The sequence below is a fragment of the Schistocerca nitens genome, chromosome 11 (assembly GCF_023898315.1).
Source record: "Schistocerca nitens isolate TAMUIC-IGC-003100 chromosome 11, iqSchNite1.1, whole genome shotgun sequence".
Classification (NCBI taxonomy): Eukaryota; Metazoa; Arthropoda; class Insecta; order Orthoptera; family Acrididae; genus Schistocerca; species Schistocerca nitens.
The window spans coordinates 146,061,701-146,205,879 of NC_064624.1; the positions used below are offsets into that span (position 1 = coordinate 146,061,701).

Consider the following 144,179-nt stretch of genomic DNA (forward strand, 5'->3'; position numbering starts at 1 on the left):
TCCTCGACTTGCGCCATAGGGTGGTGGGGTTTCGGGTTCCGCTGGATAGGTCAGGAGTCCACTACACGCAGCAGGCGGCTACACGGGTAGCAGGGGTTGGGTGGGGTTGACTGGGCGGGTTTTTAGGTTAGATGGCCTCGGGCAAGCCTCAAAAAGTGTGGGGAAAAGTCAGGACGCGCGGGGATCAAGCAGCAATCGCTATTGTAATTGTAAACTGTCGAAGCTGCATTCGTAAAGTACCGGAACTTCAAGCGCTGACAGAAAGCACCGAAGCTGAAATCGTTATAGGTACGGAAAGCTGGCTGAAGCCAGAGATAAATTCTGCCGAAATTTTTACAAAGGCACGGACGGTGTTTAGAAAGGATAGATTGCATGCAACCGGTGGTGGCGGTGTCGTCGCTGTTAGTAGTAGTTTATCCTGTAGTGAAGTAGAAGTGGATAGTTCATGTGAATTATTATGGGTGGAGGTTACACTCAACAACCGAGCTAGGTTCATAATTGGCTACCTTTACCGACCTCCCGACTCAGCAGCATTAGTGGCAGAACAACTGAGAGAAAATCTAGAATACATTTCACATAAATTTTCTCTGCATGTTATAGTCTTAGGTGGAGATTTCGATTTACCAGATATAGACTGGGACACTCAGATGTTTAGGACGGGTGGTAGGGACAGAGCATCGAGTGACATTGTACTGAGTGCACTATCCGAAAATTACCTCGAGCAATTAAACAGAGAACCGACTCGTGGAGATAACGTCTTGGACCTACTGATAACAAACAGACCCGAACTTTTCGACTCTGTATGTGCAGAACAGGGAATCAGTGATCATAAGGCCGTTGCAGCATCCCTGATTATGCAAGTAAATAGGAATATAAAAAAAGAGAGGAAGGTTTATCTGTTTAGCAAGAGTAATAGAAGGCAGATTTCAGACTACCTAACAGATCAAAACGAAAATTTCTGTTCCGACACAGACAATGTTGAGTGTTTATGGAGAAAGTTCAAGGCAATCGTAAAATGCGTTTTAAACAGGTACGTGCCGAGTAAAACTGTGAGGGACGGGAAAAACCCACCGTGGTTCAACAACAAAGTTAGGAAACTACTGCGAAAGCAAAGAAAACTTCACTGCAAATTTAAACGCAGCCACAACCTCTCAGACAAACAGAAGCTAAACGACGTCAAACTTAGCGTAAGGAGGGCTATGCGTGAAGCGTTCAATGAATTCGAAAGTAAACTTCTATGTACCGACTTGACAGAAAATCCTAGGAAGTTCTGGTCTTACGTTAAATCAGTAAGTGGCTCGAAACAGCATATCCAAACACTCTGGGATGATGATGAAACAGCGGATGACAAGCGTAAAGCTGAAATACTTAACACCTCTTTCCAAAGCTGTTTCACAGAGGAAGACCGCACTGCAATTCCTTCTCTAAATCCTCGCACAAACGAAAAAATGACTGACATCCAAATAAGTGTCCAAGGAATAGAAAAGCAACTGGAATCACTCAACAGAGGAAAATCCACTGGACCTGACGGGATACCAATTCGATTCTACACAGTGTACGCAAAAGAACTTGCCCCCCTTCTAACAGCCGTGTACCGCAATTCTCTAGAGGAACGGAAGGTTCCAAATGATTGGAAAAGAGCACAGGTAGTCCCAGTCTTCAAGAAGGGTCGTCGAGCAGATGCGCAAAACTATAGACCTATAACTCTGACGTCGATCTGTTGTAGAATTTTAGAACATGTTTTTTTCGCGCGTCTCATGTCGTTTCTGGAAACCCAGAATCTACTCTGTAGGAATCAACATGGATTCCGGAAACAGCGATCGTGTGAGACCCAACTAGCTTTATTTGTTCACGAGACCCAGAAAATATTAGATACAGGCTCCTAGGTAGATGCTATTTTCCTTGACTTCCGGAAGGCGTTCGATACAGTTCCGCACTGTCGCCTGATAAACAAAGTAAGAGCCTACGGAATAGCAGACCAGCTGTGTGGCTGGATTGAAGAGTTTTTAGCAAACAGAACACAGCATGTTGTTCTCAATGGAGAGACGTCTACAGTCGTTAAAGTAACCTCTGGCGTGCCACAGGAGAGTGTTATGGGACCATTTTGACCTAGTAGATAGTGTCGGAAGTTCCACGGGGCTTTTCGCGGATGATGATGTAGTATACAGAGAAGTTGCAGCATTAGAAAATTGTAGCAAAATGCAGGAAGATCTGCAGCGGATAGGCACTTGGTGCAGGGAGTGGCAACTGACCCTTAACATAGACTAATGTAATGTATTGCGAATACATAGAAAGAAGGATCCTTTATTGTGTGATTATATGATAGCGGAACAAACACTGGTAGCAGTCACTCCTGTAAACTATCTGGGAGTATGCGTACGGAACGATTTGAAGTGGAATGATCATATAAAATGAATTGTTGGTAAGGCGGGTGCCAGGTTGATTTTCATTGGGAGAGTCCTTAGAAAATATAGTCCAACAACAGAGGAGGTTGCTTACAAAACACTCGTTCGACCTGTACTTGAGTATTGCTCATCAGTGTGGAATTCGTACCAGATCGGGTTGACATCGGAGATAGAGAAGATCCAAAGAAGAGCGGCGCGTTTCGTCACAGGGTTATTTGGTAACCGTGATAGCGTTACGGAGATGTTTAGCAAACTCAAGTGGCAGACTCTGCAAGAGAGGCGCTCTGCATCGCGGTGTAGCTTGCTGTCCAGGTTTCGAGAGGGTGCGTTTCTGGATGAGGTATCGAATATATTGCTTCCCCCTACTTATACCTCCCGAGGAGATCACGAATGTAAAATTAGAGAGATTCGAGCGCGCACGGAGGCTTTCAGATAGTCGTTCTTCCCGCGAACCATACGCGACTGGAACAGGAAAGGGAGGTAATGACAGTGGCACGTAAAGTGCCCTCCGCCACACACCGTTGGGTGGCGTGCGGAGTATAAATGTAGATGTAGATGTAGATTCACCTATCTTGTTATTGTGCCCTATTGACTCATGTACATTATGACCTCACCAATTCGAAGAAAGATGCAAAAACAAACACGGCAGTATCAGTGTAGGACTCTAACACGTAACCTTCGCTCACGGACCACGTGTCTCGGTCAATCGCCCAGCGCCGCTTTCGCTGGAGCGTTTTTAGCTTCATGTGTGTCAAAGCGGCAGTCCTAAAAGCTTCTTTTCTTGATTTCTCGGAAAATACACGTATTCGCACAACGTATATGATGATGAAAAATGCTCAGTTTGCAATTATCTGTCGATTACGTTAATTTTGAGTCGATTTTATTGAACTTCAAGGGCGATTTTCTCGAAATCTGGTAGGTAATGAGGCAATATATCAACATTCTTAACTTCCCGTTCATACTCAATAGCTACCATTCGATGTTCACACGATGACTGAAAGGTGGGATCGTATTCCGATTTTCGGCAGTGAAACAATTTCGGAAGACCAATACAGTATTTCGGCCTTCTCTCAGTTTTCTTCCGTTTCGGTGCCAGTGTGGTCTCTGAGTGACTGAATGGATTATTTCGAACCGGTACTGCTTGTAGGTAAGACCAAAACCTGTAAGAGCTTTGAGTCAAATCGGTTGTCGGTTACTGTGAAAGTCATTAGACTCCTGTCTAATTGTCCTGGTTTTGCTCACTTTCGCTTCGTTCAGCTTCTGTTTGTCGGCTAGATTTGAACTCTTCTTACAATTTGTGACGGAGGTCTCTTTGCTTAGGTAGCAGTTTTTAATACGGTTTCGGACCTCTGGCAGAATACTGGGACAGTGGAGCCAGTCTGAAACCGATGTTGGTTACGAAACACATGTGTGTCCCGTCGTAGAACGATACTCCATTGTGTTGGACCCATACCAGATAGTAACGACAGGGGCTAATGAACGTATACAGAGAAGGGCAGCACGAATCGTTACTGGTTTGTCTGAACCACGGGAGGATATCGAGGAAATGTTGAAGAAACTGAGCCGGCAGACGCCTGAAGAAAGACACAAGATATCGTACGAAAGGCCGCTTACGAAGTTCCGCAGACGTCTGCTGATCGGGGAGTCCAGAGTCGCTCTCCGGCCACTCACTGTACGTCGCTGCCGTGAGGAGCGAGGAGGCGCCTCAGCACTCGCCCTTTGTCGCGACCGGAAGGGGAATACGTTTCGAGACTTGTTGCAGTGCCAAGTACCCACTGCCATGCATTACACTGTGCTTTGCAGCCTACGTAAGGGGTGTAGATGTAGACGTGACGGTCAATTTTCGGTGCTTGTAAATAGAGTTGTTAGAGTAAAGGACAAGGACAGTGTTCTGCTCATGGGTGATTTTAATGCCAGGATTGGAAATCGAACAGAAGGGTATGAAAAGGTTATGGGTAAATTTGGAGAGGATATGGAGGCCAACAGGAACGGGAAACAACTCTTGGATTTCTGTGCCAGTATGGGCTTAGTAATCACAAACTCCTTTTTTAAACATAAGAACATTCACCGCTATACTTGGGAAGGCAGGGGAACCAGACCTGTCATTGACTATATAATAACAGATCAGGAGTTCAGGAAGGCTGTGAGGGACACACGTGTATTCAGGGGATTCTTTGATGACACTGATCACTATTTAATGTGCAGTGAAATTGGGATTGTGAGGCCGAAAGCGCAAGAGGTCAGGTCCATATGTAGGAGGATAAGAGTAAGTACATAACAGCGATCTCAGAAAGGTACCAGTTAGTTGAATGTAGTCAATTACAGTCATTGGAAAAGGAATGGACAAGGTACAGGGACACAGTACTAGAAGTGGCTAAAGAATGTCTTGGAACAGTAGCGTGTAAAAGTAGGATGTAGCAAACAGCTTGGTGGAATGACACAGTCAAGGCAGCCTGTAAAAGGAAAAAGAAGGCGTATCAAAAATGGCTACATACTAGAACTCAGGTAGACAGAGAAAGTTATGTTCAAGAAAGAAACAAAGCCAAACAGATAATTGCAGCATCAAAGAAGAAATCTTGGGAAGACTTTAGAAACAGGTTGGAGACTATGGGTCAAGCTGCTGGAAAACCATTCTGGAGTGTAATTAGCAGTCTTCGAAAGGGAGGTAAGAAGGAAATGACAAGTATTTTGGACAGGTCAGGAAAACTGCTGGTGAATCCTGTGGATGCCTTGGGCAGATGGAGGGAATATTTTGAAGAGTTGCTCAATGTAGGTGAAAATACGATCAGCAATGTTTCAGATTTCGAGGTAGAATGGGATAGGAATGATGATGGAAATAGGATCACATTTGAGGAAGTGGAGAAAATGGTCAATAGATTGCAGTGCAATAAAGCAGCTGGGGTGGATGAAATTAAGTCGGAACTCATCAAATACAGTGGAATGTCAGGTCTTAAATGGCTACGCAGGATAATTGAAATGGCATGGGAGTCGGGACAGGTTCCATCAGACTGGACAAAAGCAGTAATCACACCAATCTTTAAACATGGAAACAGAAACAACTACAGAGGTATCTCTTTAATCAGCGTTGTGGGTAAAATCTTCTCAGGTATTGTTGAAAGTAAAGTGCGAGTATTAGTTGAGGACCAATTGGATGAAAATCAGTGTGGGTTTAGGCCTCTTAGAGGTTGTCAGGACCAGATCTTTAGCAAATAATGGAGAAGTGTTATGAGTGGAACAGGGAACTGTATCTATGCTTTATAGATCTATAAAAGGCATATGACCGGGTTCCTAGGGGGAAGTTATTGTCTGTTCTAAGAGATTATGGAATAGGAGGCAAACTTTTGCAAGCAATTAAAGGTCTTTACATGGATAGTCAGGCAGCAGTTAGAGTTGGCGGTAAATTGAGTTCATGGTTCAGAGTAGTTTCAGGGGTAAGACAAGGCTGCAACCTGTCTCCACTCTTGTTGATATTATTTGTGGATCATATGTTGAAAACAATAGACTGGCTGGGTGAGCTCAAGATATGTGAACACAAAATAAGCAGTCTTGCATATGCGGATGACTTAGTTGTGATGGCAGATTCGATTGAAAGTTTGCAAAGTAATATTTCAGAGCTAGATCAGAAATGTAAGGACTATGGTATGAAGATTAGCATCTCCAAAACGAAAGTAATGTCAGTGGGAAAGAAATATAAACGGATTGAGTGCCAAATAGGAGGAACAAAGTTAGAACAGGTGGACGGTTTCAAGTACTTAGGATGCATATTCTCACAGGATGGCAACATAGTGAAAGAACTGGAAGCGAGGTGTAGCAAAGCTAATGCAGTGAGCGCTCAGCTACGATCTACTCTCTTCTGCAAGACGGAAGTCAGTACCAAGGCTAAGTTATCTGTGCACCGCTCAATCTTTCGACCAACTTTGTTGTATGGGAGCGAAAGCTGGGTGGATTCAGGTTACCTTATCAACAAGGTTGAGGTTACGGATATGAAAGTAGCTAGGATGATTGCAGGTACTAGTAGATGGGAACAATGGCAGGAGGGTGTCCACAATGAGGAAATCAAAGAAAAACTGGGAATGAACTCTATAGATGTAGCAGTCAGGGCGAACAGGCTTAGATGGTGGGGTCAAGTTACACGCGTGGGAGAAGCAAGGTTACCCAAGAGACTCATGGGTTCAGCAGTAGAGGGTAGGAGGAGTCGGGGTAGACCAAGGAGAAGGTACCTGGATTCGGTTAAGAATGATTTTGAAGTAATAGGCTTAACATCAGAAGAGGCACCAATGTTAGCACTGAATAGGGGACCATAAGGGAATTTTATAAGGGGGCTATGCTCCAGACTGAACGCTGAAAGGCATCATCAGTCTTAAATGATTATGATGATGATGATGATGATGATGTAAATAAGTCGTGCCAGCCGGAGTGGCTGTGCGGTTCTAGGCGCTACAGTCTGGAGCCAAGCGACCACTACGGTTGCAGGTTCGAATCCTGCCTCGGGCATGGATGTGTGTGATGTCCTTAGGTTAGTTAGGTTTAATTAGTTCTAAGTTCTAGGCGACTGATGACCTCAGAAGTTAAGTCGCATAGCGCTCAGAGCCATTTGAACCAGCCAAATAAGTCGTGTGAGTGGACGATCTGGCGTCACAATTGTGTACAATCGCGTGATATTTGCAGCCATCGGTGGAAACATGTGGCAGTTTTCTAAACTACACTTCTCACGTGTCCGTTTTAGAAGCTGGTACGACGGTGAGAAGTTCTCGCCACTGTTGTGTGGTGTAATTGCTTGCCGATTCACAGAGACAAATGTGAAAGCACTACTCAGTACTACGAAAGTGAATATACGTAACACAGATCAAGCAAAAGGAATATTTAATTCTGGGAAGCGAGCCATATTTCTAATATTTCGCGTCGTTTTCTCCTTAGCGTAAGGATGTATAACAATTCGCGAAACCGAGCGATATGGCTATTCGCTTAAGGGGAGCCGGAGGTGCCTATGCTGCCCATGTTAAAATCACTAAGTTTGAGGAACATTTATGAATAAACTACCAAATAGAAAAAATTGAATTTTTTTTACGTATAGAGTGGTTTAGTATTGCAGTTATGACAGAGGGATTTGGAGTATCTTTTCTAGTTTCCTTCCAATTATTTTTTTTTATTAATAACCCATTTTTTTTTACAAATAATTGCTTTATAATTAAACTGAAATGAAACTACTGAACATATTGCCAAATGGCTGTGTTACAATGCAAGTTTGACCACTAGGAGTGCCCGCATCTCGTGATCGTGCGGTAGCGTTCTCGCTTCCCGCGCCCGGGTTCCCGGCTTCGATTCCCGGCGGGGTCAGGGATTTTCTCTGCCTCGTGATGGCTGGGTGTTGTGTATTGTCCTTAGGTTAGTTAGGTTTAAGTAGTTCTAAGTTCTAGGGGACTGATGACCATAGATGTTAAGTCCCATAGTGCTCAGAGCCATTTGAACCATTTTTAGCCACCACTAGGAGTGCTGTATAAAAATTTCATCTAGCTTGAGTGGATTTTGAGAAAATGTTCCTTATATTCGAAAAATTCTAATTTACGGTAAATGGCTATCACAGTTTCTCAATACATTCCTGCACTACAGGATGGTTTATCAGGGTCTTCATCTTCATCCTCCAAAAGCTTCCTCTTCTGTCGTCTTTTCTGGCCTGTTGTTCCATCATACTTCATATGCCTTTCTCTTCTTTCTGCTCCTCCTATCTTTTCTCTGTCAATATTTCTTAGTGCTCGTATAGTGTTCACCCCAGCTGTAATTCCTAATGCCTTCAGAACTTCACACTTCACACTGTTCCCTTGGTTGTAGGTTGCTATTGCATCATAAATGCCAAAGTGCAGTGATTTTATGCTTACAAACACCCTTTTAGGAATCACTTTCCAAATCAAACTGTTTACGCTCTCATTAGGATTCTGTGTCTTTCCGTGTAGACATTTGTGTAACAATTCTGGCTGTGCTAAGTCATGAAAAATTGGTTTTATTGCAATTATCACAGCTGCTGGCAAACCATGTTTGTGATGATAGTCCTTTTTTGCATTATATTTGCACCAGGAATCTTTTGGGCACAGGCTGTGTTGAGGGTACTCATTGGAAGAGGCAGTATGAAGGAACAATGCCCACACTACTTTTCGCATGTCTCTAACATTGCTAGTATTTTGCCTTATAGCATACCCTTAGTATCTCTGTAGACGTTCAATCACCTCATCAGTAAGCCTGCCTCTCCCTCCTATTGTCTTTCCATCACTGAGCTTAGTTGAACCCAAAGTTTGTTTGAGCCTTCGAAGCCGTGCACCCATATGCTTTTGCACATGCCCAATGCATTCCAAGTTTTCAACTACAAATTCATTTCCATATGGTTTCAGTTCCTCTATAGTCTTGAAACCTTTGGAGTCAACATCCCCAAGGTAGTATTTGCTAGAAGATGTCACAGGGCTATGGCCGGCCATGTGTTGCTTAGCAGAATGCACTGTTTCAGTAATTGTAGTATCGCAACTTGGTATTAGTGTTAATTTTCTTTTCCCTACGTTCTTCCTCTTCTTATATACACGGTTACTAAAACGTGGCATCGTAACCAGAACAACGCTTTACACAAGAAGTATAATACTACCAACAACAGGCGCAACACTGAACTAATTCGAAACGGTAAACAGCAAAGAGACGATGTTCCGCGCTCTTAGCGCTTCATTTGTCACAGAAAACAATGTAGCCAACCTTTGCACACTCGCTGTATGCGCAACAGGCCGAGAAAATCCCAAGCAGTTCGCCAGGAAGTCACGAGAGGGTGTTAGATGCATTCAGCGGCCGCCCATTTCCTCTGCAGGCGTGGGGGAAAATGGAAATAACTCCACTTCTGGGGCGAGTAGAACAATAATTGAAAGTTTACATTAAAGAGGAATGTTCCAATTAATTTTCGGTAGCAAAAAAAAAAATCGTAATTTTTTGGATTTGACCACCTCTGGCTCCCCTTAGGTAACAAAAGGGCTTTACATTTCAGAGATCAGATCGCCCAGCAACAACTTCAACATGGACACCAGGTGTTTATCTTAGTGTTGAGAGACTACAGAGGAAATCCGCCACTTATTTACGTACCAGCGTGGGGGAAACAGCGTCGCGGATATCGACACCCTATCTACCAAGACGGAGGCGCTCAGATTGTCCCGAAAAGTGGCGACGGCTATTTTGGTTCTAATCTCCATCTGCTGTCGCAATCTAACGCGGCAATAATGCAGAGAGCGTCTGTCACAACAATGGCGTCGCGAGAGACTCCGTATTCGGCTGTAACGGAATTTTCGGCCAGAGCTGTTTAGCCGCGCTTTGCAAACTGCTCGTCAGTTAAAACGTTCGTTTTCTCTGTTGCTGACGATCTGAAGAGCAGTCAGCTGAGCAGAAATCTGAAGACGATGATGATTTGGTTTTCCAAGCAGATGGAGTGTCGGAAAATTGGTACGTGCGTGTTTGCTCACATTTCACGTGCAGTACATGAACTGCAAACGTGATCGGTGCTAACCAAAGAAGTGTTCCAATTACGGCCAATGCTGAAATGTAATCCACTACCTTCTTGCGGTTACAGTACTTTATTCCAGTATCAGACAAATGGAGACGGCGGAAAAGAATCCCAACAAAGCAAAAACCGAATTCCCGGAACCGTTTCCGCCGTCGTGTTTGCATGTAAGACGTGAATCGCTTTCGCTTACCAAATTACATATTTCGTTTGTGGTAGTGTCGTCACTCTTCACTAATGGTGTCCGTAAAACAGTTTGTGCGACGAGGCTAGTTTAGCAGTACTTTGGTAATAATTTCAATAAAGAGAGACAACAGTTTCTTTATGTATGTCAGCCGAGTCGTCATGAGGACGAGGGGGAAAAGTGTATTGGCTCGGAATCGATGTGTAAAAATCTCTCCTATTCCTATCAATCAGCTCGAAGCTTTTTTATTCTCCGACCTCAGTTACGCAGTGTGTGGAAAAACTGTGAAGCAGTCGCTGGTGGAAGATTTCGTGTGGACGGCAGAACTGCTCTGTCTGGATGGACTGAAATGTCATAATGAGATCCTCCTGTGGTTAGATTTTTCAGGAATTAGTTCGTTGCGTCAAGCAGGAACTCTCTCTCACCAGCATCATTAGCGTTTGAATGTAAATGTAACAGTGAAGTGTGTGTAAAGTAATATGACTACATATGTTCTGCTTGGTAACTGCGAGCTATTTTTTCAGAAATGCCCGTACGTTGCTTGTGATAGTTTTCAGTGAAGCGAAATGAAACTGCTTGCGGAGAAAACAAGAATCCGCTAACCTCGAAATAAAACACTATGGCCCTTTCAGTCTCATCGCAAAGCTTTATAAGTTAAGCAGAACACTTAAACGAGTTGGTCAAACAGCTGCCTCGCATCGTCAGTAGTGACGGACTCGCTTAACAGCGTCTCTGGTTGGCTATTGGTGCTTCGGCCGTTATTAAAGGTTTGCTATCGTCACTGACAGGAGGCGAGGTCTTACTTCCTGATAAACCAGAGCTGAGTATCATTCAGAAATATGAATCAGGAGTCATCAAATTCAGGAGTGTAAAGCACTCTTTCCTTCAGGGTTTCAGTACATACCTACGTCACAAGGCGATAGATCGGGGGTGCACTACACACAGTAAGCAGTACTTGCGGCGAGCACGTGGGGGCTTTGCAGGTTAGGTTCCTCCCCACAGGAAACAAACCGTTGGCCTGAACAATTACCAGTTCATTACACTTATGTGGGTGTGCCAAGTGTAAAAATTGTCAGTTCGCCTAAACAGGTCATTCCAAAAGATTTAAATATGCTAAATCTCATGCTAGTGAATTGTCTCAGAGTCTGTAGCAAGATCCCCGAGTTACTCTCCGAAATAAACAGTACTGATACCAATATTGTATTAGCTACCGAAAGCTGGTTGAAACAAGACATAAATAGCAGTGACATTGTAAATTCGAATTGGACAGTGCTTAGGAAGGATAGGAATGATGCTATGGGAGGTGGAGTGTTAATTGTAGTTAAAAGCTGTTTAAACCCAGCTGAGATCGATACTGGGTCGGACTGTCAAATAGTCTGGATAAATCTGTCAATCAGACACGGACTGGCCATTGTGTTAGGATGTTTTTATAGACCACCAGCATCCGCAACGAACGTCACAGAACGTTTCAGGGAAAGTCTTGAGTACATAGGACAAAAATATCCAAATAATCCATTAGTTATAGTTCGAGACTTCAATCTGGCGTCCATTGACTGGGAAAATTACACGTTTATCGCAGGGGGAAGAAACAAAGACTCGTGGGAAGTTATTCTAGGAGCTCTCTCAACAGGCAACCTTGAGCAGTTGGTTAGAAAACCAACTCGGCATGGGAACATACTAGATATCTTGGCGACAAACAGACCTGATCTTTTTGAGGAAGTTAATCTAGAAGGAGGTATTAGTGACCATAATGTCGTGGCTTCTGTCAGTGGACTTTGAAAAAAAAAAAAAAAAAAAAAACAAAGAAACAGCGTAGAGTTTATTTGCTTGCGAAAGCAAACAAAGGGTCATTTAAGAATATCTTCATAGTCAGCTCCAAGCATTCACCGCGGGGCACAAAGATATCGAGCTTCTTTAGTCGGAATTTAAAGGTACTGTCCACCACGTGCTAGAGAAATATATGCCTAGCAAAAATAAAGGGGAGGGAAGGATCCGCCTTGGTTCAGCAGACATATTAGGAAGTTGCTCAGAAAGCAGAGAATTATGCACAGTTGTTTTAAACGTAGTCACCCCCCACTGACAAACATAAATTATGCGAAATGAAAGCAGCTGTCAAAAGCTCAACGAGAGATTCTTTTAACAAATCTGAAAGCAATATTTAATGCAGATTATAAAAGTAACCCCAAAAAATTTAGGTCTTATGTAAAATCTATGAACACTACTAATAATTCAATACCTTCTCTTGCTGACAGTATGGGTAATGTAACGGATGATGATAAACAGAAGGCCGAAATTCTAAACCTAGGTTTCAAAAACTCGTTTACGGTAGAGGACTGCAGCACCATTCACCCTTTCAATTATCGAACAAACGCAAGGATGGCTGACATAGTGTTTAGTGTATCTGGGATTGTAAAACAAGTAAGGTCCCTAGACGCCAGGAAGGCATCTGGCCCAGACGGTATCCCCGTAAGATTTTATGTTGACTATGCTACAAATATAGCACCATTCTTATCCATCATCTATCAGAGATAATTGTAACAGCGGGAAGTTACACGGGACTGGAAGAAGGCGCGGGTCATAGTAATCTATAAAAAGGGTAGAAAATAGTATGCACATAATTACCGACCAATTTCACTGACATCGATTTGTTATAGAATCATGGAACATATTTTGTGTTCAGACATAATAACATTTCTAGACTCTTTGAAGCTCATCTGCAGAAACCAGCACGGTTTTAGGAAACAGCGGTATAGCGAGACACAGCTGGCCCTGTTTGTGCACGACATACAACAGGCTCTACACACCGGCTCCCAGGTTGATGCCGTATTCCTCGACTTTCGAAAGCCGTTCGACTCAGTTCCGCACTGTCGCTTGCTACAAAAAGTGCGCGCTTGCGATCTCTCCGATAACATATGCGGTTGGATAGAAATTTTTCTAACAGCAGGGAGAAGTATGTGGTCCTGAATGGGGAGACTTCAAGAAGAACAAGCGTAACATCAGGTGTGCCCCTGGGCAGCGTAACAGGTCCTCTGCTTTTTACGATTTACATAAACGATCTGGTTGATGGTATTGACAGTGGCATTAGATTGTTTGCCGATAATGCTGTAGTCTACAGGAAAGTAGTATCATACGAAAGATGTGACAAATCAGTGAGGATTTGCAGAAAATAAATGCGTGGTGTAATGACTGGCAGTTATCTCTCAATATTAGTAAGTGTAACATACTGCGTATAACAAAGCGAAAATCCCCATCAATGTACGAATACAAAATAAATGCCCAGTCTTTAGAAGCGGTAACATCCGTCATGTATCTGGGTGTGACTAATCGAAATAATCTCAAATGGAATGATCAGACTACACAAGTAACGGGTAAGGCGAACTGTAGATTGCAGTTTATTCGTAGAATCCTGAAGCGATGCAGTCCTTCAACAAAGGAAATCGCTTACAATACTTTAGTTCGTCCAGTCTAGTATTGTTCGTGTGTATGTGACCCTTACCAGTTGGCTGTCATTCAGGAGACTGAGTTCTCATAGAAAGTTTGAAGTGGGACACACTTGCAGATAGACGACGCGCTAAACGGGTGGGGCTGCTCACTAAATTCCAAAATCCAATCTCCGCCGAGGATGTACAGCATGTATTATCACCACAAACTTTCATATCGCACATTGATCACCATTTAATGATAAGGGAAATGAGAGCTCGCACTGAGGCGTTCAGACAGTAGTTTTTCCCTGGCGCAATCTGCGAGTGGAACAGAGGGGTGGGGGAAATATGACCTTGGCGCGAATAGTGCCCTCCGCCACAGGCCGCTTGGTGGCTACTGGAGTGTATATGTAGATGCAGATGCGGACAAGTTAACGTTCTGTGTGTGGCGCGGTGGCGCATGCGGTGTATGTCGCAAACAACGAGTGCCATCAATCTCATCTCACTAGAAGCAAACGTAGTTTCATGTGTTACCAATATTGCCTCAGCATAAAGCCGCTAAAACTTTAATCTTGGCTGAAAGTTTCAATGTTTATGTCGAAGCACCGGTGTGAGCGAAACGTAACAGTCGTTCCTTACAAGGGAACCTCCCCATCGCACCCCCCCTCAGATTTAGTTATAAGTTGGCACAGTGGATAGACCTTGAAAAACTGAAAACAGATCAATTGAGAAAACAGGAAGAAGTTGTGTGGAACTGTGAAAAAATAAGCAAAATATACCAACTGAGTAGTTCATGGCAAGATATGCTATGTCAATGAAGCTGAGAGCGCAGGAGCGCCGTGGTCTCGTGTTAACGTGAGCAGCTGCGGAACGAAAGGTCCTAGGTTCAAGTCTACCGTCGAGTGAAAACTTTAATTTTTTATTTTCAGTTTATGTGACAAACTCCTATGTTTTCATCACTTGTTTGGGAGTGATTATCGCATCCACAAGAAAACCTAAATCGGGCAAGGTAGCAGAATCTTTTTACCCATTCGCCAAGTGTACAAGTTAGGTGGGTCGACAACATATTCCTGTCATGTGACGCACATGCCGTCACCAGTGTCGTATAGAATATATCAGATGTGTTTTCCTGTGGAGGAATCGGTTGACCTATGACCTTGCGATCAAATGTTTTCGGTTCGCATTGGAGAGGCACGTCCTTTCGTCTACTAATCGCACGGTTTTGCGATGCGGTCGCAAAACACAGACACTAAACTTATTATAGTGAACAAAGACGTCAATGAACGAACGGACAGATAATAACTATGTTAAAATAAAATTTTCACTCGAGGGAAGACTTGAGCCAAGGACCTCTCGTTCAGCAGCTGTTCACGCTACCACGGGACCACGACGCTCCTGAGCTTATTTTTTCCATGAAGTTGCCTATGCGACCCGTGGACTACTCAGTTTGTATATTTTGCTTATTTTTTTCACAGTTCCACACAACTTGTTCCTGTTTTCTCAATTGATCTGTGTTCAGTTTATCAAGGCCTATCCACTGTGCCAACTTATAACTAAATCTGAGGGGGGTGCGATGGGGAGGTTCCCTTGTTAGTACGCATCCCTCATAGAACTGGAGTACCAGATGTGGTTCCTTATAAAAATTATGTGCAGGGGAGAGTGGGGCAAGTTGATACGTGGGCAAGTTGATACAGATGGGACTGTGAGCTAACACGCATGCGCAGGGCGGACACGAGTGAGTAGAGGCTGTTGTTTACCGCGACGCAGTGCCACACAAGCCCCTCCCTGCCACGCCGTACCGGAGAAGCGAGGCAGCCGTCCCCCAGTTGAAGCAGCCGATCGCCGCCATTTGCAGGGATGAATCTTAGTACTGGGGTTGTGATTTGAGGTATATGAGGCGCAACAAGAGCAAATTGAAGCACAAATTAAACACGTTTGTTTAAAAAAGTACTGAGTATTCGAGTCTATTTTAAAAGTATACTTAAATGAATGAAGTTTCCTAATGTCCAAAGTACGTCTGCATTGAGACGCGAAATTTAAGAATGTAAGACTCTTTCCTGACAAGGTGGAGCGAGTTTACAACGAGTTATTTGCATTAGATAATTACCTGAAACGTTTAAAGTAGCAGACAGTACGATTATTATTTAATTCACGTAGTTTTCCTGTCAGGTCCTGATGGCTTTTTGCCGACTACTGTGTACATTTTGCAATCTTGCTTTTGTTTAGCTCAGTATTGTCTACACTCAAATTTTGGTATGATTAATTGAAATAACCCGTATCACTTTAAATACCGTAGGAATTTCATTCGCACATTAGTATTTAACACTGATAGCACCTCTGAAAGTGGTTGAGTTTGCAACATTTGATCAAATATTTGACCATTTACGAAGTATAATCACCACCTGACAACACATATTAAGTATCTAAACGCAATTATTCGACCTACCTCTGATTCATACTTAATATATATATATATATATATATATATATATATATATATATATATATATATATATACACTCCTGGAAATGGGAAAAAGAACACATTGACACCGGTGTGTCAGACCCACCATACTTGCTCCGGACACTGCGAGAGGGCTGTACAAGCAATGATCACACGCACGGCACAGCGGACACACCAGGAACCGCGGTGTTGGCCGTCGAATGGCGCTAGCTGCGCAGCATTTGTGCACCGCCGCCGTCAGTGTCAGCCAGTTTGCCGTGGCATACGGAGCTCCATCGCAGTCTTTAACACTGGTAGCATGCCGCGACAGCGTGGACGTGAACCGTATGTGCAGTTGACGGACTTTGAGCGAGGGCGTATAGTGGGCATGCGGGAGGCCGGGTGGACGTACCGCCGAATTGCTCAACACGTGGGGCGTGAGGTCTCCACAGGACATCGATGTTGTCGCCAGTGGTCGGCGGAAGGTGCACGTGCCCGTCGACCTGGGACCGGACCGCAGCGACGCACCGATGCACGCCAAGACCGTAGGATCCTACGCAGTGCCGTAGGGGACCGCACCGCCACTTCCCAGCAAATTAGGGACACTGTTGCTCCTGGGGTATCGGCGAGGACCATTCGCAACCGTCTCCATGAAGCTGGGCTACGGTCCCGCACACCGTTAGGCCGTCTTCCGCTCACGCCCCAACATCGTGCAGCCCGCCTCCAGTGGTGTCGCGACAGGCGTGAATGGAGGGACGAATGGAGACGTGTCGTCTTCAGCGATGAGAGTCGCTTCTGCCTTGGTGCCAATGATGGTCGTATGCGTGTTTGGCGCCGTGCAGGTGAGCGCCACAATCAGGACTGCATACGACCGAGGCACACAGGGCCAACACCCGGCATCATGGTGTGGGGAGCGATATCCTACACTGGCCGTACACCACTGGTGATCGTCGAGGGGACACTGAATAGTGCACGGTACATCCAAACCGTCATCGAACCCATCGTTCTACCATTCCTAGACCGGCAAGGGAACTTGCTGTTCCATCAGGACAATGCACGTCCGCATGTATCCCGTGCCACCCAACGTGCTCTAGAAGGTGTAAGTCAACTACCCTGGCCAGCAAGATCTCCGGATCTGTCCCCCATTGAGCATGTTTGGGACTGGATGAAGCGTCGTCTCACGCGGTCTGCACGTCCAGCACGAACGCTGGTCCAACTGAGGCGCCAGGTGGAAATGGCATGGCAAGCCGTTCCACAGGACTACATCCAGCATCTCTACGATCGTCTCCATGGGAGAATAGCAGCCTGTACTAGTGCCGACATTGTGCATGCTCTGTTGCCTGTGTCTATGTGCCTGTGGTTCTGTCAGTGTAATCATGTGATGTATCTGACCCCAGGAATGTGTCAATGAAGTTTCCCCTTCCTTGGACAATGAATTCACGGTGTTCTTATTTCAATTTCCAGGAGTATATATATATATATATATATATATATATATATATATATATATATATATATATAATTGCCTTGGTAACCTGGAAAAGGAACGTTCAAAATTATACACACTGACAATATTTCCACACTATTTGACCTAGGCCTATATTGCACGATTCCCAGGACACTATACCTTTTTCAAATGAGTTGTAAATCCAAATACTGTCGGTATAGCATCGTCCTTAAGTTGACGTCTATTTACATAATTTTCCATGTAACAATTCTCTTCAAAATGAAGAGAGCACAGCAAATGATTTGCTGAAGGTTGGAAGTTCTCTCTCCGAGTAGCAACTATCCATTTCCGATTTAGAACATCATTTGTAAGGGAAATCCTAAACAAAAACAAACGGTCATCATGTGTTATTTCTCCATGAAAATACTATATACAAGTAATGGAAAGTAACAAACAATCAGAAATGACTGACCTGTGAAATGTAACATTGTTTCCGTCTTCGTCTTTGCTTCCATTCTTACTGTTACAATTATAAGCAGCACACGAACAAACCCTGTTTACGCACTGTTTCCCTGCAAATGGCGGCTTCTATCACGTTCAATGTCCCACTTGTGTACCCTTGATGACTGCACGACACAAAGCCGTTCGCCTCACCTAGACCCATCGACACTGACATTGGGCTGGAGACATGTTGTTTGGTCGGACGAGTGTCGTTTCAAATTGCATCGAGTGAATGCACGTCTACGGGTCTGGAGACAACCTCATGAATCCGTGAACGCTGGTTGTCAGCAGGGGACTGTTTAAGTTGCTGGAGGCTCTGTAATAGTGTGGGAGGAGTGCAGTCGGAGAGATAAGGCACCCCTGATACGTCTAAATACGATTCTGACAGGTGACACATACCTAAGCGTCCTGTCTGATCACCTGCATCCATTCGTGTCCATGGTGCATTCCGACGGACTTGGGCAACTCCAGCAGGTCAATGCGACACCCTACACATCCGAAAGTGCTACAGTGTGGCTCCAGGAACACTCTCCTGAGTTTAAACACTTCCGCTGGCCACCAAACTCCCCAGACATGAACATTATTTAACATATCTGACCTGCCTTACAACGTGCTGTTCAGAAGAGACCTCTACCCCCTCGTACTCTTACGGATTTATGGACAGCCCTCCAGGATTCATGGTGTCAGTTCTCTCCAGCACTGCTTCAGACATCAGTCGAGTCCATACCATGTCGTGTTGCGGCACTTCTGCATGTTCGCGGGGGCCCTACACGGTATTAGGTGTAGGAGTTTCTTTCACTCTTCTTCTTCTTGCGTTACGGCTTCTGTAGGACTACGGGTAGCCCCTTCGTGGACTGCATTTTCCTCTTCTTCTCCCAGAACCCCTTCATTCTTTCTCTTCTTCCCTCCCGCTCTTCTTCCGAGATCTTCAGTGTTCTTTTCTCCTGTTGGCTCCACTGGTGACTAATCTTTTCCTGTATTCTTCTCTGTCGTTGACCTTTGGCGTAGTCTGTGTATATTTCTTCCTCAAATTTTCCTTTCCTTCGACCTTGATCCCTAATTCCAAACAGTCCTTCCGAAGTCCAACGACCCATTTGGTTCCTGTCTTTCCCCTTGTCCTCCCTGTTGTTTCCCACGCTCTCTTCGTCATTCTGTCCGTACTCATCCTAACTACATGCCCAGCAAACCCTGCCCTTTTGAGTCTGATTTCCCCAACTATTGTTCTAGTGTTCCTGTACAGTTCTTCCCTAGGTCTTCGCATCCATCTCTATGCACCTCTTTCGGGACCTAGTACTTTTGTCAGTATTTTTCTCTCTTCTTTCTCTAGTTGTTCTGCCCGTCTCAGCAGCGTATAATACTACATTCCTCACCGTTACCTTTTAGTGGCTTATCTTTGCCTCTGTGGATATGTTCTTTTTATTGTATATCTCTCTCGTCATACAGAAGGCTGACCTAATCATCTTTATCCTCTCTGTTATTCCCTCCTTGCTCCTGTTCCTTCCTGTTATAAATTCTCCCAGGTATTTATATTTTTCTACCTTTTGCCCGGCGCCTTCTGGTGTTTCCGTCTGCAGGATATTTAATGTATTCGTCTTGTTATAGGCGTTCCTCGGTCCCACCTCCCTGGCTACCTTACTCAAGTTGTCGAGTTGTGTCTTTGCTTCTTTTTCCGTCTCGCTTACTATTGCTATGTCGTCTGCCAAGGCTAGGCACTCCACTTGAGCCCTGTTGTCCTTTTTGCCCCCACATGGGTCTTTGGTATTCCCGTTTCCTCGTTTATTGCTCTCCACTGCCTGATAACTTCGTCCAGTGCTATATTGAACAACAATGGTAACAATCCATCTCCTTGCTTAACACCAATCTTGTTCTCAAATTCTTCTGATAGTGCTCCTCTGAATCTCACCCTTTCTTTTGTGTCTTTCAGAATTTCATTTATAAGCTCTTGTGTAGTTTCATCTAGTCCTCTGTTCTTCAGGATCCTAACTTGACTCTGTCGATGGAGTCATATGCCTTTGTGAAGTCCACGAAGATTACTACTGTCTTTTTGTTTTTTCAGGATAAATATCTGTTCTATACATCCTCTTCCCTTCCTGAATCCCGCATGGTAGTCGCCAACTGTACTTACTACCTCTTCTTCTACTCTCTTGAGCAAGAGTTTTGACAGCACCTTAAATCCATCCTTCAGTAGCGATATTCCTGTGTAGTTGTTTGCATCTCTCTTGTCCTCTTTCTTATATATTGGCGCTGCAATTGCATTCTTCCTTCCTTCTGGCAACTGCTTTTTTCTCCAAATCTGGTGTATTACATTGGTCATTTTGTCTGTTTGTTTGTTGCCGCCCCACTTTATCGTCTCGGCTGCTATACCATCTTCTCCAGTTGCTTTAGATCGCTTATGGCATGTACGACTTCATCCCTGGTTGGAGGGCGTGGCTCTCTCTCTTCTGAGTCAGTCACCAATTCTAGCTCGTCTTCAGGTAGTTCACATTTTAGCAGGTCGTGAAAGTACTCTGCACTAACAGTCAGCTCCCCTATCTTATCTCTTATTAACAGTTCTCTACCCTTCTAACCAATCAGACTCTTTTTTGAATTTCTCGAAAAAGTGTCTGCTGCTGTTTTTCCTGAAGTTGGTCTCAATCTCCTCCAGTTTCTGCTTCACCTTCTGTCTTCTAGTCCATTTTATTGTTCTGACCACTTCCTTTCTTGCTCCTAAGAAAGCATCTCACTTTTCCAGGTCCTTCTTGCCGCTCCAGGCTTTCCTGCGAGTTTCTACCGCTTCCTCAAATTCCTTGTTCCACCACCAGTGCTTCCGTTTCTTTTCTTCCTTTCCCCATAGTTCAGCCCATTTCGCCATATTTCGCTTCATGTCATCCCATTCACTGAATGATTCAATTCCTTCCTCATATCTGGATCGATTGTGTCTTAATTTCTATCTTCATGTTCCCAGTTCTTCTATTCGACTGTTGCAGTCTGTTTCTGTGTGGAATCCAAAGGTACTTAACTTCTGTCAGATAATGATCCGATTCTATTCTTGTGTTCTTCCTGACCTTTGTCTACATGATCTCTTTAGTGTTTGTCCAGCTGATCGCTATGTGGTCAATCTTGAATTCCCCAATGCGGGTGCATGGGTTTGCCCATAGCTTTTTCTTACTCAGTTTGGCCCTGAAGTGTGTTGTCATACATCTCATTCTTGACACAGTTCATTTAGTCTTTCTCTATTTTTGTTTGTGTGCAGGTGTGCTGCGTACCCGCCCACTACTCTTTTATGTTGCTTCTGTCTTCCAATCTGTGCATTATAATCTCCTACGAGTATCTTTACATGTCTGTATGGTATGTTTTTCAGTGGATCATCTAGCTCCTCCCAGAAACGGTCTGTAACTTTCTTGTCTTTCCTTTTCTTGTCATTTGTAGGTGCATGTCCATTTACTATTGTGTACTTTTTGTTCCCTGCTTGAAATGTCAGTGATGATATCCTCTCTGACCTGCTCTTTATTTCAGTTACGCCATCCTCATATCTCCTGTCTACTATGACACCAAAGCATCTAGGTGCATGTCTTTCCTTTCCCACTCTAACTCCTGGTTTCCCTTCGAGTATTATGAAGTCTTCTGACTCCACTGTATCTTCATCAGTGTATCTTGTTGCTGGCATCGCTAGTATTCCAATGCTTCTCTCTTTCATCTCATCTATTACCTGTATAAGTTTACCAGTATTAATCATTGTCTGTACATTTATGGTTCCAATTCTGAAAGTCTTTTTAGTTTTAATCGTCTTTGAGGTTATGGGAGCTCCGACTCTTCACTTGTGTACTTTTGGCAGGTCCCCCAGAATCCGAATGCCTGCTTGCCTCGATCTTGGTCAACGGGGGTTGTCCCCCTGGAGTAATCTCAATAGTGCGATCCATTCCGTAAGCTACAAAACCTTTTTTGTTGGGACAGCTCGTGTACGTCCAGTTACACGACTGAAGTTGTTAGCCCCAGAGGACGAGTTCAGGCCGCCCCTGACATGGGGACACAGACGCCTTTGGTAGTCATACCTAACGTGGAGTACAACCGCTACCTGATATGTTTCAGTGGCTCTCCCACTCTCTCTGCCGTTTGGAGTCACGTTCCTCTTCCGCCTTCAAGATCTTTGGCTGGGCTTCACCTGTAACCCTAGGTGGAGCCCTAGCTGGGTGCTACCATCCGGAGCCAGATGGACACAGGTTTTTTTGTGAGGTTGTTACTCCCCACCCTCCTCCTTCCCCATCACTTGCGAGATGGTGCCGCGGGCTTGGGACAGGCAATGGCCGAGTTTTTCTTTCGCTCTTCAGTGTATAAAACGGTTCTTTTCGAGAAATGGACAAAGCAGTTACAAAATCACTAACATTAGCAAAATGTACGATCTACTTCAGCTTGTGAGCGTAACAGTACACAAATACGGCGTGTGGAATTACTTCTCTAACTTTCGTTTCCATCTCGTTCGAATGTCCTGCCATGATGGCGTCCCCATCGTACGTTTGCGCTACCAACTTACTTTTGCATTCAAATTCTTCACCAAAAAAAGTGGTTCAAATGGCTCTGAGCACTATGGGACTTAACATCTATGGTCATCAGTCCCCTAGAACTTAGAACTACTTAAACGTAACTAACCTAAGGACATCACACAACACCCAGTCATCACGAGGCAGAGAAAATCCCTGACCCCGCCAGTTCTTCAACACTTCCAGTTGCAATGTCTGTCATATCCTTTAGCGATCTATCATCGCTAACGTCACGAAACCCTTCAAATCTTTCATAAATCTGTCCTTTGTATATTTACCTTAATACAGTTGACAACTTCGAAAGACACCCACTGCTTCATGTATTAAAATAGCAACAAAGGTCGTTTCTTTCATCTGAGCCTTCATTTTGGAGAACATAATACAATGTACGCTTTGAATTAAATAATTTAGAATCAGAGGAAATAATCCGATGAACACAGTGACTGTAGATTTTGGGTTTCCAGTTTGTCGTCAAACCGAGTCAACAAATTAACTAGCTCCACATAACTGCCACGACTGTTTTCTCGGAATGATTTCTTGTTGTCTTAAAAGGCAGGTGGCTACTGCTAGTCTCCTAAGTGTTTCCCGATTCTGTTTCCCTGCTTCGTTGTGCTTTAATATACTTCCACGTTTCTGTTTATGTAATTGCAGTTCACTCCTACTTTAAACAAGTGTACCCAGGGCTGTTACTTTGAAATTGCAGTGTGCAAGTTATAAAGGTCCGGATAACCATCTTTACTGTTCCAAGGAGATTTCTCCTTTCCGAGCAACAACATGGTCAACAGAAAATGTTGCACAATCTTAGAACGCCACATAACCAAGTTGTTGTAAATATCAGGATTAAATGTTCGTATGAAATTTCTGGACTTGTCCTCTGTCTTTAAATTGCTGAGACAGCCGGCCAGAGTAGCCGTGCGGTTCTAGGCGCTACAGTCTGGAACCGAGCGACCGCTCCGGTCGCAGGTTCGAATCCTGCCTCGGGCATGGATGTGTGTGATGTCCTTAGGTTAGTTAGGTTTAATTAGTTCTAAGTTCTAGGCGACTGATGACCTCAGAAGTTAAGTCGCATAGTGCTCAGAGCCATTTGAACCATTTTTTTGCTGAGACAGGGGGTACGTCGACAATTTTTAACAAGCTCTAGCTTTCCACTGAATCAGCCGCGAGTGGAAGTATCTTCTGAAAACACTCACTGTGATATCGCTAGTTACAGTCACCCATTTCGCGAAACAGAGGGTTAAAATACACTGAAGAGCTAATGAAACTGGTAGACCTGCCTAATATGGTGTAGGACCCCTGTCCGCATCTCGTGGTCGTGCGGTAGCGTTCTCGCTTCCCACGCCCGGGTTCCCGGGTTCGATTCCCGGCGGGGTCAGGGATTTTCTCTGCCTCGTGATGACTGGGTGTTGTGTGATGTCCTTAGGTTAGTTAGCTTTAAGTAGTTCTAAGTTCTAGGGGACTGATGACCTCAGATGTTAAGTCCCATAGTGCTCAGAGCCATTTGAACCATTTGTGTAGGGACCCTGTGAACACGCAGAAGTGCCGCAACACGACGTGGCATGGACTCCAATAATGTCTGAAGTAGTGCTGGAGGGAAATGACACCATGAATCCTGCAGGGCTGTCCATAAATCCGTAAGAGTACGAGGGGGTGGAGATCTCTTCTAAACAGCACGTTGCAAGGCATCCCAGATGTGTTTCGCCTAATGTTTCACACGCTGACACTTGTTGATAGCCCAGCGTATCTTTTAGAGTGTGCTTGACCTTCCCATAATTAACGGTCACACATTTTTAAAGTTACTTATCTCTAAGAAGATTTCACGTCGGGACTTTACCCTCAGAGTCGCAGATGAGCTGGCTGCCTCTTACAAACTGCAGAGAGAAAATCTCTCCTTTCAGGCGCTGGACAATATGGAAGTAGAAGGTCTTGTCAAATTCAGTTTTCCTGCAAACAACAAAACAACAAGAGGAATTAAAACTAAGCGAATACTTCGAGTGCAACAAGTATGTGTGCAAAATCTGCCGAGCAAAAGCTCTTGTCGAAAGTCTGAAGCTCATCTTAGGCAATTCTGTCAATTCCATGTTCTTAAATATTTCCAAATATTTATAGTTATAGTAGACTGAAGTTATTTGTTCTTATGTTTTAGTTCCTCGATAGCAATAAGCAAAAAAAAAAAAAAAAAAAAAAAAACACGGAGAGCATTTTAGTCACCTGCTGCATGTTAGAACCTTTCACAAATATTTGGTACTTACCTTATTTTTCTATAATAGTAAAAATACTATTAATATTTACATAAACAATATGTTTTGATTCTGTTTCAATCTTTTTGTAAAGAAAAACATTATAACACGGTTTTACTTACTTCTTTTGACGACGATTGATGAAAGATTGCGGAATTTCTTCTGTAAAATTTAAAACAAAAAAAAAAAAGGTTTGCATCTGAAAATTTATGTTTGACAGGGTACTGTTCATTTTAGAGACGTATTGTCAACATGACGACACACGAAACACCACCCAAATACGAATAAAACGGTGGTTTTCTACGGTTGGTCAAAAATGACCCACATGGTGCTACTAGGGGTATGGCGAAGTCCGGTACTTCTGGTGTTAATTGATCGTCGAGGAAGGAAAGTACAAAAATGTTCAGGAAAGGGCGGAGCAGCCGCAGTACAGTACAGGACATACCAGGAGGAATGGTCAATATTCAGGAATATGACAGGAATGAACCACCACTCGAAACAATAAAGTCTAGTAAATACCAGTATTAAAATACATATCTTAACAGGTACCATCGCTTCTTCATCTTCAGTACTGCGAAACAGTATGCGTGAAGCAATACTGACCCTACGACTTATCTTAGAAGAAAGATTAAGGAAAGGTAAACCTATGTTTCAAGCATTTGTAGACTCAGAGAAACCTTTTGACAATGTTGATTGGAATAGTCTCTTTCAAATTCTGAAGGTGGCAGGGGTAAAATACAGGGAGCGAAAAGCTATTTACAATTTGTACAGAAAGCAGATGACAGTTATAAGAGTCGAGGGGTATGAAAGGGAAGTAGTAGGTGGGAACGGAGTGAGACAGGGTTGTAGCCTATCCCCGATGTTGTTCAATCAGTATATTGAGCAAGCAATAAAGGAAACAAAAGAAAAGTTCGGAGTAGGTATTAAAATCCATGGAGAAGAAATAAAAACTTTAAGGTTCGCCGATGACATTGTAATTCTGTCAGATACAGCAAAGGACTTAGAAGAGTAGTTGAAAGGAATGGATAGTGTCTTGAAAGGAGGATATAAGATGAACATCAACAAAAGCAAAACGAGGATAATGGAATGTAGTCGAATTAAGTCGGGTGATGCTGAGGGAATTAGATTAGGAAATGAGAGACTTGAAGTAGTAAAGGAGTTTTGCTATTTGGGGAGCAAAATAACTGACGATGGTCGAAGTAGAGAGGATATAAAATGTAGACTGGCAATGGCAAGGAAAGCGTTTCTGAAGAAGAAAAATTTGTTAACATCGAGTATAGTTTTAAATGTCAGGAAGTCGTTTCTGAAAGTATTTGTATGGAGTGTAGGCATGTATGGAAGTGAAACATGGACGATAAATAGTTTAGACAAGAAGAGAATAGAAGCTTTCGAAATGTGGTGCTACAGAAGAATGCTGAAGATTAGATGGGTAGATCACATAACTAATGAGGAGGTATTGAATAGGATTGGGGAGAAGAGGAGCTTGTGGCACAACTTGACTAGAAGAAGGGATTGGTTGGTAGGACATGTTCTGAGGCATCAAGGGGTCACCAATTAAGTTTTGGAGGGCAGCGTGGAGGGTAAAAATCGTAGAGGGAGACCAAGAGATGAATACACTAAGCAGGTTCAGAAGGATGTAGGTTGCAGTAGGTACTGGGAGATGAAGCAGCTTGCACAGGATAGAGTAGCATGGAGAGCTGCATCAAAACAGTCTCAGGACTGAAGACCACAACAACAACAACACTGCGAAACAAAATTCCTTTAATGCAAACTATTTGTCTTAAATATTTTGGGAACAAAATGTCCAGAAATTATGGGCTCTAAAGTGCACTCCTTCAGAGCTATAAGCACTTGGTCATCTTCACTACTGTGGCACACATCTCTTCTACCGAACAAGTGCACATTGCTCATTTTAGATCCCATGTTTACTAGGCAATTTTTTCGTGTTTTGGTGCATACTACGTACGCCAGAATATAGAAAGCAATGGGTTTTCAGTAGACGATATTTGTATGACAGTATTAAACGTGAAGCAGTGCTCATAACTCTTAAGGTATGCATTTTAAATTGAATTTTCGTGAGACTTTTTTGTTTCAAATGACCGTTCCTGTCGTATCTCTGAATACTGATTATCCCTCCTGGAACAGCCTCTATAAATCACTCAGGGAACCAAAGCGAAGTGACTGCGAGAAACATGCCAAAAACCGAAAAAGAAATAATGACCGGAAAGAGTGATTAAGAATGTAGTAAAGTCAAAATAAGCTTCAGTGAAATTAAATGTAAAGTTCTTACCATTGAAATTGTAGGAGTGATTCCACTGTTAAATGCAGAAAAGAGAACGAATGGATGGAAAGAGTATAGTGAAGGCGGTTACGAGGGGAAGAAACCGTCTGACGATATCCCTAAAGAAAATATGAGAGTCGATATGAAAGATGTAGATGATCCATTACTAGACTCTGAATTTGACAGAGCTTCAGAAAACTTGCGACTGAATAAGGTGGAAACCACAGATGACACTACTTCAGAATTTCTAAATTCACTGGGGAAAATGGCAACAAGAGACCATTTAGAATGGTTTGTAGAATCTTAGGGACTGAAAACATACCACCAGACTTCCGAAAAAGAATATCACCTACACAATCTCGAAGATACCAAGGGCAGACAAGCGAGAGAACTGTAGCACAACCAACTTAATATCTGTGCATCTGTGCAGAACGGAAAAGAAAAGCTAGGAACTGTTACATGACGATCAGTTTGGTTTTCTAAAAGGTAAAGCAGCCAGATAGATACTTCTTACATTTGGATTTATGATGGAATCCAGGCTTCATAGAAATCAAAAAGCTTCCATACCAACCTTATACAGTGTGTAACGGAGTAAGACATTCGAAATTCTCAGGGAAAAAGATATAAACTACAGGGAGAGACAAGTAATATACAATCTGTACAAAAAGAAGAGTAATAATGTGGTGCTCGAATCAGGCAGGGATAAGGGGGATGGGGAGTGGGGGGGGGGGGGGAGGAGGGGCATGTAGTCTTTTGCCTCCACTGTTCAACCTGTACATTGAAGAAGCAGTGATGTAAATAAAAGAAATGTACACGAATGGGTGAAAGAATATTAATGACAAGATTCGCTAATGACATTGCTTGCCTCAGTGAGTGTGAGAAAATATTGCAGGGTCTGCTACATAGAATGGACACTCTAATAATCATAAATTATAAATTCATACCAACGACGGAAGTGTTGAGGGTTGTAGAAATGAGGTCAGTGGTAACCGAAACATCATAATTTTAGTCCACGAAGTAGAGGAAGTGAATGGCTCCCGCTGCCTTTGAACGAAAATAACACATGGTAGCCGAAGCAAGGCAGATATAAAAAGTATACTAACAGGTGGGCACTTCTGGACAAATGAAATCTACTTGTATTAAACGTAGGACTTTATTTGAGGTATAATTTCTGAGGATGTACGTTTGGAGCACAAGACTGTATGGAAGTGAATTTCGGACTGTTGGAAAAACCTAAAAGAACTTCGTAAACCCCTAGTTTATATTTCTACTCTATCACAAATGCTTTCCTTTCATAAAACTCTTGCTGCATAAGGCTGCTCCTTGCAATGAATCTATAAATTTTCAAAACAATGAACTGAATGTAAAAAATTCTTACGTTATGTATGAAAAAAGTATCGCCTGTTCTATTTGTTTGTTGTGATACCAAAACATCTTACCGTCAGGACTGCAACGATCCCACTTCTACGGACGAAAATGGATTTGAATGACTGACCTTGAAACATCCTGGCAGATGAAGAGTTTAAACTGGAGCAGGAATCGAACCTGGGATGTTTGCATTTCGGCAGCTATGCTTCGCCAGTACCTCATCTACTACCTTCCAGACCCCATTTCGGTGGCTAATGTTGTTGATATTCAGAGACAGTTCAAATGTTCAGTCGTGCAGTACGAAGTTTCAAACCGATACTGAAGGCGTTCCCTGATTACACGTGTCCGTGGGCTGTCATAGATAGATACACTGAAGAGCCACAGAAACTGGTACACCTGTCTAATATAGTCTAGGGCTCCCACGAACACGCAGAAGTGCCGCAACATGACTTGGCATGGAGTCGACCTGGAGTAGTGCTGCAGGCAACTGACACCATGAATCCTGCAGGGCTGCCCATAAATCCGTAACATTACGAGGGAATGGAGACCTCTTCTGAACAGCACGTTGCAGGACATCCCAGGTATGCTCAACAATGTCGGTGTCTACAGAATCTGGTGGCCAGCCGGAGTGTTTAAACTCAGAAGAGTTTTCATAGAGCCACTCTGTAGCTATTCTGCAAGTGTGGAGTGTCGCATTGTCCTGCTGGAATTGCCCAAGTCTGTCGGAATGCACAATGGACATGAATGGATGTAGGTGATCATACAGGATTCTTACGTGCGTGTCACCTGTCGGAGTCGTAGCTAGACGTATCATAAGTCCCATATCACTCCAACTGCACACGCTCCTGACCATTACAGAGCCGCCACGCATCTCTGTATCTGCTCAAAATGGCTCTGAGCACTATGGGACTTAACATCTGTGGTCATCAGTCCCCTAGAACTTAGAACTACTTAAACCTAACTAACCTAAGGACAGCACACACATCCATGCCAGAGGCAGGATTCGAACCTGCGACCGTAGCAGTCGCGCGGTTCCGGACTGCGCGCCTAGAACCGCTAGACCACCGCGGCCGGCGTATCTGCTCACATGCAGGGTCTATGGATTCATGAGGTTGTCTCCATAGCTGTACAAGTCCATCTGCTCGATACAATTTGAAACGAGGCTTGTTCGACCAGGCAAAATGTTTCCAGTCATCAACAGTCCAATGTCGGTGCTGACGGGCCCAGGAGAAGCGTAAAGCTTTGTGTCGTGCAGTAATCAAGGGTATACGAGTGAGTCTACGGCTCCGAAAGGCCATATCGATTATGTTTGATTGAACAGTTCCCACGTGGACACTTGTTGATGGCCCAGCATTGAAATCTCCAGCAATTTGCGCAAGGGTTGCACTTCGGTCACACTGAACGATTCTCTTCAGTCGTCGTTGGTCCAATTCTTGTAGGATCTTTTTCCGTCCGCAGCGATGTCGGAGCTTTGACGTCTTACCGGATTCTTGATATTTACGGTACACTCGTGTAATTATCGTACGTGAAAATCCTCAGTTAATCGCTACCTGAGAGATTCTGTGTCCCTTCACTCATGCATCGACTATAACACCCACGTTCAAACTCACATCTTGATAACCTGCGATTGTAGTAGCAGTAACCGATCTAACAACTGCTCCAGACATTGGTTGCGTTATACAGAGTGTTACAAAAAGGTACGGCCAAACTTTCAGGAAACATTCCTGAAACACAAATAAAGAAAAGATGTTATGTGGACATGTGTCCGGAAATGCTTAATTTCCATGTTAGAGCTCATTTTAGTTTCGTCGTCCACCTACACTCAATCGAGCACGTTATCATGATTTCATACGGGATACTCTACCTGTGCTGCTAGAACATGTGTCTTTACAAGTACGACACAACATGTGCTTCATGCACGATGGAGCTCCTGCACATTTCAGTCGAAGTGTTCGTACGCTTCTCAACAACTGATTCGGTGACCGACGGATTGGTAGAGGCGGACCAATTCCATGGCTTCCACGCTCTCCTGACCTCAAACCTCTTGACTTTCATTTAAGGTGGCCATGTGAAAGCGCTTGTCTACGCAACCCCGGTACCAAATGTAGAGACTCTTCGTGCTCGTATTGTGGACGGCTGTGATACAATACGCCATTCTCCAGGACTGCATCGGCGCATCAGGGATTCCGTGCGACGGAGGGTGGATGCATCTATCCTCGCTAACGGAGGACATTTTGAACATTTCCTGTAACAAAGTGTTTGAAGTCACGCTGGTACGTTCTGTTGCTGTGTGTTTCCATTCCATGATTAATGTGATTTGAAGAGAAGTAATAAAATGAGCTGTAACGTGAAAAGTAAGCGTTTCCGGACACATGTCCACATAACATATTTTCTTTCTTTGTGTGTGAGGAATGTTTCCTGAAAGTTTGGCTGTACCTTTTTTTAACACTCTGTATAGGCGTTGTCGGAGCTTTGACGTCTTACCGGATTCTTGATATTTATGGAACACGCGTGAAATTATCGTACGGGAAAATCCTCAGTTAATCGCTACGTCGGAGATGCTGTGTCCCAACACTTATGCACCGACTATAACACCACGTTCAAACTCACATCTTGATAACCGGCGATTCTAGCAGCAGTAACCGATCTAACAACTGCTCCAGACATTGGTTGTCTTATATAGGCGTTGCCGACCGCAGTGCCGTATTCTGCCTGTTTACGCATCTCTGTATGTGAATTCGCATGGCTACACCAGTTTCTTTGGCGCTTCAGTGTAGATACATAGACATTATAACACCTACCTTTTTCTGTCGTACGGTGTCTTCTCTCAGTATGAAAGGGATTCGTCTAGAAAGGCCAGTGAGATGACAAACAAAAAGAAACGGTAAGCTGATGAATTCCACAGTTGTGAAGTCCGCCCATAAATTTTCCGTTCTGTCTGCTTTGTGAGGAGCTGAGTGAGGGTCACTTCGGGAGGAGTGAGGTTCACTGCATGGCTTGAGAAAGCGGGCAGCCTAAGGGGTGAGTGTCCAGGAGAGGGTGAGCCTCCTGTGGGGCTGTGTGCCGGGTGCACAGGTGGAGGGGGCGGTGCAGCAGGGGGCACGCAGGAGTCTATCGCACAAGTGAATCCTAAGTTCGAAAATAAACGAACCTTTCAGCAAAAAGGAACACCACTCTGAGACTCTGTAGGTTTTGACGATACACCTCTCAAATGAAATACCATCACGTTACGTCACACACGATATTTGAAAAGTAGTAGACGCAGATAAAGTTATACATTAGCGCTTCTCACGTTACCAGAAAACATTCGATATTGTAGGCCTCTTCAGAGAGGTTATTACGATACAGTCGTGCGGTGTATCTGCTAAGACAGGGCTTCACAACATACGTGCTCGCGGAGCAAGCTGTGAGCAGCAAGGCGCGAGCACGGAGCAGCGCGAGCACGCTACCCCCACTACCGCACCAGAGTGGAGAGTGGGGAGAGTCGCCTGCGGCACACAACAGCTGCCGCCAGTCAAATCCGCGGCCACCTGCAGGGATATCACTCACAAATTATTACTGCGACAAATGAAACAAATAAAGGAGATTGTACACGTGCCACATAATTTTATTAGCTTAGTGTATGCCTCTACATTCGCATTAATTTGTGAACTGTTACACAATAAAAGGTGTCACTGGAGTGTGGGATTCTCGGTTATCTTGTACTTTTTGCCCTTTACAATTGCGTCTATCTTCGGAGTAATTCTTCTAGTGCATTTTAGGTGCAGCGTGCAGTTTAAATTTCGATCAGACAATGCGTTTCTCAGGCGCGTCTTGTTACATTTCATTGCAGAGAACAGTTGTTCACAAACATACGTGGAACCGAACATTGATATTATTGTAGCCGCCAGTTTGTGCAAACGAGGAAGTCTATCCTGAGGGAAGTGTCTGTAGAATTCCAAAATGTTTTTCTTGTTCTGAAATTTGTCTCTGCATTCTCTGTCACACTGCAGGTCAATAATTTCTTGCTGCAGCTCAGGACGAATCTCTTAAATATTCGCTGAATATGGAGAGAACAGATCAAAATCACTGTCTACTGCTGTCAGATCTTGAAAGCGCTGATCAACTAAACTATGTGAATAACGTTCACAGTCTTTGTGAACATCTTGCATGGATGATAATTTAGGAAAATGAGCTAGGTTTCCTGTTTCCAGCTGACCCACCCAAAGTGTCGATTTCATTTTAAAAGCTCGTATTCGATCTATCAAATGAGTAATTAGCAGATCTTTACCTTGTAGTAAAATGTTCAAAGCATTCAGATGGCTAGTTAAATCTGCTAAGAACGCGAGATAACATTCAAACGTGCGCGCGCATTTCGCCCCCCCCCTCTCCCTACTCCGCGACCTTGCACCTGCTCGCGAGCACGTGCCGGAGCAGCCGCGAGTACTCGAGCTCAAAACCGGCCACTTGTTAAGCCCTGTGCTAAGGCGTGCGCGTACTTCACAGACGTTTTGACTTACGTAACCCAGGTGGTAATATTTCAGTAGATATTCAGGCCCTATCGTTTGCTCCCCGATGAGGTCCAAAAGGATGCTAGTTCTCTCAAGATACGTAAACAATTTAGCAGAGAGACTCAGCTACGTTCTCAGGGTAGGACGACGTCTACATGAAAAACTCGCCTCAGGAACACTGGAAGGAAGGAAGGATTGGAAGGAAGGAAGGATTCTGGGGGTGAGGGGGGGTTGGGTTGTTTGGGGGAGGAGACCAAACAGCGAGGTCATCGGTCTCATCGGATTAGGGAAGGATGGAGAAGGAAGTCGGCCATGTCCTTTCAAAGGAACCATCCTGGCATTTGCCTGTAGCGATTTAGGTAAATCGCGGAAAACCTAAATCAAGATGGCCGGACGTGGGATTGAACCATCGTCCTCCCGAATGCGAAAAAAAATTGGCCCCGAGCACTATGCCCGAGGCAGGATTCGAAACTGCCACCGTATCGATCACGTGGTTCCAGACTGTAGCGCCTAGAACCGCTCGGCCACGCCGGCCGTCTCCCGAACGCGAGTCGAGTGTGCTAGCCACTGCGCCACCTCGTTCGGTACACTGGAAGGAGGTGGGAGCGACAGTGAAGGAACTTTAGCTTGGTTTTCCAGCAGAAATAGAGTGCTGATAACTACAAACAAGAAAAAAAGAGTGATCTTATCCATTACTGAATTCGGAGTATGCTTCTGCAGCTACCCACATTGCAAAACGTGCAATCTACATATCGACGTAAAGTGGAAGAACTCATGAAATTGCTACCAGGGAGTTAAATAGAAGACATTATATAGTAGCTGACTCTGTGAAAGTGTACCATATACGTTTAAGGACACCACATATGGCACTGTAGTGGCACCTTCTGTAGAGCACTGCTCCAGTTATCAGAATTCATACCAACCGTGATTGACAACGGGACTAGAAGGAGTTGAGGGACACGCAGACTGTTTGATAATACATGAGTATATCTCGTACAGAAGTGTAATTACAAATGTAATTACCCCCCCCCCCCCCCCAGACTCAGAAGATATAATTGCTGAACAGTTCAAAGAAAACTTTCGATTCAAATAGGTACCCCACTCATAGAATTATAGTCGGTGCTGACTTCAATCTACCCTCGACATGCTGGAAAAATTATACGTTGGAAGCCGGCGGCAGGCATAAAAAGTCATCCGAATTTGTACTGAATGCTTTCTCAGTAAATTAATTTGAAAAACTAGTTCATGACCCGCCTCGAAGCGTAAATGGTTGCGAAAGCATACTTGACCTCTTAGCAAGAAATAATCGTGGACAAATAAAGAGTATCTTGACGAATACAGGGATTAGCGACGACAAGGCAGTTGCTGCTAGGCTGAATACCGTAACACTTACAAGCATCAAAAAGAAATGGAGAGTGTAGGCTGAATGCCGTAACACTTACAAGCATCAAAAAGAAATGCAGAGTGTATCTATTGAAAAAATGCTGATAAAAATGCTCTTAATGCCTTTTTTAAGAGATAGCCTTCACTCCTTGCGATTTGAGCATGTAAGCGTAGAAAATCTGTGGAACGATTTGAAAGAGATAGTATCGACAGCAATTGAGAGATATATACCACATAAATTAATAAGTGATGGTACTGATCCCCCATGGTACACAGAAGCAACGAAAAAAGCATGCCAAATTTAAAAGTACGCAAAAATCCCCAAGACTGGCAAAGTTTGGTATAAGTTAGAAATATAGAGCGTACTTCAATGCGAGATACTTTTACTAATTTCCACAATGAAATTCTGTCTAGAAATCTGGCAGAAAACCCAAAGACAATCTGGTCATACATAAAGCACACCGGTGGCAAGACGCCGTCAATACCTTCACTGTGCGATAACAACGGTGAAGTCACTGATGACAGTGCCACTGAAGCAGAGTTATTAAACACGATTTTCCGAAACTCCTTCACCATAGAAGACGAAGTAAGTATTCCTGAATTCCAATCAAGAACAATTGCCAAGATGAGAAACATAGAAGTAGATATCCTCGGAGTAACGAAGCAGAATAAATCGCTTAATGAAGGCAAGGACTTCGGTCCAGACTGTATACCAGTCAGGTTCCTCTCAGAGTATGCTGATAAAATAGCACCATATTTAGCAATTATGTACAACCGTACGTCCATAGAAAGTTCAGACCTAAAGAATGGAAAATTGCTCAAGTCACACGAATACCCAAAAAGGGAAGTAGGAGTAATCCGCTGAATTACAGGCCCATATCACTAACGTCGATTTGCAGTAGGGTTTTCGAACATGTACTGTATTCGAATATTATGAAGCACCTCGCAGAAAATGATTTAAAGACGCATAGTCAGGACGGAAACAGAAAATATCGTTCTTCCGAAACACAAGTATCTACACTCCTGGAAATGGAAAAAAGAACACATTGACACCCGTGCGTCAGACCCACCATACTTGCTCCGGACACTGCGAGAGGGCTGTACAAGCAATAATCACACGCACGGCACAGCGGACACACCAGGAACCGCGGTGTTGGCCGTCGAATGGCGCTAGCTGCGCAGCATTTGTGCACCGCCGCCGTCAGTATCAGCCAGTTTGCCGTGGCATACGGAGCTCCATCGCAGTCTTTAACACTGGTAGCATGCCGCGACAACGTGGACGTGAACCGTATGTGCAGTTGACGGACTTTGAGCGAGGGCGTATAGTGGGCATGCGGGAGGCCGGGTGGACGTACCGCCGAAATGCTCAACACGTGGGGCGTGAGGTCTCCACAGTACATCGATGTTGTCGCCAGTGGTCGGCGGAAGGTGCACGTGCCCGTCGACCTGGGACCGGACCGCAGCGACGCACGGATGCACGCCAAGACCGTAGGATCCTACGCAGTGCCGTAGGGGACCGCACCGCCACTTCCCAGCAAATTAGGGACACTGTTGCTCCTGGGGTATCGGCGAGGACCATTCGCAACCGTCTCCATGAAGCTGGGCTACGGTCCCGCACACCGTTAGGCCGTCTTCCGCTCACGCCCCAACATCGTGCAGCCCGCCTCCAGTGGTGTCGCGACAGGCGTGAATGGAGGGACGAATGGAGACGTGTCGTCTTCAGCGATGAGAGTCGCTTCTGCCTTGGTGCCAATGATGGTCGTATGCGTGTTTGGCGCCGTGCAGGTGAGCGCCACAATCAGGACTGCATACGACCGAGGCACACAGGGCCAACACCCGGCATCATGGTGTGGGGAGCGATCTCCTACACTGGCCGTACACCACTGGTGATCGTCGAGGGGACACTGAATAGTGCACGGTACATCCAAACCGTCATCGAACCCATCGTTCTACCATTCCTAGACCTGCAAGGGAACTTGCTGTTCAATAGGACAATGCACGTCCGCATGTATCCCGTGCCACCCAACGTGCTCTAGAAGGTGTAAGTCAACTGAGGCGATGTTCCACAGGCACGCAGTTTGGTTAGAAGACGCTTGTTAGGAACGGTGTCGAAAGCCTTCTGGAAATCTAAAAATATGGAATAAATTTGACATCCCCTGTCGATAGCGCTCATAAATACACTCCTGGAAATTGAAATAAGAACACCGTGAATTCATTGTCCCAGGAAGGGGAAACTTTATTGACACATTCCTGGGGTCAGATACATCACATGATCACACTGACAGAACCACAGGCACATAGACACAGGCAACAGAGCATGCACAATGTCGGCACTAGTACAGTGTATATCCACCTTTCGCAGCAATGCAGGCTGCTATTCTCCCATGGAGACGATCGTAGAGATGCTGGATGTAGTCCTGTGGAACGGCTTGCCATGCCATTTCCACCTGGCGCCTCAGTTGGACCAGCGTTCGTGCTGGACGTGCAGACCGCGTGAGACGACGCTTCATCCAGTCCCAAACATGCTAAATGGGGGACAGATCCGGAGATCTTGCTGGCCAGGGTAGTTGACTTACACCATCTAGAGCACGTTGGGTGGCACGGGATACATGCGGACGTGCATTGTCCTGTTGGAACAGCAAGTTCCCTTGCAGGTCTAGGAATGGTAGAACGATGGGTTCGATGACGGTTTGGATGTACCGTGCACTATTCAGTGTCCCCTCGACGATCACCAGTGGTGTACGGCCAGTGTAGGAGATCGCTCCCCACACCATGATGCCGGGTGTTGGCCCTGTGTGCCTCGGTCGTATGCAGTCCTGATTGTGGCGCTCACCTGCACGGCGCCAAACACGCATACGACCATCATTGGCACCAAGGCAGAAGCGACTCTCATCGCTGAAGACGACACGTCTCCATTCGTCCCTCCATTCACGCCTGTCGCGACACCACTGGAGGCGGGCTGCACGATGTTGGGGCGTGAGCGGAAGACGGCCTAACGGTGTGCGGGACCGTAGCCCAGCTTCATGGAGACGGTTGCGAATGGTCCTCGCCGATACCCCAGGAGCAACAGTGTCCCTAATTTGCTGGGAAGTGGCGGTGCGGTCCCCTACGGCACTGCGTAGGATCCTACGGTCTTGGCGTGCATCCGTGCGTCGCTGCGGTCCGGTCCCAGGTCGACGGGCACGTGCACCTTCCGCCGACCACTGGCGACAACATCGATGTACTGTGGAGACCTCACGCCCCACGTGTTGAGCATTTCGGCGGTACGTCCACCCGGCCTCCCGCATGCCCACTATACGCCCTCGCTCAAAGTCCGTCAACTGCACATACGGTTCACGTCCACGTTGTCGCGGCATGCTACCAGTGTTAAAGACTGCGATGGAGCTCCGTATGCCACGGCAAACTGGCTGATACTGACGGCGGCGGTGCACAAATGCTGCGCAGCTAGCGCCATTCGACGGCCAACACCGCGGTTCCTGGTGTGTCCGCTGTGCCGTGCGTGTGATTATTGCTTGTACAGCCCTCTCGCAGTGTCCGGAGCAAGTATGGTGGGTCTGACACACCGGTGTCAATGTGTTCTTTTTTCCATTTCCAGGAGTGTATTTCACAGAAACACAGCAAAACATTGCTGGCATCGAGAGCGCAACGGCTACTCGATTCAAGTACCATTAACAACCTGCGCATGTGAAATGTATTATATGCTTGCATATGCAGGTGATTAACATTTCAGACCAACTACCCCTGCAGGCTCTATACACGCAAAACTGTTTCCCCCCCCCCCCCCCCCCCACAAGTCGCAATTCAGTGGTCCATCGCTGTGAAAAGATTGTGGTAACTTTCGTCCTAGCCGTAGAAACGACCAGCATGTGTCAGAAATCGACAGCAGCAAAATCGCGTCCTGTCCAGACTGCATTTTACCTTTCCGCGATATTGCTGTTACGTTGGCCGAGGTGTAGGGACTGTCATTTGTGGTTGGAATCGAGGGCTACAGGACGGATACAGTCAGTGACGTATCGTTCACTTGACGGTGCATCACTGTACAATAGTGCTACGTATGCGGAGTCAGGAAATGTGTCCAGCCAGACAAGTATCCACGTGGACGGTGCGACGGCGTCTGCAGCAGCACAGACTGCCAGCATGGTGATCTTTGCTGCCGCTTCCTTTGGCGCAGCAGCAGGGAGAGGCAGAGCTACAGTGGTGCAATCAGCGGCGTCACTACACCCAGTAGTCACGAAGGTGGTCTTTTTAGATATGTTCCAAGTACATGTACAGTTTTACGACGGACGACATAGCTACGTGTAGACACACCAAGCAGAACAGTCATTGCCAGACACATATAGGCCCAGCATCTGGTGTGATGGTCTGCAGTCCCATTTGAGTCCACAACACGATCTGGTTTTCATGGTGGCTGAGGTGGACGGCAGGCAATGCTGGCTGTATGCTGAGGTCTCCATTGTTCTCTTTCAAAAAAATAATACCCGACCGCATCTTGCTCATCTAGTCCTGCAGTACCTTGACACAGCTCGACTGTTCTCCTGCCCTCTCAACTGAACGCATCTGGTGACAGGTTGTACGCAACCTACCGCAACCATTGCTCACCATTCACTGTGACTGACGAACTGTGGCACAGAATTGATACCGACTGACACATCCCTATGTGTCAGCCAAACTCTTTCTGATGTGACGCCCAGATGGGTCAGAGATGCTGGCGTTGCCAGACGTGGAAACTCTGTGCACCACATCTTGCTCCCTGTATTCCCTCCGAAATACACTATGTGATCAAAAGTATCCGGACACCTTGCTGAAAATGACTTACAAGTTCGTGGCGCCCTCCATCGGGAATGCTGGAATTCAGTATGGTGCTGGCCCACCCTTAGCCTTGATGACAGCTTCCACTCTCGCAGGCACACGTTCAATCTGGTGCTGGAAGGTTTCTTGGGGAATGGCAGCCTATTCTTCACGGAGTGCTGTACTGAAGAGAATTATCAATGTCGGCCGGTGAGGCCTGGTACGAAGTCGGCGTTCCAAAATATCCCAAAGGTGTTCTATAGGGTTCTGGTCAGGACTCTGTGCAGGCCAGTCCATTAAAGGGATGTTATTGTCACGTAATTACTCCGCCACAGGCCTTGCATTATGAACAGATGCTCGATCGTGTAGAAAGATGCAACCGCCATCCTCGAATTGCCCTTCAACTACATTCATGCAACCAACAACGTCACTACACCCAGTACTCGCGAAGATGGTCTTTTTAGTTAGGTTTCGTATACAGGGTGTCCCAGCTATCTCGTCCGCCCAAAATATCTCTGGAACAATAACAGCTATTGGAAGACGACTTTCACCGGTATCAATGTAGGGCTGGGGCCCATGAATGTACATATTTGGAAACATTCTAAAACGAAAGCATATGTGTTTTTTAACACAAACTTATGTTTTTTTAAATGGACGTCCTATATTTTTTCTTCAGCAATCCATAGCATGACACAGCACATACACAATGGCGTTGATTGCATCGCAATATTCCCATTACATCCCGAGATATTGAGACGCGAAGTTGACGCTTGAAACACCCGACATGCGCTGCTAGCGCACGTCCTGAGGCTCAGGCGTGAACCCCATGCTGCCCGTAATCGCAGCAGGATGGCAGCAGACCGTAATATTCGTTTCGGACCTCATAATAAGTATGGAGGTGCGATTACACATGTCAATCACATCGCGATTACGGGCAGCATGGGGTTCACGCCTGAGCCTCAGGACGTGCGCTAGCAGCGCATGTCGGGTGTTTCAAGCGCCAACTTCGCGTCTCAATATCTCGGGATGTAATGGGAATATTGCGATGCAATCAACGCCATTGTGTATGTGCTGTGTCATGCTATGGATTGCTGAAGAAAAAATATAGGACGTCCATTTAAAAAACATAAGTTTGTGTTAAAAAACACATATACTTTCGTTTTAGAATGTTTCCAAATATGTACATTCATGGGCCCCAGCCCTACATTGATACCGGTGAAAGTCGTCTTCCAATAGCTGTTATTGTTCCAGAGATATTTTGGGCGGACAAGATAGCTGGGACACCCTGTATACGTACAGATTTACGATGGACGAAATAGCAGAACAATCATTGCCAGACTGCATTTGTCATTGTCATGTAGACCCAACACCTGGTGTGATGGTATGCAGTGCCATTTGAGTACACAACACGATCTGGTTCACATAGGTTAAGGTTGGTAGCTTTATGCCATCTCTGAGGTCTCTATTCAGTTCTCTTTCAAAACGAAAAAACAAGACAGTATGTTGCTCATATAGTCCTGAAGTACCTCGACATAGATCGACTTTTCGACTGTTGCTCTGGACAGCAGGTTCTCCGGACCTCTCCACTGAACACATCTGGTGACAGGCTGTACACAGACTTGACGCCCGGATGGGTCAGAGATGTTGTTGATGCCAGGCGTGGAAACTCTGTGCACCGCATCTCGCAGTCTATACTCCCCCCAAATAACTTAAACATTTGATTGTGTATTCTTTCCACTATTCTGTATATGTACGCACTGAGTAAGTTGTTATCCTTCTTAGTATAGCAATCTTAAGTGGTCAGCAATGTACAAACATTTATTGTTATGTAAAAGAACTTAAACTACGTGTGTATATGGGTTTTACTTTGTCCGTTTCATATCAGACTATTCGCTCGAGTCAAACAGAACTGATCAGCAAGCCTCATAACTATTACCACGTGTGCTGCTAATATAGTTCCAAAACAGATTGTTTTATGCTGAATTTTTGATAAAATTTTCAGTCATGGAGTGCCAAATTTCAGTCAATAACAGAAGACATTCTGGTATTTCGCCACACATTGTAATACGGATATCAGCGGTCGATATGAGAGCCAGTAGAAAGCCTACTCACACAGCGCACTCGTTACCTAAGATTGTGACACCTGACGATAAACTTCCGAGATAAGCGTTAATGTGACACGCGCGACAAGAGGATGCTGATGAGTGGAGGGGGTACATGAGACGGTGACGTCACGCGGCCCAGCTCTTGCCGACAGGTAAATATAATGTCTCACCACACTGTCCCTGCCTACAGTTTCAGCCCGGCGACTTTGTGTGCTGAGCACCTCGACAGGACTCACTGCCTGAAGACACTCCTCTCTGACTCCGGGGTGAGTAGAGGCTCTGCACGACCTTTTTTTCTTGTTGCCTCCCAGTGTTTCTCGTTATACTGAACGGGTGCCAGCCATACTGCTCTGTCAGTCTATAATTCCTCTTTCAACTTTAGAATCGATTAAGCCTTTATGGAGCATCTCTGTAGTGTAGTGTGTGTAGAGGAACATACTGCAAAGACATAATACAGGCAATAGTTCCCTTTAGAGTGCTGCCTGCGACAGGTTCACACTCATTGGATCGAAATTTTATAGGAGTCTCACGTCTTCCTGTTCTGTATCCATACTATGATGTCCGTTTTATATTGGACCACTTGTTTCATCTTTCGAAGCAGAAAAAAATCTTTTTGTTTAAGCTTAAATACATCAGTGTAATAAACTGACTTAATGTAGAGTTATTAAGATGTACAACTCCTAGACTTCAAATTTTTATTTGTACACTCTTTAACTGGAAGATTATTGTTCACTAGAAGATTCATTTCCACTCTTCAACTCTGACCAATTTGCCAGATACGCTCCCTTAGTTACACAGAGGCTAAACACTAGGTGTCATATTGAAACTTCCTGGCAGATAAAAAATTGTGTGCCGGATCGAGACTCGAACTCGGGACCTTTGCCTTTCGTGGGAAAGTGGTAGAAAACTTGCCCGCGAAAGGCAAAAGCCCCGAGTTCGAGTCTCGGTCCAGCACACAGTTTTAATCTGCCAGGAAGTTTCATATCAGCGCACACTCCGCTGCAGAGTGAAAATCTCATTTTGGAAACATCCCCCAGGCTGTGGTTAAGCCATGTATCCGTAATATCCTTTCTTTCAGGAGTGCTAGTTCTGCAAGGTTCGCAGGAGAGCTTCTGTAAAGTTTGGAAGGTAGGAGGCCAGGTACTGGCGGAAGTAAAGCTGTGAGGACGGGGCGTGAGTCCTGCTTGGGTAGCTCAGTTGGTAGAGCACTTGCCCGCGAAAGGCAAAGGTCGCGAGTTCGAGTCTCGGTCCGGCACACAGTTTTAATCTGCCAGGAAGTTTCATACCAGCGCATACTCCGCTGCAGAGTGAAAATCTCATTCAGGTGTCATATTGTGTGCCGTGTTATAGGCACGTTATTCAGTCTGGACTGGATTTTAGAACAGCTATTACAACAGAACTGTGAAAATAGTAACAGCTAAATGATAACAAAATTCATTATTTCAATTTACACTGAAACAAATGTATCAGTATTTCACATCTCTTGGTGTAACTGTAATCCTGAATGGAATCTCCAACTTTGGTTCCATCAGGGAAAATCCAAAGTTATAAACCAGTATAACAACTGCTATTAATGGGTTCGAAGTACATTCTTTTGCCTGGAATGTTTACTTGAAACATTCATTTCTATGGTATCGGACTGAAGATTAAGATCTCGTGCAAACGGACCAGCGCTGTTACTACCACTTCAACCACCAATACTTAAGATAGTTTGTTCATCAGTTGTCAATCAGTTCTTTACATTAGCAGTTTTTACTGTGATGTAACTTAAGCTATCTTGTGTCTGAAAGTGACGAAAATTTCAGAAAATGAAACCAATGTTTATCTAATACTGATAAAATTACTATAGATTTTATTGATATTTTTAAATGTTCTGCATCACAGGAGCAGTATGATACTGACAAGTCTTGGTCGAGAATGAAGTGGATCAGAGCCTTGTTGTTTTAGTAGGAGTTCTGTAGTGTCTGTGAGGGTACCGTGGTTGTTACACAGCTGGCCACCGTAAATGCAACACCCTGAAGGAAGCCTCCGAATCAAGTGAAATTTACACCATGAGTTTGCAGCGATGAGATATGCAACTGATTAGAATTTCAGCGCAGACGCACATCACGCGCGCCTGTGGCGCCACCTCATAGCGCCATTTAAGGCTTGGCGATTTCGACGAGTGTACGTTCGGCACGTGTGTTTACCTTGTGGTTGTTTCACAAGACGATCAGTTACGCCTCGTAGACAACAGCGAACATCGTTTGATCAAGTATCCGAGTTCGACAGAGGAAGGATAGTGACTTACCGAGATTGTGGATTATCATACAGAGAAATCACTAGTCGTGTTGGACGAAACCAAACAACTGTAATGCGGATATGTGACCGTTGGATGCAGGAGGGTACGACGGACCGACGTGGTCGATCGCATTCACCTCGGTGCACCACTGCACGTTCTGATAGGCAAATTGTGCGCATGGCAGTGACGGATCGCTCAGTGACATCCCGAACCGTAGCACAGCACATTGCGTCTGTAACGCATCATCCAGTGTCTGCGCGTACCATTCGACGCCGTTTACAGCAGAGTGGTCTGTCCGCAAGACGTCCATTGCTTCGTCTACCATTGACGCAGAACCACAGACGTCTCCGTCGCCAATGGTGTGATGACAGACGGATGTGGACGGCAGAATGGAATGACGTTGTCTTTACTGACAAGGCACGCTTCTGTCTGCAGCACCACGATGGTCGGATTCGAGTGTGGAGACACCGTGGAGAGAGGATACTGGACAGCTGCATTATGCACCGCCACACTGGTCTTGCACCGGGTATTATGGTATGGAGCGATATTGGATATTACTCTCGCACGCCTCTAGTACGCATTGCCGGTACTTTAAATAGCCGGCGCTACATATCCGAGGTGCTGGAGCCAGTTGTCCTTCCTTACCTTCAGGGCTCGACCACAGCCATATTTCAACAGGATAATGCGCGACCACAAGTGGCACGCATTGTCCAAAGGTTCTTCGTCAATAACCAGTTTGAATTGCTTCCCTGGCTGGCTCGCACTCCGGATGTTTCGCCGATAGAAAACATGTGGTCCACGGTTGCTCGACGAGTGACCCAGATTACATCCCCAGCTGCCACACCGGATGATCTTTGGCAACGTGTGGAAGCTGCTTGGGCTGCTGTACCCCAGGAACACATCCAACGTCTCTTTGACTCAATGCCGAGACGTGTGGCAGCGGTGATCTCCAACAATGGCGGCTACTCTGGCTACTGATTCTGGCAGGAACCACATGTCACAGACGTCTGTAAACGTAACCATTTGATACTTGGTCAACATGTTATCTACAAAATAAATTTTGTTGTGCTACCTCTTGTCTTTCTTGGTGTTGCATTTACTGTGGCCAGCAGTGTAGTTTTATGGATTATTCCATTACTAGTTTTTTGCCTAGGGGGTGGGTGTAGGAGCATTTTCTGCACAGCAGGATCGTTCAAAATGGTTCAAATGGCTCTGAGCACTATGGGAATTCTGTGGCGCAGTGGTTAGACACTGGACTCGCATTCGGGAGGACGACGGTTCAATCCCGCGTCCGGCCATCGTGATTTAGGTTTTCCGTGATTTCCCTAAATCTCTCCAGGCAAATGCCGGGATGGTTCCTTTCAAAGGGCACGGCCGACTTCCTTCCCCATCCTTCCCTAATCCGATGAGACCGATGACCTCGCTGTCTGGTCTCCTTCCCCCAAAACAACCAACCAACCAACTGAACTTCTGAGGTCATCAGTCCCCTAGAACTTAGAACTACTTAAACCTAACTAACCTAAGGACATCACACACATCCGTGACCGAGGCAGGATTCGAACCTGAGACTCTAGCGGTCGCGCGGTTCCAGACTGTAGCGCCTACAACCACTCGGTCACCCAGGCCGGCAAAAGGATAGTACATGCGTTAGTTAAAGGAAACATATATTTTCTTTGACTGACTGAATACTTCACATACGCATGTTTCATTCTTGTATGAATCTGCCACAAATATCGAAAAGAAGTTTCAGTCTGAGTGCAACTGCTAGCCTGAGGCAACGTTTTCCGGTAAGGCGCCACAGTCTGTAGCACAAGATAGTAAGATTGCTGCATGAACCTGCTCCTACAAATAAACACACAGAAGTAGCTCTTAGGAGCAGAGTAATACAGATTTCTGGCGCTAAACATTTTCTTAAATAACATGAGGGATTACGAGGGTCAGTGATTTACTAAAGCAAAGCGAGGTGGCACAGTGGTTAACATGTTTTATTTGTGTTTGGGAGGACGATGATTCAAATTCCCATCTCACCATCGTCATATAGGTTTAATGTGGCTAACTTAAATCAGTGTAGGTTAATGCTGGGATGACTCCAAAGCAGTGCTCGTGTCCAATTTGCTTTCTCGTGTACTCGTAACTTTATCTTGTGATCCATATCTAATTATGATAGCATATTAGACTCCATTAATCTTCCTTCCTTTCACCTTGGCTTAGTAAAGTAGCGCCATAGTTGCTTCTGACCTTAACACTCCGCCCAGAGAAAGGAATTAAGGAAATGAGCACCCCTTTTGAATACACTATGTGATCAAAAGTGTCAAGAAACATGGCTAAAAATGACTTACAAGTTCGAGGCGCCCTCCATCGCTAATACTGGAATTCAGTATGGTGTTGGCCCTCACTTAGCCTTGATGACAGCTTCCACTCTCACAGACATACGTTCAAACAGGTGCTGGAAGGTTTCTTGGGGAACGGCAGCCCATTCTTCAAGGAGTGCTGCACTGAGGAGAGGTATCGATGTCGGTCGGTGAGGCCTGGCACGAAGTCGGCGTTCCGAAACATCTCAAAGGTCATCACGTAATCAGGTCAGGACTGTGCAGAGCAGTCCATCAAAGGGATGCTATTGTCGTGTAACCACTCCGCCACATGCCATGCATTATGAACAGGTACTCGATCGTGTGGAAAGATGCAATCGCCATCCCCGAATGGCTGCTCAACAGGTGCTAAAACATCAATGTAGGTTTGTGCTGTGATGGTGCCACGCAAAACAACAAGGGGTGCAAGCTCCCTGCATGAAAAACATGACCATACCATAACACCACCGCCTCCGTATTTTACTGTTGGCATTACACACGCTGGCAGATGACGCTCAACGAGAATTCGTCATACCCACACCCTGCCATCGGATCGCCACATCGTGTACCGTGATTTGTCACTTCTCACAACGTTCTTCCACCATTCAATCGTCCAATATTTACGCTTCTTACACCAAGCGAGGCGTCGTTTGGAATTTCCTGGATGATGTGTGGCTTATGAGCAGCCGCTCGACCACGAAATCCAAGTTTTCTAACCTCTGGCCTAACTGTCATAGTACTTGTAGAGGATCCTGATGCAGTTTGAAATTCCTCTGCGATGGTCTGGATAGATGTCTGCCTCCTACACATTACGACCCTCTTCAACTTTCGGCGGTCTCTGTCAGTCAACAGGCGAGATCGGCATGTACGCTTTTGTGCTGTACATGCCCCTTCACATTGTAGCCAGTGGACCTAGGGATGTTTAGGAGTGTGGAAATCTCGCGTACAGACGCATGACACAAGTGACACCCAATCTCCTGATCACGTTCGAAGTCCGTGAGATCCGCGGGGCGCCCCATTTATCTAAGTGATTACTCTGCTATTCACAATACAGTGCCTGGCAGAGAGTTCAATGAACCACCTTCAAGCAGTCTCTCTACCATTCCCCTCTCGAACGGCACGCGGGAAAAACGAGCACTTAAATTTTTCTGGTTGAACCCTGATTTCTGTTAGTCTATTCTGATGATCATTTCTCCCTATGTAGGCGGGTGCCAACAGAGTGTTTTCGCAATCGGGGGAGATAACTGGTGATTGAAATTTCATGAGAAGATCCCGTCGAAACGAAAAACGCCGTTCTTTTAATGATTGCCACTCCAATTCACGTATCATGTCTGTGACACTATCTCCCCTATTTCGATATAATAAAAAACGAGATGCCCTTCTTTGTACTTTTTCGCTGTCATCCATCAGTCCCACCTGATGCGGATCCCACACCGGACAGCAATACTCCAGAATAGGGCGGACAAGCATGGTCTAAGCAGTCTAATAGCAGACCTGTTGCACCTTCTAAGTGTTCTGCCAATAAATCGCAGTCTTTGGTTTGCTCTACCCACAACATTATCTATGTGATCGATCCAATTAAGGTTATTTGTAATTGTAATCCCTAAGTATTTAGTTGAATTTACAGCCTTCATATTTGTGTAACGTATCGCGTAATCGAAATTTAGCTGATTTCTTTTAGTACTCACTGAATAACTTCACACTTTTCTTTATTCAGGGTCAATTGCCACTTTTCGCACCATACAGATATCTTATCTAAATCATTTTGCAAGTCGTTTTCGGCATCTGATGACTTTACAAGATGGTAAATGACAGCATCATCTGCAAACAATCTAAAAGGTCACTCAGATTGTCTCTTATGTCGTTAATATAGATCAGGAACAATAGAGGGCCTATAACAGTTCCTTGGGGAACGCCGGATATTACTTCAATTTTACTCGATGACTTGCCGTCTATTACTACGAACTGTGACCTTTCTGACAGGAAATCACGAATCCAGTCGCACAACTGAGGCGATATTCCATAGGCACGCAGTTTGGTTAGAAGATGCTTGTTAGGAACGGTGTCGAAAGCCTACTGGAAATCTAAAAAAATGGAATCAATGTGACATCCCCTGTCGATAGCGCTCATAAATAGATACTTGTGTTTTGCAAGAACGATATTTTCTGTTTCCGTCCTATGTGTCAATAAATCATTTTCTTCGAGGTGCTTCATAGTATTCGAATACAGTACATGTTAAAAAACCCTCCTGCAAATCAACGTTAGTGGTATGGGCCTGTAATTCAGCGGATTACTCCTCCTTCCCTTTTTGGGTATTGGTGTGACTTGCGCAATTTTCCGGTATTTGGGTATGGATCTTTCTGTGGGCGAGCGGTTGTATATAATTGCTAAATATGGAGCTATTTTATCACCATACTCTGAGAGGAACCTGACTGGTATACAATCTGGACCGAAGTCCTTGCCTTCATTAAGCGATTTATTCTGCCTCGTTACTCCGAAGATATGTGCTTCTATGTTTCTCATCTTGGCAATTGTTCTTGATTGGAATTCAGGAATATTCAATTTGTCTTTTTTGGTGAAGGAGTTTCGGAAAATCGTGTTTAATAACTCTGCTTCAGTGGCACTGTCATCAGTGACTTCACCGTTGTTATCGCACAGTGAAGGTATTGATTGCGTCTTGCCACCGGTGTGCTTTATGTATGAACAGATTGTCTTTGGGTTTTCTGCCAGATTTCGAGACAGAATTCCATTGTGGAAATTAGTAAAAGTATCTCGCATTGAAGTACGCTCTATATTTCTAACTTATACCAAACTTTGCCAGTCTTGGGGATTTTTGCGTACTTTTAAATTTGGCATGCTTCTTTCGCTGCTTCTGCAACAGCGATATGACCCGTTTTGTGTATTGTGGGGGATCAGTACCATCACTTATTAATTTATGTGGTATGTATCTCTCTATTTCTGTCGATACTATCTCTTTGAAAACATTCCATACCTTTTCTACACTTACATTATCAGATCGAACGGAGTGAATACTGTCTCTTAAAAAGTCGTTAAGAGCATTTTTATTTGCTTTCTTAAATAGATATACTTAGCGTTTTATTTCTGATGATTGTAGGTGTTACGGTAATCAGCGTAGCAGCAACTGCCTTGTGGTCGCTAATTCCTGTAATCGTCAGAAACACTCACTATTTGTCCAGGATTATTTGTTACTAAAAAGTCAAGTATGCTTTCGCAACCATTTACTCTTCGAGTGGGCTCATGAACAAATTGTTCAAAATAATTTACTCAGAAAGCGTGCAGTACAATTTCGCAATTTCGGATGACGTTTTATGTCTGCCGCCGGCTTTAAACGTATAATTTTTCCACCATAACGAGGCTAGATTAAAGTCACCACCGACTATATTTGTGTGAGCGGGGTACTTATTTGAAATTGGACTCAAGTTTTCTTTGAACTGTTCAGCAACTATATCTTCTGAGTAGGGGGTCGGTAAAACGATCCAATTAATAGTTTAGTCCGATTGTCAGGTATAACCACTACCCATACTATTTCACACGAACTATTTACTTAAATTTCGCTACAAGTCAAACTACCTATGACAACAATAAATACTCCACCACCAACTGTATTTAATGGATGATTGACTGACCTGGCCCTGTAACACTAACCAAAACGGCCTTGCTGTGCTGGTACTGCGAACGGCTGAAAGCAAGGGGAAACTAGAGCCGTAATTTTTCCCGAGGGCATGCAGCTTTACTGTATGGTTAAATGATGATGGCGTCCTCTTGGGTAAAATATTCCGGAGGTAAAATAGTCCCCCATTCGGATCTCCGGGCAGGGACTACTCAAGACGACGTCGTTATCAGGAGAAAGAAAACTGGCGTTCTACGGATCGGAGCGTGGAATGTCAGAACCCTTAATCGGGCAGGTAGGTTAGAAAACGTAAAAACGGATATGGATAGGTTACAGTTAGATATAGTGGGAATTAGTGAAGTTCGGTGGCAGGAGAAACAAGACTTCTGGTCAGGTGAATACAGGGTTATAAATACAAAATCAAATAGGGGTAATGCAGGAGTAGGTTTAATAATGAATAAAAAAATAGGAGTGCGGGTAAGCTACTACAAACAGCATAGTGAACGTATTATTGTCGCCAAAATAGACACGAAGCCCACGCCTACTACAGAAGTACAAGTTTATATGCCAACTAGCTCTGCAGATGACGAAGAAATTGAAGAAATGTATGATGAGATAAAAGAAATTATTCAGGTAGTGAAGGGAGACGAAAATTTAATAGTCATGGATGACTGGAATGCGAGAGTAGGAAAAGGGAGAGAAGGAAACATAGTAGGTGAATATGGATTGGGGGTAAGAAATGAAAGAGGAAGCCGTCTGGTAGAATTTTGCACAGAGCATAACTTAATCGTAGCTAACACTTCGTTCAAGAATCATAAAAGAAGGTTGTATACATGGAAGAATCCTGGAGATACTGAAAGATATCAGATAGATTATATAATGGTAAGACAGAGATTTAGGAATCAGGTTTTAAATTGTAAGACATTTCCAGGGGCAGATGTGGACTCTGACCACAATCTATTGGTTATGAACTGTAGATTAAAACTGAAGAAATTGCAAATAGGTGGGAGTTTAAGGAGATGGGACCTGGATAAACTGACTAAACCAGAGGTTGTACAGACTTTCAGGGAGAGCATAAGGGAGCAATTGACAGGAATGGGGCAAAGAAATACAGTAGAAGAAGAATGGGTAGCTCTGAAGGATGAAGTAGTGAGGGCAGCAGAGGATCAAGTAGGTAAAAAGACGAGGGCTAGAAGAAATCCTTGGGTAATAGAAGAAATATCGAATTTAATTGATGAAAGGAGAAAATATAAAAATGCAGTAAATGAAGCAGGCAAAAAGGAAAACAAACGTCTCAAAAATGAGATCGCCAGAAAGTGCAAAATGGCTAAGTAGGCATGGCTAGAGGACAAATGTAAGGATGTAGAGGCTTATCTCACTAGGGGTAAGATAGATACTGCCTACAGGAAAATTAAAGAGACCTTGGGAGAAAAGAGAGCCACTTGTATGAATATCAAGAGCTCAGATGGAAACCCAGTTCTAAGCAAAGAAGGGAAAGCAGAAAGGTTGAAGGAGTATATAGAGGATCTATACAAGGGCGATGTACTTGAGGACAATATTATGGAAATGGAAGAGGATGTAGATGAAGATGAAATGGGTGATACGATACTGCGTGAAGAGTTTGACAGAGCACTGAAACACCTGAGTCAAAACAAGGCCTCGGGAGTTGACAACATTCCATTAGAACTACTGACGGCCTTGGGAGAGCCAGTCCTGACGAAACTCTACCATCTGGTGAGCAAGATGTACGAGACAGGCGAAATACCCTCAGACTTCAAAAAGAATATAATAATTCCAATCCCAAAGAAAGCAGATGTTGACAGATGTGAAAATTACCGAACTATCAGTTTCATAAGTCACAGCTGCAAAGTATTAACGCGAATTATTTACAGACGAATGGAAAAACTGGTAGAAGCCGACCTCGGGGAAGATCAGTTTAGATTCCATAGAAATGTTGGAACACGTGAGGCAATACTGACCCTACGACTTATCATAGAAAATAGATTAAGGAAAGGCAAACCTACGTTCCTAGAATTTGTAGACTTAGAGAAAGCTTTTGACAATGTTGACTGGAATACTCTCTTTCAAATTCTAATGGTGGCAGGGGTAAAATACAGGGAGCGAAAGACTATTTACAATTTGTATAGAAACCAGATGGCAGTTATAAGAGTCGAGGGGCACGAAAGGGAAGCAGTGGGTGGGGAGGGAGTGAGACAGTGTTGTAGCCTCTCCCCGATGTTATTCAATCTGTATATTGAGCAAGCAGTAAAGGAAACAAAAGAAAAATTCGGAGTAGGTATTAAAATCCAGGGATAAGTAATAAAAACTTTGAGGTTCGCCGATGACACTGTAATTCTGTCAGAGACAGCAAAGGACTTGGAAGAGCAGTTGAACAGAATGGACAGTGTCTTGAAAGGAGGATATAAGATGAACATCAACAAAAGCAAAACGAGGATAATGGAATGTAGTCGAATTAAGTCGGGTGATGCTGAGGGAATTAGATTAGGAAATGAGACACTTGAAGTAGTAAAGGAGTTTAGCTATTTGGGGAGCAAAATAACTGATGATGGTCGAAGTAGAGAGGATATAAAATGTAGACTGGCAATGGCAAGGAAAGCGTTTCGGAAGAAGATAAATTTGTTAACGTCGAGTATAGATTTAAGTGTCAGGAAGTCGTTTCTGAAAGTATTTGTGTGGAGTGTAGCCATGTATGGAAGTGAAACATGGACAATAAATAGTTTAGACAAGAAGAGAATAGAAGCTTTCGAAATGTGGTGCTACAGAAGAATGTTGAAGATTAGGTGGGTAGATCACGTAACTAATGAGGAGGTATTGAATAGGATTGGGGAGAAGAGAAGTTTGTGGCACAACTTGACTAGAAGAAGGGATCGGTTGGTAGGACATGTCCTGAGGCATCAAGGGATCACAAATTTAGCATTGTAGGGCAGCGTGGAGGATAAGAATCGTAGAGGGAGACCAAGAGATGAATACATTAAGCAGATTCAGAAGGATGTAGGTTGCAGTAGGTACTGGGATATGAAGGAACTTGCACAGGTTAGAGTAGCATGGAGAGCTGCATCAAACCAGTCTCAGGACTGAAGACCACAACAACAACAACAACATTCCATTATCCTTGTTTTGCTTTTGTTGATGTTCATCTTATATCCTCCTTTCAAGACACTCTCCATTCCGTTCAACTGCTTTTCCAAGTCCTTTGCTGTCTCTGACATAATTACAATGTCATCGGCGAACCTCAAAGTTTTTATTTCTTCTCAATGGATTTTAATACCTACTCCAAATTTTCCTTTTGTTCCCTTCACTTCTTTCTCAATATACAGATTGAATAACATTGGGGAGAGCTTCAGTGCTTTCTTTTCGGGCTTGGAGCTCTGGTTCTTTCCCAACACAACTACGACAATTTACAACTACAATACCAATCGTTTCTACAACTGCCTTGTGTTTTACCTGCCCACTTTTCGACGGACGTCCCTTCTGTGGTTCCCTGGTTCCCTGAGACCCTCTAACCTAAAAAACCGCCCAGTCCCTTCCACACAGCCCCCGCTACCCATGTAGCTGCCTCCTGTGCTCTCTCACGATGTCTAACGCTTACTGAGACGCTGATATGGAGTAGCTGGCAGTAGTTGGCAGCACAATGCATCTAATATGAAAAGCGTAAGTTTTTGCTTGTGTCCGGATACTTTTGATCACATAGTGTACATTGAGTAAAACAAGGGTGCTGCAATAGTATGGGGAAATACGAGGTGCATTCAAGTTCTAAGGCCTCCGATTTTTTTTTCTAATTAACTACTCACCTGAAATCGATGAAACTGGCGTTACTTCTCGACGTAATCGCCCTGCAGACGTACACATTTTTCACAACGATGACGCTATGATTCCATGGCAGCGGCGAAGGCTTCTTTAGGAGTCTGTTTCGAGCACTGGAAAATCGCTGAGGCAATAGCAGCACGGCTGGTGAATGTGCGGCCACGGAGAGTGTCTTTCATTGTTGGAAAAAGCCAAAAGTCACTAGGAGCCAGGACAGGTGAGTAGGGAGCACGAGGAATCACTTGAAAGTTGTTATCATGAAGAAAGTGTTGCGTAACGTTAGCTCGATGTGCGGGTGCGTTGTCTCGGTGAAACAGCACACGCGCAGCCCTTCCCGGAATTTGTTCTTCAAAACATTTTCGTAGTATTCACCTGTTACCGTAGTGCTCTTTGGAACGCAATGGGTAAGGATTACGCCCTCGCTGTCCCAGAACATGGACACCATCATTTTTTCAGCACTGGCGGTTACCCGAAATTTTTTTGGTGGCGGTGAATCTGTGTGGTTCCATTGAGCTGACTGGCGCTTTGTTTCTGGATTGAAAAATGGCATCCACGTCTCATCCATTGTCACAACCGACGAAAAGAAAGTCCCATTCGTGCTGTCGTTGCGCGTCAACATTGCTCGGCAACATGCCACACGGGCATTTTCAGGTCGTCATGCAGGATTGTGTGCACAGAACCCACAGAAATGCCAACTCTGGAGGCGATCTGTTCAACAGTCATTTGGCGATCCCCCAAAACAATTCTCTCCACTTTCTCGATCGTGTCGTCAGACCGGCTTGTGCAAGCCCGAGGTTGTTTCGGTTTGTTGTCACACGATGTTCTGCCTTCATTAAACTGTCGCACCCACGAACACACTTTCGACACATCCATAACTCCATCACCACATGTCTCCTTCAACTGTCGATGAATTTCAGTTGGTTTCACACCACGCAAATTCAGAAAACGAATGATTGCACGCTGTTCAAGTAAGGAAAACGTCGCCATTTTAAGTATTTAAAACAGTTCTCATTCTCGCCGCTGGCGGTAAAATCCCATCTGCCATACGGTGCTGCCATCTCTGGGATGTATTGACAATGAATGCGGCCTCATTTTAAAACAATGCACATGTTTCTTTCTCTTTCCAGTCCGGAGAAAAAAAATCGGAGGCCTTAGAACTTGAATGCACCTCGTACTGAAAATTGTGTTGTTGAAGCTTTATTGCTGTTCACCTGTAGTATCAATCACAGGTAGGATGTCGAAGTATTGTAACAGTCTTGTGATGGGCTACACTCCCCAACTGTTGCTTCGTGAAAGTACGAATGTGTATCAAATAGGAAATGCTGGTGCTCTCTAAGGACCGACGGTTGCTCAGTGACATCTTGTTTCAGCATCACCTACAATGGCAGCAGTTAAAGAGGTTCAGCTGACCGCCGCCGTGAACTTGGGCGCCCTTCTAGATGCGGGGGAAGGCGCCGTGGTGATATTAGTGGCGGGCGAGACACGGCTGGCTGCCCACAGGACAGTGCTGGCCGCCAGAAGCCCCGTGTTCCAGGCAATGTTCCAGCATGACACGCTGGAGGCCAGCAGCGGCCACGTCACAATCACAGACGTGGAGGGGCCGGTGATGAGGGAGCTGCTGGCCTACATGTACACCCTTCAGGCCCCCGAGCTGCCCGGCATGGCCCCGCTCCTGCTCGCAGCCGCTGATAAGTACGGCTTGTCCGCCCTAAAGGCTGTCTGTGAGCAGCAGGTGGTCGCTCAGCTCTGTGTCGAGAACGCTGCGGCCTCGGCCGTGCTCGCAGTGAGGCATTCGTGCCCAAAACTCACAGCGGCCGCCGTCGCCTTCATAAAGGCCAACCTCCATGTGATGGGCACGAAGGGATGGGCAGACATGATGCGGAACCATCTCGAACATGTCATCGAAGTGAGTCGGATGCTTTCTGATCCGCCACCATCAACCAGGTAAGCACAAGACAAACCACACGTTTGTGTTCGGATGTGTTCAAATGTGTGTGGAATCCTAAGCGGCCAAGTTGCTGAGGCCGTCAGTCCCTAGACTCACTCACTACTTAAACTACGAGGGTCGGTCAAAAAGTAATGCCTCCCATTTTTTTCTACTTAAAGAAATTAAGTTAAGTGAAAAATTTGAATTTGGCGCCATTCCTCAAACCTTCTTCTGCAATCCACTGCAGTAGTAACTTTCTGTGTCAACAGGTGGCAGCACAGCAGAAGTTTGTAAGATGGCCGACATCGATGTTCGTTTGAGACAGCGTTGTGTGATTGAATTCTTGAATGCAGAAGGTGAAACGCCCATACGCATTCATGAAAGACTGAAGAAGGTGTATGGTGTTGTGACAGTGGATGTCAGCACTGTTAGACGATGGGTTCGTCGTTGTAAGGAAGCTGAAGGGCAAACACCGTTGACTGACGAAAAGCGGAGCGGCAGGCCGGTGAGTGCAGTGACTCCACACAACATTCAGCAAGTTGATGACATCATTCGTGGTGACCGTCGGGTGACTGCAGATGAAGTGTGTCGCATTATTTCTCTTAGTAAAGGCAGTGTGATCACGATTATTAAACAATTGGGGTACTCAAAAGTTTGTGCACGGTGGGTTCCAAGAATGTTAACCGATCAGAATAAAGAGGCAAGGAAAACAATAGCCTCCCAACACTTGCAGCGCTTCCGTTTGGAGGGAGATGAGTTTCTGAAAAAAATTGTGACCGGGGACGAAACATGGGTGCATTTTTTTGAACCTGAATCAAAGAGGCAGTCAATGGAGTGGCGTCACACAAGCTCGCCGAGGAAGAAAAAATTCAAAACTGTGCGATCGGCAGGGAAAGTTATGGCAACAGTTTTCTGGGATACAGAGGGTGTGATTCTGGTTGATTTTTTGGAGCAGGGATGCACAATAAATTCTGTTCAATACGTCACAACCCTCAAAAAACTTAAAGCACGTCTTCAGCGAGTTCGCCCAACAAAATCAATGGCAGATGTTCTTCTTTTGCATGACAATGCAAGACCACACACCAGTCGTCACACCTCTGACGAGATTGTCAAAATTGGATGGGAAGTTGTGCCTCATCCCCCATACAGCCCTGACCTGGCACCATCAGACTTCCATCTGTTCGGGCCACTAAAAGAAGCTCATCGTGGGATTCATTTTGAAGATGAGGAGGCCGTCAAAACATCCGTGCGTCAATGGCTTAGGAAGCAGAGCTGTGATTTTTACCGTGCTGGGATACATGCCCTTGTTCAAAGATGGACCAAAACTGTAGAGATGGGCGGAGATTACATTGAAAAATGACAAAATGATCCTCAATGTTGTGGTTTTCAACCTATGTAATTGCATTTAAATTTCCTGACAATTAAACGTAGAAAAAAAAATAGGAGGCATTACTTTTTGACTGACCCTCGTAATTTATGCTAAGGACAACACACACATCCGTGCCCGAACCTCCAGTGGGAGGGGCTGCTCAATCCGTGACGTGGCACCTCTAACCGTGCTGTCACTCTGTGCGGCCACGTTTGTGTTCCCCACATATATGGCTATGTGTTTATTTTCAAGACTAAAAGGTCGTTGGCTGGAGTGGCTGAGCGGTTCTAGGCGCTACAGTCTGGACCGCGCGACTGCTATGGTCGCAGGTTCGAAACCTGCCTCGGGCATGGATGTGTGTGATGTCCTTAGGTTAGTTAGTTTTAAGTAGTTCTAAGTTCTAGGGGACTGATGACCTCAGACGTTAAGTCCCATAGTGCTCAGAGCCATTTTTTGAACTAAAAGGTCGCTCACATCCTAAGATGTGCCAGTGCTCTAGACTACAACGTAATCGATGGCTGTTTCTTATAGCTCAAGACCTGTCATTGCCTTCTCCTAAGACGTTAATCGAATCTCTGTATTGAAGTATGTTTATAAACAGTTAAGATTTGCTTAAAAAATCATGGAAAAGCGAAGGTTATTACAGCTTAAGAAATTGTTTTGGCCTTCACACAACCCATCCTTATTTGCAGTCATTAGTTCTGTTATATTGTCGTTATTTAGGTTGGATTGGAGGATAAGTTTGTATGAATTCTGCTTCTTCAGAAGAAGAAGCAGAATTCATGCGGCTGCATTCCCGAAACTTAATGGAGCAGTCTTTGCGCCGCGAAAACCTGAAGATTCACGATAAGTTTGTAGTATATTAAGTTGGTGTAATTCTCTCTGGTGGTCACAAACGTGCACTGCTCAGTACAGAAACAGACATACTGACGAGTGCTGTTTGTAGCCAGGCAGACGAGTGCTCAGGCCTTGTTCTCCACGATGTACAGGTGATGGTACATCTCCTTATAAACTGTAGCACTTAGTTGTTTGGTGGCATTGCTGCTTCTAATAATAATGTACCTATAAATGGCCTCTCACCACATTTATAGAGGTTCAAGATGCAAACTTAGTATTTCGTGTATGTCTATATGTATGTATTAAACTGGGGGCCTAGAAACGCTGGACAGACTTCGTCCCGCCGTAGCCCTCAGTGGTTCACAACCCCACAACAGACCCATCAGTCTACCCACCCCACCACCGCCCCACACCGAACCCAGGGCTATTGTGCAGTTAGGCCCCCAGTGGACTCCTCCAGGAACGTTTCATACCACAAGAGTGTAACCCCAAATGTTTGTGTGGTAGAGTAATTATGGTGTACGCATACATGGAAATGGTGTTTGCACAGCAATTACCGACACAGTGTAACTGAGCCAGAATAAGGGGAACCAGCCCGCATTTGCCGAGGTGGATGTAAAACCGCCTTACAAACCATCCACAGGCTGGCCGGCAAATTGAACCTCGACACTAATCTGCCAGGAGGATTCGTGCCATGGACTGGCATCCCTTCCCGTTCGGGAAGCAGCATGTTAGAGCGCACGGCTATCCGGGTGGGCTATTATGTCATTATTTTCCACCACCTGAAGGATTGTAGTATGTAGCAGCAAGAGTCAATGAGGCCTGCAACATAATCCCACTTTTCCATTGTGAGCAACGTGTGGGTGCTATTCTGTCATTCTGTGCAACGGATTAATCTGAGATGTACTCTTTACCCTGTGGCTCCTGCAAGATGCTATTTCCACACCCACACTACTACAGAAGTCAGACAGACGCTCCTAACGTTCTAAAGAGAAATGCCTGAAAAACTTTCAGCAATAAATATCTTCTGGAGTCATCCGCTGTAAGGAAATGACACAAAAGTTCACAAAAGTTCTTAAGTAACTAGTGGGATACTTGGATACTGGAGTAGTGCTAGTTAGCGTAAGAAAAACATGAAACTAACGAAAATTATTATTTTTTTTTTTTTGCAAAAATTCTGAGAAATAACAATCGCACTTTTAGTTATGAACTGAACAAGTTATTTCCGGGTTCTTTTCGGAATGTGAAATTACCTCTTAAGGATAGGATTCGCTAATGAAATTTCTATACAAAGTTTAATATTGTTATTGACTTGGCAGAATGGCTGAGAGCTGCGCCTACTCAACTTCAATAATTATCCGTTAGAATGTTGCTAGGTACGGTCGAGGCTGTCGCGTGTGAAATGCAGCTAAGTGTACTGTTGTGGAGGAAATATGGGGCTCGCAATAGCTGTAGCGCACAGTACCGTAAGCTGCGACGACTGCGCCGCTCACTGCAGATAAATAAGATGGCTCTTGTTCTATTTGGATTGACCTTCACCAATCAAACTCTCCCTATGCCTTGATGAAGTCAAGGACTCCTATTCGCCCCTACTCTGTAACTATTGGCGTGGTACACCGGTCAGATAACCAGTCCACCGCGATGCCACTCAAAAATTCGCTCAAAGACATTTAACTATAACTCTGTCTGTTCACACCGCACAATAAGTGTGGTGGCCAACACAGTGAACAAGGCTTAATAACAAGGACTCAATATACAGTTGCACTTTGATTCGCTCTTGACAGAGGTGCTCTCCCAGTGAAGTACTGAGGAGAGACTTGTTCCTCACTCTTTGAGTACATGTACGAGCGCGCACGCTCTCATTACGTGTTCTCGCTCCAAGAGCGGCAACGGAACAGCCCCTCTCCACGCCAGACGTAATGGGGTATATCTATCAGTCTCTTCCATTACTCCTTCAGCTCAAGGTGTCAGTAATATCGTCTGCCAATCAGCATTGCTCTTCTAAAACGGGAGAATGACGTTTCGTTCAAGGCGACCAATCCGGAAATCTGTAGCATCAGCGTTTGGCGTTTACTGTCTCCGTGTGAAAACATCTGAAACTGCATGCTATGTTTGTAAAGAATGTGTAGGCTGGGCGCTCCCACACAATGTAGCGGATTTTGCATTTAAGCCGAACACGGGGTCGCTCTCCCTTTCACTCGGGCAAATGCTGTGTGCTCTATGGGTGGTCACCGGCCGACGTAGATAGGCTGACTCGTCCTTAGAAGTGATCAGCCTCCTGGCGCACGGTTTGCCTCTCCCGAACTAAAAGCTTTTGTGACCGTTGTGTCTTGAATGTGCGTGTGTGTACGCCAGCCTCGAGTATTTCAACCTCGGTGCGCACTTTGCGATTTACTTGTTATTTGAATATCGTTTACATGAATTCATACAACAATGACTTTATCTTATCGCGTTTGGGTTAGAATGAAGCGTCTTGATGTGCGAAATATGATTGTGAGGGCGGAATATGTAAGCAATGAAGGTTAGAAGACCACGATGTCTTACACCATTTTCCATGTTTCCATACTGCGTTGACTTGTCGAAGCTTTCAGATGTAGTAAAACATATCACTATTACGACCTCAACCCCACATGCAGGGTCTCACGCTACTAGTAGCCTAGCATTTGCAGCAATTTCCATCAAAATGCCGTGAGGCGACTCGGCCATCCGGATGTGCTTTTAATAATTTTACTTATATCTTGACCATACCTCTATTTTTCATCAACCTGACGCATTTCGACTTTTCATCATTTTCAAAGGTGCTCTATCTGAAGATGTCGGCCAGTTGCGCTGATGAAATATTGTGGAGTTTTCATTATGACATCCGACGTCTCGCCCGAGAACCATATATACAAGTTTTTTTAGTGCTTGTCAGATCTTGACTTCCATACCCTTAACTAGGCAAAAAAATAATACTAGCCAAGACTGCCCACTTGTATCGGCACCTCATACGAAGGTTAGGAAAGCTGAGACAGCCAAATGCTAGGCTTTTAAATAGTTTTACTTATGTACACTTTTATTTTTGATCACCCTTATGCATGTCGACTTTCCGTCATCTTCAAAGGCAGTGCTCTGTCAGTCACGTAAAATCCAGAAATACGGAATAAATCTGAAATCCCTTGTCAACAGCACACAACACTTCATGTGAATAAAGATCTAGTTGTCTTTCACAGGATCGACGCTTTCTAAATCCGTGTTGACTGTGTGTCAAATGACCGTTTTCTTCTAGGTATTTTATAATGTTCGAATACATTTTCCAAAATCCTGCTGCATATCGACTGTAACGATATGGTCCTGTAATTTAGTGGATTACTCCTACTACCTTGCTTGAATATTGGCGTGACCTGTGCAACTTTCCAGTCTTTGGCTACGGATCTTTCGTCGAGCGAACGGTTGTGTATGATTGTTAAGTAGGGAGCTAATGCATGAGCATACTCTGAAAGGAACCAAATTGGTATACAGTCTGGACCAGAAAGCTTGCTTTTATTATGTGATTTAAGTCGCTTCACTACTCCGAGGACATTTACTTCTACGTTACTCATGTTGGCAGCTGTTCTTGATTCGAATTCTGGAATATTTACTTTGTCTTCTTTTGTGGAGGCATTTCGGAAGGCTGTGTTTAGTAACTCTGCACTGTCTTCGATAGTATCTCCATTGCTATTGCGCAGAGAGGGCATTGATTGTTTCTTGCCGCTAACATACTTCACATACGGCCAGAATCTCTTTGGATTTTCTGACAGGTTTCGAGACAAAGTTTCGTTGTGGAAACTGTTATAGGCATCTCGCACTGAAGTCCGCGCTAAATTTCGAGCTTCTGTAAAAGATCGGCAATGTCGGGGATTTTACGTCTGTTTAAATTTGGCATGTTTGTTTCGTTGTTTCTGCAACAGTGTCCTGGCCCGTTTTGTGTACCAAGGAGGATCAGCTCCGGCGTTTGTTAATTTGTTTGGTACAAATCTCTCAATCGCTGCCGATACTATTTCTTTGAATTCAAGCCACATCTGGTTTACATTTATATTTTTAATTTGGAAGGAGCGGTCTCTCAAGAAGGCAAGAAGTGAATTTTAATCTGCTTTCATGAATAGGCATATTTTTCGTTTATTTGTGAAGGATTTGGCGGGTACAATATTCAGTCTCCCTACGACAACCCTGTGTTCATCAATCCCTGCATCCGTTTTGATGCTCGTTATTAACTCAGGATTATTTGTTGCTAAGAGATCAAGTGTGTTTTCACAACCGTTTACTATTCGCGTGGGCTCATGTATTAACTGTTCGAAATAATTTTCAGAGAATGCGTTTAGCACAATGTCGGATGATATTTTTATGCATACCTCCGGCATTAAACATGTATTTTCGCTAACATATCGAGGATAAATTAAAGTCACCACCAACTATAATCGTATGAGTCAGGTACGTGTTTGAAATCAAACACAAGTTTTCTTTGAACCTTTCAGAAACTAACTGTATCATCTGAATTGGGAGGTCGGTAAAAGGATACAATTATTTTATTTCAGTTGCCAACAATGACCTCTACCAAGCCAACCGTGATTAGCCTATCTTTTCGGAACACCGCTAGGTTCTTCGCAAAAATTTCGGCTGAACTTATATCCGGCTTCAGCCAGCTTTCAGTGCCTATAACGATTTGAGCATGAGTGCTTGCTATTAGCGCTTGGAGCTCTGGTACTTTCCCAACACAGCAACGACAATTCACAACTGTTATACCAAATGTTCCTGTATCTACGTTCTTCCTGTGTTCGGCCTGCACCCTTTGAGACTGAAGCCCATCTTATGTTTTCCCGAGACCCTGTAACCTAAAAAAAAAACGCCCAGTGCGCGCCACACAGCCCCTGATACCCGTGTAGCCACGCAAGATCATTTCAGTAATTTCAGAGGTTCGAAGAAGATGTATTATCGAATAGTGTACTAAGCATTGCTCTCCAGTTTCGCAATGTGCTGCGGAATTCTGGTCGTATGTAAAGTACACAAGCGGCAAGACGCAGTCAATACCTTCGCTGCGCAGTGCCGATGGTTCTGTTACCGACGACTGTGCCGCTAAAGCGGAGTTATTGAACGCAGTTTTCCGAAATTCCTTCACCAGGGAAGACGAATGGAATATTCCAGAATTTGAAACACGAACAGCTGCTAGCATGAGTTTCTTAGAAGTAGATACCTTAGGGGTTGCGAAGCAATCCAAATCGCTTGATACGGGCAAGTCTTCAGGTCCAGATTGTATACCGATTAGGTTCCTTTCAGATTACGCTTATACAATAGCTCCCTACTTAGCAATCATATACAACCGCTCGCTCACCGATAGATCTGTACCTACAGATTGGAAAATTGCGCAGGTCGTACCAGTGTTTAAGAAGGGTAGTAGGAGTAATCCATCGAACTACAGACCTATATCATTGACGTCGGTTTGCAGTAGGGTTTTGGAGCATACACTGTATTCAAACATTATGAATCACACCGAAGGGAACGATCTATTGATACGTAATCAGCACGGCTTCAGAAAACATCGTTCTTGTGCAACGCAGCTAGCTCTTTATTCGCACGAAGTAATGGCCGCTATCGACAGGGGATCTCAGGTTGATTCCGTATTTCTGGATTTCCGGAAAGCTTTTGACACCGTTCCTCACAAGCGACTTCTTATCAAGCTGCGGGCCTATGGGGTATCGTCTCAGTTGTGCGACTGGATTCGTGATTTCCTGTCAGGAAGGTCGCAGTTCGTAGTAATAGACGGCAAATCATCGAGTAAAACTGAAGTGATATCAGGTGTTCCCCAGGGAAGCGTCCTGGGACCTCTGCTGTTCCTGATCTATATAAATGACCTGGGTGACAATCTGAGCAGTTCTCTTAGGTTGTTCGCAGATGATGCTGTAATTTACCGTCTAGTAAGGTCATCCGAAGACCAGTATCAGTTGCAAAGCGATTTAGAAAAGATTGCTGTATGGTGTGGCAGGTGGCAGTTGACGCTAAATAACGAAAAGTGTGAGGTGATCCACATGTGTTGCAAAAGAAATCCGTTGGAATTCGATTACTCGATAAATAGTACAATTCTCAAGGCTGTCAATTCAACTAAGTACCTGGGTGTTAAAATCACGAACAACTTCAGTTGGAAAGACCACATAGATAATATTGTGGGGAAGGCGAGCCAAAGATTGCGTTTCATTGGCAGGACATTTAGAAGATGCAACAAGTCCACTAAAGAGACAGCTTACACTACACTCGTTCGTCCTCTGTTAGAATATTGCTGCGCGGTGTGGGATCCTTACCAGGTGGGATTGACGGAGGACATCGAAAGGGTGCAAAAAAGGGCAGCTCGTTTTGTATTATCACGTAGTAGAGGAGAGAGTGTGGCAGATATGATACGCGTGTTGAGATGGAAGTCATTAAAGCAAAGACGTTTTTCGTCGCGGCGAGATCTATTTACGAAATTTCAGTCACCAACTTTCTCTTCCGAATGCGAAAATATTTTGTTGAGCCCAACCTACATAGGTGGGAATGATCATCAAAATAAAATAAGAGAAATCAGAGCTCGAACAGAAAGGTTTAGGTGTTCGTTTTTCCCGCGCGCTGTTCGGGATTGGAATGGTAGAGGGATAGTATGATTGTGGTTCGATGAACCCTCTGCCAAGCACTTAAATGTGAATTGCAGAGTAGTCATGTAGATGTAGAAGTGTACAATCATTGTTTCCGCAGGTAGCGGATTCCATGGCGGTGGGGCAGGAGCTACGCACTGTAGTGAAATTTCAGTTAAAAATGAAGGACAATACTCATGACGTGACTTGGTTTCAGGGTTTGGACGATTGCACAGAGTTCCACACTATAGATTTGCATGAAACTAGCATTGCGTGGAACATTTCCTCTCGTGATGAAGCCACTGGTAAACTTTGTGTAGAATACTTTGAACATAGCTGCTAAGGTTCAGTGACCGTGTCATACTTATATTGGAACTAATAAGCCCTCGGTCACAAATATTAAGTCAAAATTGACCTGGTTTCGACGCTACTATGAGCGTCGTCTTCAGAATTAGACTAACTGTTCTGAAACATATTAGGTATATAGTAAATTAATAAAATTAAAGTTTGTAACGACTTATCTTAGAAAATAGATTAAGGAAAGGCAAACCTACGTTTCTAGAATTTGTAGACTTAGAGAAAGCTTTTGACAATGTTGACTGGAATACTCTCTTTCAAATTCTACAGGTGGCAGGGGTAAAATACAGGGAGCGAAAGGCTATTTACAATTTGTATAGAAACCAGATGGCGGTTATAAGGGTCGAGGTGCACGAAAGGGAAGCAGTGGGTGGGGAGGGAGTGAGACAGGGTTGTAGCCTCTCCCCGATGTTATTCAATCTGTATATTGAGCAAGTAGTAAAGGAAACAAAAGAAAAATTTGGAGTAGGTATTAAAATCCAGGGACAAGAAATAAAAACTTTGAGGTTCGCCGATGACATTGTAATTCTGTCAAGAGACAGCAAAGGACTTGGAAGAGCAGTTGAACGGAATGGACAGTGTCTTGAAAGGAGGATATAAGATGAACATCAACAAAAGCAAAACGAGGATAATGGAATGTAGTCGAATTAAGTCGGGTGATGCTGAGGGAATTAGATTAGGAAATGAGGCACTTAAAGTAGTAAAGTAGTTTTGCTATTTGGGGATCAAAATAACTGATGATGGTCGAAGTAGAGAGGATATAAAATGTAGACTGGGAATGGCAAGGAAAGCGTTTCTGAAGAAGAGAAATTTGTTAACATCGAGTATAGATTTAACTGTCAGGAAGTCGTTTCTGGAAGTAGTTGTATGGAGTGTAGCCATGTATGGAAGTGAAACATGACAATAAATAGTTTGGACAAGAAGAGAATAGAAGCTTTCGAAATGTGGTGTTACAGAAGAATGCTGAAGATTAGATGGGTAGATCACATAACTAATGAAGAGGTACTGAATAGAATTGGGGAGAAGAGGAGTTTGTGGCACAACTTGTCTAGAAGAAGGGACCGGTTGGTAGGACATGTTCTGAGGCATCAAAGGGCTCACAAATTTAGCATTGGAGGGCAGCGTGGAGGGTAAAAATCGGTAAGGGAGACCAAGAGACGAATACACTAAGCAGATTCAGAAGGATGTAGGTAGCAGTAAGTACTGGGAGATGAAGAAGCTTGCACCGGATAGAGTAGCATGGAGAGCTGCATCAAACCAGTCTCAGAACTGAGGACAACAACAACAACTGAGTGGAAAAGATGAAGTACTTACAAGTCACGTATTAAAAAAGATCTAAGCCGGAAAGGCGACGTCATGAACAGCTGTGAGATGGCGAGCCGCTAAGGGTTGCAACCCTTGTTCACAGTACGAGCAGCCCTTAGCGGCTCGCCATCTCACAGCTGTTCATGACGTCGCCTTTCCGGCTTAGATCTTTTTTAATACGTGACTTGTAAGTACTGCATTTTTTCGAGTCAGTTGTTGTTGTTGTCCTCAGTCCTGAGACTGCATCTTTTCCAGCCAGTACAAACTTTAATTTTATTAATTTGCTATATACCTAATATGTTTTAGAACAGTTAGTCTAATTCTGAAGACGACGCTCATAGTAGCGTCGAAACCAGGTCAATTTTGACTTAATATTTGTGACCGAGGGCTTATTTGTTCCAATATAATTTGTGTAGAATATTTTCTCTATTGGTACTCACAAGGGAACCTCCCCATCGCACCCCCCTCAGATTTAGTTATAAATTGGCACAGTGGATAGGTCTTGAAAAACTGAACACAGATCAATCGAGAAAACAGGAAGAAGTTATGTGGAACTTTGAAAAAATAAGCAAAATATACAAACTGAGTGCTCCATGCGCAAGATAGGCAACATCATGGCGAGTGTGAACACAGGAGCGCCGTGGTCCCGTGATTAGCGTGAGCAGCTGCGGAATGGGAGGTCCTTGGTTCAAGTCTTCCCTAGAGTGAAACGTTTAACTTCTTATTTTCAGACAATTATCAAAGTTCAGGCACTCACACATAATCAAATTCCCTCTCCAATATTTCAGGACATGTTCAGATTTCCTTGGACATATGCAGGATTTGATGGTCTACAAACGGAAAAATTTGAAAACGTTAAAAACATATGTTATGGCAGAGCAGAGGGAAAACTGTGCGACTGTGAAACTGTTGCATTCATTTGTTGCAGTTTATGTTACAAACTCTTATCTTTTCATCACTTTTTGGGAGTGATTATCACATTCACAAGAAAACCTAAATCGGGCAAGTTAGAAGAATCTTTTTACCCATTCGCCAAGTGTGCAAGGTAGGTGGGTCGACAACATATTGCTGTCATGTGACACACATGCCATCATCATTGTCGTATAGAATATATCAGACGTGTTTTCCTGTGGAGGAATCGGTTGACCTATGACCTTGCGATCAAATGTTTTCGGTTCCCATTGGAGAGGCACGTCCTTTCGTCTACTAATCGCACGGTTTTGCGGTGCGGTCGCAAAACACAGACGCTAAACTTATTACAGTGAACAGAGACGTCAATGAACGAACGGACAGGTCATAACTTTAAAAAAAAGTTTTTTCACTCGAGGGAAGACTTGAACCAAGGAACTGTCGTTCCGCAGCTGCTCACGCTAACCACGGGACTACGGCGCTCCTATGTTCACGTTAGCCATGATGTTGCCTATATCGCGCATGGACTACTCAGTTTGTATATTTTGCTTATTTTTTTCATAGTTCCACACAACTTCTTCCTGTTTTCTCGATTGATCTGTGTTCAGTTTTTCAAGGCCTATCCACTGTGCCAACTTATAACTAAATCTGAGGGGGGTGCGATGGGGAGGTTCCCTTGTCAGAATCGACAACACTCACATGTCATCTGGTAGGGAAACGTGCGAACCATTAGGATGAAAGCAAGGAGTGGTTACTTACAAGACAGTAATTCCTATTCTCACTCCATACTTCCGTACGCTTCTGCTTTCAAAGGAATAGTCGTGGCTTTACGTAGTAACAAGGAAGAGTGTTTTGTAGAGCATTACACGATTACTCATAAATTGAGAGAGAGGGAGTATCGTCTCACACATAGCGGTTTACAGGAACAGTTAGCGCGAGACTTGTGAAATTTTGCATGGGAATTATACGAGGGCTATTCGGAAAGTAAGGTCCGATAGGTCGCGAAATGGAAACCACGGTAAAAATCAAAAATGTTTTATTTGCAACAGTTAGATACACCTTGCAGCTACTTATCTCCATAGTCGCCGACCCGACCTAGACGTGTATCGTAGCGTTGTACCAACTTTCCCATACCCTCGCTATAGAAGGCAGCCGCCAGTGCTCTCCGCCAATTCTCTACGCTGGCCTACGGCTCGTTGTCTTGTGCCGAAATGTTGTCTTCATAACCAGCGGTTCATGTGACCAGAGATGAAACTCAGGGGGAGACAATTGCGGACTGTATTGTGGGTAATCTCACATTTCCATTTGAAAACGATGCAGGAGCATCTTCATTGCCCCTGCAGAATGCGGCTGAGAATTGTCTTGAAGACGAAACAGCACGACAGTTATGTAATGTTAGCTGCATAGCTTCAGGCGAAATTTCTCACCAGGCCCTCGTACTTGGCGGCAGACACTATTTTCTAGACATCTTTACGCACTCACTGCGAGCCCAGAAATGAGAAGAGCGACGTGATGCTAACTGGGGTTATACTAGAGACACTACCCAACACATCTGTGCAAAGCTTTATCGGAGTTTCATAGTCGTTTCCATTTCGCGACCGATCGGACCTTACTTTCCGAATAGCCCTCGTATTATTTACACTTAAACGCCACAGGTCTGATGGCTGTCAAGCTTAGAGTACTTAGGACAATTGCACAGAGCTCGCGTCTTCCACGTATGGCACAGGGCCTGAAGGCTCAGAAGCTTGGAGTAGAAACCCAGTTGCACAGAGCTCATCATTGTTGTGAAATTTAACACGAAAGTGAAGCTGTTTGTCAACGCAATACACGTTGTTACACACGTGTTCGAGACCTCAAGGTACTGAAACTTAGCGCAGCTGCATGCGTACACCTCAGCGCTTTTGTGAAAATATGCATGACAATTAATGATCTGAAATTTGATGTCCAGTACTCTGGAGCGAAATTCAGACTATTACCAATTCTATAATGTAAGCCGTTTATGCTGTTACCTTTTCCCGTTTCACGTTCACATCCTGCAGCATCAAATCTTAGTGTCCTGCCCCACTGCAATACTTTCAACATTATTAATATGTTCCTTAGATTCATTTCTTGTTTTATTTACTTCTGTGGATAATTGGGTGTTTTCCATTGTCTCGCTCGTCTTTAAAATCCACAAGATCTTGCTTAATCTGACCAACAGCAAGACTTCAACTTCGTAACATCTGTTGTCTCAGTTCATTATCGACTTGCATTTCACGCTCAGTAAAAGTTGCCTTTCTTATTTGATCTGTTTACCTATTTTGGCTTTGCTTCTAACTGCAAAACCTACCTCGCATTTTTCAATTTTACTAACAAGATCACCTCCAGTATTCTATATTTCTTTCAACTGCTCATTACTACATTTTAGATTTTCTACAGTTCTAAAAGCGAAATATCTACAGCAAGATTACTTTGCCTTTTCTCCGGTTCCCTCAGTTGTAACTGCAAAATCTTTAGCAAGATTAGCCTGAGTAACTTGATTTACTGTCTATAAACTATTGAGATTCTACAAAAGTAACGTCATTGTGCTAGAACGACCTCCTGTTACCGGATTACCTACGTCTATTTCCTGCTATTTGATTTTCAGTGGCCGTCTCGAGCATTATGACCAACAGTCTCTACAGCACTATTCATACCAAAAACGGCTTCAGATCTACAGTGTGTTAACTGTAAGACGGCGAGTTGTGAGGGTAGTGCGGGGAGAGGAGGAAGCAAGCATTGGCTGACGAGGAGAGGGGACTGGAGTCGTGGGGACGGACAAGGCACGCCTACCAGTTGCAGTGCTGGCACTACAAATTGCGCGTCATGCTCACACGAAAGCAGACGAAAGGCTTCGACGTAAAACTCGCTTTAAATGTTGTTCGTAAACGAAACTGAAATCGTCATGTACATTAAAATCTATATATATATAAATGAATGTATGTATGTTTGTCTACTATGCGCTCACAAACCATTCATCCGATTGCAATGAAACTGGTGAGTTGTTCTCCGAACGCCCAAAAAGAGTAATGAACAATGTTTTCTTATAAGTATGTCAGTACTGCGTGCGTAGCACAATTTATGAAGTTCAGGCTTGTTATGCAGTGGACCCGGGTTCGATTCCGACGCCTCGCATTTTTTTTTTTCATTTTATTTCATTCCGCGCAATGTTAAACTATTAATTATAAAATTTAAATATACTTAAAAAGGTCCTATAGTATATCGTAACTGTCAATCTCTATATATAAAAATGAATGTATGTATGTCTGCCCTCTGTGCAGATTGCGATGAAATGTTGGTGATTTGTTCTCCGTACGCCCACGAAGGTTCCTAGGCGAAAAAAAAAAAAAAAATAAGACACGTTCTTGAGGAGATATGACGTTATAAACAATGAGATGCCACCGCGGGAAAATACCCAGATTTATGCATCCGCTATTTGAGAATGAGAGCACTTAGCGACTAGCAACAAACGTTACATACAATTTCAAACCTTTAAGAAAAATTTTCTCGCTGACACCCCCCACAACATAATGAAAGGAAAATAAGGTTGTCGCTTACTACATTTTCTCAGTGCATACCGTAAATCTGCCGCAGTAGGCATGACGTTTTAATGTATTATTTCGTTTCTATTTACTCTAATCGCAACATATTTCGCATACAGTATCCACATATATCAGTAAACGCGCCGGCAAATTTATGTCTCTTTACGACATATAATTCAGGAGATATGACGTGGTAAACATCGAGATGCGTGAAAAAGTGCCGCGTCAGGTATGACGTTTTGTTCTATTATTTCTTCACTACTAACACTATTCGCAACACGTTTCGCAAACGTGTTAAAAAAAGTATTTGTAAAAGGGGTGAAGCAATTTTTTCTGCTCCCTTTCCCTTTCGCAGCATTCAATCACACGCAATATAATTTTGCGAGCATCGCTACGTAGTACTGGTTTCCTTCTAACCGTAGCCCTACCGGTAGGGGTTGTTGGCGACACCCGAGATGGGCCAGCAACTGCCTCTTCACTAATTTTGATAATGTTTAGCACAACTGCACAATAAAAACACGCAGAACAGTACAGCGCAAAACAATAACGAAGCACACGACAATGGCTGCCGTGTCCAGCACAGTCAGCTACGTAATATTGGCAGCAGTCGAAACTGCGTGCCTACCGAAGCCTCCCGACGTTTACCGACTTCTACCGATTCAGGACTAGGGAGAGGTCTGCCATCCAAAAGTTTACACGCTGTACTAAATTAGTGCTTGAATCTACTAATATTCATGTTGTGTCCTTAACACTAATTAAGGCTACATTCGCCATACTCTGTCTTCTCTTAGCTGCCAATCTTCAGTTTCTTTCTATACGCCATAAAAATGGGTCCCAACACAGCCCAGTAAATTACTCCTTACAATGTAGTTTTTAAAAATTGCAGTACACCATCAACGCTACTGATCATGCTTAACACCAATACAGCCTCATGCAATATTATGCCGCCGGCCGCTGGTGGCCGAGCGGTTCTGGCGCTACAGTCTGGCACCGCGCGACCGCTACGGTCGCAGGTTCGAATCCTGCTTCGGGCGTGGATGTGTGTGATGTCCTTAGGTTAGTTAGGTTTAAGTAGTTCTAAGTTCTAGGGGACTTATGACCTCAGCAGTTGAGTCCCATAGTGCTCAGAGCCATTTGAACCAATATTATGCCCTTTGCCCAACTGTGTCCATGCTTAACTTTGTCTGCTTGTGGCATTGATTTGGCCGCTGATGCATAGTGCAGAAGCTGCGATGTGATGCGACATGATTCTGCTTCAACTCTTCTTTCTTGTGTACATCCAGGTGCGATGAAAATACTTCCCACATACGATAAAATACTTCCCACATACGATTAGTTATCATTTGCGTCCATCGTTCCTAATTAACTTTTTTGGCATATCGTCTTTACTCAATGTGCACTATTAATTCTGCACCGAAAATTACTGGCTTTTTACCCATCATATGCAGACTTCTTACTAGTAAATTATCACAGTTCATTCTGGCAAAGTCAGATTGGCTAAAGTTCTTCTTGCAAAATTTGATCTTTCTTTCATTAAACGAAATTTAATTAATATCCGCTCATTTCTCATTTCTACTTCTGCCCACAGTTTCATCACCGAAGAACAGAGTTTTTCGTATGGTAATATGTGTGCAGTTCTCCACAGAAGAACACGTTCATTTCACGTTTCAGCTAACTTATCCAAAGATGGCGTCAATTCGTTAAAGACATCTGTGACATACATACCCGGTGTCTATTTTATTTTAATGTTTATTCTCTTTGCAGTCGTACAAATGAGAAAAAAAGGAGTGATGGGTAGAATAGATATGTAGACGGGTATTGAGTTCTACCGCGGGTCTGAACCGAAGTGCGCACTGCTTCCTATGCCTAGAGGGGTCTACGAGTACAGGGTTATTACAAATGATTGAAGCGATTTCACAGCTCTACAATAACTTTATTATTTGTGATATTTTCACAGTGCTTTGCACACACATACAAAAAAAGTTTTTTTAGGCATTCACAAATGTTCGATATGTGCCCCTTTAGTGATTCGACAGACATCAAGCCGATAATCAAGTTCCTCCCACACTCGGCGCAGCATGTCCCCATCAATGAGTTCGAAAGCATCGTTGATGCGAGCTCGCAGTTCTGGCACGTTTCCTGGTAGAGGAGGTTTAAACACTGAATATTTCACATAACCCCACAGAAAGAAATTGCATGGGGTTAAGTCGGGAGAGCGTGGAGGCCATGACAGGAATTGTTGATCATGATCTCCACCACGACCGATGCATCGGTTTTCCAATCTCCTGTTTAAGAAATGCCGAACATCATGATGGAAGTGCGGTGGAGCACCATCCTGTTGAAAGATGAAGTCGGCGTGGTCGGTCTCCAGTTGTGGCATGAGCCAATTTTACAGCATGTCCAGATACACGTGTCCTGTAACGTTTTTTTCGCAGAAGAAAAAGGGGCCGTAAACTTTAAACCGTGAGATTGCACAAAACATGTTAACTTTTGGTGAATTGCGAATTTGCTGCATGAATGCGTGAGGATTCTCTACCGCCCAGATTCGCACATTGTATCTGTTCACTTCACCATTAAGAAAAAATGTTGCTTCATCACTGAAAACAAGTTTCGCACTGAACGCATCCTCTTCCATGAGCTGTTGCAACCGCGCCGAAAATTCAAAGCGTTTGACTTTGTCATCGGGTGTCAGGGCTTGTAGCAATTGTAAACGGTAAGGCTTCTGCTGTAGCCTTTTCCGTAAGATTTTCCAAACCGTCGGCTGTGGTGCGTTTAGCTCCCTGCTTGCTTTATTCGTCGACTTCCGCGGGCTACGCGTGAAACTTGCCCGCACGCGTTCAACCGTTTCTTCGCTCACTGCAGGCCGACCCGTCGATTTCCCCTTACAGAGGCATCCAGAAGCTTTAAACTGCGCATACCATCGCCGAATGGAGTTAGCAGTTGGTGGATCTTTGTTGAACTTCGTCCTGAAGCGTCGTTGCACTGTTATGACTGACTGATGTGAGTGCATTTCAAGCACGACATACGCTTTCTCGGCTCCTGTCGCCATTTTGTCTCTGCGCTCTCGAGCGCTCTGGCGGCAGAAACCTGAAGTGCGGCTTCAGCCGAACAAAACTTTGAGTTTTTCTACGTATCTGTAGTGTGTCGTGACCATATGTCAATGAATGGAGCTACAGTGAATTTATGAAATCGCTTCAGTCATTTGTAATAGCCCTGTATATTCAAGAACAGAACTGGAGAGATAAAAGTTACTCAGTGGAAACCCAGTTTATCAATTCTTGTAGGAAGTAAATGGTCTCCATTCCTTCTCGGACAGACTCACAGCACTGATTCCGTCTCGCCATAATGAAAAAGCAACACCTTCCAAAATTATACCGAGAATGATGTGACTGTCTCTCTGGCTTACTCGACGAACAAAATAATTTCTTCTCCATTTGCTTAATCACTTCCTTTGTTCGCTTTTCTTTTCAGAATATTTATCACGCAACGACATTAATTTGCTCTGAGACTGAGGCTACACTCTAACCATCACTTTCAGCCACTCAGCCAACATTCCAATAGCTCTTCCTGTTTAAGCACACACACTCAGTTGGCGCCCAACTGTTCCTTCTCATAATATGGCAGCAACTGGAACCACAGTCAGTTCCACAATAAAGTGTACACCGTCATCTACTTGAAATAAAAGGCACTATTATAAAGATTAGATGGGTAGATCACGTAACTAATGATGAAGTATTGAATAGAATTGGGGAGAAGAGGAGTGTGTGGCACAACTTGACAAAAAGAAGGGACCGGTTAGTAGGACATGTTCTGAGGCATCAAGGGATCACAAATTTAGCATTGGAGGGCAGCGTGGAGGGTAAAAATCGTAGAGGGAGGCCAAGAGATGAATACACTAAGCAGATTCAGAAGGATGTGGGTTGCAGTAAGTACTGGGAGATGAAGAAGCTTGCACAGGATAGGGTAGCGTGGAGAGCTGCATCAAACCAGTCTCAGGACTGAAGACCACAACAACAACATTATAAATGTATGTTTACATGAAAATAGATGTTATTACCAACTGCACAATTACCTAATACTTAAACCAAGCGTCGCCATTATCAATTATAGCTTGGGACCTTAGCGCTTTCTCCAGTAAATTATTCACGTTTCCAACCTCTAAATACCGTTTGATCCCATTTGCAACGAATGTCTTTGACTTTCTAAGGATCTTAGCAGCAGCTCCATATGATAGCTTTGGTCACTTTGGATGATTTACAAGGACTCTGCGTCGCCACGCTTCAGGTATTTTGCATTCATTTTAAACTGCAACCGACAAAACAAAACATTCAACTCTGTTTATGTGTACACTGTGCAAAAGCTCATTGATTACAGATTCGAGACCACTACGAGAGATGTCGCTGCGAACGTTACGTCTAAAATTGTGCCGCACACTTTCCTGTGCAACTGAGTGTGTGTGGCTGTGATCGGTTATTGGTAAAGGTATCAGGAATGGTACCCTTATCTCTCTACTCTGAATCACCTCTCCTGTTAATATGAAAACTTGCTGTAGTCCCATTTATTGTCTGCGCGTCTTATAGTTCAGTTCCTAAGACATGATCAGCAGATACTTTGAACAGTGTGCGATGATCATAGTTTTACATTAAGTAGACTTAATGTGTAACACAACCATTTTAATTTCTGTGACAATATTGTGAGAGTGACGTATCTGAACTGTCCTGTCCTATGAATGTCCTGCCAGACCAGAAATATTGTTCGTCAATACACTTCCCTATAGTTACTGCTTCATTTTGAACAATCTGTTGCTCAGCATACTAAGTTATGCTAATGCGGAGTGTAAGAGGAGCAGCCATTAATTCATTGGTAATTCATTCATGTTAACTGACAAGTCATTCTCGTTGACAGTGTGTGTTCTACACTCAAGGGCCAAAGATACTGGTACACCTGCCTAATATCATGTAGGCCCCCTAAGAGCCGCAGAGATGCCACAACGCGACGTGGTAGGGACTCGGCTAATGGTGGAGGGAACTGACACCAGGAATCCTGCAGGGCTGTCCATAAAACCGTACGAGGGGGTGGAAATCTCTTGTGAACAGCACGTTGCAAGGCATCCCAGATGTGCTCAATAGTGTTCACCTCTTGGGAGTTGGGTGGTCAGCGGAAATGTTTAAACTCAGAAGAGTGTTCCTATTCTGGACGTGTGGGGGTCGCATTGTCCTGCTGGAAATGCCCAAGTCTGATGAAATGCATGAATGGATGGAGGTGATCAGACAGGATACTATTGTGTGTGTCACCTGTCAGAGCCGTATCTAGACGTATCAGGGGTCTCATATCACTCCAGCTGCACGCGCCCCACACCATTATAGAGCTTCCACCGGCTTGAACAGTCCTCTGATGACATGCAGGGTTCACGGATTTACGAGGTTATCTCCATACCCGTACAAGTCCACCCGCTCGATACAATATGAGGTAGTATGTTTCCAGTCATCAAGGGTCCAGTTTCGCCATTGACGGGCGCAGGCGAGGCATAAAACTTTGCGTTGTGCAGTCATCAAGGGAACACGGGTGGGCCTTCCACTCCGGAAGCCAATATCGATTAGGTGAGAGCGGGGCAATGCCGTACAGCGGGGTAATACCGTGCACCGCTTTATCCAGTTTCCCAGAGAGCGCAAAGAGCGCTGCACGGTGCTGCCACATAGCGGAAGTAACTATAATCAGATACAGAGGGGTCTATATCGTTCAACGACGCAGACGTCTTCGACCATCGGTTTTAACTGATTTCGACTGTTTTCTTATACAATCTAAAGATCTAGAGGTGAGCGAAATACATTCCTGGAAATGGAAAAAAGAACACATTGACACCGGTGTGTCAGACCCACCATACTTGCTCCGGACACTGCGAGAGGGCTGTACAAGCAATGATCACACGCACGGCACAGCGGACACACCAGGAACCGCGGTGTTGGCCGTCGAATGGCGCTAGCTGCGCAGCATTTGTACACCGCCGCCGTCAGTGTCAGCCAGTTTGCCGTGGCATACGGAGCTCCATCGCAGTCTTTAACACTGGTAGCATGCCGCGACAGCGTGGACATGAACCGTATGTGCAGTTGACGGACTTTGAGCGAGGGCGTATAGTGGGCATGCGGGAGGCCGGGTGGACGTACCGCCGAATTGCTCAACACGTGGGGCGTGAGGTCTCCACAGTACATCGATGTTGTCGCCAGTGGTCGGCGGAAGGTGCACGTGCCCGTCGACCTGGGACCGGACCGCAGCAGCGCACGGATGCACGCCAAGACCGTAGGATCCTACGCAGTGCCGTAGGGGACCGCACCGCCACTTCCCAGCAAATTAGGGACACTGTTGCTCCTGGGGTATCGGCGAGGACCATTCGCAACCGTCTCCATGAAGCTGGGCTATGGTCCCGCACACCGTTAGGCCGTCTTCCGCTCACGCCCCAACATCGTGCAGCCCGCCTCCAGTGGTGTCGCGACAGGCGTGAATGGAGGGACGAATGGAGACGTGTCGTCTTCAGCGATGAGAGTCGCTTCTGCCTTGGTGCCAATGATGGTCGTATGCGTGTTTGGCGCCGTGCAGGTGAGCGCCACAATCAGGACTGCAGACGACCGAGGCACACAGGGCCAACACCCGGCATCATGGTGTGGGGAGCGATCTCCTACACTGGCCGTACACCACTGGTGATCGTCGAGGGGACACTGAATAGTGCACGGTACATCCAAACCGTCATCGAACCCATCGTTCTACCATTCCTAGACCGGCAAGGGACTTGCTGTTCCAACAGCATGTATCCCGTGCCACCCAACGTGCTCTAGAAGGTGTAAGTCAACTACCCTGGCCAGCAAGATCTCCGGATCTGTCCCCCATTGAGCATGTTTGGGACTGGATGAAGCGTCGTCTCACGCGGTCTGCACGTCCAGCACGAACGCTGGTCCAACTGAGGCGCCAGGTGGAAATGGCATGGCAAGCCGTTCCACAGGACTACATCCAGCATCTCTACGATCGTCTCCATGGGAGAATAGCAGCCTGCATTGCTGCGAAAGGCGGATATACACTGTACTAGTGCCGACATTGTGCATGCTCTGTTGCCTGTGTCTATGTGCCTGTGGTTCTGTCAGTGTGATCATGTGATGTATCTGACCCCAGGAATGTGTCAATAAAGTTTCCCCTTCCTGGGACAATGAATTCACGGTGTTCTTATTTCAATTTCCAGGAGTGTATGTTAATAGCAACAATATTTAAAGTAGGTCTAAATAATTATGCATTTCTTGATCTTCTTTTAAACATCAAATGTTAGACGTTAAATTTCCTGATTGTTGGGTTAGAATTTACAATGGCGAGTCATGTTGTCTCGGGGCAATACCGTGCCGATGCAGGGTATTGCCCCGTGGTGAACGGTATTGCCCCATATGGTAATTTCTTTTGGTGTTTTCGTGAACTATATATTTGGAAGTGTGTGCGTATGTGTGTCATCTTACAAGTTTTCTTTCTTCTTTTTAATCACAAATGGTGAGAAACAAAGCCAGAACCACAGAAAGGGGCAAAGGGTGGACGGAACATGAAATGAATTTCGCACTCCACAATGTTGTAGAAAATGCAAAGCCAAACAGAGTAGCTGCAAGAATGTACGGAATACATCTTTCTACTTTAAGAGATAGGCTAAAAACAGGAGATTGCTCTAAAGTAACAGCTGAAAACTATATTTGCGACTACTGCCATTAAAACAGGGGATAAATGTGTTCAGAGACAAGTTGACACCATAATCCAATAATTTTGTTTTACCAGTAAAAGGATTTTCTGTCTTTAGAAACTTTAATAAGTTGTAAAATTTATGTTTTTCAGTTCTACATAAATTCTGAATTTCGAGTTTCTTAATTTGATTTACTTTTGCAGAGTTTTTGTCATTTTATGTGCTATGCTGTATCATAAGATACGAGGGCTATCCACAAAGTACATTACGTTTTGGAATTAAAAATAAATAAAGTATTGGAAATTTTTTTTATTATATACAGATGAAAGCCACACTTAAATACTACTTTTCTACATAGTTGCCATTTAAATTAAGGCACTTATCGTAGCGATGGACGAGCTCGGAAATTCCTTCGTCGTAAAATTCGGCCGCCTGCGCCTTCAACCACGTGGTTACCTCTTCTTGAAGCTGTGCGTCGTCATCAAAACGCTGCATAGCCAACCACTCCTTCATTGCTGGGAATAAGTGGAAGTCGCTCGGTGGCAGGTCGGGACTGTACGGCGGATGAGGAAACAACTCCCACTTAAAAGATTCGAGAACTTCACGAGTGGCATTTGCCGTGTGGGCCCGGGCGTTGTCGTGAATCGGCGAGATCTTTGAGCCCACCTTTCCCCTGCGCTTGTTTTGTATTGCTCTCCTGAGGTTGTGCAGAGTTTCGCAATACCTTTGAGAGTTTATTGTAGTGCGTCTTTCCAGGAAATCCACAAAAATCACACCTTTTCTGTCCCAAAATAAGAGGTAACTACGTGGTTGAAAGCGCAGGCGGTCGAATTTTACGACGAAGGAATTTCCAAGCTCGTCCATCGCTACGATAAGTGCCTTAATTTAAATGGCAACTATGTAGAAAAGTAGTATTTAAGTGTAGCTTTCATCTGTATATAATTAAAAATAATTTCCAATACTTTATTTATTTTTAATTCCAAAACGTAATGTACTTTGTGGATAGCCCTCGTATATTGCGCGGTATTACCCCACCCCTCGGGGTAATACCGTGCAACGTGACACTTTTGTAAAACAGCTGTAGGAACGTAAAATGATTTAATATAGCAAATATGAAGCCATTAACGTGTGGGGCATTGATTTCTTGCCCAAAAAAAAGGTGTTCAGCATTTCAATTGAGTTCGAAAAATACGAAATATTTGAAAAATGGCTTACGTGCACGGTATTTCCCCGCTCTCCCTGTGTTTCAGTGAACGGTTCGCACGCTGACACTTCTTGATAGCCCAACATTGAATCTGCAGCAACTTGCGGAAGGGCTGCACTTCTGTCACGCTGAACGATTCATTCGTCGTTGGTCTCGTTCTTGCAAGTACTTTTTCCGGCTGCAGCGATATCAAAGATTTGATGTTGTAACGGATTCCTGATGTTCACGATATCCCCACTCCATCGCTACCTCGGAGATGTTGTGTCCCATCGCTCGTGCGCCGACTATAATACCACGTCCAAACTCACTTAACTCTAGGACGCCCAAGCCTTTTCAAAAAATGGTTCAAATGGCTCTGAGCACTATGGGACTCAACTGCTGTGGTCATCAGTCCCCTAGAACTTAGAACTACTTAAACCTAACTAACCTAAGGACATCACACACATCCATGCCCGAGGCAGGATTCGAACCTGCGACCGTAGCAGTCGCACGGTTCCGGACTGCGCGCCTAGAACCGCGAGACCACCGCGGCCGGCGCCCAAGCCTTTTCTTCTAACTTGGATGCCCTAGGGGGGGGTTTCGGCGAGCCCACACGTATTAAATAAGTTTACTGTCGAAAAATTACAACTTTCAAAATGGTTTATATATTTTAACTAAGGCATCGGTTTATAAATGTTGTAAATTGTTATAAATATTGGACTGAGTGAATATGACATATTACAATACAAAATACAGATGTGTTCATATACAATAGACTACTCTGAGTCCTCAACTTCAAGGCAAGAGACACACTTCACAATTTTTTCTGAATGTGTGTTACACACATGTTTATGACACTGTCCGCAATACTGTTTTGGTTTACTCAGCTTCTTGAACTTCTGCTTCCTTGTTTTAGCTTTTCTTACACAAATATGGCACCGACCTTTCCCTGCAGGAGGCTGACGTGCTTCTGTTGTCACTTCTTTGATTTTATTTTGTAGAATAGTCTCCACTGATTGAGCAATTTGGTTAGATAACCCTCTTGCATTGGCACTTCTTTCTTCTACCTGGAATTTCATTAGTTCTATCCCAGCTTGCAGAAGATAAAGTTTCCATTTGCTGTGTTTCTTTTCATTCCATCTTGGATGTTGCTGGATGCAAATGGTGGTTGCATTGATAGCACAAATGTCGATGAGAGAGTAAAATACAGATAGAGGCCATCTCTTTGTTCCCCTCTAGCAGGTGTACACGCGCGCCATTTTATCAATGGTATCAGTTCCACCTTTAGTAGAATTATAACATGCATTTATCTCGGTTTTATTCTTCTCTCCTCCAACAGTGCCTTTATCTTGGTGCATTGTTGACAACAAGTAAGTTTTTACTTGGTTTCGTTTTTCCTGTGTAGGACACCTACGTTACTGGAGGCCTACGTGTTGGGAACTGCACTAACTCACTGCAAGTTTACAAGATAAATAACAACTGACTGACATCAACAATCACTTCCTCTGAAAGTAAAGCGATTGTTGTGAATATCAAAAATACCAACCAACAAGAAACCAACTTGCATTGTTGTAGAGATGAGAAATACGAAATCTTACTAAGGGAAATTTTCTATAGCATGGAAGCCTAAGGGGGGAGGGGGTTGTTTGGACCCATAATAAGTTTATTTATTTTTTCTTTCAAAGCAAGAATTTTCTATAAAATATATTGACGCTAACGTTTCATAAAATAGCCAACAAACATAACTCTAAGGGAATATGTAGTATGAAAGTTACTTGGGCAAAAGCAGGGGACATAAAAAAATTGTGGGTTCAAAGAACACCCGCCTTAGGCGTCCTAGGGTTAAATCTTGATAACCTCCCTGTTTGGACTCTGCTACTCACTCCAACTGCCATCTAGTGGCAGCTTCAAACTGGTCAGGTCAGACTGTCTAGTATAGTCTGCTCCCTGTCAGAAGAACTTGCAACCTACGTGCGGCAGTGGATCTCCCAGGTCCTTTGTTCGCGCAGGTAGGATTAGCCGTTGTAACGGCCGGGCGGGTAGCTGCGAGACCCCGTAGCGGGCGGGCGTGTATGTCTCCCAGCTAAGCCAGGAGCCGCAGTTGGCACGCTGCCTGTGCAAGTTGTAAAGTTTAACGTAATAAATACTTACAACAGACAACTTGTTCCATCTAGTTATTGTGAGTGGAAACAAGGGGAGGACAGTAAGTCCTCTCGCACTATACATTCACACTCCAATGTTCCACCACGGGAGGAAGAGCCCGCGCGCACATTTTTTGGTCCTCCGGGCCGGATACAGTGACCACGCGGAATTTACGTTCGCGCGGACCTATTTTCCGGTATTTGTGATGGCACATTGGAGTGTGAGAGTATAGTGCGAGAGGACTTACTGTCCTCCCCTTGTTTCCACTTACAATAACTAGACGGAACAAGTTGTCTGTTGTAAGTATTTATTACATTTAACTTTACAACTTGCACAGGAAGCGCGCCAACTGCGGCTCCTGGCTTAGCTGGAAGACATACACGCCCGCCCGCTACGGGGTCTCGCAGCTACCTGCCCGGCCGTTACAACGGCTAATCCTACCGGCGCGAACAAAGGACCTGGGAGATCCACTTCCACATGAAGGTTGCAAGTTCTTCTGACAGGGAGCAGACTATACTGGACAGTCTGACCTGCCCAGTTTGAAGCTGCCACTAGATGGCAGTTGGAGTGAGTAGCAGAGTCCAAACACTCCCTTTTTAATAGCAGTAACAGATCTAACAACTGCGCCAGACACTTGTCGTGTTATACAGGCGTTGTCGACAGCAGCGCCTGTTTACGTATCTCTGTATTTGAATGCGAATGCCTATACCAGTTTCTGTGTGCGTTATCGTAGACAATCCGACAGCCTTAATGCCCGTAGTAAGCAGCCGCCCGGCCCCCGTGTGAGCACGCTCGCCCACGCAGCGATTCTCTCTCTCTGTGTGCAGCGCGCCAGCCACCACCAGAAAGGGCCAGAGCGACCGCGGCCGGACCCCGGCGGCGGCTGCGCCCACCACGGCTCCCGGCCAAACTCCACCGCCTGACGAGGCCACCGTCTCTCGCTTGCGGTGAGTTGCCCAACAGCAACAGCACGGCTTCTGCACTCACAGCACAACTTACTCACGTCTTAAACAAGTGTAATAGTGAAAAAAATCGAACTTGCCTTCTGTTTGTCTTTTCGGAGAAAGCAAAGGTAACAGTCACAGGTAACAGGTAAGTAACAGGTAAGTTCTGATATGGCGATTACTAACGCGATTTCTTTACAGACGAATGGAAAAACTGGTAGAAGCTGACCTCGGGGAACATCAGTTTGGATTCCGTAGAAATGTTGGAACACGTGAGGCAACACTAACCCTACGACTTATCTTAGAAGAAAGATTAAGGAAAGGCAAATCTACGTTTCTAGCATTCGTAGACTTAGAGAAAGCTTTTGACAATGTTAACTGGAATACTCTCTTTCAAATTCTGAAGGTGGCAGGGGTAAAATACAGGCAGCGAAAGGCTATTTACAATTTGTACAGAAACCAGGTGGCAGTTATAAGACTCGAGGGAAGCAGTGGTTGGGAAGGGAGTGAGACAGGGTTGTAGCCTCTCCTCGATGTTATTCAATCTGTATATTGAGCAAGCAATAAACGAAACAAAAGAAAAGTTTGGAGTAGGTATTAAAATCAATGGAGAAGAAATAAGAACTTTGAGGTTCGCCGATGACATTGTAATTCCGTCAGATACAGCAAAGGACTTGGAAGAGCAGTTGAACGGAATGGACAGTGTCTTGAAAGGAGGGTATAAGATAAACATCAACAAAAGCAAGACGAGGATAATGGAATGTAGTCGAATTAAGTCGGGTGATGCTGAGGGAATTAGATTAGGAAATGAGACACTTGAAGTAGTAAAGGAGTTTAGCTATTTGGGGAGCAAAATAACTGATGATGGTCGAAGTAGAGAGGATATAAAATGTAGACTGGCAATGGCAAGGAAAGCGTTTCTGAAGAAGAGAAATTTGTTAACATTGAGTATTGATTTAAGTGTAAGGAAGTTGTTTCTGAAAGTATTTGTATTGAGTGTAGCCACGTATGGAAGTGAAACATGGACGATAAATAGTTTGGACAAGAAGAGAATAGAAGCTTTCGGAATGTCGTGCCACAGAAGAATGCTGAAGATTAGATGGGTAGATCACATAACTAATGAGGAGGTATTGAAAAGAATTGGGGAGGAGTTTGTGGCACAAGTGGACTAGAAGAAGGGATCGGTTGGTAGGACACATTCTGAGGCATCAAGGGATCACCAATTTGGTACTGGAGGGCAGCGTGGAGGGTAAAAATCGTAGAGGGGGACCAAGAGATGAATACACTAAGCAGATTCAGGAGGATGTAGGCTGCAGTAGGTACTGGGAGATGAAGAAGCTTGCACAGGATAGAGTAGCATGGAGAGCGGCATCAAACCAGTCTCAGGACTGAAGACCACAACAACGAACAACAATGGCGACATTTAATGTTTGACTGGGAGTGCACAAGAGAGAAATACATCTGAAAAAGGTTCACAGTGAACATTAGGTTTAGTTCAGACTCATTCATATGTAGTTATATGGAACATGCACCAGGCGAAACTTAGCCTTTGGTTTATACACTTTGTGATCAAAAGTATTAGGACCCCTGATTGAAAATGAGTTACAAGTTCGTGGCGCCCACCATCGGGAATGCTGGAATTCAGTATGGTGCTGGCCCACCCTTAGCCTCGAGGACAGCTTCCACTTTCGCAGGCATACGTTCAATCTGGTGCTGGAAGGTTTCTTGGGGAATGGCAGCCCATTCTTCATGGAGTGCTGCACTGAGGTATAGATGTCGGTCGTTGAGGCATTCCAAAATATCCCAAAGGTGTGCTGTAGGATTCAGGTCAGGATTCTGTGCAGGCCAGTCCATTACAGGGATGTTATTGTTACGTAATCACTCCGCCACAGACCGTGTATTATGAACAGGTGCTCGATCGTGCTGAAAGATGCAATCGTCATCCCCGAATTGCTCAACAGTGGGAAGCAACAGAAAACATCAGTGTAGGCCTGTGCTGTGATAGTGCAACGTAAAACAACGAGGGGTGCAATCCCCTCCATGAACAACACGACCACCCCATAACACCACCGCCTCCGAATTTTTCTGTTCGCACTACACACGCTGGCAGATGATGTTCACCGGGCATTCACCATACCCACACCCTGCCATCGGATCACCACATTATGTACCGTGATTCGTCACTCCATACGCTTTTCCATTCTTCAATAGTCCAATGTTTACGCTCCTTAGAACAAGTGAGGCGTTGTTTGGCAGTTACCGGCGTGATGTGTTGCTTATGAGCAGCTGCTCGACCATGAAACACACTTTTTCTCACCTCACGGCTAACTATCATAGTACTTGCAATGGATCCTGATGTAGTTTAGAATTCCTGTGTGATGGTCTGGATAGACGTCTGCCTATTACACATTACGATCCTCTTCAACTGTCAGAGGTCTGTCAGTCAAGAGACGAGGTCGGCCTGCACGCTTTTGTGCTGTACGTGTCCCTTCACGTTTCCACTTCGCCATCACATCGGAAACAGTGGACGCAGGGATGTTTAGGAGTGTGGAAATCTCGCGTACAGACGAATCACGCGAGTGACACCAAATCACTTGACAATGTTCGAAGTCCGCGAGTTCTGCGGAACGCCCCATTCTGGTCACGATGTCTAATGACTGCTGAAATAGCTGATATGGAGTACGTGGCAGTAGGTGGCAGCACAATGCAGCCAGTATGAAATACGTATGTTTTTGGAGGTGTGCGGCTACTTCTGATCACATCGGGTATATTTCTGTATGTAATACAGCTTCTGCTGTCAATTATGGTTATGTATCCCATAAAATGGTTTTGAAGGAATTGTGGGTAGAAACAGGGTTTTGATGAAGCGGTGTTAAACAAAAACTAGATATTAATTAAGTGAATCATTGTGAATATAAGTATATGGAGGTTTTCATAAAAGAAGTTATTTAGGAAGAGTACGCAAAAATAGGACAAAAAGCTAATTTGCGGCTCAGAAGTGTCGATATGTCTCGTTTTAAGTGAGTGATTAAATATAACTTGATTTTCTTTTGGATGTATTTTTCGTAGCTTTACATATGTAGTGACCTTTTAAAATTCATACCTCTTTGAGGATGTAAACCGGTCTTTCTCCTTATTGCAAGCAGCTATCTTCAGCTCTACCATCTGGTGAGCAAGATGTATGAGACAGGCGAAATACCCACAGACTTCAAGAAGAATATAATAATTCCGATCCCAAAGAAAGCAGGTGTTGACAGATGTGAAAATTACCGAACTATCAGTTTAATAAGTCACAGCTGCAAAATACTAATGCGAATTCTTTACAGACGAATGGAAAAACTGGTAGAAGCGGACCTTGGGGAAGATCAGTTTGGATTCCGTAGAAATGTTGGAACACGTGAGGCAATACTAACCTTACGACTTATCTTAGAAGAAAGATTAAGAAAAGGCAAACCTACGTTTCTAGCATTTGTAGACTTAGAGAAAGCTTTTGACAATGTTAACTGGAGTACTCTCTTTCAAATTCTGAAGGTGGCAGGGGTAAAATACAAGTAGCGAAAGGCTATTTACAATTTGTACAGAAACCAGATGGCAGTTATAAGAGTCGAGGGGCATGAAAGGGAAGCAGTGGTTGGGAAGGGAGTGAGACAGGGTTGTAGCCTCTCCCCGATGTTATTCAATCTGTATATTGAGCAAGCAGTAAAGGAAACAAAAGAAAAATTCGGGGTAGGTATTAAAATTCATGGAGAAGAAGTAAAAACTTTGAGGTTCGCCGATGACATTGTAATTCTGTCACAGACAGCAAAGGACTTGGAAGAGCAGTAGAATGGAATGGACAGTGTCTTGAAAGGAGGGTATAAGATGAACATCAACAAAAGCAAAACGAGGATAATGGAATGTAGTCAAATTAAATCGGGTGATGCTGAGGGAATTAGATTAGGAAATGAGACACTTAAAGTAGTAAAGGAGTTTTGCTATTTAGGGAGTAAAATAACTGATGATGGTCGAAGTAGGGAGGATATAAAATGTAGACTGGCAATGGCAAGGAAATCATTTCTGAAGAAGAGAAATTTGTTAACATCTAGTATAGATTTAAGTGTCAGGAAGTCGTTTCTGAAAGTATTTGTATGGAGTGTAGCCATGTATGGAAGTGAAACATGGACGATAACCAGTTTGGACAAGAAAAGAATAGAAGCTTTCGAAATGTGGTGCTACAGAAGAATGCTGAAGATTAGATGGGTAGATCACATAACTAATGTGGAGGTACTGAATAGGATTGGGGAGAAGAGGAGTTTGTGGCACAACTTGACTAGAAGAAGGGATCGGTTGATAGGACATGTTTTGAGGCATCAAGGGATCACAAATTTAGCATTGGAGGGCAGCGTGGAGGGTAAAAATCGTAGAGGGAGACCAAGAGATGAATACACTAAGCAGATTCAGAAGGATGTAGGTTGCAGTAGGTACTGGGAGATGAAGAAGCTTGCACAGGATAGAGTAGCATGGAGAGCTGCATCAAACCAGTCTCAGGACTGAAGACCACAACAACAACAACAATTATCTTCAGCATTAAGATGCCTCAGCACACCACCAGACCTGACACAATCTTTCTTTGTCACTGACGTTTCCACCTTCGATTTCTAAACACTGATATCAAAGTCTCTTCCACATGGTATATGCGAATATCAACAATTAGGGAGCAGAGTCAGTGGGCGACTGTGGCTTTCTTACTGCAGAGGATGCATATGAGAACCTTCGGTAGCAGTGCTTGTAGCCAGATCTCCAGTGATGCTCAGATGACCCAGTCTTCCGGACGTGATGGAAATGGAGTCGTATGCAGCACTGCGTGCCCCGCCAGTTGTAAACAATCCCGTGCAGCTGTTTGGGCTATGCAAGTGTCGTAAGTCGTGGGTTTGATTCATCGTGCTGTTTCTGCGTAACCCCATCCTAATGTTCACTTTTCTTTTTACAAATCATCGACCGGTTGTAGCAAATGCAGAAAATTGGCTTTATGGGAAAAAATATCTCGCTGATAGTCAACTGACAGATTTGTAACTACTTTGGCCATTCATTTCAAGTGACTTCTCATTTCCCGATCGAGGTTTCAATTACTCTACTGGCCATTAAAAATGCTACACCAGAAACATGACGTGCTACAGACGCGAAATTTAACCGACAGGAAGAAGATGCTGTGATATGCAAATGATTAGCTTTTCAGAGCATTTACACAAGGTTGGCGCCTGTGGCGACACCTACAAAGTGCTGACATAAAGAAAGTTTCCAACCGATTTCTCATACACAAACAGCAGTTGACCGGCGTTGCCTCGTGAAACGTTGTTGTGATGCCTCGTGTAAGGAGGAGAAATGCGTACCGTCACGTTTCAGACTTTAATAAAGGTCGGATTGTAGCCTATCGCGATGGCCGTTTATCGTATCGCGTCATTGCTGCTCGCGTTGGTCGAGATCCAAAGTTTGTTAGCAGAATATGGAATCGGTGGTTTCAGAAGGGTAATACGGAACGCCGTGCTGGATCCTAGCGGCCTCGTATCACTAGCAGTCGAGATGACAGACATCTTATCCGCATGGCTGTAACGGATCGTGCAGCCACGTCTCGATCCCTGAGTCAACAGATGGGGACGTTTGCAAGTAAACAACAATCTGCACGAACAGTTCGACGACGTTTGAAGCAGCACGGACTATCAGCTCGGAGACCGTGGTTGCGGTTACCCTTGACGCTGCATCCACAGAGAGGAGCGCCTGCGATGGTGTACTCAACGACGAACCTGGGTGCACGAATAGCAAAACGTCATTTTTTTCTGGTGAATCCAGGTTCTGTTTACAGCATCGTGATGGTTGCATCCGTGTTTGGCGACATCGCGGTGAACGCACATTGGAAGCATGTATTCGTCATCGCCATACTGGCGTTATCACCTAGCTTGGTGGTACAGGGTGCCATTGGTTACATGTCTCGGTTACCTCTTGTTGGCATTGACATCACTTTGAACAGTGGACGTTACATTTCAGATGTGTTACGACCCGTGTCTCTACCCTTCATTCGATCCCTGCGAAACCCTACATTTCAGCAGGATAATGCACGACCGCATGTTGCAGGTCCTGTACGGGCCTTTCTGGATACAGAAAATGTTCGACTGCTGCCCTGGCCAGCAGATTCTCCAGATCTCTCACCAATTGAAAACGTCTGGTCAATGGTGGCCGAGCAACTGGCTTTTCACAATACGCCAGTCACTACTCTCGATGAAATGTGGTATCGTGTTGAAGCTGCATGGGCAGCTGTACCTGTACACGCCATCCAAGCTGTGTTTGACTCAATGCCCAGGCGTATCAAGGTCGTTGTTACGGTCAGAGGTGATTCTTCTGGGTACCGATTTTTCAGGATCTATATACCCAAATTGCGTGACAATGTAATCACATGTCAGTTCTAGTATAATATATTTGTCCAATGTATACCCGTTTAAAATGTGCGTTTCTTCTTGCTGTAGCAGTTTTAATGGCCAGTAGTGTAGAATGCTCTATGTTGGAGAGAGAGGGAAGGAGATGAAGGACAGAGAGGAGATTGGGGAGGAAATGACAGAGAGGGGGGTGGAAGAGAGGGACAGAGAGAGGAGTGTGGAGGTGATGGAGGGAGATTAGTGGGAGGAGGAAATGGCCAGTGACAGGGGGGAGGAAGAGGAGATGGACAAAGAGAGTAGCGAAGAAGAGCAGATGGCAAAGAGAGGAGAAAAGAGATCGCCAGAGAGAGGGGGGCGAGGGGATTAGGACATATATGCAATTCCCACATATACTTAGTAATTGTGAAGCGTTGCAGTGTTCGATAGCACAATGACATTTTTATATGAGCCTGTTGTCACTCACAGCTATCATCAGATGGAACATTGTTGTAATATTTAACAACAGTCGAGAGAGAGAAAAAAACTGGTCAGAAAATGAAAAATATGAAAAAATTGTCAACAGTTGCAAAAAAAAACTTTAAACAAAGTAATTTTATTTCGATAATGTCCTCAGTATTTTTCTGTCTACATGATGAGCTTATCTGTTTCACACTACTACTTGTTCAGAATTTTTAAATATAATAATACGTCAGAGTAACCAGTTATAGGTAGAACTTGATTGTTACTTACACTGCAGTATTTTGGACTGAATTAGTGCTCTTAATGCAGTTCGTATCCGCTTAGATTTTCAGGGAAACTGTGGAGAAAACGATAAAAGATAGAGAACTTTGACCATTTTAAAGCACTCCCTCGTACGGGGTTAAGAGTGTGTCCTTATTCACACGTGATTATTCTTCAACCAGACCGCAATTCGTTCGTCATACCTGATGACATCTGTGGAAGGAAAGCCAGTCAGCAACTGCTTTGTGCACTCTGTCCTGCCACAGTCTCCCAGGTTGTAGAAGGAAACTGTCCTTGGTTTACACCATGGACACACCCCCTAAGGTTGGTGTAGCTGCCAGTCCCAGTAACCTCAACATGAAAAGCAGAATCTGCTCTCATTTTAGATAACGTATGTGTCTGCTTCAGCAACAGATTTAAGGCATCAACTTCTCCTCTTCTTAGCCTGCTGGAGTGGCCGAGTGGTTGTAGGCGCTACAGTCTGGAATCGCGCGACCGCTAGAGTCGCAGGTTCGAATCCTGCCTCGGGCATGGATGTGTGTGATGTCCTTAGGTTGGTTTAAGTAGTTCTAAGTTCTAGGGGACTGATGACCTCAGAAGTTCAGTCCCATAGTGCTCAGAGCCATTTGAACCATTTTTTCTCCTCTTCTTAACTGTCAATTCTAATGAGAAACATGTGTATCCAGCACACAGAACATAGACTTCCAGTGACTCAGCCATGCAGAACATGTGTTGCACTGGAGCAGGAGTGTTCTTGCATTGGAAGCAATGGTGTGACAACGAGGAGCTAATTAAACAACTGGACCATTTTTTCTGCCATATGAAGAAACTGTCTTTAAATCTGTAGAAATGTAATTGTTTTCATAAGGAATTGCTCAATCCAGAGGGCTAGTGTTGTTGTTGTTGTTGTTGTTGTTGTGGTCCTCAGTCCTGAGACTGGTTTGATGCAGCTCTCCATGCTACTCTATCCTGTGCAAGCTTCTTCATCTCCCAGTATATACTGCAGCCTACTTCCTTCTGAATCTGCTTAGTGTATTCATCTCTTGGTCTCCCTCTACGATTTTTACCCTCCACGCTGCCCTCCAGTACTAAATTGGTGATCCCTCGATGTCTCAGAACATACCCTACCAACCGATCCCTTCTTCTAGTCAAGTTGCGCCACAAGCTCTTCTCCCCAATTCTATTCAGTACCTCCTCATTAGTTATGTGATCTATCCATCTAATCTTCAGCATTCTTCTGTAGCACCACATTTCGAAAGCTTCTATTCTCCTCTTGTCCAAACTATTTATCGTCCACGTTTCACTTCCATACATGGCCACACTACATACAAATACTTTCAGAAATGACTTCCTGACATTTAAACCTATACTCGATGTTAACAAATTTTTCTTCTTCAGAAACGCTTTCCTTGCCATTGCCAGTCTACATTTTATATCCTCTGTACTTCCACCATCATCAGTTATTTTGCTCCCCAAATACCAAAACTCCTTTACTACTTTAAGTGTCTCATTTCCTAATCTAATCACCTCAGCATCACCCGATTTGATTTGACTACATTCCATTATCCTCGTTTTGCTTTTGTTGATGTTCATCTTATACCCTCCTTTCGAGACACTGTCCATTCCGTTCAACTGCTCTTCCAAGTCCTTTGCTGTCTCTGGCATAATTACAATGTTATCGCCGAACCTCAGAGTTTTAATTTCTTCTCCATGAATTTTAATACCTACTCCGAACTTTTCTTTTGTTTCCTTTATTGCTTGCTCAATATACAGATTGTATAACATTGGGGATAGGCTACAACCCTGTCTCACTCCCTTCCCAACCACTGCTTCCCTTTCATACCCCTCGACTCTTATAACTGCCATCTGGTTTCTGTACAAATTGTAAATAGCCTTTCGCTCCCTGTATTTTACCCCTGCCACCTTCAAATCAACATTGTCAAAGGCTTTCTCTAAGTCTACAAATGCTAGAAACGTAGGTTTGCCTTTCCGTAATATTTCTTCTTAGCTGCATTAAATGTAAGTTTCAGTGGAGTTCCACGATTTGTTGACAATACCTTGAGGTCAAAGGAAATCGTTATTCGGAATGAATAATAGGAGAATGCCACAACTGAATCATTTGGAATGTAGGAATTTTTAGTAGAAAGTGGGTGAAGGCTATGATGAGGGGTAGTTATATATGCACTGAATATCAGACTGTTCTGTATCATAGAAGGGAGATTTCTAGATTTCAAATTTGATGCTAGGCAGATGTGTATTCAGAAATGCCCGCAGTGTATCTTATGTATAGTTTTCTTCATTTGGAGCGGGTATTTACAGAACGCTAATGTTTTGTGCAGGACCCTTCCGGCAGAAGAGAGAAGCAGAAGACTTATCCAGGCGGCTAAGTGGGAGGAAGTGGAGGAGCTACGGGCGCTGCTGGCGGCAGGTGCGAACGTGGCGGCGAAGGACCTGGAGGGCCGGACCCCTCTGCACTGGGCGGCAGAAAGAGGACACGTCGAGATGTTGAGGAGTCTGGTTGAGGGTGGGCCAGACGTGGGCACCAGGACCGTAAGACGAAACGTACGTCAGGGCCACACTCTTTGGGGCCCTCGACATGTGATGGGACATGAGGTCTTCACTTTAGATGATTTTGGGAATTATGTGACAGGGCAACTGCCACAATTCTCTGATGGACCCAACACCAGGGATAGGTATATGAGGACGCCTCTGCACTATGCAGCAGAGAACGGACGCACGGAGGCAGTGGCTTTTTTGCTTGAGGTCGGAGCCAACAAGGGGGCCACAGATAACTATGGGAGAACAGCCCTGGACCTGGCCAGGCAGAACAGACACCAGCAGCTGATAGACATTCTATCACGGAGATAGCAGTCCTGCAAACATATGTATACATATATAAGTAATTCATTCTATGACTTCTTGTCTTTAGAATAAAGAATATGAAAAAGTTAACTTGCGTCCATTCTCTTAATTCCTCAGTACATATACAGGGTGTTACAAAAAGGTACGGCCAAACTTTCAGGAAACATTCCTCACACACTAATAAAGAAAAGATGTTAGGTGGATATGTCCGGAAACGCTTAATTTCCATGTTAGAACTCATTTTAGTTTCGTCAGTATGTACTGTACTTCCTCGATTCACCGCCAGTTGGCCCAATTGAAGGAAGGTAATGTTGACCTCGGTGCTTGTGTTGACATGCGACTCATTGCTCTACAGTACTAGCATCGAGCACATCAGTACGTAGCACCAACAGGTTAGTGTTCATCACGAATGTGGTTTTTCAGTCAGTGCAATGTTTACAAATGCGGAGTTGGCAGATGCCCATTTGATGTATGGATTAGCATGGGGCAACAGCCGTGGCGCGGTGCGTTTGTATCGAGACAGATTTCCAGAACGAAGGTGTCCCGACAGGAAGACGTTCGACGCAATTGATCGGCGTCTTAGGGAGCACGGAACATTCCAGCCTATCACTCGCGACTGGGGAAGACCTAGAACGACGAGGACACCTGCAATGGACGAGGCAATTCTTCGTGCAGTTGACGATAACCCTAATGTCAGCGTCAGAGAAGCTGCTGCTGTACAAGGTAACGTTGACCACGTCACTGTATGGAGAGTGCTACGGGAGAACCAGTTGTTTCCGTACCCTGTACAGCGTGTGCAGGCACTATCAGCAGCTGATTGGCCTCCACGGGTACACTTCTGCGAATGGTTCATCCGACAATGTGTCAATCCTCATTTCAGTGCAAATCTTCTCATTACGAATGAGGCTTCATTCCAACGAGATCAAATTGTAAATTTTCCCAATCAACGTGTGTGAGCTGACGAGAATCCGCACGCAATTGTGCAATCACGTCATCAACACAGGCATTGTTGGTGATGTCTTGATTGGGCCCCATGTTCTTCCACCTACGCTCAATGGAGCATGTTATCATGATTTCATACGGGATACTCTACCTGTGCTGCTAGAACATGTGCCTTTACAAGTACGACACAACGTGTGGTTCATGCACGATGGAGCTCCTGCACATTTCAGTCGAAGTGTTCGTTCGCTTCTCAATAACAGATTCGGTGACCGATGGATTGGTAGAGGCGGACCAATTCCATGGCCTCCACGCTCTCCTGACCTCAACCCTCTTTCATTTATGGGGGCATTTGAAAGCTCTTGTCTACGCAACCTCGGTATTCGTGCTCGGATTGTGGACGGCTGTGATACAATACGCCATTCTCCAGGGCTGCATCAGCGCATCAGGGATTCCATGCGACGGAGGGTGGATGCATGTATCCTCGCTAACGGAGGACATTTTGAACATTTCCTGTAACAAAGTGTTTGAAGTCACGCTGGTACGTTCTGTTTCTGTGTGTTTCCATTCCATAATTAATGTGATTTGAAGAGAAGTAATAAAATGAGCTCTAACATGGAAAGTAAGTATTTCCGGACACATGTCCACATAACATATTTTCTTTATTTGTGTGTGAGAAATGTTTCCTGAAAGTTTGGCCGTTGTATATGACTACTTCAGTAACACCACAACAATAGCGTCAATGAGAGATAATCATAAGTAACTGTAAGTAACCTTCCGTTTGAGGAAACAATCTGAGAAGTATCTCTGGAGCAATCTTTTCAGAACTGAACAACTGCTGAAAAATACTGCTTGCAAAGCCAATAAACACCAGGTCTCTGCCTCATACTTGAGGTTTTCCGTGGCATATAAAATGTTCTGACGAGCTCAGAAATGCTGCTGGGTGGTGTCTTCCGGGGTCACAGATATTTCTATGGGTAAACACCGAATCATTTGAAATTAAAATTTAAAACAGTCTTGATCGCAATCTTCTTAAAATATTTTAACAACATATTAATTATATTTTAACAAAATATAATTACATTTTAATTTTAACTTCTTTTAAGATCGGTGACTATATTTTCAAAAATCTTATACCGAATCATTTTTACGCACAAATGAGGAAATATCATTGATTCTCGAAGACATCACTCGGCTGCATCTCCAGAAGTTGTTTGAACCAATCCTATACATCATCTGATTATGGGTAAGTACTTGGTAGGAGCGTGTATGGTCCTATATTAAACTAGCATAAGTTGCACAACACCGAGGTTACCGCTATATTAGAGCTATATGGCTTCACTGCATTTTCAGTTCCATTCTCAGACAGAATTTAAAAATGGTTCAAATGTCTCTGAGCATTATGGGACTTCTGAGGTCATCAGTCTCCTAGAACTTAGAACTACTTAAACCTAACTAACCTAAGGACATCACACACATCCATGCCCGAGGCAGGATTCGAACCTGCGACCGTAGCAGTCGCGAGGTTCCGGACTGAGCGCCTAGAACCGAGACAGAATTTACTTCTATGTCTCCAGTACAGACGGTGCGATAGTTTGTGTGTTTAATTACAGAGCAATACAAACAACACATCATGCACATACCATTTCGTGTTGTATTATCAGTCTGTGTTTAATTAAAGAGAATCGAAGAATCACCTCAAAAACATTCATTTCCCACACGGCTGTGATGCTGCTGTTACGAGACTTATTGACGTTTGTCAGGAAACATGGACGTTCACTCTCACATTACAGAACGCCACAACAACGCTACCTCCAGTTCCCACTACCTGTCCTAGAGCAGGGCCGGGCAAATACCGCGCTGGCAGCCCCCGCTCAGCAGTGCCCCACCGTCTACTCGCCCGGCCACGCACGTCACTGCACCGCGCGGACCCACCCGGTCCCTTCACTTCCCGTCGTTTCTATTGTCTGTCTAGACGTCGCGTTCGGTGTTTGTGATAACACAGAACTAGTGGGTCGAATATGGCTGAAGAGGAGTTAAAATTATTGAAACGAAAGTCCTTTGAACCCAAACCCGCTAATTCACAGTGGGAAGAAGATTTATTATACTACTGGCCATTAAAATTGCTACACCAAGAAGAAATGCAGATGATAAACGGGTACACATTGGACAAATATATTATACTAGAACTGACATCTGATTACATTGTCACGCAATTTGGGTGTACAGATCCTTGAAAAATCGGTACCCAGAAGAGTCACCTCTGGCCGTAATAACGATTGATACGCCTGGGCATTGAGTCAAACAGAGCTTGGATGGCGTGTACAGGTACAGTTGCCCATGCAGCTTCAACACGATACCACAGTTCATCAAGAGTAGTGACTGACGTATTCAGACGAGCCTGTTGCTCGGCCACCATTGACCAGACGTTTTCAGTTGGTGAGAGATCTGGAGAATGTGGTGGCCAGGGCACCAGTCGAACACTTTCTGTATCCAGAAAGGCCCGTACAGGACCTGCAACATGCGGTCGTGCATTATCCTGCTGAAATGTAGGGTTTCGCAGGGATCGAATGAAGGGTAGAGACACGGCTCGTAACACATCTGAAATGTAACGTCCATTGTTCAAAGTGCCGTCAATGCGAACAAGAGGTGACCGAGACGTGTAACCAATGGCACCCCATACCATCACGCCGGGTGATACGCCAGTATGGCCATGACGAATACACGCTTCCAATGTGCGTTCACCGCGATGTCGCCAAACACGGATGCGACTATCACGATGCTGTAAACAGAACCTGGATTCATCAGAAAAAATGACGTTTTGCCATTCGTGCACCCAGATTCGTCGTTGAGTACACCATCGCATGCGCTCTTGTGATGCAGCGTCAACGGTAACCGCAGCCACGGTCTCCGAGCTGATAGTCCGTGCTGCTGCAAACGTCGTCGAACTGTTCGTGCAGATGGTTGTTGTCTTGCAAACGTCCCTATCTGCTGACTCAGGGATCGAGACGTGGCTGCACGATCCGTTACAACCGTGTGGATAAGATGCCTGTCATCTCGACTGCTAAGTGATCCGAGGCCGTTGGGATCCAGCACGGCGTTCCGTATTACCATCCTGAACCCACCGATTCCATATTCTGCTAATAGTCATTGGATCTGGACCAACGCGATCAGGAATGTCGCGATACGATAAACCGCAATCGCGATAGACTACAATCGCACCTTTATGAAACTCGGAAACGTGACGGTACACATTTCTCCTCCTTACACGAGGCATCACAACAACGTTTCACCAGGCAACGCCGGTCAACTGCTGTTTGTGTATGACAAATCGGTTGGAAACTTTCCTGATGTCAGCACGTTGTAGGTGTCGCACCGGCGCCAACCTTGTGTAAATTCTCTGAAAAGCTAATCATTTGCATATAACAGCATCTTCTTCTTGTCGGTTAAATTTTAGCGTCTGTAGCACGTCATCTTCGTGGTGTAGCAATTTTAATGGCCAGTAGTGTATATGCGGACGTCACAAGCTGAAGATATAGAGAAAGTATTTGAGGATATTGAACGAGTAGTACAAAACGTGAAGGGAAACGGAAACCTAATAGTCATGGTGGACTGGAATGCAGTTGTAGGGGAAGGAGAAGAAGACAACGATTGAGAGAGAAGAAAGACTAATTGACTCCTGAAATAAATTTCAGCTGCTAAAAGCGAATAGTGTGTTCAAGAATCACAAGAGGAGGAGGTACACTTGGAGAAGGCCGGGTGATACGGGAAGATTTCAGTTATATTATATCATGGTGAGACTGGGATTCCGAAATCAGATACTGGATTGTAAGGCGAACCCAGGAGCAGATATAGACTGAATAAAGTAGCGATGAAAAGAAGGATGATTTTAAGAGAAGAATTAATATGCAAAGAAGTGGGATACAGAAATACTAAGGAATGACGAGATACGCTAAAAATTCTCGAAAGCTTTAGATACAGCAATAAAGAAAAGCTCAGTAGGCAGTACAGTTGAAGAGGAATGGACAACTCTAAAAAAAGCAATCACAGAAGTTGGAAAGAAAAGCGTTGGTAAAAAGGAGGTAATTGCAATGAAACTACGGGTAATAGAAGAAATACTTCAGTTGATCGATGAAGGAAGGAAGTACAAAAATGTTCACGGACATTCAGGTATACAGAATACAAGTCACTGTGGAATGAAATTAATAGGAAGTCCTGGGAAGCTAAGACGAAATGGCTGCATGAAAAATGAGAAAAAATCTAAAAAGAAACTATTTTCGGAAGGACTGACTCAGCATATAGGAAAGTCAAAACCACCTTCCGTGAAATTAAAAGCAAGGGTCGTAAAATTAAGAGTGCAACAGGAATTCCACTGTTAAAATCAGAGGAGAGAGCCAGAGCTGATAGGTGGAGAGGGTACACTAAAAGCCTGTATAAGGGGGAAGATTTGTCTGATGTGACAGAAGAAGAAACGGGGGTCGATTTAAATGAGAAAAGGGCTCCAGTATTTAAATCAGAATTTTGGACAGCTCTAGACGACTTAGGATTGGATAATGCAGAAGGGATAGATAACACTCCATCAGAATTTCTAAATTCATTGGGGGGGGGGGGGGGTGGCAACGGCTATTGGCGTTGGTGTATAGAACGTATGAGTCTGGCGTCATACCATCTGAATTTCGGAAAAGTACCATCGACACAATTCCGAAAACTGCAAGAGCTGACAAGTGCGAGAATTATAGCACTTTCAGCTTAGCAGCTCATGCTTCCAAGTGGCTGACAAGAATAATATACAGAAGAATGGAAACCAAAATTGAGGATGTGTTGGATGACGATCAGCTCGGCTTTAGGATAGGTAAAGGCACCAGAAAGGCAATTCTGACATTGTGGTTGATAATCGAAGCAATACTAAAGAAAAATAAAAACTCGTTCATCGGATTTGTAGACATGGAAAACGCATTCGACAATGTAAAATGGTGCAATATGTTTGAAATTCTGAGAAAAATACGGGTAAGCTGCAGGGAGAGATAGGTAATATACAATATGCACAAGAGCCAAGAGGGAATAATAAGAGTGGGCGACCAAGAAAGAAGTGCTCGGATTAAAAAGGGTGTAAGACCAGAATGTAGTCTTTTGCCCCTACTGTTCAATCTGTACATTGAAGAAGCAATGAAGGAAATGGAACTTCCTGGCAGATGAAAACTGTGTGCCGGACCGAGACTCGAACTCGGGACCCTGGCCTTTCGCAGGCAAGCGATCTACCAACTGAGCTACCCAAGCACGACTCACGCCTCGTCCTCACTGTTTTACTTTTGCCAGTACCTCACTGTGAGGACGTGGCGTGAGTCGTGCTTGGGTAGCTCAGTTGGTAGAGCGCTTGCCTGCGAAAGGCCAGGGTCCTGAGTTCGAGTCTCCGTCCGGCACACAGTTTTAATCTGCCAGGAAGTTTCATATCAGCGCACACTCCGCTGCAGAGTGAAAACCTCATTCTGGAATGTTGGAAATAAAAGAAAGGTTCAGGAGTGGAATTAAAATTCAAGGTGAAAGGATATCAATGATATGTTTTGCTGATGACATTACTATCCAGAGTGAAAGTGAAGAAGAATTACATACATGCTGAATGAAATGAACAGTCTGAGTACAGAATATGGACTGACAGTAAATCGAAGAGAGAGAGTAATGAGAAGTAGCAGCAATGAAAACAGAGAGAAACTTAACATTAGGACTGATGATCACGAAGTAGATGATGTTAGCGAATCCTGCTATCTAGGCAGCAAAACGACGAATGACGGACAGAGCAAGGAGTACATCAAAAGCGGACTAGCACTGGGGAAAAGGGAATTGCTGGCCAAGAGAAGTTTACTCATACCGAACGTAGACCTTAATTTGAGGAAGAAATTTCTGAGAGCGCGCCTTTGGACCACAGCATTGTATGGTAGCGCAACACTGACTGTGGGAAAATCGAAACAGAAGAGATTCGAAGCACATGAGAAGTGGTGCTACAGACGATTGTTGAAAATTAGGTGGACTATTAGGGTAAGGAATGAGGAGGTTCTGCGCAGAATCGGTGAGGAAAGGAATATGAGGAAAACACTGGCACGGAGAAGGGACAGGATGATAGGATATCTGTTAGGACGTCAGGGAATGAGTTACATAGTACTAGAGGGAGCTGCAGAGGGCAAAAGCTGTAGAGGAAGGCAGAGATTAGAATACACACAGCAATAATTGAGGACGGAGAGTGCAAGTGCTGGTCTGAGTTGAAGAGGTTAGCACAACACAGGAATTCGTGGCTGGTTGCATCAAACCAGTCAGTAGACTGATGATTCAAAAAGCTCTTATCCTTGAATTCCACCTACGTTTCCTGCATTTTGGGGCACTCCTTGGCTCAACAAATTTTGAAATTTGGCCAAATTGAGACTGATGACTCAAAAAAAAAAAAACTCTTGGACAAGAATACCTTTTTGCCAGTGCTTGTCTGCTTTTGATGTCCTCCTTGCTCCATCTATCATTTGTTATTTTGCTTCCTGGGTAGCGGGATTCGTTAACTTCATCCGCTTCGTGATCACCAATGCTGGTGTTTAGTTTCACGTTCTTATTTATTCCACTTCTCATTATTTTCGTCTTTCTTCGATTTACTCTCAATCCATACCCTGCACTCATTCGATTGTTCATAGCATTGAGCATATCCTGTAATTTGTCACTTTCACGATGTCATCAACGAATCTTATCATTAATATCCTTTCACCTTGAATTTTAATTCCATCCTTGAACCTTTCTTTTATTTCCATCACTGCTTGTTCGATGTATAGATTGAACGATAAAGACAAAAGGTTACATCCCTATCTTACACTCTTTTCAATCTGAACACTTCGTTCTTGGTCCACTTTTATTGTTCCCTCTTGGCTCTTGTACATATTGTATATTATCCGTCCCTCGCTATAGCTTACCCCTATTTTTCTCACGATCTCGAAAATCTTGTACCATTTACATTTTCGAACTCTTTTTCCAGGTCGCGAAATCCTATGAATATATTTTGATTTTACCTTAGTCTTGCTTCCATTATTAAACACAACGTCATAATTGTCTCTCTGGTCCTCTTACCTTTCCTAATACATCCTCAGTTTTCCTTTCCATTCTTCTGTATATTATTCTTGTCAGTAAGTTGGATGCATGAGATGTTAAAGTGGTCGTGCGATAATTCTCGCACTTGCCAGTTCTTGCAGTCATCAAAATTGTGTGGATGATGTCTTTCCAAATGTCAGAGGGTATATCGCTAGACTCATACTTTCTACACACGAACGTGAATAATAGTTTTTTTACCACTTCCGCCACTGATTTTATATATTCTGATGGAACATTATCCATCCCCCCTGCCTTATTCGATCTTAAGTCTTCTAAAACTTCCGTTTTATGTTATGATTCTTCTACTGAATCCCCTATGTCTTCTATATCCACTCCTTTTTTTTCCTGTCACATCATTAGACAAGTCCCCCCCCCCCCCCAAGACGAGTTCCATGTACTCTTTCCAACTATCTGATCCGTCCTCTGAATTTAACAAAGAGTTCCTATCGCACTCTTAATATCATTACCCTTACTTTTAACTTCACCGAAGGCTGCTTTGACTTCACTATATGCTGAGTCTGTCCTACCGACAATTTATTTTCGATTTCTTCATATTTCTCATGCAACTATTTCACCTTAACTTCCTTGTGCTTCCTATTTATTTCGTTTCTAAGTGACTTGTACTTCTGTTTTCTTCAATTTCCCTTCACAGTTTTGTACTTCCATCCTTCATTGACCACCTGAAGTATTTCTTCTGTTTTCCAGAGTTCCTTTGCTGTAACGTTGTTTGTGCCTACGTTTTTCTTTACAACTTACCCTTTTTAGAGATGTCCATTCCTCTTCAGCTGTACTGCCTTCTGAGCTATTCCTTACTGCAATATCTATATCCTTCTTCAAGAGTATATCTTCATTCCTTAGTACTTCTATATTCCACTCCTTTGCATATTGATTTTTCTTGACCAGTCTGTTAAGCTTCGGCCTACTCTTCATTATCATCGAATTGTGATCTGAAGCTACGCCATACCATCCAGTATCTGATCTCGGCATCTCTGTCTAAAAATAATGTAATCTAACTGAAATCTTCCCATATCTCTTGGCGTTTTCCAGATATACCTCGTCGTCTTCCGCTTCTTGAACAGAGTGTTAGTTGTTAATACGAATTAATACTACAATTATATTATGCTGTGTTAAGAACTATTTGAACAGAGAAGCTACTGTGAAAATGTACTTATACTTGTCGCGCTGAAATGACGACGCTATCAACTCTGATATCACTTGCTGATGCGATTTATTGGTGTCGATAGTTGGGTGTGGTTGGGTGGACAGCTGGTGACACCAAGGAAACACTCTGCAGTGCTGTTTACTTTATTGCATCTGGTCGCAGTCCAGTACAGGACTGTGGCGACTCGGCTGAGGAATTCCGCCGCCTTGTGTCCTGTTGACGACCAGGATTGTTGACAGAGAACAGCGTCGGCTGGCTGACACAACCTCCTTCGCCAGCGGCGCCCTTTCATGTTCAGGGGTCCCTTCAAGGCACTTGTGCCGTAACGGTGCAATTAGGCCCCACTTCCCAGCATTGTCGGAAGACGCCTGACCACTGCCGTAGGCTGGTATTACACTATCAAATTTCTTTGTCAAAGATTTGATCAAAGATGTGATCAAATATTCCGTCAAATACATTTGACAAAGATCTTTGACGTAGCGCTAGAAGGGGTATTACACTGTCATCAAAATTTTCGTCAAAGTTCAAGATGGCTGACATCAACTTGTTATTAACCGCAGCAGTTGCACGTAACGCAATTGCACTGCATGCACATGCGGAAAAGAAGTGGGGGGGGGGGGGTGAAAAGGAACCATACATACGAGATGACAGTCTTAAATTCCTGGGATTACAACATGATAATAAATTCAGTTGGGAGGAGCACACAACAGAACTGCAGAGACGCCTTAGCAAATCTGTATTTGCAATTCGAGTGTTAGCAGACATAGGCAACATAAAAATGAAAAAGCTTCAATACTTCGCCTACTTTCATTCCATAATGTCATATGGTATAATATTTTGGGGTAAATCTTCAAGTCAAACAAAAGTTTTCAGAGTCCAAAAGCATGTAATATGTGTTATTTCTGGAGTAAATTCACGGACGTCCTGCAGAAATCTCTTCAAAGAACTGGGTATACTAACTACTGCCTCTCAGTATATTTACTCCTTAATGAAATTTGCCCTAAATAATATATCTCTTTTTCCAACAAACAGTTCATATATACAATACCAGAAACAAAAATGATCTGCACAAGGGCTTAAAAGCACAAAATTTAGTTCAAAAAGGGGTCCACTACTCAGGAACACTCATCTTCAATAATTTGCCAGCAAACATAAAAAATTTAGTTACAAATAAAGATGAGTTTAAAAGGAGCCTGAAAGACTTACTAGTGGCCATCTCCTTCTACTCCATTGACGAAATTTTTAATAGAAACAAATTATGTATTGTATTTATTCATACTATTAGTATTGTTATTTCAGCTTAAAAAAAGAATTGACATGTTCCACATCCAGGAGGATCTCCTCAGCACGGATCTATGGAACGAAAAACTAATCTAGTCTGGGTAAAGCCGTGGGTTTCACGACGACACGATAAAAGCATTCAACAAAACTTGTTACGTGAGCTCACAGTGGAAGACGTCAAGTCGTACATCAATTACTTAAGAATGGATGAGCATACATTTCTGTATGTGCTCAAAGAAGTGTATCCTCATATCACAAAGCACAATATTCACTTAAGAACTGCTACATCTTCAGAAGACTGGCTCACTTTAACACTCCGATTCCTTGCTACAGGAGAGGGTTATGTTAGGTTAGGTTAGGTTAGGTCAGGTCACGTCTCCAATCTTCTTAATCTATTTCTGTATTCAGGGTGTCTCATGTTGTAAAGCGCCTCATCAGCTTCATACATCTCTATTAATTTTGTAGTTGTCGGCACACACCAATTGTATTTACGGCAATGTTTATAAAAACACTAGAGATGACAGAACGCTGAGCGATGCTAGCGCTCCATGTGGTAACATATCGCATTGCAGTGAACAGAAGACAAGCGATTTCTTTGATCAAATCTACAGCGAGGCCCTAGATTTGATCAAATATTGGACGAGATTTGACAAAGTTCCTATTACACCATCAAATATGTTTGACAAAGATTTTTGACAAAGATATTTGACAAAGAAATTTGATAGTGTAATACCGGCTGTAGTGGCCAATGAGCCACTGGTGTTGGTATCGATGGTCATTGTGTTACTACCCTGGGCCCGCTTCAAACCCGCGACTTGCCATCCTCATTTAGGTTTTCTGTGATTTCTCTAAATCGCTTCAGACAAGTGCTGGGATGGTTCCTTTGAAAGGGCATGGCCGATTTCCCTCTCCATCCTTCCCTAATCCGAGTTCTCGCTCCGTCTCTATAATGACCTCGTTGTGGATGGGGCGTTAAACACTAATCTGCTGCTCCTCCTCCTGGGCCGGCCTTGACCCACTGTAGCGGCGGCTTCAGGGAGACCTGTCCCAGAGTCGACGCCAGCTGGGGTCCTCAATCAGCGTCCCACGTGGTAGCCAGGCGACATGGCTCCCATGGTGGCACAGCTGCGGTGCTGACGGAAGTGATGCTGGTGCACATGGCTTGCATGTGTATTCCTTTCTGAGCTAAGGGTGTTTCGCCTGTGCTATATCTTTTAGCATCTAAGAAAGTTCCTGAAATTGCTGCCCTCAAAAAGTTCTCGCCCTCAAATTATTCTTGGGGTTGAGAACTGGCTGAAACCCAAATTGGATAGTTCTGAGTCGTGGAGCGTATATCAGAAAGACATATTAGAGGCCATAGGAGGGAGAGTGTTCATTGCAGTTGAGAGCAATATTGTCCCTATTGAGGTCGAAGTGGAATGCGAAAGTGAAGTTACCTGGTCGCGTATAGTAGGTGCAGGTGAAACCAAGATAACTGTTGGATGTTTTTACCAGCCAATCAATTACGCTGCGACAGTTCTAGAGTAATTGAAGAAAAGTGTACGGGCAGTGGTGCTTAGATACCCAGATCACGTAATAGTAGTTGGAGGTTACTTTAACCTACCAAGTATAGACTGAGATGTCTACGGATTAATTGCAGGGGTTACAGACAGACATTCATGTGAAGTACTTTTGAACACGTTTTCTGAAAACTCTCTTCAGCAGCTGGCTCGGTAGCCCACAAACAATGGAAATATCTTAGATCTTGTAGCTACAAATAGGTCGGACCTTATCGACAGTGTCAGTATAGAAACGGGGATTAGCGATCATGATGGCATTATAGCAACTGTGGTTAAGAAAGTTAATAAATTAGCCAAGAAGGCTAGCTAAACTTTTCTGCTAGCTAGAGGATATAAGCAGTTGTTGGCATCTCGCTTAGAGAGTTAACTTGCGAGATGCCGGGGCTAGCAGTGTATTTAACACTAAATTCTTCTAGAATCTTCATATATAAATGATGCTCTAAGCCCCCCCCCCCCTATTCTGACTTTTGCTGTTGCACATGGATTAAAAAGAAACGTGAAGTGACTGTAATCGACCCTGCAAGTCGAGTAGAAAAGAGTTTGGCACCTACAATAATTTAATTTGGTAAATAAGTTAAATAAAGGGAAGTTTCATTAATGTAGTGAGAAATGAAAGGGTTGCTCTACCGATTAACAAAATGACAGTTCTGTCCAAAATAACAATATGATTTATTATGACTAAACTCAAAATAATAAACAAAACACATAAAAAATTTACAATACATCAAATTGGCTCAAATTGGATACTCAAATAAATGCTGTGAAGGTGAAGTTGTCCCTAAACTAGATTGTGACATTTATGACGAAGTGGTATGTGGAGCCAATTCCTTGCAACTCAAATCTTAAGAGAAACACACAGTCAACCCAACATTAATTGCTGCTACAGTAGTGAGAACTCAGACAATGAACACCCAAGACAGAACAAAGTTAGAAAAAGACGAACAGGCGCGCTCTGCTGAGCTCTGATTATCGCCTAGCAAAAATGCCTGCTTTGCCGGTGCTGCGGACATACATTACCAAGCTGTCTTCTTACCTGCAAGAACACGATCTGGCGTACCAGACGCAATGGCTGGTTGTTTCGACGTCCTGTCGTGGTGATGATAATGTCGCGGGTATAGCCCGAAACAAATTATCCTGGTCTGGTTGTTCCAGACTAAAGCCTTCCTAGCAATACAAATGCGCCTCTGAGGGAGACGAAGAACGCTCGCCACACAATCACTGATGGTACAGTGATTGATTTTAACAGGCGAAGTCACACAGTAACTCTGATACAGTCAACTTTAGCCAAAACTGCTCAAGACGGACAACATAGGCCGCTTGTACGCAGAACGCTCAATTGCCAACTGTACTCGGAAAGTTACGTTGAAGTCGGAACTTCAGCAACAAACAGTTACAATTAAATAAAAGTATATTAGACAGCCAATGGGAGGCAGGTTGTCCAGAGCAGCGAGAGCTCAGTCTTGTAACCTACTCTGACCGAAAAGCGAGAGACGACCCTCACAAGAGCACCCGTACAAACCGAACACAGAACATTCCCGCCCCCACGACAGTGGCTGTGGTTAAACGTTCCAATCAGCAACTCGAAAACCGGCGGAAAATTCCACTCTATTGCCGAAGCACTACCTTTCCACCAATGGAGATTCTTGGCGCCAATTTCTGCGCCGAATTTGCTACGTCACGGAGCTATGCCCTGAGCAAGCCAATCACATTTACGATTCTGCAGAAAACGCGGGAATTTACCCGCAAAGACTGCCTGGGAACACAAGTCTTTTCCACGCCTCGCTGGTAGCCCGCCAGAAACGGTTTTCACTAAGTTTCTGCGAAGTAACGGAATCTCTAGCCCAGCCACTCCTTCAGGCCCCTGTGGGCGTGTCGCCGCCACTCTTATGACAATGTCGGCGTCTGGAAAGCATTCACTCGATCCCTCACACCCGTCAGCTTAACCCTTTCAACATCAGCGGAGCCCGCCTGTCACCGGACCACCCGGGTGACGAGAGACGCTGCATGGGAAGCCCGCGTATGAAGCAATAGTGACTTTTCACCGCATGCAATTAGAGAGGAAGATCGAATTACTCAGAGAAATATGAGAGGGGGCTCATGCCAGCTCTCAAACTGACGTCACTTAGTTCCAATGAGACTGACTTAGAGGGATTATGGCCAAAGGTCAATCAGACTGTAAATCGTGGCCTGGGGAGTTATGTGCCTTGTAAGTGGATAAAGGAAAGATAAGACCCACCATGGTTTAATACAGAAACTTGGAAGATACTGAGGAAGCAGAGACTGTGGAACTGTCGGTTGCAAAGAGAACGCCGAAAGATTAGTAGAGATTCGTGCGTCTGTGAAAACATCTATGCGTGATGCACACCAGCATAACCACCGTCACACCTTAGCAAAAGATTTGGGAGAGAAGCCGAGAAAAATTTGGGTGTATGTAAAATCGCCAAGCGGGTCTAAGGCTTCCATTCACTCTCTTTTTGAACAGGTTGGTGTGGCAGTTGAAGATAGCAAAATGGAAACTGAAGTTTTTAATTTCGCTTTCAAGAAATCGTTCTCACAGGGGGATTGCAGAAACATGCCATCATTTGACCATCGAAGTCTCCCGTATAGACGACATAGTAATATGCATGCCTGGCATAGAGACACAGCTAAAAGATTTGAAAGCAAATAAGTCACCAGGTCCAGATAGAATCCCAGTTCGGTTTTTCAAAGAGTACTCTAAGGCATTGGTATCTTACCTAGCTTGATTTATCGCGAATCTCTTGCCCAGCACAAAGTCCCAAGCTACTGAAAAAAAGCGCAGGTGACTCTTGTATATAATAAGGACAAAAGAAATGGCCTGCGTAATTACACACCAATATCTCTAACTTTGGTTTGCTGCATATTTCAGTTCCGAAGTAATAAATTTTTTTGAGACCGAGAAGCATATGTCCTCGAATAAGCACGGTTGTAGAAAGCACCACTCGAGTGAAACTCAGCTTGCCTTTTTCTCACATGATATACTGCGAACTATAGATGAAGGGCAACAGGAGATTCCATATTTTTAGATTTCTGGAAAGCATTTGACACCGTACCTCTTCGGCAGCTGTGCTCTAGGGGTAACGTCTTTGATTCATAATCAAAAGGTCTTCGGTTCCGGTTTCGATCCCCGCCACTGCCTAAATTTTGATAAATAATCAGCATTGGCGGCCGAAGACTTCCGGCATAAGAAGTCAGCCTCATTCTGCCAACGGCCTTGTCAAAGAGGGCGGAGGAGTGGATAGAGTTTCAGGGCACTCTCTTGTCCTAGGGGTGGGAAATTGCCCCTAAAGGCGGAAGAATCAGCAATGATCAACGACATGAGGATGCAGAAGGCAATGGAAACCACTGCATTAAAGACACGTAACGTGTATCCACAGGACATGTGGCCTGTAATTGAAGAAGTGTCATGATGATCTCTCCGTTGGCAAAAGATTCCGGAATAGTCCCCCATTCGGATCTCTGGGAGGGGACTGCCAAGGGGGAGGTTACCATGAGAAAAAGATTGAATAATCAACGAAAGGATAACGTTCTACGAGTCGGGGCGTGGAATGTCAGAAGCTTGAACGTGGTAGGTAAACTAGAAAATCTGAAAAGGGAAATGCAAAGGCTCAATCTAGATATAGTAGGGGTCAGTGAAGTGAAGTGGAAGGAAGACAAGGATTTCTGGTCACATGAGTATCGGGTAATATCAACTGCAGCAGAAAATGGTATAACAGGTGTAGGATTCGTTATGAATAGGAAGGTAGGGCAGAGGGTGTGTTACTGTGAACAGTTCAGTGACCGGGTTGTTCTAATCACAATCGACAGCAGACCAACACCGACAACGATAGTTCAGGTATACATGCCGACGTCGCAAGCTGAAGATGAACAGATAGAGAAAGTGTATGAGGATATTGAAAGGGTAATGCAGTATGTACAGGGGGACGAAAATCTAATAGTCATGGGCGACTGGAATGCAGTTGTAGGGGAAGGAGTAGAAGAAAAGGTTACAGGAGAATATGGGCTTGGGACAAGGAATGAAAGAGGAGAAAGACTAATTGAGTTCTGTAACAAGTTTCAGCTAGTAATAGCGAATACCCTGTTCAAGAATCACAAGAGGAGGAGGTATACTTGGAAAAGGCCGGGAGATACGGAAGATTTCAATTAGATTACATCATGGTCAGACAGAGATTCCGAAATCAGATACTGGATTGTAAGGCGTACCCAGGAGCAGATATAGACTCAGATCACAATATAGTAGTGATGAAGAGTAGGCTGAAGTTCAAGACATCAGTCAGGAAGAATCAATACGCAAAGAAGTGGGATACGGAAGTACTAAGGAATGACGAGATACGTTTGAAGTTCTCTAACGCTACAGATACAGCAATAAGGAATAGCGCATTGGCAGTACAGTTGAAGAGGAATGGACATCTCTAAAAATGGCCATCACAGAAGTTGGGAAGGAAAACATAGGTACAAAGAAGGTAACTGCGAAGAAACCATGGGTAAAAGAAGAAATACTTCAGTTGATTGATGAAAGGAGGAAGTACAAACATGTTCCGGGAAAATCAGGAATACAGAAATACAAGTCGCTGAGGACTGAAATAAATAGGAAGTGCAGGGAAGCTAAGACGAAATGGCTGCAGGAAAAATGTGAAGACATCGAAAAAGATATGATTGTCGGAAGGACAGACTCAGCATACAGGAAAGTCAAAACAACCTTTGGTGACATTAAAAGCAACGGTGGTAACATTCAGAGTGCAACGGGAATTCCACTATTAAATGCAGAGGAGAGAGCAGATAGGTGGAAAGAATACATTGAAAGCCTCTATGAGGGTGAAGATTTGTCTGATGTGATGGAAGAAGAAACAGGAGTCGATTTAGAAGAGATAGGGGATCCAGTGTTAGAATCGGAATTTAAAAGAGCTTTGGAGGACTTACGGTCAAATAAGCAGAAGGGATAGACAACATTCCATCAGAATTTCTAAAATCATTGGGGGAAGTGGCAACAAAACGACTATTCACGTTGGTGTGTAGAATATATGAGTCTGGCGACATACCATCTGACTTTCGGAAAAGCATCATCCACACAATTCCGAAGACGGCAAGAGCTGACAAGTGCGAGAAGTATCGCACAATCAGCTTAACAGCTCATGCATCTAAGCTGCTTGCAACAATAATATACAGAAGAATGGAAAAGAAAATTGAGAATGCGCTAGGTGACGATCAGTTTGGCTTTAGGAAAAGGGACGAGAGAGGCAATTCTGACGTTACGGCTTATAATGGAAGCAAGGCTAAAGAAAAATCAGGACACCTTCATAGGATTTGTCGACCTGGAAAAAGCGTTCGACAATATAAAATGCTGCAAGCTGTTCGAGATTCTGAAAAAAGTAGGGGTAAGCTATAGGGAGAGACGGGTCATATACAATATGTACAACAACGAAGAGGGAATAATAAGAGTGGACGATCAAGAACGAAGTGCTCGTATTAAGAAGGGTGTAAGACAAGGCTGTAGTCTTTCATCCCTACTCTTCAATCTGTACATCGAGGAAGCAATGATGGAAATAAAAGAAAGGTTCAGGCGTGGAATTAAAGTACAAGGTGAAAGGATATCAATGATACGATTCGCTGATGACATTGCTATCCTGAGTGAAAGTGAAGAAGCATTAAATCTGCTGAACGGAATGAACAGTCTAATGAGTACACAGTATGGTTTGAGAGTAAATCGGAGAAAGACGAAGGTAATGAGAGGTAGTAGAAATGAGAACAGCGAGAAACTTAACATCAGGATTGATGGTCACGAAGTCAATGAAGTTAAGGAATTCTGCTAGCTGGGCACCAAAATAACCAATGACGGACGGAGCAAGGAGGACATCAAAAGCAGACTCGCTATGGCAAAAAAGGCATTTCTGGCCAAGAGAAGTCTACTAATATCAAATACCGGCCTTAATTTGAGGAAGAAATTTCTGAGGATATACGTCTGGAGTACAGCATTGTATGGTAGTGAAACATGGACTGTGGGAAAACCGGAACAGAAGAGAATCGAAGCATTTGAGATGTGGTGCTATAGACGAATGTTGAAAATTAGGTGAACTGATAAGGTAAGGAATAAAGAGGTTCTACGCAGAATCGGAGAGGAAAGGAATATGTGGAAAACACTGATAAGGAGAGGGGACAGGATGATAGGACATCTGCTAAGACATGAGGGAATGACTTCCATGGTACTAGAGGGAGCTGTAGAGGGCAAAAACTGTAGAGGAAGATAGAGAGTGGAATACGTCAAGCAAATAATTGAGGACGTAGGTTGCAAGTGCTACTCTGAGATGAAGAGGTTAGCACAGGAAAGGAATTCGTGGCGGGCCGCATCAAACCAGTCAGTAGACTGATGACAAAAAAAAAAAAAAAGAAGTTAGTAGTATATGGAATAAGTTCACAGATGTGTGAGTCTCTCGAAGACTTCTTAAGAAATAGGACGAAGTACGTTGTCCTCGATGGCAAGTGTTCATCAGAGACAAGGGTACTGTCAGTTGGTGTTATAGGACCGTTGTTGTTCTCTATACACAGAAAGAATTTGGTGGTCAGGGTGGGCAGCAATGTGCTGTTGTTTGCTGATGATGCTGTGGTGTACGGTGAGGTGTTGAAGCTGAGTGACCTTAGGAAGGTACAAGATGAGTTAGACAAAGCTTCCAGATTGTGTGATGTGGGAAAAGGTAAGGTAATGCGGATGAGTTGCAAAAACAGATCTACAGCGTGGTCCATTGATAGTGACCAGGCCAAATGTCTCACGAAATAAGCATCAAACGAAAAATTTACAAAGAACGAAACTTGTCTACCTTTAAGAGGGGAAACCAGATGGCGCTATGGTTGGCCCGCTAGATGGCGCTGCCATAGGTGAAACGGATATCAACTGTGTTTTTTTAAAATAGAAACCGCCATTTTTATTACATATTCGTGTAGTACATAAAGAAATATAAATGTTTTCGTTGGACCACTTTTTTCGCTTTGTGATAGATGGCGCTGTAATAGTCACAAACGTATAAGTACGTGGTATCACGCAACATTCCGCTAGTGCGGACGATATTTGCTTCGTGATACATTACCCTTGTTAAAATGGACCGTTTACCAATTGCAGAAAAGATCGACATACTGTTGATGTATGGCTATTGTGATCAAAATGCCCAACGGGCGTGTGGTATGTATGCTGCTCGGTATCCTTAACGACATCATCCAAGTGTCCGGATCGTTCGCCAGATAGTTACCTTATTTAAGAAAACGGGAAGTGTTCAGCCACATGTGAAACGTCAACCACGACCTCCAAAAAATGATGATGCCCAAGTAGGTGTTTTAGCTGCTGTCGCGGCTAATCCGCACATTAGTAGCAGATACATTGCGCGAGAATCGGGAATCTCAAAACATCGGTGTTGAGAATACTACATCAACATCGACTGCACCCGTACCATATTTCTATGCATCAGGAATTGCATGGCGGCGACTTTGAACGTCGTGTACAGTTCTGCCACTGGGCACAAGAGAAATTACGGGACGATGACAGATTTTTTGCACGCGTTGTATTTAGCGACGAAGCGTCATTCACCAACAGCGGTAACGTAAACCGGCATAATATGCACTATTGGGCAACGGAAAATCCACGATGGCTGCGACAAGTGGAACATCAGCGACCTTGGTGGGTTAATGTATGGTGCGGCATTATGGGAGGAAGGACAATTGGCCCCCATTTAATCGATGACAGTCTAAATGGTGCAATGTATGCTGAATTAGTACGTAATGTTCTACTGATGTTACTACAAGACGTTTCACTGCATGACTGAATGGCGATGTACTTCCTACATGATGGATGTCCGGCACATAGCTCGCGTGCGGTTGAAGCCGTATTGAATAGCATATTTCATGACAGGGGGATTGGTCGTCGAAACACCATACCGTGGCCCGCACTTTCACCGGATCTTGCGTCCCCGGATTTCTTTCTGTGGGGAAAGTTGAAGGATATTTGCTATCGTGATCCACCGACAACGCCTGACAACATGCGTCAGCGCATTGTCAATGCATGTGCGAACGTTACGGAAGACGAACTACTCGCTGTAGAGAGGAATGTCGTTACACGTATTGCCAAATGCATTGAGGTTGACGGACATCATTTTGAGCATTTATTGCATTAATGTGGTATTTACAGGTAATCACGCTGTAACAGCATGCGTTCTGAGAAATGATAACTTCACAAAGGTACATGTATCACACAGGAACAACCAAAATAAAATGTTCAAACGTACCTACCTTCTGTATTTTAATTTAAAAAACCTACCTGTTACCAACTGTTCGTCTAAAATTGTGAGCCAAATATTTGTGGCTATTACAGCGCCATCTATCACAAAGCGAAAAAAGTGGTCCAACTAAAACATTCATATTTCTTTACGTAGTACACGAATATGTAATAGAAACTGGGGGTTTCTATTTCAAGAAACGCAGTTGATGTCCGTTTGACCTATGGCAGCGCCATCTAGCGGGCCAACCATAGCGCCATCTGGTTTCGTTGTTTGCAGTTTTTTCGTTTGACGCTTATTTCGTGAGATATTTGGCCCGGTCACTATCAATAGACCACCCTGTATAATATTCGGATACAGCATTATTAATGTAGTGCTTGACAGTGTCACGTCGTTTAAATATCTCGGCCTAACGTTGCAAAGCGATATGAAATGGAGCGAGCGTGTGAGGGTTGTAGTAGGGAAGGGCAACGGTCGACTTCCGTTTATTTGGAGAATTTTGGGAAAGTGTGGTTCACCTGTAAAGGAGACCGCATATAGGAAGCTGGTGCGACCTATTCTTGAATACTAAACGAGTGTTTGGGATCCAAACCTGGTCTGACTAAAGAAGGCCATAGAGGGAATTGAGAGGTGGGTAGCTACATTTGTTACTGGCTGGTTCGGACAACATATGTCATGGAGATGCTTCAGGAACTCAAATGGTAATATAGAAAGTCTTCCAATCCGTATGTGGGATACAGAAAACCAGTGCTTAACAGTCTTGGTGGCGTTTCGCCTTATTTAGGCATCTTCAGGTTATCTTTTCTAGATGGACGCGAGAGACACCAAGATCAGCATAGCGCGTTCCCGTTCATAGGAGCGTAACGCTTCGTTGAAAAAAAAAAAAAAAAAAAAAAAGAAAACTATAATTGCAACCAAGACTGTTTTTAACCAATACTCAAATGGTAATCGCTGGAGAGAAGGCGACGTTCTCTTCGAGGAACGCTTCTGAGAAAATTTAGAGAAGCTGACTGCCAGATGATCCTACTGCCGCGAACATAGTCTGCACGTAAGGACCGCGCGCGAAGAGAGATGAGAAATTAGGGTTCATATGGAGGCATACAGACAGCGGTTTTTCCCTCGCTCTATGTGCGAGACCGGAGCCGCTACTTCTAAATCAAGTAGCTCCTCAGTTTGCCTCACAGGGGCTGAGTGCACCCCTCTTGGCAACAGCGCTCGGCAGACCGGATGGTCACCCATCCAAGTGCTAGACCAGCTATTATAAATATATGACCGTGTGCTTAATGGATGAAAGGTCATCGGTTTTTCTGCTGTGGTTTCAGGGGTATTTCAACAGAGTGTGGCTGTTCTGAGACGCAATAGTTAATGATTGAAAGTTTTTCTATTATTAAAGACCACAAAGGTTGCGATATACAAACTGATTTGAATTTTCTATTAACACATAAATTCTCAGTCTGTTGCTACCTTCGCATTACGCGGTTGAATACGGTTTTATCTTTTATTGGCTGCTGATTTTAAGTTATCAGATAACTTATGGGAATCAAAACTACTTTAATCGCGATATCCGTAACGAAAGGTACACATGTCAAAAAAAGTTTTCATCACTCCAGTTCCCACAGCTCTTGAAGGCAGACTGTAGAAATTGTATCACAGTCCCTTTGACTCTTCACCAAACCCGCCCAAAGATGTAAACAACCACGCATGAGCAGCGCCTATTAGACGGAGGGGGTCCGACAGCCGATCAGTTCCAGTCACTCCACCAGGAATGAGGTACACAGCTCCTATTGTCTGTAGTTCAAGCATGCCTAGACGGTCAATACCCCGGTTCTATAGCGTCCGCATTGTTACTTTGTGCCAGGAAGGGCTCTCAGCAAAGGAAGCGTCCAGGCGTATCGGAGTGAACCAAAGCGATGTTGTTCGGACATGGAGGAGATACAGAGAGACAGGAACTGTCGACGGCATGCATCGCTCAGGCCGCCCAAGAGCTACTACTGCAGTGGGTGACCGCTACCTACGGATTACGGCTCGAAGGAACCCTGACAGCAACGCCACCATGTTGAATAACGCTTTTCGTGCAGCCACAGGACGTCGTGCTACGACTCAAACTGTGCGCAATAGGCTGTATGACACGCAAATTCATTCCAGACGTCCATGGCGAGGTCCAACCACGACACCATGCAGCGTGGTACAGATGGGCCTAAGAACGTGCCGAATAGACCGCTCCGGATTGGCGTCACGATCTCTTCACCTACGAGTGTCGCGTATGCCTTCAACCAGACAATTGTTGGAGATGTGTTTGGAGGCAACATGTTCAAGCTGAGCGCCTTTCACACACTCTCCAACGAGTGCATAAAGGTGAAGGATACATGCGGTTTTGGGGTGGCATTATGTGGGGCCGACGTATGCCGCTGGTGGTCATGGAAGGCGCCGTAATGGCTACACGATACGTGAATGCCATCCCCCGACCGATAGTGCAACGGTATCGGCAACATATTGGCGATGCATTCGTCTTCATGGACGACAATTCGCGCCCCCATCATGCACATCTTGTGAATGACTTCCTTCAGGATAGAGAAATCGCTCGGTTAGATTGGCCAGCAAGTTCTGCAGGCGTGAACCCTACCGAACATACCTGGGATAGATTGGAAAGGGCTGTTTATGGACGACGTGGCCCACCAACCATTCTGAGGGATCTAATCCGAATCGTCGTTGAGGAGTGGGACAATTTGGACCAAAAGTGCCTTTATGACATTGTGGATAGTACGCCACGACGAATACAGGCATCCATCAATCCAAGAGGACGTGCTACTTCGTATTAGAGGTAGCGGTGTGTATAGTAATATGGACCAACACCTCTGAAGGTCTCGCTGTATGGTGATACAACATGCAATGTGTGGTTTTCATGAGGCAAAAAAAAAAAAAAAAAAAAAAAAAAAAAGGCCAGAAATGATGTTTATATTGATCTCTATTCCAGTTTCAGTTTCCTGTACACGTTCCGGAACTCTCGGAATCAAGGTGATGTAAAACCTTTTTTAGATGTATGTATAATCAATATTGGCAAGATCAAAGAAGGTTTAGCTCAGAGTGGAGAGCTAAAATAGTTAAAGTTAGACCATCAGATCTGCGTAATTATCGGAGGCGGGAGAGCTTATTATAACAATGACACACAGTACACTTGAGACACAGTACATTTGCCATGAAGCTGACCACTACTGCCTACTGACTCCATGGGAGTATATGCCCTTCTGTATTCTTTGTGTCAGCTGAACACAGAGCCTCGAGCTGATGTGGGTCTTCAAAAATTTGTGTTTCCAGAGTTAAACTGATCCTCTGACCAGGGTGTATACGTGGACAAGGACAAAAAAATTTCTCGATTTTTCTAGGATCTCCCGGTTAAAAATACATTTTCTCCCGGGTGAAAATACACTTTTTCCATGTTAAGTGTCAGTATACCTTCCGTCACAACTGTAAAACTTTTCTATCCTTTCAATGGATATGGTTTTATACAGCAGCGTAGAATTTCTCGGCACTTTAGAAAACAAAACTCAGGGAGAAAACACATGTTTTGGAAGGAACTTTGGTATGCAGAAACATGTACGCTGCAAATTTTCGTATTACGGAAGTATAAATTCGAATTCCACCAACATGAAAAGTTAATTGTTTAAGTTACGATACATAGTGTTGCTACAAAAAAAAGCAAATCTTTCGCATATAATATTTGTCTCTAAGATTAACAAGCTGCAAGAGACGCTAAGCTTTCACGTGTAATGTTGATCTGTTTAGCGCATGTTACACTTTAAGATACATCATACAATACACCAGCAAAATTTTTAATACCGAAATAAATCTCTGATCTTCATGGCTCAAAATTCTTCTGAATGGCTCATCATCAAAGAGTTGATTTTTAAATGAGAGCAAACGCTCTGTGATTTAAGAAATTCATCGTACATTCCCGCACATAGTTCATCTTGCAGAAAAAGAAAATCTACTTTGAAAATAACTCTCTTCGAACCACAATTCGCAATATTTTCCCGCGACCAGTTAGAAATAAGATTCATTTCAGCAGTTGCCAGAGAGCGCCAGGTAAGAGACGTCACCGCGCTTGCGCAGCTACGGTGACGTAGGGAGCCAGTATATTCGTACGTGTAAAACATTGAAAGATCTTACTTACATTATGTCATAAAAGAAACAAGACAACAGAGGATAGTCCAAGAGCGTCGGAATTTCGTGAATCACACTGAAATGCATAGTGCGCCTTAAAGCGCACATTCGTATGTCCAGATTCCCAATGACGTACGCCTCGACCTAATATTAAGCTTTTCGGTATGGTTTTCTGGACGTAAATTTTCTTGGAGTACCAGTGCTGTATTATGTATAGTTCTTTATTATGGTGTAATGCCATACGTGCTAGAAGATGAAAACGTGCACTTGAAATGCAGCGAGCAGTTGAAACTAGCCAATAGTGTGGAATTAAACACTTCGTTTCAAATAAATTTACTACCTCAGCAGGAAAGCTTAATAAAGGCCAAATTTCTTCAGCAAACCGACAAAAATAACTTTATTGTTCTGCAAGGCAATTAATGCTTGACTATCAGAAGGTGGAAATAAAATAAAATAAAATAAAATCTGAAACTAGTAACATATTACAGCCTTACGTAATAATGTGAATGTCTTTTAACTCTATGATTAGCTCCCAGCCACAGAAATCCGTCTTGTTTCCATTTGACATGAGAACAGTAAACGAAGAGGAAACACTAGTCACGTGGAGGCTGCCCCCCACCCCACTATAACTCAGACTGCTCTGTGCACGTCAAAAATTAAAAAAAAAAGACTTTTCAAAAATAAGTTCATTTTGTAGCGCACATCTTTCTGAAGAGTCTGATACATAAAACATATATCTTCGAGGAAATGTAAGACATGTAATTTGGTCTTAAGTGTGCCAAAGTGCAGAGCCACGCCTCTTCAAAAAACTTTCTTAGATTAAAACTGTGTGCCGGACCGAGACTCGAAATCGGGACCTTTGCCTTCCGCGGGCAAGTGCTCTACCAACTGAGCTACCCAAGCACAACTCTCGCCCCGTCCTCACAGCTTTACTTCCTCCAGTACCTCGTCCCCGACCTTCCAAACTTTACAGAAGCTCTCCTGCGAACCATGCAGGACTAGCACTCCTGAAAGAAAGGATATGAGTGTGAAAATCTACTCTAGATGAACTGTGGTATCGTGTCGAAGCTGCATGGGCAGCTGTACCTGTACACGCCATCCAAGCCCTGTTTGACTCAACGCCCAGGCGTATGAAGGCCGTTATTACGGCCACGGGTGGTTGTTCTGGGTACTGATTTCTCAGGATCTATGCACCCAAATTGCGTGAAAATGTAATCACATGTTAGTTGTAGTATAATATATTTGTCCAATGAATACCCGTTTATCATCTGCACTTCTTCTTGCTGTATCAATGTTAATGGCCAGTAGTGTATGTAAGTACTCCTGCTTGTAGAATATACACTCCTGGAAATGGAAAAAAAGAACACATTGACACCGGTGTGTCAGACCCACCATACTTGCTCCGGACACTGCGAGAGGGCTGTACAAGCAATGATCACACGCACGGCACAGCGGACACACCAGGAACCGCGGTGTTGGCCGTCGAATGGCGCTAGCTGCGCAGCATTTGTGCACCGCCGCCGTCAGTGTCAGCCAGTTTGCCGTGGCATACGGAGCTCCATCGCAGTCTTTAACACTGGTAGCATGCCGCGACAGCGTGGACGTGAACCGTATGTGCAGTTGACGGACTTTGAGCGAGGGCGTATAGTGGGCATGCGGGAGGCCGGGTGGACGTACCGCCGAATTGCTCAACACGTGGGGCGTGAGGTCTCCACAGTACATCGATGTTGTCGCCAGTGGTCGGCGGAAGGTGCACGTGCCCGTCGACCTGGGACCGGACCGCAGCGACGCACGGATGCACGCCAAGACCGTAGGATCCTATGCAGTGCCGTAGGGGACCGCACCGCCACTTCCCAGCAAATTACGGACCCTGTTGCTCCTGGGGTATCGACGAGGACCATTCGCAACCGTCTCCATGAAGCTGGGCTACGGTCCCGCACACCGTTAGGCCGTCTTCCGCTCACGCCCCAACATCGTGCAGCCCGCCTCCAGTGGTCTCGCGACAGGCGTAAATGGAGGGACGAATGGAGACGTGTCGTCTTCAGCGATGAGAGTCGCTTCTGCCTTGGTGCCAATGATGGTCGTATGCGTGTTTGGCGCCGTGCAGGTGAGCGCCACAATCAGGACTGCATACGACCGAGGCACACAGGGCCAACACCCGGCATCATGGTGTGGGGAGCGATCTCCTACACTGGCCGTACACCACTGGTGATCGTCGAGGGGACACTGAATAGTGCACGGTACATCCAAACTGTCATCGAACCCATCGTTCTACCATTCCTAGACCGGCAAGGGAACTTGCTGTTCCAACAGGACAATGCACGTCCGCATGTATCCCGTGCCACCCAACGTGCTCTAGAAGGTGTAAGTCAACTACCCTGGCCAGCAAGATCTCCGGATCTGTCCCCCATTGAGCATGTTTGGGACTGGATGAAGCGTCGTCTCACGCGGTCTGCACGTCCAGCACGAACGCTGGTCCAACTGAGGCGCCAGGTGGAAATGGCATGGCAAGCCGTTCCACAGGACTACATCCAGCATCTCTACGATCGTCTCCATGGGAGAATAGCAGCCTGCATTGCTGCGAAAGGTGGATATACACTGTACTAGTGCCGACATTGTGCATGCTCTGTTGCCTGTGTCTATGTGCCTATGGTTCTGTCAGTGTGATCATGTGATGTATCTGACCCCAGGAATGTGTCAATAAAGTTTCCCCTTCCTGGGACAATGAATTCACGGTGTTCTTATTTCAATTTCCAGGAGTGTACTTTGCTGTTTGGCTTAGCAAGAAACATTCTGCAAAACTCTCATTTGGTAACGTGGGCGTGATGAAAGGATGTTGCAGTATTCGAGGTGGCAGTGTTTTATGCGATATTGGCCACAGGTAATACTTTTTCTACATTCAGGAGGTTCTCTGGATACCAAGCTTTTTGCTATTGTCAAGTAGTCAGTCCATGTGTGTGTGTGTGTGTGTGTGTGTGTGAGAGAGAGAGAGAGAGAGAGAGAGAGAGAGAGAGGGAGAGACTTTGACGTCGAGCTTGGTTGAAATCGAATATATGTAATAATGTGGAGGCCTAATATCAGAAAGGTTTCGCTATAATTTAGAATTGATTGAAGAAGGTAATATCCAGCCACATCAGTGGCTTTGCAGAAAGTAGTCAGGGAATATTTTTAGCCGGCCGCTGTGGCCGAGCGGTTCTAGGCGCTTCAGTCCGAAACCACGCGGCTGCTGCGGTCGCAGGTTCGAATCCTGCCTCGGGCGTGGATGTGTGTGATGTCCTTAGGTTAGTTAGGTCTAAGTAGTTCTAAGTCTAGGGGACTGATGACCTCAGATGTTAAGTCCCATAGTGCTTAGGGCCATTTGAATCATTTTTGAATATTTTTAATTTTCATTTGTATATGGCATTGCTTGACTATTACAGTACCGTCGTTGCTTTATCTCACAAATACATGAACTCAGGGAAGGAATACATCCCACGTTATCCCTTTTCATTTTAATTCTGCAAATGTTTAAAGTTTTGCCTAAAGTATCACTCTGAAGAGCTTTGTGTATGGTGTTCACATTATGGTAACAATGATCAGCAACGCGATCTTATTCACTTCTTTTTAATATTTTTGGTTAAAATCTGAAGAAAAAGCAGTTTTCAGATTATTCACCATTAAGTCTTCATATCCCACTTTCAATGCATAAGTTTTGAAGGACAAGTATTTAGAACTGGCATTGCAGTTTATGAGATCTGAGTGCTAATGTTTGTTAAACAATGGTAGCAAGCAGTGTGATCTATTTCAGGTCCGCTGTTACAAGGTAAAGCACTTTGTCCGTTTGCGTACAGGTAAGCCAAAGTGATCTGTAGGCCAAAATTGAACAGTGTTTTGTGCCCTTAGCAAACAATGATCGTTCATTCAAATTATTTATGTTTTCCATTATAGATCAAAATATTGGGATTATTCACATGTGATAGGTCAAATGCGTTGTGTTCATCAGAACAGCATGTAGTGAATGGAATAACGCATGCAGGTACTTGAATTACAGAAGTTTTATAGGCGGTATAAGTACAGTCACTAATGAGCATTAAGTTACATTACGTACGTAGTCAGGTTACAGTGCAAAAGTTTCACTAAGATCGAGCGAGGTGGCCCAGTGTTCAGCATGCTGGACTCGCATTCGGGAGGACAACGGTTCGAATCCACGTCCTGCCATCCTGATTTAGGTTTTCCGTGATTTCCCTAAATCGCTCCAGACAAATGCCCGGACGGTTCCTATGGAAGGGCACGGCCGACTTCTTTCCCCATCCTTGACACTTTCTGAGCTTGTGCTCCGTCTCTCGTGACCTTGATGTTGACGGCGGGACATTAAACTCAATTTCCATTCTTTCTCCTTTGTACTTCCTTCTTTCGTCGATGAATTTTCCTGTTACTCCAGGTTTCTTCACAGTCAAATTTCTTATACGTATGTTTGTCTGTACTACATCTGCAGTAGCCCTTTCTATAGATGTCCATGCCTCTTCAACAGAACTGCTCACACTTGGACACTTACACCGAATATAGTCACATTACATAACTTAAACTTATAAAGGTGAAAAGTTACATCTGTCTAAAAGCGTAAAATTTTTATATGCCCTTACAGTAAAATTTTCGATGATGAAGGTGGAAAGATGATTAAGGCAGTTGGATTCAAACTTTTCTGCAAGAGTCTTTCGAAAAGGAGCAGATTCACCTTTTTACCCACCAAGAGGACCATTTTTCGTTGGTCACGTTTTAGCCGTCTTTTCCCAAAGTATATACCTATTTTCCTGAGAATCGCGAACATCCTGCACCATTTTACACTGTCGAACGCCTTCTGAAGGTCGGTACATCCTATTAATGTGTCTTGAATTTTCTGAGGTCTTGCATTCATTATCAACTGGAACGTCAAAACTGCCACTTTTGTGCTTTTATACTCCCTAAAGTCAAAGTGATCGCCATCTAATAGAACCTCAGTTTTCTTTTCCATTCTTCTGGGTATTATTCTTTTCAGTAACTCGCATGTATAAGCTAATGGTTCAAATGGCTCTGAGCACTATGGGACTCAACTGCTGAGGTCATTAGTCCCCTAGAACTTAGAACTAGTTAAACCTAACTAACCTAAGGACATCACAAACATCCATGCCCTAGGCAGGATTCGAACCTGCGACCGTAGCGGTCTTGCGGTTCCAGACTGCAGCGCCTTTAACCGCACGGCCACTTCGGCCGGCACATGTATAAGCTATTAACCTGCTTGTGCTATAGTTCTCTTACTTATCTACCCCCTCTATTTTTGGGATTGTGTGGATGATATTCTTTTAGAAAATCCAGACTCATAGATTCTACAAACCAACATGAATAGTCGTCTGCTTGCCACTTTCCCCACTGGTGCTGAAAATTACGAAGTAATGTTATATATGGCTTCCGTTTTATGTGACCGCAAGTTTTCGAACGCTCTATTTGACTGATACTGTATGGGCTATATGTTCCACATCAACCCCCATAATTTCTTCCATCATTTCAGTGGGCGGTTCCTTCCACTTGTATGAGCCTTCAGGGTACTCTCTACATCCATTCGTCCCTCCTCTGTGTTTAACAGTGGATCACTTCTCGCAATTTTAATGGTTACACCCTTACCGTTAATTTCCTGAATGCTGTTTTGACATTTTGGTATGCTTCATCAATCCTTCCGATGACTGCTTCGTTTTGGATTTCTTAGCATCTTTCTTGCATCTACTTGGCCTAGGCTTCTCTACTGGCCATTAAAATTCCTACACCAAGAAGAAATGCAGATGATAAACGGGTATTCATTGGACAAATATATTATACTAGAACTGACATATGATTACATTTTCACGCAATTTGGGTGCATAGATCCTGAGAAATCAGTACCGAGAACAGCCACCTCTGTCCCTAATAACGGCCTTGATACGCCTGGGCATTGAGTCAAACAGAGCTTGGATGGCGTGTACAGGTACAGCTGCCCATGCAGCTTCAACAGGATACCACAGTTCATCAAGAGTAGTGAATGGCGTATTGTGACGAGCCAGTTGCTCGGCCACCATTCGCCACACGTTTTCAATTGGTGAGAGATTTGGAGAATGTGCTGGCCAGGGCAGCAGTCGAACGTTTTCTGGATCCAGAAAGGCTCGTACAGGACCTACAACATACGGTCGCGCATTATCCTGCTGAAATGTAGGGTTTCGCAGGGATCGAACGAAGGGTAGAGACACGGGTCTTAACACATTTGAAATGTAACTTCTACTGTTCAAAGTGTCATCAATGGGAACAAGAGGTGACCGAGACGTGTAACCAATGGCACCCCATACCATAACGCCGGGTGATACGCCAGCATGGCGATGACGAATAACCGCTTCCAATGTGCGTTCAACGCGATGTCACCAAACACGGATGCGACTATCATGATGCTGTGAACAGAACCTGGATTCATCCGAAAAAATTACGTTTTGGTATTCGTGCACCCAGGTTCGTCGTTGAGTACACCATCGCAGGCGCTCCTGTCTCTGATATAGCATCGAGGGTAACCACAGCCAAGGTCTCCGAGCTGATAGTCCGTGCTGCTTCAAACGTCGTCGAACTGTTCGTGCAGATGGTTGTTGTCTTGCAAACGTCCCCATCTGTTGACTCAGGGATCGAGACGTGGCTGCACGATCCGTTACAGCCGTGCGGATAAGATGCCTGTCATCTCGACTGCTAGTAATACGAGGCCGTTGGGATCCAGCACGGCGTTCCGTATTACCCTCCTGAACCCACCGATTCCATATTCTGCTAACAGTCATTGGATCTCGACCAACGCGAGCAGCAATGTCGCGATACGATATACCGCAATCGCGATAGGCTACAATCCGACCTTTATCAAAGTCGGAAACGTGATGGTACGCATTTCTCCTCCTTACACGAGGCATCACAACAACGTTTCACCAGGCAACGCCGGTCAACTGCTGTTTGTGTATGAGAAATCGGTTGGAAACTTTCCTCATGTCAGCACGTTGTAGGTGTCGCCACCGGCCCCAACCTTGTGCGAATGCTCTGAAAAGCTAATCATTTGCATATCACAGAATCTTCTTCCTGTCGGTTAAATTTCGCGTCTGTAGCACGTCATCTTCGTGGTGTAGCAATTTTAATGGCCAGTAGTGTATTTATTTCGTTCTGGAGTGACTCCTGTCGTTTTCTTAACATTTTTCTACTTCCTTCTTTCGTCGATGAATTAACTTTTCTGCTACTCGAGGTTTCTTCACAGTTAAATTCCTTATACTTATGTTTATCTGTGCTACATCTGCAATTGCCCTTTTTAGAGACGTTCATGCCTCTTCAACAGAACTACCTATTGTGGTATTCGTTATCGCAATGTATACATGATAATTTGAAAAGAACGTCATCATCACTCAGTGCTTTAGTATACCACATTCCACATTGATTCTTCCACATAGGCGTCTCGCAGTGCCCCAACGTCACCTACAAAAGGTTGTAATAAGCGATTGATATTGGTCCTACTACTCCATCTCTGGCTGCAGGTGGAGACTCTGGTACTGAGCTGCGGACGCCAGAGAGCAGACCACCGAGACGGCAGCAGCCGTGCAGCCGACGCTGCTGTCCTCAGCCGTGTCCAGTGTAGAGAGGGGGTTCAAGACATCCTGAGGACCTCCTGCAGCAGAGGAGGCTCTTCCGGACGCGCACAGGAGTGGAAACAGCCCAGACAGGACCTCTCAGGTGGAGGCTAGGGGTCAGCCTCTAAAGCCGTCGGCACACGGACCGTGCATCCGAACGTTGAGCGTTGAGCGTGCCGAGTTTCTGGCGTCATAGCGTGGAATAGCACGTTCGGGAGTCTTTCCGAACGTGCAGAGCATTATCTGGCATGTCAGATATTCTGAGGGTGCGTCTGAGCGTTGACCAATGAGATGTCACAACGCGACCTACGTCACAAGCACTCCGTCACCCTTCAGTACAGAGTTGTGAGGCGCCATATTGCCATTCATTTCAAGCCTATATGTATATATGCTGTTTCTGGACACCAGCAAATTGAGAATCACTGGAAAACCCGTTGTTAACAGTGTGATTCATTCCAATAAAATAATGAGAAACATAATATTCGTGGGAAAAGAATTATTGTAACTTGCGTATTATGAGAGTAGGCTATTTGAAGGCAGCGACACACTGAAGATCCAACCAAAACGCATTGTTCTTGGTACAATTTGTTATAATTAAATTTCAATTAGTAACATATCTATGATTAACGTTTTCAGCAATGCGTAACATTATATGATTACGTGCCATATGTCTGCTGTTGGTTTAGTGTAATGAGTAGCGTTATTATTCTGTAAAGAGTTGTTTGATTCGGCGGTGGTTCGTGTCTTGACATTCCCCAATTTTTTTTCGTAACATTGGCGTTTTTATTAGGTTCTGATAGTTTATTATTAATTTAATATAAGTATATACTATAACATCTGATGTTATGTAAATATAACTTCACCTTTTTTTGAGGGGTGACTTTGTTCGATTGGCTTAATCTACAGGACAGCTTGCGCTACTTGTATAAAGATATTTTGCTCCTTTTTCTTTTACGCTATCGTAATTCACATGTTGCAAAGATTCTGCTACTGGGTAGGAACAATGATCAAGTAAGACTGACCTTGGGGTTTTACTAAAATGTGGGAATGATGAAATAATGTTTATCTTATGCGCAGAAGTATTCCAAATTTGTAACGCAATGTGCGTTTTCAACTTCTCCCGGCGTAATGAATAATCTATTAAATTTCGGGCATGCAGCCACGCAAATAAAATTTCCTCCACTGACATTTCGGCCGCGTATCGGCAGGCCATCCTCAGAGTGAGCTTGTGACTCACTCTGAGGATGGCCGGACGATACGCGGCCGAAATATTTGCGCGGCTGCATGCCCGAAATTTAATCGATTGTAACGCACTGTTTGTAATGGAACTTTTATAAGCCTGTGTCCTTATTGATTGGACATGGTACTTTCCTTTTCGTGGACGATGGAGGAAACGCGCGTTTTAATAGAGCTAGTGTGGTGATTTTACGCGTGCCCGATGAGTAACCAGTGTGATTTAAGAACTAGAAACATCCCTCAACTGCCGCTGGAGTGCGTCGCGATCGCGTATACCACGTTGGGGCCCACGTACCGTATGCACGAGTCGCATCGTTCCTGAGCGTTCAGCAGCATGTAGACCTGTGCACGCTCAACGTTAACGTTCGACAACACGGTCCGTGTGCCGACGGCTTAAGTGCTGTCTCTCTCGCGTGCTGTTCGGTCACACTGTGTGTGAGGCTGTCTGAGGATTACCAGCCGCTCCTCACCAGGAAAGCTAATCGTAACGGTGTACGAGAGAGGTTTGGAACTGCTTCAATGAAATCGAGACAGATACTGTGAAGTCTAAAATTTGTGAGAAAATATTCGGGGAAACGAGGTGACACTACTTCTTGCAAAGCATAAGTAAGCAGGTTATACTGACTGCTTGATACTAAGAAGTCAGAAAAGTCTAACATGAAACAAGTGTCGCTTCACCATTACTTTCCATTACGATATGCAAACGTTAATTACTTAAGAAACTTAGGAGATACTGATTTTTGTTATACATATAAATAAGCTAATTGTCACCAGCAATAAAAGTGGTAGGTAGGCGGCCTTTACTTTTCCTACATGGATCACTACGTACATGTAGGCAATATACCATGAACTACCGAAGAAACTGCTATAGGTACTCGTATTCAAATACAGAGATATGTAAACAGGTAGAATACGGCGCTACGGCCGGCAACGCCTATATAAGGAAATGGAAGAGGATGTAGATGAAGATGAAATGGGAGATATGATACTGTGTAAAGAGTTTGACAGAGCACTGAAAGACCTGAGTCAAAACAAGGCCCCCAGAGTAGACAACATTCCATTAGAACTAGTGACAGCCTTGGGAGAGCCAGTCCTGACAAAACTCTACCATCTGGTGAGCAAGATGTATGAGACAGGCGAAATACCCTCAGACTTCAAGAAGAATATAATAATTCAAATCCCAAAGAAAGCAGGTGTTGACAGATGTGAAAATTATCGAACTATCAGTTTACTAAATGACAGCTGCAAAATACTAACGCGAATTCTTTACAGACGAATGGAAAAACTAGTAGAAGCCAACCTCGGGGAAGATCAGTTTGGATTCCGTAGAAATGTTGGAACACGTGAGGCAATACTGACTCTATGACTTATGTTAGAAGAAAGATTAAGGAAAGGCAAACCTACGTTTCTAGCGTTTGTAGACTTAGAGAAAGCTTTTGACAATGTTGATTGGAATACTCTCTTTCAAATTCTAAAGATGGCAGGGGTAAAATACAGGGAGCGAAAGGTTATTTAGAATTTGTACAGAAAGCAAATAGCAGTTATAAGAGTCGAGGGGTATGAAAGGGAAGCAGTGGTTGGGAAGGGAATGAGACAGGGTTGTAGCCTATCCCCGATGTTTCTCAATCTGTATATTGAGCAAGCAATAAAGGAAACAAAAGAAAAGTTCGGAGTAGGTATTAAAATCCATGGAGAAGAAATAAAAACTTTGAGGTTCACCGATGACATTGTAATTCTGTCAGAGACAGCAAAGGACTTGGAAGAGCAGCTGAACGGAATGGACAGTGTCTTGAAAGGAGGGTATAAGATGGTGGTTGTGGTGGTTAGTGTTTAACGTCCCGTCGACAACGAGGTCATTAGAGACGGAGCGCAAGCTCGGGTTAGGGAAGGATCGGGAAGGAAATCGGCCGTGCCCTTTCAAAGGAACCATCCCGGCATTTGCCTGAAACGATTTAGGGAAATCACGGAAAACCTAAATCAGGATGTCCGGAGACGGAATTGAACCGTCGTCCTCCCGAATGCGAGTCCAGTGTGCTAACCACTGCGCCACCTCGCTCGGTGGGTATAAGATGAACATCAACAAAAGGAAAACGTGGATAATGGAATGTAGTCGAATGAAGTCGTGTGATGCTGAGGGAATTAGATTAGGAAATGAGACATTTAAAGTAGTAAAGGAGTTTTGCTATTTGGGGAGCAAAATAACTGACGATGGTCGAAGTAGAGAGGATATAAAATGTAGACTGGCAATGGCAAGGAAAGCGTTTCTGAAGAAGAAAATTTGTTAACATCGAGTATAGATTTAAATGTCAGGAAGCCGTTTCTGAAAGTATTTGTATGGAGTGTAGCCATGTATGGAAGTGAAACGTGGACAATAAATAGTTTAGACAAGAATAGAAGCTTTCGAAATGTGGTGCTACAGAAGAATGCTGAAGATTAGACAGGTAGATCGCATAACTAATGAGGAAGTACTGAATAGAATTGGGGAGAAGAGAAATTTGTGGCACAACTTGACTAGAAGAAGGGATCGGTTGGTAGGAAATATTCTGTGACATCGAGGGATCACCAATTTAGTATTGGAGGACAGCGTGGAGGGTAAAAATCGTAGAGGGAGAGCGAGAGACGGATACACTAAGCAGATTCAGAAGGATGTAGGTTGCAGTAGGTAGTGGGAGATGAAGAAGCTTGCACAGGATAGGGTAGGATGGAGAGCCGCATCAAACCAGTCTCAGGACTGAAGACCACGAGAACTACAACAACACATGGATCACTACGTACATGTATGCGATATACCCTGAAGCACCGAAGAAACTGCTACAATGGCAGGTTATCAAGACTGAAGCCAGTCTGAACGTGGTGTTAGAGTCGGCGCAGGAGCGATAAGTGGGGACTTTTCAGTACGACCGTTTCACGAGCGGACCGTGAATATCAAGAATCCGGTGAAACATCAGATTTCCGACTTCGCTGCGGCCCGAAAAAGATACAGCGAGAATGGGCCCAACGACGACTGAAGAGAACTGTTCAACGTGTCAGAACTGCAACCCTTCCGCAGATTGCTGCAGGTTTCAATGCTGGGCCAGCGTGGCAACCATTCAACGAAACATCGTCGATATGGGCTTTCGGAATCGAAGGCCCACTCGCGTACTCTTGATGACTGCACGACAGAAAGCTGCACGCCTCGCCTGCACCTGTCAACACAGACTTTGGACTGTTGATCAGTGGAAACACGTTGCCTCGTTGGACGAGTCTCGTTTCAAACTGTATCGAGCAGATGGACGTGTGCAGGTACGGAGACAACCTCATGAATCCGTAGACCCTGCATGGCAGCAGGAGACTGTTCAAGCTGGCGGAAGCTGTGTAATGAGGCTCTACCAGCTTCAACAGTCCCCTGCCGAGGTTGTCTCAGTACCCGTACACATCCATCCACTCAATGTGTGCAGTTGGTGTGATACGGATCGCTGATACGTCTAGATACGACACTGACAGGTCACACGTACATAAGTGTGTCTCACCACCTTCTTCCATTCCTGTCCTTGGTGCATTCCCACGGACTTGGGCAATTGCAGCAGGGCAATGAGACACCCCACGCGTCCAGAATCGCTACAGAGTGGCTCCAGGAACACTCTTCTTAGTTGAAAAAATTCCAATGGCCACCAAACTCCCCACAAATGGATATTATTCAGCATATCTGGGATGCCTTGTAACGTGCTGTTAAGAAGAGATCTCCGCCCCCCCCGCCCCCCCTTATACTCTTTACGGATTTATGGACAGTCCTGCAGGATTCGTGGTGTCAGTTCCCTCCAGCACTACTTCACACATTAGTTGAGTTCCTGCCCCGTCGCGTGGCGCCTCTTCTGCGTGCTCACGGAGGCCTTACACGGTATTAGGAAAGTGTACCAGTTTCTTTGGTTGTTGGATTATAACAGTTACTGACACATCAGTGACTTAATTTAGTTTCTTATTTCCTAAGCTGAAAGATTATTCGGTTTCGTTTGATTTTTATTTTCTTTAAAATTGCACCTCGTTTGCCTCTTTCAACCACTATATTACACAGAAAAATATATGACCAAACACTCTTTGAAATGCAATGAATTTGTAGCGGCCACAAAATTCAATTAATAATTTTCATGGAAACCTGTTTCTAATGTTTTAGAAGGACAAGATTGTACCTTTCCCACACTTCAGACACCCGCTGTGTGAACCGATAACGGTAATGGGCACCACTTGACTTTTGACTTGTTTTTTGCAGTGAGTTTCTAGAAACCATTGGAGGACACTTAACCGATAAGGAACCTAAGTTCCAGATAACTATGCAGTTTTCTTGCGTTTCTTTAGGCACTATGTGATTCCAAATGGTCGAGACTCTAGCAGACACAATTTTATTTCCGCCTCAGTACAGGAGAATCTCGTTTGTGTCTCTGTTACCAGGAAGGCTGTTCCGCTTTTAATCAGGCAAAGTGCCTCTTATTGTACTTACAATTCAGTACCGGTACTCTTGGACAATCGCACGTCTTTACCTAAGCGTTCGTGAAACTGATGGCACTCGGCCATATGAGTACTGCCTTTAGCATGGGCTGATCCGTTCACTCGTCACAATCACGATATTTGCCTGCAGGAAAAGCAAAGAAAAACTACAAAAATGGACCACAATGTGCTTTCTTAGACAGGATTCTCGTCTATTTATGTAACTTTACTGTTCTAATTACTCGCACCAATTACGTTCAGCGACAGCACGTGGTCGTAATAAACACTCGTGAAGTCATGTACTACGAGTTTCTTCTAAAAATTTAATTTCCATTAGCAAGTAAAACCATTATTTCAGGTGTCAGTTGTTCACTGCATGGTACCGATCTTAGCTTCTGTATGTTACAGCAAGAGATCTGAAAGACATGCGAGAAACTGAAAAGAGTAACAGCTATTCTCACTCACCTAACAACAAACTCTATTTTTTTTTCAGTCCCGGAACAAGTTTCGATGCAGAAACGCGGAAGCTACAGAAAAATTTTTTCAGAACTTATTTCGTTGTTATGTGTGGACTTGTGACATTTAATCGATTTCCTTAGACGACTGGCAGGGCTGTCAGTGAAGGTAGAAAATGTTACTCTGTGTTACAATAAAGGTTCTCACTGGATACGTGCAAGGCTATTTATAGAGCCTTGTACCGCAAGGAAACAAGGGAGAGGATGAAACTTCCTGGCAGATTAAAACTGTGTGCCGGGCCGAGACTCCTGCGTACCTTGCAAGGTTCGCAGGAGAGCTCCTGTAAAGTTTGGAAGGTAGGAGACGAGGTACTGGCAGAACTGAAGCTGTGAGGACGGGGCGTGAGTTGTGCTGGGGTAGCTCAGTTGGCAGAGCACTTGCCCGCCAAAGGTAAAGGTCCCGAGTTTGAGTCTCGGTCCGGCACACAGTTTTAATCTGCCAGGAAGTTTCATATCAGCGCACACTCCGCTGCAGAGTGAAAATCTCATCCTGGAAAGGGAGAGGATGTTGTTATGAGCACTTTCTACTACACAAATGCACACGTGGATCAATATGCCCAGCTAAACCTGCAGGACAGTACAGGTAGTTTAAGTTGTGGAAAGGGGCCAAAATAAGCGGCTGTCAGTTACACTCGAACATATAACCTTTTATTTGATCAAGCATTACAAAAAAAAACAGCTTCAGTTTTGCAACTTAATTAGTGGCTGAATGCGTCATACAATCTCATGCCTTAAGGGCAAGACCACTTTATTTTAAAACCACTGAAAGCCAATAACTTAAAGCTCAACCAAATTCAGAAATTTAAAAGGCAAAGCCTTTTCTTAAAACAGTTCCTTAATTAGGCTGAATGCCCAAAGAATCTGACACTTTAAGAGAAAACAACTTAAATTCAAAATCAGCTGAAGGCCCAACACTTAAGACTCAATAACATTAATTTTAAAAATGCCAAAGGATTTACGTAAAACAGTTCTTAAATTAGGCTGAAGGCCCGAACCTTCTAACACCTTAAGTGCAGATCAACCTTAATCCAAAAATCGGCTAGAAGCCATACAAGTACAAACAACAAGAACAAACAAGAAAAGGCATTACACCCAAGGGCGCTTAGAAGTTCAGAGGGGTGGCCTGGAATTCAAACACTAACGCTCGCTCAGGTGAGACAGGCAGTCGGCCCAACCATTGTCGATCCAACGACAACCCAACTGACAGACAGTCAACGGACCCACCGACCAGATAACCTCCGCTTCACCCGACCAGCACACAACAGGGAGTTCAATGGGACAACATAGAAGGTATTGGCGCCCACACTCAATTATACATTGATCTGTCAAACTACACACCGTGCTGGACAGCGACAACACAATGAGGAAAATACACTGCCCGAATTTACGTCAATGGCCATGGCAGGTAATCGGAACGTTAATGGCCACAAGGCAGAAGATTCAGCTGGTATACTTAAATTCAAATAACCAAGTACAGCTAAACTCCCCTGAAGGGTGGATAAGATTTCCCAACTTGAAAACACATGTCGTTGTTTGCAGGAATATCCCAACAGCCGACAACCACCTCCAAACGACAGAATGTGAACAGTCGTGACTTGCTGGTAGATTAAGTCAAAACTCATCCCCATCACCCTCCTTTTCCGTGGTTCTCACAGCACCTACTTCGGGAACCACTTCTCACACGTGGCTGGAGAAGTGTTCTCCTAATTTGGTATATACCGGTGGCAAGGCTCCCTCTTGGGATCCCTCTCCCCGGCAATCCTCAGACCAGAGGCCCAAAGCCAAATAATGGCTGAAGGAGCCACAACACATGGATCCCAGCGCTTTATGCTCTTAATCTATCCCCATACTAATATCCCTTTGAATGAAACTTTCCCACCAAATTGAAAGGGGCAACCGTTGTGTAGGAAACTTGTGACCATAATGCTTAAGGTGAACAGTGCTCCACAAATGCTCGTAAGGCATTGAAAGAAATGTTATCTGTTGGTGAACAAATGATGTTAATAACCCCCACAATAAATATTCTGAAAATGTAGGATACATTACCATGAAATAAAAGGTTATACCAGCAGTGACATGCTATATGGAGAAGCACAAAAATTTCTTAAAACTTCATGAAAACATACCAAGTGGACCATGTTGTTAAGATTAACTGAAAGTACATACTGAGTACATAACTGTCAGAGAGACTGGTAGTGCTACATGGTGAAATCACAATGAAACCAAAACTACTGATTGGAGATGCTAGTTTGGTCAAAGTGGTGTCCTCGTTGTGCAATAGCCAAAGGAAGCAAGAAGTTATTTGCAATATTGGAAATTTAAATAACAATACAAAATATATAAATCTTCAGTTGAAGACAATTAATGCTGATATGTCAGGCATAACATGTACAGATAATTACAAAGCCACTTTTTTCACTTTTTAGATAAATATGTAACAAGCCAATAAATATGTAACAATACTATTAGTAAGTCTAAAAAATGCTTTATGATATCACTACAAGCATCTAAGAATTTGTGCAAATTCAATTGGAAAAGACCAACCAGTGACACTGGTAAATGGATAATGTAAGCATAAAATACTTAATGTCACACAAAGAATCGTGGCTGTACCTGCATATCATTGTACATGTTTGTCATCAAGCCAAATTTTTTTAACAAAAGTAAGCCACACGACATATTTTTAATTAATCTATGGAAATAAAGTGTAGGATTGGCAATGGCATTGTTTGCTGTCATAATACTTCAGTGCAGCTGAGACATAACTATAGGAAAAGCTGGAAGATAGTTGTTCACAAAGGAATCAGTATATCATGATGGTCATAAATAAAGCCAAATCTGCTTGGTAAAAAAATGATTAAAAAGAAATTTCTCAGACTATAGCTTTTTTAATCTAATGGTGTTGTAGAAGTAAAGAGAAATCTATTGCAGCATTCTATAAAATATTTGAAAAAGTGTCAAAAATCTCAACTTTCTTTCAGATTATGCTTGGAAGAGACAGTTTGATGAACACTAAAATGCCTAAGCATAGGGCACAAATAAAGCTATACAAGATTAATTTCCCAAGCATATCAATTGCAAATGGCTTCCAAAGGCCTAATTATTTAATTAATACTTCTTTTACTATGTTAAGGGAGGCTTCAAAATTTTATAAAATGGGCTGTAAAAAATAGTTAAGAAATGGGTATGCTTACCAGACACTGCCATGTGACAGAGGCCGCCATGCTTGCCTCATTTGATATAACTAATGTATGCTGCATGAAACTTTGAAAATTATACTGAAGAATTTTTTGCAGCGAGAAAGCTAAGAGTTGGCAGAGTTTGAGCTGATTGAGCTCATACATTTTCTGCTGTCCATAAACTATTTTCCATTCTCTAATGAGGTATGTTAACAAAGAGATGTGCTTGCCATGCAACACAGGTTGTCAGGTATTCTTGCTGACATTTTTCTAAATTACCTTGCACATCTTTTTCACAAATAATGTACTAAATAAATGCAGCATGGTCACCTACCATAAGTGCATTGACATTTTCATTTTGTTTAGTGGAAATAATCAGGATATAAATAATTTAGCACACGTTCTGAACCAAGTACATAAAAAAACCAGTTCACTGTAGAATTAGAGACTGAGTGTTCCCTCAGTTGCCTTGACTCAAAAGGGAAGGATCAGAACTTCATAAAGACATTTTCTGCAAGCCTGCAACTATTGATATTATCAGTGATGATTCACGTCATCCACTTGAACACAAATGTGGTTCTCCTTTCAGTGTTTAACAAGTTAGCTAAGTTAGATCTCAGCAGTGAAAATAGAAATAATGAAGCTGATGTAATTGTGGAGGTGGGTCTGTCTAACAGATATTCCAAAATATTAATATGGGATATTGAGAAGGTATTGAGCAAGAGAAAGTGCTGCTCTGTTGTAGCAAAAGATAGACATATGCCCTAATCTCCTTCTCAGGCCCATAGTGTGGAAAAATCACACATGATTTTAAAAAAGCAAGTGTTCATAAGAATAACACAGCTTGTGCTGCCATTTACTGCAGGACAGACACTCCGTGCCTCCTATTAAGAGTTTTGGATATTCACCATGTCAAACCCAATAGCTGAGAACTGGACATTATGGAAGAGATGTAAATCCATGTGCACCAAACACATAATGCATCACCATTATTGAATGAACTGGATTACAGCCCCCGATCTTCATCCTTACTATTTTTTATTATTGTTTCATAAGATACAATTATTCTCACTTGAACTTGTGGACAGCACGCCAACCATAGCGTTCGCTGGGTGGGGAGGGGTGAGTACCACTTTGTCTAGTAGCAACTTTCTAACAGACCAGGTTATCACAGACAATGATCTGTGCCACTTAAATTATGGTTCTCCTACTTACTTCAGTGCAAACCATGGCACCTTTCCAGCTATCAGTATAAGAATTTGTTCTCCTAATCACTTTATGGTGATCATGTTGTTTCCTTGGCAATGTGTTGAGCACTTAAGAGCCAACTGGGGTGCACTCAGCCTCGTGATGCCAATTGAGGAGCTACTCGACCGAATGGTAGCGGCTTCAGTCAAGAATACCATCCTAACGACCAGGAGAGCGGTGTGCTGACCTCATGCCCCTCCTATCCGCATCCTCCACGGAAGATGACACGGTGGTCGGATGGTGCCAGTAGGCCACTCGTGGCCTGAAGACGGAGTGCTTTTTTTTTTTCACTTAAGAGCCAACTGGCCTTTGTATGCCTCTCCTATTACATTCCCTGCACCTGTCAGATTTTATTGAAAACATTGTGCAGTGTGTCTGATGCAATCATCTACACAGCTGGAACTGCAGTTCCACCCTCCCCCCCCCCACCCCCCCACCCCCAGGGCTCACAGTTCTTTCATGAGGACGTGCATCGTGCACACAGGACCATGAGCTATTGTGCCCCATTCTTCCTACTTGGACTGCATTTCCTTTCTGTACCCCTCCCTCTGAATCCACACTCCTTCGTTTCTGCCCCCTCCTTCCCCTCTCCTTCCCCTCTCTAACCCCTTTCTCAGTGTTCTGATTTACGTCAACCTGGATATCCACCTTGTTCCCTGTATTCCTAGCGGTTTTGTTAGTCTTCTCTTTCCTACGTTTTGAGATGTTCAGCCACCCTTGGGTTTTTGCCTCCACTTCCAGATTTCTGTCTTTAGTGTGAGCCATTTGGGGGACAACTCCCTTCCTAGCATCTATGGCATGGATTACTCACCCCCCTCCTGCTTGCCACCATCCCTCCTGCAAGCCACCACCCCTCCTGCGTGCCATCACCCGTCCTGCGTGCCACCACCCTTCTGTGGGCCACCACCCTTCCTGCAGGCCACCACCCCTCCTGTGTGCCACCACCCTTCTGTGGGCCACCACCCTTCCTGCGGGCCACCACCCCTCCTGTGTGCCACCACCCCTCCTGCATGCAACCACCCCTCTTGCATGCCACCACCCCTCCTGCGTGCCACCACCCATCCTGCATGCCACCACCCCTCCTGCACGTCACCCCCCTCCTGCGTGCCACCCCCTCCTGCACACCACTCACCCTCTGGCACGCCACATGCCCTCTTGTATTCCATCCGCCCTCCTCCTGCATATTTCAGTCATGATGTAAATTGGTTTGTGGCACTTTGTGAAAATCAGTTATGAAGACTGCAAATTTTCAGTGACACCAGTTGATGGTCGTTTACAATGAAACCTGTTATGATTTAATAGATATACTTGACATACAACTGTGGTGGCTTTAATTATCATCTACATATTCATCTGTGGAGGACAAAATGATTTAGTTTGATAAGTCTGTAATACATAAGTAGTTGGTGATAGCAACTGTAGTACGGTTACTGTAATGTCACTAATAACTGCTGGTGAAATAAAATACACTCTCATAAGTTAATGCTACATCTCAGTTTCAGTTTCTTCAAATTTTTCTAGTTTTAGCCCTGTACAACTCTTGAAATTAACAGGGAAATTCTCTGTGTGCTGAGCCTTCAATAAAAAGCTTTCTTTCATTATAGTGGTATATCTATAGGAGAGTCATTGTAAAGAAGTCGATGACAGTAGGAAGTACTGTTGACAGCTTTCAGCTGTGAAGTGCAAACAGTTGCATTTGAAAGCAACAGTCATTTATAGAGATACAACAACTGTAGCATTGGCATAGAGATATATTCATAATCGTGTTAAATTATTGATCGAGTTAGATATATGAAACAGCCATGCCTAATCTACTGGAACTGTTAGGGGTCTTCCTTCTAGCACTGCTACAGGCTCATCTCTTTCAACCTGAATTTGAACAAAATTTTCCTTTCAGCTCGTAGATGTCAATTTCTCTATATCACTCATCTTGAAAGTATTTTCAGAAGTGCTAAAAGTGGAAATATGACTTCTCTTTTGTTGCTCAAGTAAGAGAAGTATCCCTGGAAGTATAGCCTGAACAGTGAATAGCATTTATGGTGGGGAAAGTGTCCTTTCCTGAAAGAATGACACAACTGCTGTACTGGGTAACCACGAATCAGTTTTCCATCTATTAGTGCAAAGAAGTGTGTGATGATCTACACAGGTTCTGTTCATGTTAGTTTCTTCTGCTGGTTATATTTGTTACTAATTTTTGTATCCTGACTAATGTACTGTATTTAATGAAGAATACATACTCCGTTAACTTTTTTTCTCACTACATGACCCTTGGTTAAAAAGGCATGCTGCAGAAGGGTGAGTCTGACCTTGTGAAGCATGTGTAGTTGCTTCTTGTAACATAGATGGGTGGGGTGGGGTGGATCCATAAGCCTACTCTCACTGTAAGGGGCTACAAATCATAGCACTGTGGAGAACACCCCCAAGGGGCTCGTCATCCTTTGGCGGGTTCGTGCTCGGTTAACCCAGAGCCCCAGCCTCTGCAGCATTTTTTCCCTTCCGTGCTTCATGTCTATCCTCCTGCTATTCATTTTCCCCTCCATTGGGAAACATGTCTGGGATGTTATTGGGAATGTTCTGCACTGTCTGTTGCTGATGGAAGAACAGTCACACCCTTGTTTTTCACTCTCTTTTCCTTTTTTTCTCTTCTCTCATTCCTCCACTGCGGCATTCGAGGTTCCTCTCTCTTCTTGTGCACTTCTGAAGGCTGGCCCCTGTACCTGATGCATAACAGATGACTGGGTAACATGTAATTCCCAGCCCTGGGTCGACAGGTAGGGCTTGCACGTGCCCCTGGTAAACGCCACGCCCAAGAAGGAGTTATTGCCTGAGCTGCAACATTTCCAAATCGTCAATTTGTCCCTGTACCAGGTGTTTGTGAGGTGTGACCTGAGATGTGAACAATCACCTAAGGCAGGTGCACCCCCTTGTGAAGGGAACCCCCAATTGGGAGGAGCGCACCGTCAGAGATGCTGGCAATTATGGGGGATTTTCTCCATATGAGTCACTCATCTTCCCAATCATTGTCTATGAAACGTAAATGTAATGAGGTGAATGATTTAAAGACCCTTTCCTCTGCACCATGGTTTCTCGCGGTCTCATGTACACAACTGCTTACTGCCTTGCTCCTCTATGGCTATCCTGTTCACGTCGAGGTCCACAGAACTTTGAATTCTTCCCATGGTGTAATTTACACCAGGCTACTTGACAGTCTGAGGCCGAAATTCAATCTTTCAGAACAGGTTGTCATTGCCGTCCATCATTTAATGAAAAAGGTAGATTCCTCCTTAGTGCCCACCTGCACTCTTTTCCTCACCTTCGATAGGGTGGTGCTGCCATCCAAGATCAAAGCAAGCTATGACATTATCACAGTCTGGCTGTAAAATTCGAACCTGATGCGCTGCCACTAGTCTCATCATGCTCTCAGTTCATCCCAGTCTTCCACCCCAGGGCCATACACCATCAGATGTTGCATCACCTCTCTCTTGCAGGCAAACACTTTCTGTTTAACATGTACAACCGCATCTGGGAAGGCACATTTCCTGGGTGCTGGTGTGAAGCTACCATTAGATCCATATCTAACCCCACTAAGGACAAAAACCTTCCTTCTTGCTACCACCCCATCTCTCTTACCAACTGCATTTGCAAGGTGATGGAACGTATGATTCATGCCTGGCTTGTGTAGTGGCTTGAGTCTCACAGTGTTCTGACGAATGCACAGTGTGGATTTTTAGTGCAGCGTTCCACAGTTGACCATCTCGTTACTTTGTCCACCCAGGTCATGAATGGTTTCCTGCAGAAATCCCAAACTGGCTGTGTTTTTCGATTTGGAGAAGGCCTAAACACCTGCTGGAGGACTGGTATCCTCTGTACTCTTTACATGTGGGGCTTCCATGTCTGAGGGTTCTGCCTTGTTGGACACCATTCTGCAGGAAAATGGTGTGCCTCAGGGTTCTGCCCCGAGCGGTGTCCTCTTTGTTATCACCATTAACTCTATAATGGCCTGTCTTCTGCCGGGCATCTCGGGCTCCTTTTTGTCGATGATTTTGCCATCTACTGGAGTTCTCCATGGACCTGTCTCACTGAGCGGCGTCTTGAGCACTATCTTGATCGTCTTTACTCCTGGAGCATCGACAGTGGCTTTCGCTTTTCCACTGAGAAAAATGTCTGTGTATTTCTGGTGGTGCAAATGGTTTCTCCCAGCATCTCTACTTCTTCGGCCTGTTGCCCTTGTTCGTTTACACTACCAAATTATTGGGGCTCATGCTCGATAGCCTGCTGTACATGGTTCATTGTCCTACGTGTCCTCAATGGTACTTCCTGGGGTGCCGAACGGACCACCCTCTTCCTTCTGTACAGGTACCTTGTCCATTCAAAACTCAACTATGGGTGCTTTGTTTATGCATCTGCACGCCCATCCCTCTTATGCCGTATCAACACTATCCATCATCATGGCATCTGTTTGGCCACAGGTGCCTTTTACACCAGCCCGGTTGAGAGTCTGTATGCTGAAGCTGCTGAACTACCACTGTCCTACTGCGGTGAACTCCTCAGCAGATATGCATGCTGTTTGTCTGCCACGTGTGGCCACACTTTCTATGCCTCCTTCTTTGATGATTCCTTTGATCATCGGTATGGGGCTCGTCCCTCATCTCTGTCGCCTCCTTGAATCTGCTTTCGCCACTTGCTACGGCGGCTTAACTTCATGCTACCTGCAACCATCCCAGTGGCCACCTCGGCTTTGTGAAGCAGCCCGTGTTAACCTCGGCCTTCATTCGCTTCCTAAGGCCTCTCTACTTCAGCCTCATTCTATTGTCTTCAGCTTCATGACCTTTGCATGGAACTTCACGATAGTACCTTTGTATACACTGATAGCTCTCGGACTGACCGTGGGGTCGGGTGTACCTTCGTCATTGGCACCCGTGTCTTCCGATATTAGCTTGTGCCACATTCCTAAGTATTTAGAGCCAAGCTTTTCGCCTTGTGTCAGGCCATGAAGTACATCTGGTAAAACAGCCTTCCAAATTGTGTCCTCTGCTCAGACTCAGCAACCTCCAAAGTCTGTGTATGCTGTTCACTGCTCATCCCTTAGTGCAGTGGGTCCAGGAAAACTGTCACTTGCTTGCTCTTCGTGGAGCCGGTGTCATGTTTCTGTGGGTCACTGGTCATGTTGGTCTGCCAGAAAAAAAGGCTGCTGACGCTGCTGCCAAGATTACAGTCCTCGTACCTCAGCCCACAAGTACCTATATTCCCTCCAATGATCTCTGCGTTGCTGTCTGTCAGGAGATGGTGTCCCTTTGGCATCACCAATGGTCCTCCATTCAAGGGAATAAGCTTTGACTTATTAAGCTTCTCCTGGCACCTTGAACAACCACCTCTCGGCCCGCCCGCCATGAGGGCATTATTTTGACTCAGCTGCATATTGGTCATTGCCTTTTTAGCCATTGTCATTTGCTAAGTGGCACTACCCTGCCACTTTGTATGCATTGCACCCAAATTTTAATTGTCCGCCACTTCCTGCAGGAATGCCCTTTTCTTTTACAATTTACATTCCAGCTTGGCTTTGCCATCTGATTTATTAGCTGTTCTAGCAAATGACGCATGGGATGTCGACCGCATTTTACTTTTTATCCACCAAAGCAATATGGCCAAGGCTATTCAATTTTTAGTTTTGGACCTCACTTTGTATATGGTGTCATCTCTAGCCCTTTCTCCACATTCCTGTTTTTAGCTATCTGCTATTATGTCAAGTGGGACTGATGTGTAGTTCTTCTTTAAGTCCTCTCTGTCTTTGTGTTGTCCAGTTTTGACTTTGGTGCATATGACCCAAGTTGTTTTTTGTGTCCTAAAGCAAAACAAAACAAAACCAAAACCGTGATCTGTCCTGGCCATATACAGGGAATTCACTTTTTTGTACAGTGATGTACGGCTAATAAAGATCTTGTCAACTGAGACAAATAGCTCATAATATCTCACATCTATTTTTCCTGAATCAATCTCCTCTTACAATTTTTATTTGGGATAAGCACAGAAAGAATTATTATGTCTTTTGTGCTATTGCTGTTGTGCAGAGATGTCTGCTTGTCATTCACTCAAAGCTGTGTCAAAGTAATGTCTGATCAAGCAGCTAATGAGAAGTTGTTTGTAGGATGGCTATATAGTAATATTAAAAGGTAAACAGCTAAGAATATACTAATTAAATTTTTTGGGACTTCAGGAATTCATATTGACACCAGCCTGAACAGGGAAGAACATATCAATGAAATGTGTGAAACCATCATAAGAGTGTCCTGAGGGGTGTTATTACTATTAATCATCTTCATATGACATACTGAGTTCCATTCTACTCATATATCTTATTCGTGTACTCATGTGGAGTCATTCCCCTTATTTGATTTAAAAAAGTTGTCCATGTGATTTGGAAGACTGTTCCTCTGGAGCAGTGTCACCATCTCTTTACCAGGCTCTGGACGCACAGCTGTGAATATCTCTATCTATTTCTTTGCTGTCTTTTGTGGGGCAGCATTTAAGAAAATGTTCCCAAGGGAGCAATTCACAAAGAGGATATCAGAAATAAATCAACATCCAAAGCCAGCAGCTAACAAGAACTGACAACTCAAAGTGAATTCACTCGAAATCTTTAATTTTCTCTCCCTGCTGGGTTCTTTGCCATGTAAAAATATCAAAATGACATGCCTGGCTGAGAGGAAACCAATGTTGCAGTATCACTTGTATGATGTGTAAAATGCTGATTTTAATATTTAAGGCTGTTTCTGTTTTTTCATTTGATATGAACAATGTTGATAATAATATTTAAGTTTCCAGCTGCACCTTCTGACAACACTACTATTACTTACATTTAACGAATATGAAGTTAGAAAATATGATTGCAAATAATAGCATAGGGAGAAGGCTGATGTGAGAGATCCTAATGATGATGTAACTTACCAAACGAAAGCGCTGGCATGTTGATAGACACACAAACATACACACAAAATTCAAGCTTTCGCAACCAACGGTTGCTTCATCAGGAAAGAGGGAAGGAGAGGGAAAGACGAAAGGATGTGGGTTTGAAGGGAGAGGGTAAGGAGTCATTCAAATCCCAGGAGCGGAAAGACTTACCTTACCCTTAAAACCCACATCCTTTCACCTTTCCCTCTCCTTCACTCTTTCCTGATGAAGCAACCGTTGGTTGTGAAAGCTTGAATTTTGTGTGTATGTTTGTGTTGGTTTGTGTGTCTATCAACATGCCAGCGCTTTCGTTTGGTAAGTTACATCATCTTTGTTTTTAGATATATTTTCCCACGTGGAATGTTTCCCTCTATTTTTATATATATATATATATATATATATATATATATATATATATATATATATATATATATATATATATATATATATATCATTATCTATTGTATTTTATTGGAAGTAACTAACTCTTATTGGTGTGAACACTGTGGCCACTTTTCTTAAGCTTTGTGACCGCTTTTCTTGATTGGATGTCATGTTGGTGTTAAAGGTTCACAGAAGAGGCTATTAAATTGAAATACTTGTAAATTATAAGGCACTATATTTGTAGGTCAAAAGATGCAAAAGATGTTTAATCATTGATATTTTAAAAAATTATTACTCGTCATATTGAAACACAATTATTGATATTACCTATAATTGTCTTACCTAACTTCTTTGTCTGTTTTTACTTAATGTGACTTTTGTCACTAAGCACTTTGATGTAACATCTGTGTGAATGTTTTATTAATTATTTGTGAGCATTTATGTAATTGTAATTAATCTGTGGATGCAATTTCAAAAATAATATACCGGTACTGTAAAAGGATGAAGAAGTTAAAACTTTATTTGTAGGACTGTTTCATGCATAGAGAATGTAGGTTTGTAATCATGTAAAACTTGGAGGGAAGCCCCTCTGCAACAGAACTGGTTAGGCTGGAATATAAAATGTAAGACTGGTGGTCAAACTGATATGTTCCTGTGTGGCATGAGTCAGTTGGTCGCTAGCAGGCAGAGTGTGCGCATGTTGTGAACTGAAAGAGGCGATAAGAACCGTAAGAGTACATAATATAGCCTCAGATATGGGTGTAATTTGGCTTTTTATTCGTGGCATACTTGGACTGACTCAGGACTACATAAATCTGATGCTAAGAGAATTTTCATAGTTAGTTAAACAGAGTTGTGGATACTTTTTCTGTAACTGCACAGCCACAAACATAATTCATATACATTGTACTTTTTTGCCACCAATAAACATACCTGGTGCCTGTGTATCTGTAGCTGCATATGCAGTGGCAAGATATAAAAGTTTAAAGGACAGAGTGAGTGCTGGAGCGATAGTTCTTAGACCTAATGTGAAGATTGCTCAACAATATACAGCTTGAAAAAGTCTGTGACCTGGTACTCTGGACCTAGATTTTCCTGCAGTAGGTGGCCAACACCTCTACCATGGGAACTACCTAACAATAGAACTTTCTTTCTCTTTACAAATTTCCCTACCTTTTTCAAGTCCTTGACAGCTTGTTGTGCCCTTTCTACAGCTTCAGCTACACGAGGCTCATCCGATTCTGACCGAGGCAACAGGTCAAATCTATTTTCAAGATTTATGACAAAGCTGTCTGATGCTCTCCTTTGCCTGTTCCCCCTATTACCTGTTGCCACTTCCCACCTCTGTTCACCCTCCTCGCTCTTTAACCTATCCAGATCTTCCCTTGCCTTCTCTAGGTCAGCTTGAAGAGCTGCAATTCTCCCTTCCTGTTCCAGTATTTTCCTGTCCCTACTGCAGCTCCAACAATACCACTGGTGAGCCTCATTTATGTCCCCATTTCCCACGCCACTACATTCGCCCCAATGAAAGAAACTACAGCACCCATAACACCACACCCCGGAACTAACGATCCTACGGCATGTCACACACTTCTCACTCATGGTGAAAACAGAAACTGTATAAACTGATTTAAGTACTGACTAAAATGTAAACAAAGGACCCTAGAAACTCTTGAGGCAGATATAAATAAATTGAAAGAGTACTGAATTAAAAAACCTGGTGATTACATATAAGTTTAAGTCACTGTTTACTTATAATACGCGCGCCTGAAATTAAGCCTAAAATCTGTGTTATAGGCGCGAGAAGGAAAATGCACTTCTTACTCCATTTAATCTTATTTTATACTTCACTAACACTTTCACAAATTTAACAACACTTAGATTATATTTATAACAAATGTAAATGTTTAAAAACAGCTTAATAACAACACTTTTTATAATTATTTATTGCAGCAAATACTCAAAGAGTCCGCGTTGGCGCAGTGTTGCAAACAAGTTGCCACGCAAGAAAGACACCTCTTTGCAGTAGCTGTTAATCGGTGTATTTGCCCAGTGTCAGTGC

General features: G+C 44.1%; 2 protein-coding genes across 3 annotated transcripts; both read left to right on the forward strand.

Annotated features, from left to right (window-relative positions):
- Positions 1 to 41,261: 41,261 nt before the first annotated feature.
- On the forward strand, positions 41,262 to 92,049 carry LOC126213152 (poly [ADP-ribose] polymerase tankyrase-2-like). 2 transcript variants are annotated; one of them, XM_049940775.1, is made up of 4 exons: positions 41,262 to 41,358; positions 54,548 to 55,121; positions 81,916 to 82,035; positions 91,499 to 92,049. In XM_049940775.1, the coding sequence occupies exons 2-4, from the start codon at positions 54,559 to 54,561 to the stop codon at positions 92,025 to 92,027; spliced, it is 1,212 nt and encodes a 403-aa protein (XP_049796732.1). In that variant the 5' UTR covers positions 41,262 to 41,358; positions 54,548 to 54,558; the 3' UTR covers positions 92,028 to 92,049. The 2 variants fall into 2 exon arrangements, with proteins under 2 accessions (XP_049796732.1, XP_049796733.1); XM_049940776.1 differs by lacking the exon at positions 81,916 to 82,035.
- A 43,534-nt stretch (positions 92,050 to 135,583) lies between these two features.
- Positions 135,584 to 136,021, forward strand: LOC126212728 (uncharacterized). The gene has a single exon (XM_049940139.1). The coding sequence runs from the start codon at positions 135,584 to 135,586 to the stop codon at positions 136,019 to 136,021; it is 438 nt and encodes a 145-aa protein (XP_049796096.1).
- The last annotated feature ends 8,158 nt before the right edge of the window (positions 136,022 to 144,179 follow it).

Coding starts and splice junctions, on each gene's coding strand:
- LOC126212728 (XM_049940139.1), top strand. CDS start 135,584: ATGGATTACTCACCCCCCTCCTGCTTGCCACCATCCCTCCTGCAAGCC.
- LOC126213152 (XM_049940775.1), top strand. CDS start 54,559: ATGGCAGCAGTTAAAGAGGTTCAGCTGACCGCCGCCGTGAACTTGGGC. Junction 55,122..81,915: donor GATCCGCCACCATCAACCAG/GTAAGCACAAGA, acceptor CTCTGTGTGCAG/CGCGCCAGCCACCACCAGAA. Junction 82,036..91,498: donor GCCACCGTCTCTCGCTTGCG/GTGAGTTGCCCA, acceptor TGTTTTGTGCAG/GACCCTTCCGGCAGAAGAGA.